Source organism: Achroia grisella, unplaced genomic scaffold (genome assembly GCF_030625045.1).
Source record: "Achroia grisella isolate CSIRO2021 unplaced genomic scaffold, CSIRO_AGI_Agris_v1 utg976, whole genome shotgun sequence".
Lineage (NCBI taxonomy): Eukaryota > Metazoa > Arthropoda > Insecta > Lepidoptera > Pyralidae > Achroia > Achroia grisella.
This window is the reverse complement of record NW_026713078.1, coordinates 1,732,344-1,876,522: the sequence shown is the minus strand read 5'-3', so window position 1 is coordinate 1,876,522 and position 144,179 is coordinate 1,732,344. Positions and strand designations below refer to the sequence as shown.

Below are 144,179 nucleotides of genomic sequence, written 5' to 3'. Positions count from 1 at the left end.
AAATTGGATCTACCTAGCTGGATAGTTTGCCCTAAGTATACGTAGTGATCGACAATTTCGAGCGTAGAAACTCCGATTTTTACGGGAGAAGGTACGACATGGGCGTTTGACATAATTTTCGTCTTGTCCATGTTCATCTTAAGACCTACTCCTTGTGAGACTCTACTGAGGTCTTCGAGCATTTTACTAAGGTCTTTCAGGGTCTCAGCCATGACCATATTTTAAGTTACGGAAGCAATATTATATTTTAGTTCTGAATCGGAAAAGTAAAATGGAAACCTTATAACGATTTTGTTTATTATTAGAGGGATATATTCTCTCGTCCACATATTATTTACTAGCAAACACGTGCAACTTCGGCTGCATTACACTGATCATTGTATATAGTCCAATTTTCATAATATCTTTTTAAATTATAGCCAACTAGCTTTTACCCGCGGCTTCCTCGCATGACTTCATTACTGGCTAGAAGGCGCTGAAGTAGAAAAATATTAAAATTTTATTTTTAGTTTTTTTTTTAAATATCCTATGTTCATTCCAATACCTCCAAGAATATGTGTACAAAATTTCATGATGATCGGTTGAGTAATTTTTGCGTGAAAGAGTAACAAATATCCATCGATACTCACCTACTTTTACGTTTATATTTTCATAAGATGTAGTTAGCTGAATAATAATATAGCTTATACATCATAATAACATTTTTTTTTTCTATTTTATTATTTCATTGAATTAGTGCTAATCGGTGGTTTGTATTCACATCATCATCATCATCATCGCAGCCCGGAAGACGTCCACTGCTGGACATAGGCCTCCCCCAAAGATCTCCACGACGATCGGTCTTGCGCTGCTCGCATCCAATGCCTTCCCGCGATCTTGACCAGATCGTCGGTCCACCTTGCTGGAGGCCTTCCCACGCTGCGTCTTCCGGTCCGTGGTCGCCACTCGAGGACTTTACTACCCCAACGGCCATCTGTCCTACGAGCTATGTGCCCTGCCCATTGCCACTTCAAAGTCGCAATTCTTCGGGCTATGTCGGTCACTCTGGTTCTTCTGTATTCACATACTTAAACTTAAATTGTAAGTAAGAATAAATTATTTAAAAGAGCAACACACAAGTTTCTTGCTTGTTCTTCTTGTGAAGAGACAGCATTCCGAATGAGCGGTAGATTAAAAATAAATGTTATGACTATTCAAAAGTGCTTCAATGTAAGTTTATTTGAATAAATGATTTTCTATTTTTCTATTCTATTCTATGTAAGCTATAAATTTATAAGTATGTATCAGCATTGTATAGCATAAACTACCGAATTACCGAATTCGTTATTTGAAATTTTCTAATTCAGAATACACTATATCTAATATATTTAGCTAGGTATTGGTTAGTATACCTCTATTTAAATTATACATACATCAAATAAATTATTAAACAATATCTTAAATAAATTCTTTTGAAGTAACATCCCTTTTTGGGTTACAAATAAATCAACTATTCTGACATTTTCGCGCCTCCGATTCAAAGAAATGGCGAGATTGAGTTTAGAAATTATGAAGTAATTTATTTAATCTTGAGTGCCGTTATACAGGCTCTATGTATAATTTATAACCAATAAGAAACGTAAAATGGATTCTTCATTAAGTGCCGCATTTGTAAATACAAGTATGTAATCCCTCGTCTCACATCCATCTCCATTAAGCCTGTTAATTAACATCTATCACAGTTTGCTATTTGTTTCTGTTAATGTCGAAAAGTTTTTAGAAACCACTTCTTAATGTTGACATTTTTTTTTTTTATAAATATATATAGAATAATAATAATCATAATAATCATAATAATCTCAGGACAATTCACACAGCGCCATCTAGACCCAAGTTAAGCTAGCTAAAGCTTATGTTATGTGTCCTAGACAACTGATACAAATACATAGATAATTTTTTTTTTCGTAAATACATACATATTATACATAGAAAATACCCAGACCGATACAAACAATCATACTCATGAATACAAAATGTTTGTGCCGTGCGAGGAATCGAACCCGCGACCATCGGTCGTAAAGCGGTATGCTAGACCGCTAGACCACCGAGGTCGTCAAACAATCGTAACATTATCTATACATATAAATAATAAGTATCTATACAATAAACTGGAGTGTCTGTTTGTAATATTGAAAGAACCGTTTTTTACTACATCTATATGAATATAAATACGGTATATACACCAAAATACCATTTTTTTTTACAATTTTTGTCTGTCTGTTTGTTCCGGCTAATCTCTGAAATGTCTGGACGAATTTTGACGAGACTTTTTTTGGCAGGTAGCTGATGTAACGAGGAGTAACTTAGGATACTTTTATATTAGACAAATAAAGTTAAATTCCACACGGACGAAGTCGCGAGTACAGCTAGTAAATAAATAAAATTACTACACATCTCAGTGGTGTAACAGTTTAGCACACGTTACTTCCGATGGTCGCGGATTCGATACTTGCGCGGATTATAGTTTGTATGGGAACTTTTCTTAAAATATAAATATTTTTAATTAAAATATATAGATGATGCTTCCACTAGGTCAGACGAACACAAAACGTGTGATCTAAAAAATTGTACAGGATACTTGAAATTAAATTGAAAAATATAAATTAAACATGATTATAATTGTCTGTATTGGTTCACACCAATACAGACATTTATAATGTACAATATCATTTACAAAAAAAATGTATTCAAGTATTTTTATCAGTTATTGTTAGCTAGTACCCATAACATGTAGCTCTGCTTGAGACTAGATGGTGCTTTGAGAATTGTCCAGGGCAAGACATTAGTCTTTATTATTCGGAATTGAAAATAAGCTACTGACCCATCTGATTTAAAGTGGCAACAGCCGTCTATGTACAATAGTACCATGATCATCACGTTATCATGTTACGCCCGTCGAAGGTACCTTACATACGTACATAAGATACATTTTGTAATAAATATACTTAATATATAAAACAGTCAAACCGATACAAACAACCATACTTATGAATTTAAATGTTTGGATCGTACAAGGAATCGAACCGGAGCCCATTCGAAGTAAAGTGTGCTAAATCGCTAGACTACCGAAGCCATCAAGAGTATTGATAGTAATATTGCCTATGTATAATTTATAACCAATAATTGTAAAGTGTGCTAAATCGCTAGACAACCAACAGTAATATTATCTGATTGAATAAAATTAAAAATCTCACAAATCCTCCATTAAAACAAATTCGTAAGAAGGGAAAACGTCTGCAATAAAACGTCGTCGATACGGTTTGATGATCAGTGATTTTGATTTAATTCAATTATCCCCCGTACATTTATAAGAGCCATCCGAATTTAGAAGGAAACGAAATGAACAATCCTCCTAAAGGGCGAATACGAAATAAATTTCGTATTTTTATTAACTGCGAGTTTTTGTGATGTTCTTTTAGATTCCGCAAAAGGATTGCGAATTCGGGTTGAAAGGGATACAAAAGTTTTGGAAATTTGTTAGCATAGGAAACTAACTGGTCCATGCCAGTGGTATGATATTTCTTCATTGTATTTTTAAAAATATATATTAGATGATGAAGTTTTATATTTTTAAAACGAATTCTTAATATTAAAACTATAATAGGTACGTACACTAGATACAATAGAAATACAAACAGTTTTAATGACTGAGGTTTAAGGACTGTATTATTAATATATTTTAATTTTAGTATGGTGAAACTACGGTCTACGGTGAGAGAAACTACGGTCGCTGATGGTAAAAGATATAAATTATCAAAATTGACTATAAAAATGGAACAATAGAAAAATTGATTTTAAATATATATAAAAGAATATAATAAAGATCTAAGAAGGTGCGTCGTGTGCAAACAGAAATAATCTTTCATCAAATAAAATTAAAATAAACACTTTTGTATAGTCATTTATTTTTTATTCTACCACTAATTCGAAACGCAGGCTCATCTCAATAAGAATGAGCAAGATACTTGTGTGTTGCTCTTTTGAATAGAATTGTTTTTTATATAAATAATTACAGTATAACATGTAAGAGGCATGTGATAATCAACATAGAAATCGCTACACATTCATTATTAGTGCTCTTTTAAATAAATAAAATACATATATATTTAAATAGGAGGCATGCGACAATCAACTTAGAAACCGCTCTCATTCTCAATGCAATTGGATAATATCGTACACACTATGAAGTTCTGGTATCTTTTTTAAAAATTGTAGTAATAAATGGATTTAGATAATTAGGTTCAAAATCAATGACAATCTAAAGTACTCGGTTTTATTACCTTTTAGGTGGATGCTATTAAATAATACCTATTTCAAACAATATGATTCTTGACAAACCTTAAGTGTTAATTGTAAATAATATTTTAATGCCATTTTAAGTTTCAAGGCATAATACCAAAATAGAAGGATAGAAACATTATACAAATTATTTAACAGACTCGACCCATTGGCTTTGCGGCGAGATATTGCATCTCTGTGCTTTTTCTGTGTTCTGAGGAATTGTTCGGATTAATACCAGCTGCTGAGTTTCACCACCGTACCACCCGCCAGAAACTGAAATACCATCCTGATCATCTGCGGTTTTCTAGAAACTTTTTGCCTCGCACAACCACATTATGGAATCACCTTCCAGCAATGGTATTTCCGAACCGATACGATATTGAAACCTTCAAGAAAAGAGCTTATTCCTTTTTAAAAGGCCGTCAACGTACTTGCAATTCCCTTGGTGTTACGGGTGCTCATGGGTGGCGGTAATCACTTACCATTAGGTGAGCCGCATATGCTCGTTTGTCCCCTGTGTTATAAAAAAAAGATAGAAATGTCTACATTGTTTATTATGTAAATAAAAAATAATTAAAATATTGATTAAGGTTAAATTAATAATAGTTAAGAAACCAAAAAACAATAAAACTAACTAACTAACTATATAACAGGAAAATACGAGTATACATGAATTTGAATATAAATAACGTATGTAGGATTCTTAAAGTACGTCATCTCTAAGTTTTTAATAGTGACATATTAAAATATGCACGGGTGAAAGAGCATAATGTACTTCTTTAGAAGCAATGCCACATTTCTCTCCAACTTTCCTTTGACAAACCAAAGCATATTTCTCTGCGTACCTAACTTTGAAACTTTTGCAGTGTGCAAAATCTGTGATTCTATATGGGTGTTGCTTACACTATTTTAAACAGAACAAAGAATAAAGTTGAGAAAGTAAACTTAAGAATCCGCTAACAAGATGGTTGCAGTGGAAGTTAAGAATTGGGCTTTTCTTGAAAATTGTACAGTGCAAGTTCCTACCGCTTTCTCTAATCTCCTTTGCTTTTGTCATCAAACGAAACGCGTAACTTTTGCTGTGGAGTTAAACTTTATGTTGTATCGACGAGTAATGAGAGAACAAATATTTATAAGAAATCTCAAGACATTGTTGATTAAAAAATGTTATTATACAATTTTAAAATGACATATTGAATTAAATATTATACAATTTTAGTAATTAAATATATACAATTTCAAATTATTAATTATTATTACTATTTTTTTATTATTATTATATATTATATTAAAAATAACTCGTCCTCCTCTCTTCTCTTCCGCTTGCTGCCAAACAGGGTCCATAATTAACCTACTTTGAAATGTACCTGTCTATCTATTTACTGTAAAATTATGGAATGCAAAGCTTAAATAAATAAATAAATAAATAAACAGTTTACAATGCTTTCTATCGGATAGTGTGCGACTTTAGCTTTAGACTTAATAAAGCTAATATGCCACTGACGTCGACGTGAAAGAATAAAAAAATATATACTTTCAGGTGGAAGTTGACGGCCTCGGTGGTCTAGCGGTTTAGCACACTGTCTTACTTCCGATGGTCGCGGGTTCGATTCTTCGCAGGGCACAAACATTTGTATTCATGAGTATTATTGTTTGTATCGGCTTGGGTGTTTTCTACGTATAATATATATGTATTTATGAATAAAAAAAATATCTGCGTATTTGTGTCCATTATCCAGTACCTATAACACAAGCTTTAGCTAGCTTAACTTGGGACTAGATGGCGCTGTGTGAATTGTCCTGAGATTATTATTATTATTTTCTTTTTTTATAAAAATTCTCATCTCCCCTCTTAAGGAGAGGAGATGGCAACATATCCCTGGCAGAAGCACAGTCGGCCGGGGTTCAGGGCCCCAGGGAGAGAAATCGGCGTACAATGCTGGTATTATTATTATTATTCATATGCTTATAATATATATATATATATTATTATATTTTATTATTATTATAATATTATAGATATTTCATCAATTAAATATAATATATTGGATATATATAGATTTTATAAAAATATAATTAAGGACAGTACAGGATGTTCTATTTATTCTTAAAAACCCGTCCTCATATATGAGAACATTTATGTGTGAACTCTATACCTACACTCTGTATAAGAAAATATTGAATATTCTTGTGAAGTTTATTAAACAATATTTATTACGCACTCCCTTTAGCCAAACAAAACTACATCGTAGTAATTTGCCCACCTACTCATAGCCCATCTCGAGTTTGGAAAATGTTTGGTAGGTGATAGCAAATTTAATTTATGTACATTTGTTTCGTACTCTGAGAGAGGGATTTTCTTATATAAGATTGATAGAATAAACGTCTAAAACTTATTTATATACTAGCTGTTCCAGCGACTTCTACCGCGTGGAATTTAACTTTATTTTTCTAAAATAAAAATAGCCTAAGTTACTCCTTATTACATCAGCTACCTGCCGAAAAAAGTCCCTTCAAAATCGGTCCAGTCATTTCAGAGATTAGCCGGAACAAACAGACAGATATACAAAAATGGTAAAAAATGATATTTTGGTGTATGTACCGTATTTATAAACATATGCATGTAGTAAGAAAGGGTAATTTTATATTACAAACAGACACTCCAATTTTATTTATGTATATAGATTAACCAAATATAATACCTATATATCTATTTGAAATTATAATTGATTATATGTTACTGTGTTGATTTGATTATTGATTTATTACATTGTTCATGTTTTCATGACATAGTATCAAACAAAGTCGCTGTCGCTGTCTGTCCGTCCCTATGTATTCTTAAATCTTTAAAACTATGCAACGGATTTTGAAGCGATTTTTTTAATAGAGTGATTCAAGAGGAAGGTTTATATATATAATACATGTACACCCGTGCAAAGCCGGGGCGAATAGCTAGTATTATTATAGACGCGAAAGAGTCACTTTACTCACAAAGAGTATGGATGCATGTTTGTTACTCTTTCACGTAAAAACTACTGAATGAAGTTTGATTGAAAAACACTCGTGTAAAATATGTTTTTTTTTTAAATCGCCTAACTCTCATCTAGTCTCAAGCTAAGTAGAGCTTATGTGGTTCTCAGACAACTGATATGCATACTTAGATAGTAAATACATAGATAATATACAGAGAAAACACTCAGCCCGATACACACAATCATGGTCATGAATAAAAATGTTTGTATCGTGTGAGGAATAGAAACGACGACCATCGGCAAGTTGCTAAACCGCTAGACCACCGAGCCCATCGATACAAATGAATCATTGATTATCTAAGTAGGTCATCTACTAATAATTTTTAATAAAAATGTAATGTAAGCCATCGCGAAGATTTCAATTAATTGCGATAAAGAGTTTCATTTGAGAGATCTATTTGAATTCAATTTACAAGTCATATAGACTTTGAATATTGTATCCACATCTCAATAGTTTCAAGAGACTACAAGAGATTGGTAGAAATCCACTTTATTACTCGATTAGGTGGATTTCATGCAATTCAAACAAATTGAAAAAGAAAAAAAAAACAATAGAAGTAACGATAAATTCCCTAATGGAAATGTAAGCCAGCTAGCACAATGGAGGGATGCGTCAGCGAGTTCTTTCAATGGCCGTTGATAAAGCGGTGTGAACTTCCCTTTATTCTTACGGCTTAGCGAATGAAAAATTTGACGAGATAAACCGCGGTTTTTATATAACACATTAACATAAACAGTGTCCCTTGAAAATTTCCCGCGGAAAATTATAGTGTGATTTGACTGGTCCAACTGTGTTATTGTTTTATACCATAATAATAAAAAAAAGGTTACAATAGATAGATAGACAGATAATATTTTATTTATGTTAATAGAAAAGTATATATTTATGATAATAGTAAAGGACCTTAATACTAGTTATAACAACAGTTGTTGTTAATATCACAATGCCTTATACACATAAGAATAAATTAAAATAAAAATAAAAAGTAGAAATTACAATGTTCAGTCAACAGAATACAATACAATACAGATATATAGTTAAAAAATTAGTTACAAATTAAAACAATGAACTTGGACTCAAAGTTATTATATTATCTATATGTACATATAATAACTTTATAACCATTTTTACGAAAATTGCGTAGACGCTAGAGTATGGAATTTCGTACGCTTACATTTTATATAGAGAAGGTGTGTAGAATAATAAGATTATTTTTAAAATTATTATAAAAAAAAAACATTTATTGAATTAAAAAATATTATACACTAAACTACCATATATTTGACATACAAACGCATACATACATACATTTTGTTTATTGATGAAGCCTGGGTTAAATTGCCAAATAGTTTTTGATAACGTTAAAATATATATTTTAGCCGTTGTATGGTGTACAATTACATAATATTTAAGCACATAGAAAAACACACGATTTATAGAAAAAGAAAATAAACACATGTAAAACCTAAAGAAAATAATTTTATAATACTAACTTGCACACAACACAATAATAGAAAATAATAAAATTACACAAGTTATAGAAAGGAAATAAATACTTGATAACGTTTAAACTTATAATTTTAAATCAATCATGGTCGAATTTCGACCACTAGATGAACACTAGTACATAGTATTGCACAATCTTGACTATTCTTTTAAAGCAAATATCTTAAAACCACATATTTAAGATCAAATTCATGGGAATGACTTAAGGAAGCTTGATGAGAGTTAGATCGTATCTCTCATCGTGATTACACTCTTATTATTTCTCTGAAAATATTTTCTCTTCTCTCAAACTTCGTAACCGCATGTCTTCTTCTCTCTCTTTCTAACCATTCTCAGACCCGCAGCTGTCTTTCACTAGCTTCATAACACAAATTTTTTAACCATCTCAGAAATGATTGACGACAAAAAGCCTCTGGCTCGAGGATTTTTTTATTATTTTTTTATTTTATTTATTTACTTACTTAATACAGAAAACATGTGTACTAATTTACTGAAGAAAGGATGATATTCACAGAACTATAAAACTGTGTTGCAAATATCGAAGCTCTCCACCTAGTTTATATAATTAAAAAAAAAATACATGCAATGTCGTACTCATTACGTATTGTCTAATAAAATTTACAAAATATTTAAATATACCAAAAACAAAGAAAAATAAATACAAAGAGGAATACATGAAAAAAAGCTTCAAACATTGTAATCTACATCGGTACATCTAAATTATCAATGATTTTTATATTCAAACACAATTGCATTATTGTTTTATGAACTATGACTATGATTCTAATGCTAAACTATAATATTAAGTACTATCTTCCTAAGTATACTTAGGTATGTGCCATGTGAAGGAAGGAGATTAAGACGAGACGAGCAAAGAAAATGGTGCCGGTATAGCAGAATATTATATTGATCTACGTCACATGTGTAAAAATAATATAGTACTAGCTTTTGCCCGCGGCTTCGCTCGCGTTAATTTATCCCTTTAGGGTTGGAATTTATCAAAATCCTATCTTAGGAGATGCCTACATCATAGTAGCTTTATGAAAAGTCTCAGCCCTATCGGTTTAAAATTGACAAACTTTCATCCCCTATTTTATCCCCTTGGAGGTAGAATTAATCAAAATCCTTTCTTAGCGGATGCCTATGTCATAACATCTACCTGTATGCCAAATTTCAGCCTGATCCGTCCAGTGGATTGGGCTGAGCGTTGATCACTATGTCAGTCAGTTATATATATTTAGTTTATAAAAAAACATACATAATAAAAAGGTATTAAAAACATTCCATGTAAATTATCTAAGCTAATATTTATTTTTACTTGCTTTTAATCAAACAAATGGATACTAGTTTTAATGGATCAATGCAAAAACCCACATATAATATTGCAATCAAAATTATTAATCCGACATAAATCGCAATCAGATATCACTGACAAGTCGTGGTTCGGAAGTAATTAAACAATAACAGTTTATCGACAGTATGAATGTATTCCGATCGTTTTGTCCCAATTATTATATACAATTTAATCAAAGAAATATGGGATAGTTATTAATTCAGTATATTTTCTTAGTACTGTATCAGATAAGTCTTTATAGGTTTGAATTTGTGATAGAATAATAGAAATAGAACTAATCTTTATTCAAATAAATGTAATAATAGTTGTATTTTTTTTAATCACTACTCATTCTGAAAGCAGACTCATCACAAGAAGAATGAGCAAGAAACCTGCTCTTTGATCTTTTAAATAAATGTAGTGCAGAATTACATTTTTAAGAATTATATATGGATATAAACTGCCAAATAGCATAGTTAACATAAATAAATCAATAGTTACTTCCATGACAAAATAAAGTAGTCATATGTATTACAGCAGACCAGTCCCTATACGAGTACCCCTTCGCGAGTATAACGGGTGTGCCAGCAATAACTGTGCTCAACCATATTTTAGAGAGCCCAATGACCCGTCTCACTATGCCACCGCCAGTCTGGACATTTAAGTGACTCATGACACTTTTTTTTAATGGTTGAAATTGGAATGGTGCACCCGCCTGCGCTAACGGTTTACACTGGCGGGGCACCAGTGGAGGATGATAAAATGAGCATGAGATCAGATCAGTTCACCTGTTGTGACAAATTCACTAAGAATTTATCACGATGGTTTCCATGGGTAACCGCGAGGCGGTCAACCTGTCATGGTACATTGCTAGCAATAAGATCATCAGTCAACATTACTAACAATCCCTTTTTTCCCGACTCATGACACTAGACCACGTCTCAACTAATAATACTAATGTATTATCATACTATGTAATAATAATAATAATAATAATCATCTTTATTTGTCTCAAACAAAAAGTAATACAATTGTTGCCCATACAATAATAAAATTTAAAAGTAATGATACAGACAAAACTGTCTATAACTCAGTGGGGGCAGTGAGTCCACCCTCTCTGCTATTCTGTTATAGCCTTTACCAGTAAATAATACAATAAGAGATCGACGACGATGATAGCAGAAGGTGTTATATTCACACAATACACATTAACAATTCTAACTGATTAATCGATTTGAAAATATCGAAACATGTGCACTTATTACAAAACATACACATGCGCACAAAAGTACCGTCGAAATGAGGGTGTTCTATTTTTGGCAGCTTGTTGAAAGTGCTGCAAAAACCAAATCTAGATATAGATATAACTTTGCCACAGCGGAATTACGTCTGAAGATATAATACGAAAACGAAAAAGCTGAAAGCAGTTTTTCTCCGCAAATGGATATAATGAATGTTACCTCATTTGAATAGCAGTAGATCTGCAAAATAGATATAAATTATACCGCTGCATCTTCTGGGAGCTGTATTAGGAAGAAAAATATATTCCTGTATTCGCTTATAATGAAATCGTGAAGGATTTATCTTTTGATATAATTTTATATTCTTAATTACGTCTATACATGACTACTATTAACGTTACTATATAAACACTATCGCACACACACACATAGGGGGAAGGGGTTGTTAGGTATGTGGACTAATGACCCTATTGGTAGCAATATACCATGTCAGATATAATAAAGCCATCAAACTTGAATCAAAGTAAAATATGACTTATTACGAACGCTGTAAAGCGAATTATCCCGTTTTGAAATTTGAGTAACAAACATCCATACTAACAAACTTTCGCGTTTATAATATTAATAAGATGTAATTATATAACAATATCGAGTTGCAGATGAAGGTATGTACCGTAAAAGGCTTCACTGATGTGTTCCATGCACAGGAATGCTTTTAAAACTCCCACGTAATGGGTATTTGATGGTGCCCCGCTCATTCTTGATACAAGATTGATGCTTCGAAAAATTACATCCGAGGTAAAGGGATTGCTTTGTAAAGAATTTCACATATACCCTACGTTATCTGTAATATTCTTGTAGAGCAGTTTACGTAACTATTTCATATCTTATTTGACATCTTTACGTGTTTTACGGAACTCGCGCGGCACGAACATTTGTATTCATGAGTATGATTGTTTGTATCGGTCTGGCTGTTTTCAATGTATATTAAGTATATATTTAATAAAAAGTACATATGTAATTATATCAGTTGTCCAGTACCCATAACACAAGCTCTGCTTAGCTTAGGACTAGAGGGCGCTGTGTGAATTGTCCTGAAATATTATTATTATTATAATAAACATGAAAGTTTGATTTTACATGTTTTACAGTAATATAGCAATATTACTGTAAAATCTGTAATTTTTGCGTGAAAGGTAAGAAACTCTCGTCTATCGTTCCACACTCACAAACTTTCACGTTTGTAAAAATGTAATTTTTCAGAATTTTGTAATGTAATTTTATTAATAATTTTGTAATTTGTAATGTATCAGAATAATACATAGGCTATAAAAGTCCTGCGGCTGTAATCCCGGGTACAGATAGTTATAATTTTTCGATAGCTTATTTAATTACCTCTGTGGTCTAGCGGTTAGGACACCGCTTTACTTCCGAATGTTTGCGGATTTGATTCCACGCATGGAATATACATTTCTATTCATGATTATGATTAATTGCATTGGTATAGGCCTAGATGGCGTTGTGTAAATTGTAATAGCTAAATTGGTTCTTTAGCTATTATCAGAAAAAAGTATTTTATATTCGTAATAATTTATTCACGTCTTAACAGATCTGTGGCCAAGACACGAATGAATAATTATCTCTTAATACCGTTTACAGATCTGTTTTGTACCCTCACTATTTTAATAAAAATTATGAAACTAACTCTGTCGTATATCAATAGCATTACTTATATTTGTAATTAAACAATTCATTATTAATCAGCATAAAGGATCATGTTAATATTCCATTATTATAAATATATCTACTATACAACTCTGTATATTTATTACTAGCTATTCGCCCCGGCTTCGTCCGGGTGTACATGTCTTATATATATAAACCTTCCTCTTGAATTACTCTATCTATTAAAAAAAACCGCTTCAAAATCCGTTGCGTAATTTTAAAGATTTAAGCATACATAGGGATGAACAGACAGAGACAGCAACTTTGTTATATACTATGTAATGATCTAAAGTATTCTAATCTAACAATTGTTCATATCTATTCACATCTAATGGCGATGTTGCCATTTTATTCTACAGAGATTAATAAAAATATGTTGCCAGTCGAGAGAAATGGCACACAATTTTCATTTGCTGGAATAAAAGAAGAGTATTAATGTCTTTAACGTGGTCATAACCTCGCAATAAAATTTGAAAAGCCTAACGAACAAGTAGATATAGGGTTGTCAAACTTTTTGTTTCGTACACTCAAATTTAGATTTCTTAAGGGTCGCCAACGCGCACGTGACACCCCTGGTGCTTCAGGCGTTTATAGGCTATGGTAACTATTTACCATCAGATGTGCCATCTTGATTGTCATCAACGTAGTATATAAATAAAATAGTACAATAGTTACACCAGCTACAGGAAAAACACTTTCGTTTTACGAAGTTGTAAATCTTTTAACTCAGTACCACATGCCGTCGATATTTGGTTCAGTACCACAACAGTTATAAAACTCATGTGTATTCAATGCTTTAATTTTATTTATATACTAGAAGTCTCCGCGGTTTCACCTGCTTTAAATTTCAATAATATAGCCTGTGTTATTCTGATGCATAAGCTATATTACAGTGAAGTTTCATCAACATCCGTTCAGAACTTTTGCGTGAAAGAGTAACAAACATCACGTACACTAAACGTACAAGTTCACTGTAAAATATCGGACATTTTCTGATATATTTTTGTAGGTACAAAATTATGTATTAAAACTGCACGACTGGAAGCCTCCTATCAAAGATGTAGGATCTGTTACGATTGACAACCCTGAATAGCAGCGAGACATTTTGCGGAGCGACCAAACTTCCAAGGGTCGAGGCGGTGGCAACTTACAAACACGCTTTATGTTTAATATTAAAGAAAACTTAATTCTCTCAGCCGCGAACAAATTTCGCGGAAAGTCTACAACCTTTTCAGGGCAATATTTGGGATTATGATGGACTTTATTCTCCTAAAATTCTGTGCGGTAACTTATCCGAGCATTTTCGTGTTTGGGTTTATATAGAGAATTATATTATTCGACTGTAGGTATATTAATTTTGTATACTGAAAAATATGTTATAGAAATCTTATATAATACCCACCTATTATGTCTGCTAACGGCTTTGTATCTTATATGGATTAAAGAGATAAAAAAGGAATGTTGAATAGTGTGATGTATACGAGTAAGATATATTGTTAAAGATGTATCTAAGTACTTACGTGTAATGGAATATTTTTTGTAACTTTGTATCAAATCAAAATATCTTTATTCGTGTATTATCATCATCATCATCATAGCAGCTCGGGAGACGTCTACTGCTGGACATAGACCTCTCCCAAAGATCTCCACGACGTTCGGTCCTGCGCTGCTCGCATCCAATGCCTTCCAGCGATCTTGACCAGATCGTCGGTCCACCTTGCTGGAGGCCTTCCCACGCTGCGTATTTCGGTCTGTTGTCGCCTATGTATTTGCGGACTTATTTTTATATATTGCGCAGAAACTGGTCACATCATATTTAATTTAAAATGTTACTTGACTAGTAGGTGTATTGCAGACTCTTATATCTACCGTTAATTCGGAATGTTTTCGAGATGAGAAGAACTGACGACAAACTCAGCTCGTATTCTTTTCGAATATTGTTTACTAATAATACAGATTCATGTTTTAATTTAAATTTCGAAGAATAGAGTGTCCCACCAGGATGTGCTAGTGGGTGTGTTCGTAACCCGAATAGGTCAGTACCCACAAGCTCAAGTATCTATCTATACGTATAAATAAAATTGGAGTGTCTGTTTGTAATATTGAAATAACTGATTTTACTTCATATATATGAATATTAATACATACACCAAAATAACATTTATTACAATTTTTGTCTGTCTGTTTATTCCGGCTAATCTCTGAAATGGCCGGACCAATTTTGACGGGAGTTTTATTGACAGATAGCTGATGTAATAAGGAGTAACTTAGGCTACATTTATTTTAGAAAAATAAGGTTAAATTCTACGCGAAGTCGCGGGTACAGCTATTAATATCACAGATAACATAATATTACATATTATTATATAGTTAAATGCTGTTTATATATATGTAACTGACTGTCAGTTAGCTTGTGACCTCGGCTAGTGCAAACTAGTCAAAACGTCGAGAGTGGTAAATACCTTTATTTACCATATAATTATTCGTGTTAAAACCCGTTTAACTATATAATAATGTATACGCGAAAGTTTTTTTTTTAATCGAATAAAAATCTTAATGAGAGGTGAGCCGAAATTTAGTTTGTGTTGTAACAAAATGTTCTAAAAAAAATCTTTGATTTTTTTTTTCTCTATATTTAGATCTATACTAAACTTAAACGACGCTAGTCCATAAAAATACCTCAGTTTTTAGTACAAAATCATACAGGCCTATATTCTAGGATTTGTTATGCTCAAGTTATAGCTTTAATATTACGTTCTAAGGTCTATAATTAACTAACGTTAGTGCCTGGTACAATTTTCGCTGCGAAACGACCAGTAGATCCCAGCGGGAGTGTAGACCATGCAGAGTAATCGACATGAACAAATTACAGAACAATGGACAATTAAACAGATTGCAAGCACTGTGTGAGTTGCAATTATAGGAGTATTAGGTAATTTGAATGTAGTACTATGTATTTGAAATTTATATCCAGTGATGTCATATCTACCAACTTTTCGGTAGATCTACCAATTTCCGCTTCAGTCTGTGACGATGCGTCAACATAAACAACGAAATATCATATAGGGGTATGAATAAAAATAAGTGATATTTCGGTTTTTAATATTAAGATATATATAATTATATATATATTAAGATATATATGTATATAAGGATAGTAAGTATATTTTTAATTTTTCGTCTTAACTACTACTCTGAAAATAAAAATAACCTTATCTTCCCTTATACCCTTATCACTTGGGGTATGTACAATATATACCTACCCCTTATAGATAAAGGCATTTATTTATTTTAATATAATGTTATTTTTTTTATTCGTGATTCGGCATTTCAAAATACACGCAACCCTAAATTTCCACCTTTCTACTAAACACCTATTCTCCATTTGTATATACAATGAAGAATATTATTTACATTAATCATTACGATGACAATGAACATGAATGGTAAAAGAGATATTTACCTCTCGACGTTTCGACTGCACAAGACGTGGTCACGAGCCGACTGTTTATTTACCAGAATTCGTGTAAAGACCCGATTAATATGTTACGAGTACTAGCGTGTTCTAAACGTGAAAGTTAAAAAATAAGTTTTTACTGAAGTGAAACTGAAAGTAACTTTTCTTATTTTTCATGAACACTGGACAAACATAATAATGTAACATATTAATGTAAACTTTATACATTTGTGTATAGTTTTTCTTACATTCTACTTTCAATTCAGAATGCATATTTAATCGAGAACTACGATATAGAAACTGGTATACATGTTATAAAATAAACTTTAAATACTTGTGAATAACTTTTACATTCTACTTTCCGTTCAGAATGCAAATTCAATTAACAACTATGATCAAGAAACTTTCCTATAGCTTGCCTAGCATTATCTAAATTTATGTATATAACTCAAAGGTGACTGACATAGTGATATCTATCAACGCACAGCCCAAACCACTGGACGGATCGGGTTGCTATTTGCCATGCAGGTAGATGTTATGACGTAGACATCCGCTAAGAAAGAATTTTGATAAATTCCACCACTAAGGGGATAAAATAGGTGATGAAAGTTTGTATGAAAGTACTGTAAAGCCTCAAAAACTATACCTAATAATAATATTTCTTAACGCGAGCGAAGCCGCGAGCAAAAGCTAGTATAATAATATGGTCTTATATATTTAAAGTTATCATTTATTCTATTCAATTAAATTTTTTCTAGTACAGTAGACGGGCAGATTATAATAGTAATAGCCTAGAATAATTCACATAATGCTAAGCACAAAAAATTGAGTAGATAAGTAATTCTATCAAGTTGTGTTTACTTGACAATTGATAGACTTACTCAATTTTTTTATGTAAATTCATACATACACATAATGTACATAGAAAATAATCATACAAACAGTATGATTTTGATGAATTCAAATATTTGCAACGTGCGAGGAATCAAACCAGCGACCATCGCCACAAGTAAAGGGGTGGGCTAAACCACTAAACTACAGAGGAAAGTCGAAATATTTGGTACTTCAAATAAAACACAGCAATAGGAAATGTTCTTTAGTAACCCAGCTGTTTACAAGTACAAATAGCTTGCGTTTAAATGTTTAATTCACGTTTAAACTGGGACAGAATACCATATGTAGCTAACAATACTAAACAAGCTTTTAAGATTTTTATTATTTATACCATAAACTAGCTTTTGCCCGCGGCTTCGCTCGCGTTAATTTATCCCCTTAGGGGTGGAATTTATCAAAATCCTTTCTTAGGGGATGCCTATGTCATAGTAGCTTTATGCATGCCAAGTCTCAGCCAGATCGGTTTAAAATTGACAAAGTTTCATACAAACTTTCATGCCCTATTTTATCCTCTTGGGGGTAGAATTAATAAAAATCCTTTCTTAGCGAACTCCTACGTCATAATATCTACCTGCATGCCAACTTTCAGCCCGATCCGTCCAGTGGTTTGGGCTGTGCGTTGATAGATCACTATGTCAGTCACTTTTGAGTTATATATATTTAGATTGAGATTTATTATCACTGTATTTCCTTTGAATTTATTACTATACATTTGTTGCTCTACAGACGCAAACCTACATAGTCATAATTATGTTAAATTTGAAACGTTATAATATTTTAATAAAGTTTATTTTCAAATATTCAAACTTTTCACTTAATCAGTGTTTGAATATTTGACAAAACTTAATTAATTTCACTCAAACATTAATTATTAATAATAATAATATTCTAGGATAGTTCACACAATGCCATCTAGTCCTAAGCCTAGCAGAGCTTGTGTTATGAGTACTAGACAATTAATAAAAACAATCATACTCATGAATATAAATGTTTGTACCGTGCCAGGAATCGACTCCGCGACCATTGAAAGTAAAGCGGTGTGCTGAACCGCTAGACTAAAGGCTGTTATTATTATTCAGATATTTAAAAAAAATTGTAAATCTGTGGTAATCCGTATAATATTTATCAACATTCAAGCACAATGTATTTTCATAAATAAATAATGGTTTGTCACACAATAACGCATTAATTATTCAATTAAATACATTAGAATAATGAAGGAATATGTGTACCGTATCATAAATTGACATTTACGATAAATACTTTTTAATTGCCGCTTATGCAATAATCTCGAATATTCAGTTAAAAATGAACCTGTATTATTGTAAACATGGTATAACATTTATTTGAAAAGAATACGAGCTGAGTTTCCTGTCAGTTCTTCTCGAATCAGAATCAGATCTAGAAATCATTCCGAACTGACGGTAGATTCGAGGTATCATAATGAAATGAAATGAGATGAGATGAGATGAGGTGAGGTGAGGTGAGGTGAGGTGAGGTGAGGTGAGGTGAGGTGAGGTGAGGTGAGGTGAGGTGAGGTGAGGTGAGGTGAGGTGAGGTGAGATGAAATGAAATGATTCAGTAGAAGAAAAACTAAAACACACATTAAACAAACAAAACAAAAGAATAACAAATAGTGCGACAATTACAAAAAAAAAACAGTATACAATTTACGTGGGCGCGTGTGCGTGCATGTGTATGTCTGTCGAAGCATCTATACTACTGAATAGGTCCGTGCTCAGCATAATGCTGCAGCGGCTGGAGCGCTGCAAAGCTGTTTTTCAGCACAAGACCTGGGGTGATGTATTGCCGTGTTGTACACGATTTATGATATGGTATAATATTAAATATATAATAAATTGATATAAATTAATATACATAAATACACATTTAGCTAAAATAGAGATAGTACACAAATGTCTGTAATACTACCTTCATGAATAAAGATGTTTTGAATTTGAATTTGATATGTGCACCGTATTATAAATTGACATTTACGACAAATACTTTTTAATTTAAGCGGCAATAATCTCGAAATATTTACAATCCAATCATTTGGCAATTCATGCATACACAATGGACCAGTTTAGCATTATTGGATTTGCGTAATGAAACAAATTATTCTATAAATGGACTCGTCTTATCGGTTATCAATTTATGGATACCCTAGCGGTCAGCTCCGGAATCGTACGGGTTTTTTTCGGACTGCTCTAATGCTGTTGGCTGCAGCTGGACGTCACAGCTTCACCGGACGATAAGGAGGCGAGTGCAGGAAGGAATTATGGAGCGGCTGAAGGTCAACATCCGCGTGACGGATATGAGTTTAATCTGAGGGTACTGCTAGGAGTTCAAACCTCGACTAAGGCCATCGCAATTTGAATCCCCGTTTGAATTAGATGGGGGATCGACCTGAGGGAGTTCGTACAATAAATATTGTAGTTATAACCAATTATTTATATATATACATAGCTGTCCCGGCAAGCATTGTTATGTTATGTAAATTAATGTCGCTATTAGAAAATAAAGGTCTATGGTAGACGGGTGACAATTTAGGTTTGTGTGTATTTTTTAATGCCGAATTATATAAAAACTAGATGAAAACCTGGCTTCGCTCGGGTGATATGTGGGTAGATATTTATGTAGTCATCAGTTCTCATGGAATATTAAAAGTTAGCAAGGCATATATTTGTAAAGCTTCGTTCATTGTGTTTAATAAATATGGTAAATAAAAAGTGCAAAGTTTTTATACAAATTATATTTATTTTTTTGTAAATTTTAAGTTGGGCTAAAAAGAACTTGTATCCAGAGCCGTAAAACAAATTAATAAAAAAAAATTGCCAAATTTGTCTCACAATCGGCCAATTTCAGGTTTAAAGAAAAAACACATACTCTTTTATCATAAAAAAGTGTCAAAAACAATGTTTTCGCAAAACGTCAACGACCGAAGAAAATGCTAGTGAAATGAAAAGATGGCGACTGCGGTTTGTTTGTCAGTGTCATTAGAATTTAACGAAATACTCTATAATCCGAATTTTGCGGATATATGTTGTCGACTCGAAATCAATATTTTTTTATGTTTTGTTATTCACATAAGGTTTCGTTCGAGTCTACCGTACCCCTTGATGGAATTATTAAGGGGGTCTTCCTATGTGACGGCCTGTTTTTTAGGGATATTTTAGGATTTTTTTTCTACGACCAGTAAATATTTAGAGCTTCAAGTTTTTTATCATTTATTAACACATATTTGGACAGTATAAATATAAAATTTCAGCTAAAAATATTCAGTCAAACTAGAGTTACAGCGCTCTGAACACCCCCGCCTCGAAAAAAAGAGCTCCCACTTCCTCCACGATTCCGGCTGATCGGCTTATGTGAAAAAAAAAAAAAAAAAAAACGGCGTTTTAATTTGTAGGCTTAAAAGCACGGAATGACCTATAATCAAATGAATATAAAAAAAATTGGATTTTTGATAGACATTTGAAATAAAAGTTGCAAATTAGGCGTTTTTTTTTTTGTTTTTTGCTATAAAAAAATCGAAGTTTTGAAAATTTTCGATTGATAATAGTTCATTCCATGCGTTTACATATATTGAGTGTGCCCTGTAAATTTCAAGTAATTCGGTCCAGCCGTTTCTGAGATACAATGGAGGAAAGTTTGAAAAAAACAGTTTTGAGAAAAACGCGTTTAAAGTTTCAAGTCCGTTAAAAACTATTAAAATATCAACTTACTCTCAATCGGCGATGCCTGGTCCATAGAGTATTCCTTCCTCTTCCTCGTGAAACTCTTTTAAAGCAGATTGTTCAGCTCTTGAGTCAATCCTGGCTTGTTTAACGACATCACTTACGCGCCGCTCAGAGCGTAAGATTCGCTTTTCATCCCGTTTCTCAACATACGCTTGGGCTTCACGACCAACAGGGCATCCCATAATCGACATAACTTTTAAAATACCTTGAAAACCTTCATTAAAGATAATAACTGCTAAGTAGCTAGCAATTTCAACAACTTTGGGACCAGAATGAAGATGTTTAGGAGCGAAAGTCCAAATCAAAGAATTCAAAGATTCGTTATTGTTTTGTGTCTCTGCTCCTAAACAACGAATTAATAATTCGTCTTTCGATAAATCTTCGAAAACCGGTTTGATAGCTTCTTGGACTTGCGGAATTAGAGGTGGTTTATCGTGATGAAATTGGTCCAGTTCATTATTAGCTTCAGCCTTACGCCATTTACACCAACTGTCTTCGCCTTCTGGACAAAATTGATGCTGAGGGTTTTCATCAGAAGAACATTTGTGATAGTACATTGCCCAAACTTCCTTTCTCATATCTTCAAGCGAATCTGGATGGCGTCGAATTGCTAATCCGTAGAATTTTGTAATTTCTTGGATAACTTTATCAGTAAGTTTACCTGCTCCTTTTCCTCCTATTCCTTTATTGGTTTTATCCTTTTTAAGTCTGTAGAAACGTGTCTAAACTTGTATAAACAAATATATTAATAAAAGGGAGGCCAGGTATAAAGCCGACGGTACACAATAGGCCCGGTCTCTAACTGCCAACTCACCGCTCCGAACCGCTCTTTCTTTTACCTGTTGTATCTTTAAAACGACTTCGAATTTTCTAAAATCGCTTTACTACCGTATTCTAGACATGTTAAGGGAGCAATTTATGAAAAAAAAAATCGATTTTTTCAACCCATCACATAGGAAGACCCCCTTAATATAGATAAAAAAATATGTCAATGCCACTATCGATGTCGCGGTGCATGTCACGCTCGACATGTTCACATTTCACTGGACTTATACATTAAAGTGCTGAATTTCGTAGCAAAGGCCTAGCCTAAAACCATCACTCGGATTATCGTTATCGATGTTTCCATCACTTCAGAGCTAGTCGAAAATACAAATTAACAGACAAAGTTGTCAGTCAGTTGTTGTGCTGCTTGTGGAGACTGGTATGTTCAGGTTACGAACACTGATTAGACTTTTTGCTTCTGCAATAGCATATGCTGGTGGTCGCTCTATTCAATTCCAAATTTGAATTTAAAATCAAATCTGTATATTGTAAACATGTACATCATTTATTTGAAAAGAATACGAGCTGAGTTTCTTCTCAGTTCTCATCTCGAAATCATACCGAACTGACGGTAGATTTGACATATCATAAGAGTCTGTAATAGACCTACATGAATAAAGATATTTTGAATTTTGAATATGGATAAGGCTCACGTACTTTTGTGTATTGTATCTAAAGTTGTGATATATACTATATGTAAAATACTAGGCTTTAATGCTTTTTCAATTCTTCAAATATTAATAAATGTATTTCTCGACAGCATAGTGATATTCTTGTCCCATCCGCTTGTACCATGATCATTATGCACACACACGCCGGTCTAATGAAGTGGGCAAACGAAATGCACTTCAGTTGGTGCATCACTGAAATATAGCGGTGACGAAAAGCTTAGTGCTGCATGTCATTTAATGAGAGAGCACTACAGTTTAATATCGTATGGCAGATTTTGAATTAAGTAATGTTGGAATGATGGAAATTTTGTAGAAGTATTATTGAGAATTTAAATTCTCAATAATACTTTTACAAAATTGAAACTCTAAATATTTTATAATAGTTTTTTTTAATTTATTTAATAGAGCGACCAAAAAGACATACACTATTAAGTTATAATTTTTATCCCTTGCAATTAGTTCAGGTATATAGTGTTGACTCAATTACTAGTTGCCACGGCCAGGCGTATATGTTTACAGAAGTTTATATACACAAATTTATCTTTTTTTTATTTTCTATTTAATTTTTTATTTATAAATATGTGTATAATTTAAGTTTTAAAATTAAAATTATTAAATTTAAATTGTTAAATTAAAATTTTTAAATATTAGTTATGTGATGGTTAGTGATAAATTTAATTGGAAATGAAAAGAATGAGTAACATTTATTGCATAAGCAAAATAAATAATTGTAAGTATATAACATTGATTAAAATTGACAGAAGTATGATAAAATGGATTTAATATATATTTGCTATTTAATACGCTAGAAAAGCGGATACACTCAGATTTCGGTTTAGGCTTATAATATGTAAAAACTGACTTTAATAGTAAAAAAAAAATTATATCGGTTGCCTAGTATTACCATACCATTACCCATAATATTAGTAGGATAGAAAAGCGATTACACTCAGATTTATGTCGAAGCTTATTATAACTAAAAGCTGTAAGTTATAACATTTAAAAGTTTGTATGTTTGTGTATTTAAGTATTTATATCGGTTGTCTAGTACCCATAATACAAGCTCTACTTACCTTGGAAGCAGCGCGAGTACAATAGATCTGTGTAGGTCGCAGTGCAACAATACAAGTGTCTAAGCACCTGACAATGGCCCAAATCCTACAATAAAAATAAACAATAATACCATGGGCGTAAATCACGTTGTGTTCATTGTTATTATAATAAAAAACGAATGAATTTACTGTTGAAGATTAGAGAAATTACTTCATTACAGATAACGTCATAGAATCTTTATATATAAAAATTATGTGTCATGTTGTTTGTCCGCTAAGGACTCCTGAACTACGGAACCGATTGCAAATTTGATTTGCACGTTGTGTGCAATTTGATCCAACTTGAATGATAGGAAATTCTAATTTCAAATTTATACAGCTATTTACTTATTTGTTTTTTTTTAAATTGATATGATTTTTCCATCTTTGGTTATTTCTTTCACTCTCGTCTCTCGTTTCGTCACTCAGTTTACAAAATGACAAACTTAAATTATCGTGTTACTTACGAGTACCTAACTTCTATTTATTCTATATTAGTACTGAATTCTTTTCAAGATATATGTTTCTGATACAATTAAATATTGTATTTTATTATTCCCTCGAAAATATCTGACATAAAAGAATTCAATTCGGAATGCTTTTGGGAGCGTTTCCTTTACATCTTACAAATATGTTGAACTAGCTAGATTTCGTGTAAACTTCTCTCGGAACATTTCTGTTTCTCTATTATTCGTTGGGTTATTTAATGACTCTCGCAGCATAAAGGTCATTCGACCCTTACTTTTTCTTTTCATCTTGATTTATACACAAGTACCCAATTGACTGAGCGCCATAACGGGCCCAAACCGTATCACGTGGCGAACAGATACTATATCTCGTGGAAATTGATGATTTTTTTTATATATAAAATAGAGAAAAGATATGTAACTAATTGAAAGACATAAATTTTATTTTCCTATCAATTTCTTTTAGTTCCGAAATAATATATTTACTTATATTTACAGTTCAAACGGTTCTGTTTATAAAATGGTTCTTCGGTTATGCGTTATGGTAGGTATGAATATATATTTTTTTCAGTCATGCTGTAAAGTTCGCAGTTGGAACTGTCAAATTGTATATTCATAATCGCAATTATAACAATTACTACTAGTTTTAAACGCCGAATCTATATATTATGGTAAAACTGTTTTTCGACCTGTATCAAATTCATAATATCTTTATTCATGCACGGTCTATATGTATTTTGTATCTATATATATTCATCATGATATTCCCGACGAAGTCGCTGGTAGCTACTATTTTAATAAATTCAAATTGAAATTCAAAATATCTTTATTCATGTACGTCTATTACAGACTCTAACGGTATGTCAAATCTACCGTCAGTTCGGAATGATTTCGAGGTGAATGGAACTGACAAGAAACAAAAACTGGTCGCTAGACTTACACAATCAATCTTCTTTGACATTTATACCGATTTTTCACGATTCCATAACTCCATAAATTTAACTGAAATAATGAATGCAGTCAAAATGATATCCTAAATTTACGGAGCTGATATTATTAGAACAATGAGGAAACTATTCATAAAGTCGTTCAATGTTGGATAGATCCTTTCTCTCACATATTTCAGCCACCAAACAGCTTGTGTGAAGTAATGGGACACAGTCACCTAGATACATCAAAATAATAATTGCATTTAATAATGTCTAGTAAGATAAATTCAATATTGTCTACTAAGCACTGCTGTGTCTAAACTGTGTCACCCCACCTTACATTTTCCTATTGTTATTTAGTATATAAGATTATTATTTCTCTGTACATATTGTCAGTTTATTGTCATCTGTAATATACATCGTCTCGACCAACAACATCGTATCATTTACCCGCAACATAAACCAACAGCTTGTTTAAGAGAAACCTCTTCTTTTTCTAAAGTTAATTAATATAATTACTAAAAGCATAAACTAGAGAGTAAGATAAAGTGGCGTTAACAAATATTTCTCAATTTAAAAGCGCAGATACGAAATGTTTGATAGTATTAAAAAATCACAACCATCCCAGATAGCGAGGGGACAGGGTTGGCGCATATAAATTTCCTATTTAATCGCTTCAGCCTTTTAATAATAGAGTTTAGAGGCCGTAAATATCTTTAATTATGACGTCACACCCTTTTACAAACAACTGCTATAGCGGTTTTAGTATATTATTATGTTTATCTTTATTATTATATTGGAGGGCAACGTAATAAAGAGCATAGAATATTGAGAATAACTAATTTAGGAATAGGAGATACGATGTTGCGACCGATAGGACTTAATTAAACAAAAACGTAACGAATTTCACATCTGTACCTTTCAATGTCTGTTAATGGATCTTCAGATAGTCAGGTTTGATTCCTCCCGATGTCAAGTTTTTATTCATGAGTATGATTGTTTGCATGATATTAATTATCTGGATGTTTTCTATGAATATTATGTATTTATAAAATGTAATTGTATATTTATAAAAAAATGTATTTAAGTATTTATTTTACTTCTCTAGTAAAATAAATACCCATAATATAATCTCCGTTTTGCTTGGGACTAGATGGCGCTGTATGGATAGTCCATAGTTATTATTCTTTTTATAAAATGTATATAAATATGTAATTTTACAGTAATTGAACTCTTCTGAAATAGCTTGATCGATTTTTATGATATTTTTATTATTGCTGTATAATTGATAGGTCTAAATATAGAAAAGGCGTAAGCGTAGCTCTAACCAGAAACTAATTATATTACAGTGCAAAGTTGTGATGCATACAGTACAAATTATGTATATTATGTACCTAAATAAAGAATTTTGAATTTGGAATTTAGAATTATGAATTCTGAATGTTGTACGGGTCAGCTAGTATGTTATATATGCATTATATATAGATATATGATATCCATAATAATAATGAATAAATGTGTTTTTAATTCTACTATAACCACATAATTTCATAATTCATATAATGTTTTACAATTTTATTACGTACGTAATTAACTCTAATTAATCAGAGCCCCACTGAAATGAGCCGGTTTAATCTGGTTTTCCCGTTATTAAACCTCGCTGAGGGTAAATTATTAATTTCTTCAGGCTTATTTAGTAGCTATCAAAATGTGGTTTGTGTGACTGGTTATGCTTGATTCTGTATCAGTTGCATTCAAAGGGAATCGATTATGTAAACATCGTATTAATTTACTGACGAAATTGCAAAACATCATCATGTTTGTTACGGGTAAAAACTTCCTAGGCCCACACTGTATCCATACTCGTAGTTACACAATGGTATGGATACAGTGTGTAATATTATATTATCTGTGGTTATATACTGTTTTAAATTACGCGCTCATTATTTATACGTATAATTAGTAAAAATCACGGGATCTTACCACGTTTTATATTTATTTACTGACTAGAAAGAAGACACTTACGAGAAGACGGTTATTGGCTCTCTAATGCCTGGAATCCAGGGATTGGCTTAATTAAACATAAACAAAAAATGCGATTGGAAAGTGTATTAAATGTACGTAAAGATACTGTGAGTACAGTTTGCCGAGATGAATATCGAGCGGGTTCCAGTAGTAGCAACTAACGAAGACGTGTGAAGGTAGACGCATATGTCTGCCCATAAAAATATTTTATTTTTCATCTACCCGCTGCTCTTCAGTTTACCCGTGATCATGGGGGTTGAAACACTGCCGAAATATCGGGAACTCAGTAAATAAATATAAAATCCCGTGATTTTTACTAATTATACGCTTGCGAAACGTGGACTCTAACCGCCGAAAGGGTCAACAAGCTACAAGTCACCCAAAGAGCAATGGAGCGATCTATGCTCGGTATCTCCCTACGAGACAGACTGCGGAATACTGAGATCAGAAGGCGCACTGGAGTTACCGACATCATCCAAAGAATCGCGCAGCTAAAGTGGCGTTGGGCTGGTCATGTATGCCGAAGCAAAGACAACAGATGGACATACAGATCCTTAATGTGGCGCCGACCTAGGATGGGAAGCAGAAGCGTAGGCAGACCAACTGCCAGATGGTCCGATGATATCAGGAAGACGGCAGGACCGACCTGGACAAGACACGCCACAGACAGACTGAAGTGGAAAATTATGCAAGAGGCATACGTCCAGCAGTGGACAAATATATGCTGAAAGAAAAAAAAGAATACAGTTATTGTTTTTAGAAAGTATGTCCCAATACTTTCCAACAGTTAATGACTTACTTACGAGAACACAGGATGACAGGTGGACGGATACTCTAGATTTAGTTAAGCAAATAGATTAATATAAGTCGAATCAATGTAGATGAACTTTCTTTATCTTTTAAAAAACCCATCACAGATACTCAGAACGTAATTTGTTCTAAAATTATTGTGATTAAAATCTCTTTGAAGTCGTTTAAAATTGATACATGTAGAGAGAGAGAGAGATGAACTTCTTGTCATTCCATGGATACACTGTGGAAGTGCCGGCTCTGAGCAGTGAGCAGCAGTGTAGGTTAAATTCTTCTTCTACTCCTTCTAATATAAAAAATTAGGCCCCTTAGCCTAATTTTTTATATTAGAAGGGAATACAAATCTATACTAATATGCTAAACATTAATGGACAAAAGTGTATGTTTGTTTATATACCTTTACTAAATTAAACTGAATAACTAATTTTCATGAATTTTGGTATAATGATTTATTAAACCTGAGCGATCGACAAAAGATATTTTTTGTTGTGAAAATACAATATGACCAGAATTATAGGAACAATTTATTTTCTTTAAAAATAGGTCATAAAAAATAAAAAATCAACTATTCTTAATTAGTCTTAATCAAGTTATTCTTAATCTCTTATTGGTAATATTTTTTTATATGTATTCTATCAAAAGATAATACTTTAAAATTATATTAGTACCTAGGTATTTTGATGGGACAGTTAAAAAAATAACAGTCAATATTGTTTAAAAAGTGGTAAAACGATTCAGTCAATTAACCTCCTTTTTTGGTGTTGATTACATCACTATTTTCTGTAACAAAGCAATCACCTAGTTGTTATGTTTGTATGGTTTGTATTCTTATATTTCAGTATACAACACCCTTCCGGTAAAGCCTGTTTACCGGCCGATATCCATTCACTTTTTATAATAATAAGGTGGTGGGAATAGGGCGCTCACCCTACCTCCGTTTATCTACACGAGGCGTGAGAAAATATCGATAATTTTATTATTTATTTCCTCTTTTCACACTTTTTTGAAATAAAAAAAACCTGCTTTCGTCTGCTTCTTTTGAGATGATTTGAGTCGTTCGTGATAGAATCTATATTCGTGTGAAATTCATTAATATACGTTTAAAACAAAGACAAACATTTAATCAAAACATAGACAGACAAACAAACTTTTACATTTATAATGTTATGGTTGGAAATGAAATCATAAAATCATAAATGAAAGTTAGAAAATAAAAATAATAAAATATAAACAAAGAAATCTTATTGAGAAAGTATCATCTCATGTTTGGTCAACGTGTCCAAATATTTTAATTAACAACTACTAGCTGTGCCCGCGATTTCACCCACATGAAGTTTATAACCTATGTATTATATTGATGTATAAGTTATATTACTGTAAATTTTCATCAAACTCCATTCAGTAGTCTTTGCGTGAAAGAATAACAAACATACATCCATCCATACTAACAAACTTTAGCATTTTTAATAATAATAAGAAATAAGATTAATCTATTAACTGTTAATAATACTGAACAATTATAATTTTTAAACACATTAAACAATTGAAGTAAAGAAATACTATTTTTTTAATTAATATTCAATTTAGAACACATACGTTTTTTATGTAAAGCGTTTACATTGAACAGAAATGAAAATATCGATATCACAATATCATATTTCGATATATTTCCCTCACTATTTTCCAAGGTATGATGGGCTTGTGAAATTCCAGTGATATTGACGTTTCATCTCGATATCTCCCTTCGTGCTAAATCGGCTAAATTGAAAAAGTGCCGTCTATTGGGCTCGTTGCAATTTTTTTTCAATCATTTGTTATCGTGAGATTAAGTTAAAATGCCATAATATTTATTACACTTTGTGGCATTTTACTAATTGTTAATTTAATTATTAAGTTTTTTGTATCATCATCATCTGCTTCTTCCTTATCCCATTTATTTGTGGTCGGCGTAATATGTTTTTCGCTTCCATTCATCCCTGTTCGCAGTCATCGCGTTATTTACTTCCTTTCTTACCATATCATCTTTCACACAGTCCATCCATCTCTTTTTCGGCCTTCCTCTGCCCTTATAACCATCCACATTCATATGTAACACCTTTCTTAAAATATTATCCTCGTTCCTACGCATTACATGTCCACGTACCATGATAGACTTAGACCATATTAAGTTTTTTGTATCTGGATTAAATAAATCAAAACAGTAAACGTTTGCGCAAATGTAGCGTTGCGCAAAAGTAGCGTTTTAAAAAACGCTACATTTGTAAATAAATGTAGCGTTCTGGTATTGACACATTATATGTTTATATTATAATACATGCACAATATTTGCTAGTTTATTCCGTTAACTGGAATGACAGTCCACCTAATGGAAAGTGGTCACCGTCAAGTATCCATATTGTTACAAACTCGATTGTGTTCCTGTCTCTTCATATCTTTTTATCTATTGTTATCTTTTTATGACTAAACGTAATAAAATTTCATGTGAAGATAAAATGTAATATAGGCTTATCTTTTATGTTCAAAAAGTCGCCAGTAACTATTACTTTTTACGTTTAATTAGACTGGACAGACAGATAGAGAGATTATTATTTATTTATTTATTTATTTATTTATTTATATACACACTATCCTTACAGGCATATGCCCAATACAACAGTGCATCCAATATTACAACAACGGTTTGGTAACACAGCATATAAAATATATAGATAAACAGATACTTTCGAATTTAGAATTTTGATGTGATATACAGACATCACGTTATCATAAAACACCTCTGACGTTCCCCATGTGATGGCATTCCGTCATTTTTAAAAATAGAATCCTGAAACTTATTTTTAGGCTTTTGATTAATAATAAAGGAATATGGGTTATGTTATGTTACATATGAATGTGGATGGTTATAAGGGTAGAGGAAGACCGAAAAAGAGATGGATGGACTGTGTGAAAGATGATATGGTGAGAAAGGGAGTAAATAACGGAATGACTGCGAACAGAGATGAATGGAAGAGAAAAACATATTACGCCGACCCCAAATAAATGGGATAAGGAAGAAGCAGATGATGATGGGTTCAAAGGTTGAAAAATTTTACCCGTAAGGGGTAACTTTTTTTTTTTAAAGTTTGTCGTATTCGACACTTAAGAACGAGTAAACTTTTGCTTTGGCTTTTTATAATTATATTAAATAATTAAAAATGCTATCCATGGTCACTATTTCACGCAGACATTCGCGAGCACAGCTAGTAAATATGTACATATAAAAAGCGATCTGTTGCCAACAATCTTAAACCGCGCTAGCGTTGTATTATCGTAGTAGGCTAATTTCGCTTCACAAAGTATATATCTCTGAACAAAATAAGCACTCCAATTTATTGTCAGTGTTTGTATCTTTCAGAAAATAGGCTTCTTACTAAAATACAGTTTCCCTTTAAACAAAATTAAACAAGAACAGCTTAGGCGCTCAAGGCATTTCGCTTCACGCAACGAAAACATCAAATTGTGGAAACACACGGGTATCTATTTTACTATATGATTTTAGATTTCTTTTTAATATGACAGTGTATTTTAATCATATTATAAACGCGAAAGTTTCTGTGTATGGATGTTTGTTACTCTTTCACACAAAAACTAGTGAACGGATTTTGATAAAACTTTACATATCAAAATAACATATATCTATATTTTTTATTGAAATTTAACGCTGAATTTTAATTTAACTGTGAAACCGCAGGCACAGCTAGTATAATTAATATATAGTCTATGTAGGAACTTTGTCACGTCAATTTTGAACAATCTAAAATTTAACTTACAAAAGCAAAATCCAGCAGGTAATCTTACTGCGAAATCACTGTCGGCCAATCGCCCATGGTCTAACACTAAAGCTACTCTCAAATGGATCTTCAATTTGGCAGTAGCTTTATTTCCCTCTTGGAAACGCCTCTATATATTCTATATGGTTGTAGTCCACTAAACGAAATATCTAATTGGAAAGTACACACTCTATCTTGAGGAGATATGCTTCGCTCCTAAGAATATCCTTCAATTCTTTTTCTTGACGGTATTAAGTTGCGAAGTCATAAAGGTTGCTGCAGGTTGCAGTGCTACAGGTTTAAGCACCGAGTAGCTCAAACCCCTTACACAAAAAAACTCTAACACTAACATGTCGCGTCAATCAAGAGTTATGAAGTAGTCATAGGTCAGTGTACTATGTATAGAGGCTAATTCTGACGGATGACGAGGTGATAGTGCATACACCTGCGCTAAAGATATACGCTGGCAGGTCACCAATGAAGGAATTATAATGAAGTTAAGTCTGTTAGCTATCATGGTGAGTTTACGAGGTATTAAATAGGATGATTTCCAAGAAGATTCGCATGAATATCAACCTGGAAGATGATCCTGAAAGGGATCACTAGTCCAAATCGATACAAAAATTATAAATGTGACAGTGGCTGACTATTTATTACTTTCTCACGGCAAAACTGCTGAACGAATATTAATGGAATTTAAAATAAATATACATTTTATCATAAGAACGGACGTAGGTTATATTTTATCTCAAAAATTAATCTGAAAGGGGGTGAAGTATAGGATTAAAATTTGTGCAGACAAAATTGCGGGTAACGGTTAGTTACTAATAATTCGCTCTCCCCTTCTGCTCATGATAGTTTCTAGGGAGCACTGCGCTGAATTAGGCTTATAGGTTACATAGTTATCAGTCCTTTACCGAAAGCAATGTGTATATGTGTGCTAGTGACTGAATACACATATAAAAATAATACTATTATCAACCCAGTACTATTGGCAAATCTCTCTCTCAAAAGAAACATTTTGAATAATATTTTTTTCAGATTATTTCAGTACTAAGCTAACTAAATGTGCCTGAAAAAAGATTTAAATGTCATAAAACACATTTTTTACAAATAAGCTTACTATAAAATTGAAGAATTTATGTTTTAATTAAAGAATTAATAATAATGTTTTTATAGAAAAATTTAGAAAACAATAGCGTTGACAATATTATCTAATTACACTAATAAAATGAGTGCGTAGCGATTTTTATATTGATTATCGCGTGCCTCTTACTTGTTATACTGTAATTATTTATATAAAAAAAATCTATTCAAAAGAGCAACACACAAGTTTCTTGCTCGTTCTTCTTGTGATGAATGCAGTTCCGAATGAGTGGTAGAATCAAAATATGACTATTCAAAAGTGCTTGTAATGAGTTTATTTGAATAAAGATTATTTCTATTTCAGAAGTACATCCAATTTTATCTACATTTTTTATTTGACATCCCCTTTGGTCGTTTAGCACTCTTCCTTACTTCCGATTTTCACGGGTGCGATTCCTTGCCCGGTACAAGCATTTTTATTCATTAGTGTTAGTTTTTGTTTTATATTACATTACAAGCACTTTTGAATAGTCATATAATTTGAATAGTTTATTTGAATAAAGATCATTTCTAAGATCCTTATATCCGTATTCTACAATACGTTCTAGCCGGTTACAGTAGCGGCTCTGGTCATTAAAAATAAACGTCGATTCCCTCCCACTAACAAAAATACATTTGTTTTAACACTAAACCTCACTACTGGGTTTTTCAGGCCCTTTAAAGGACTTTTTAGTATTATAAACATTTTATTTAAATTTATTCATTTGTATTGTATATAATACAAATAAATTGTAATTTGTTTTGTATTGTAAATTATTTTGTATTTCAAATAAAAGTGTATTATGTCCATTATGCACTTATTCTAATTTACTCTTATTTAATTACTCAACCAGTTGGTTGTGTAAATATTTTGACTACAATGAATTAGTTCCGTTTATTAGTTCGAAATCACATATAGGAATTTAAAAATGTAAAATTACAATTTAAAAGAGCAACATGCAAGTCTCTTCCTTATTCTTCATGTGCTGAAATAGCTTTTCGAATGAGCTGTAGATTAAAAAAAGAAATATGACTATTCCAAAGTGCTTAAATTCATGTTTATTTATCTATAGTTTAAATTAGTAGACGAAATAAATGTAAATGACTGTATCAAATAAATAAGTATAGCTAGCAATTAATATATTTTAGTCTTACAATGCACTTAAATAAAATTTTATCAAAATATCAAGATCTGTCATAGTAAATTGTAACATTGCTCTGTGGACTAATTAAATAAACATAGATAAGTTTTATTTGTACTGTTAAAATAAGGATAGATAGACAGATGGATGGATGTTTGTTACTCTCTCGCAAAAATGATTAAGTCGGTTTTGATAAAACTTTGCATTAATATAGCTTATACACCAGAATACCATACGTGATATTAATATCATGCGGGGAAAACGCGGGCACAGCTAGTAGAAAAATAAAAATTAAACTTAAACCTCTATCTCATAATCAATATTAAAATGCAATATTTCCCAACATTTAATATTACTTGGAAATAATAAAAAAAAATAGGTCTGTTGGACCCTGTACCGAGTTTGGAATAGAAGCGCGTCTCCTTAAGTGTTAACATTGCAGTAATGTTAGGGCGCTTAATTCATTAGCTTTCCTTAAATCACCAATAAATCCCTGGGCCCTCGTTAAGGGTGATTTCTTGGAATTTATTTTCACGCTAACGCCCAAAGGAGCGGTCTACTAATATTTTTTTATTGGACAAATGTTTATTAGTAGGAAAGTAGTACGAATTAAGAGGAAAATTTGGGAAAAAATATAAGAGATTCCAAACGAATAACAACCTACCTCGGACCTGCTAATACGCATTGTCTTAAAGATTTGAAGATCTATTTTGCTATTAACATGATAATTATATATTGAAAAAGGATATCTTTAATCTAAAGTAAAAGTTTAGAAATGGACTTTGTGATGAAAGTATATGCACGGCCCCGGCCGTATGTTTAAAGGTCAGGGTACAGGTCGATGGAGCGTCGGACGCCTTCTGCAAGATGGACCAACGACATAAGAAGGTGTCCAGGAGTGGATGGATGCAGAAGGCGGAATGTTGTCGTGCTGATAACGTATTGTATTTTATTATATTTTTACAGGTAACAAAAAGAAAAAGATTTGGTATACGGAGAAAAATTTGTATTAGGATAGACTACTAACATGAACAGAATAGAACGAAAGTGAAGTAACAATCAAGAATCTATTAAAGGAACTATAAATTTTAAATACAAATATAGAATATAAAACACATTAATTCTTCATTAGCCAGTTACGACACGGAAGATTGCACATGGTGGAAGTATTGGGAAAGGTTTATATCCAACAACGGATAGACACAGGTTGAAATGATGATGATAATGATATTTAAAAGTAGGTAGCCTGTAAGAAGTCAGCGTGGGAACATCAGTTTCACCTATTTTAGGCGCCAAGTAGATGCTTTATAAGATCGTTTTCGGTTCGGATGAGGAGATTATGGATAAGAGGAATGACATCTTAGGCATATGCAATGGCAACGCAGGAGTGGTTCCGGATTTCACGTAATAACGAATACTCTTTGGTGCTGTTCATGTATATAAGCTATGGCTTACCATCAGGTGGACCGTCAGTATGCAATCTATTTTAATAACACAAAAAGACGGAATTTCGTGTAACAGCTCATAATTTGCTTCTAGACGAAATGGCGGTGAAATATTTTGTAACATTTTAGGAGAATATTCATTTAGAAATGTAGAAATAACATGTATATATAGAAGTCGGTTATCCGTCCGTCCAAACTCCCCTGGGAGATTACCCGGATACAACCCGGTCATACGGTCCATCGGGCATGTAAGTACCTTTTTTGTTTTGTTTTCCCAGTACTTCGCTAATGGCAGTAGCTCTCATCTTGTTGAAGTTTCATTATTGCATTAATGTTCATAACATAAGAATTGTTGCATAAATTTTCATTAATTTGTATCTGTAATATATATATTTTTTTGCATTAGAGTGGAAAATATTAACAAAAGCTATTCAGTAGTGAAACAAAATATAGTATCCTAATCGCCGTTGTATCTCCTATTAACCTTTTCTGCTCTGAATTAAAATGGTCTAAATTCTTCTTTTTTTGTCGTGTCACTGGTAACTCTTATTTTGGCTAGAAATTAGCAACAGCAACTAGCAACTTCAAAGACACAATCCGTCACCTTATTCAGGTCTTTCATCTTTCCAGAAGCTGGACATAAAGGGCACGTCAAGAGATGGGTCATGGTTTGGGAAAAAACCCCGCAGTCGCAAGCCTCTTGGTTAGCCATAAACCATTTCGGCATGTTGTGCCAGGAGCGATCCACGCGAGTACGCAGACTGTTTAGAGCTTCGCCTGAGGGCGTCTATTTGGATGGTCTGATGAAATCTGAGGATGGATGATTTGAATTCCAGAGATGGACTTTGACTTTAAAGGCTCACAGAGCAGTGCTTTCGCTGTGAAGAAGCTCTTCCTTTTTAGGCGAATAATTTCATGGTATTCTTATGTACCCTTTAATGTTATAGATAAGATTGCGTGCTGGTTAAGTGGTGCTCTTATTATTATTCTGACTTACCTGTCTAAGAGGTCATGAGTTAGTGTTGATTGCTGACACCAGATATTTTGGTGTAAAGTTATATATTATTTTTAACTGTCCACAGAGAGAAAGATCGATGACAAATTAAATTAATCTGAGAGACGGTGATAAGTTTATACAAGCGACATGGCGTTCAAAGTAGATTCAGGGAAAACTGAGTATATGAACGATTGTTCGTGTTATAACGTTGCTAGTTCATAATATCTTTAACACCATCACCTTTTATCTCCTTTCAACCTCTTACAACCCTTTATTCTTTATTTATATTTAATAAACAGCCTAAAAAAATGTTCAAGCTTCTAACTTCTATATCTTTCATTTTCCATTGCGATCCCTTAGAACGCTTATCGCATTAAAAAGTAGTCTATGTCCTTTCTCGGGGTCTAAATTTCATTATGTGTATCAAATTTATATTGAGTTACTTTCGCATTTATGATGTTAGTATGGATAAGGATTTTTCCTAACAAAAATGTTGCCGATATAATATTTCATTCGAACAAATAAAACAGAACTTTACAAGATTATTCAGGAGAGGCGACCACGAAAAACAGAAGGAAGCCTCATCGAAATTTCCCTGTTTACTTTGCCAAATTCATCTCTCCAAGGGCCCCAGATTGAGTCCTTTAGGGCCCGTTTTTTGTGTTATTTCTTGCGTTACTTTCTCCTCGTTTTAAGCCTTCCCGTTTAATTCCAGCGTTTTAACGAAGGCGTCCAAACTAATTGCCGGGGTTCGCCACGATCTGCAGGTAAATGTGACCAGTTTATCTTGATCTCTCCTGCTTTCAATAGCGTCTTATTCGCTGCTAATAAAGGAATTTTACAGTGACGTAGAATAACTTCTGTATAGATAACATAAGATTGTGAAATATATATATATATATATAAGTTCTTTGAAAATATAACTACGTTTATTTACGTAAATATTATGTCTATACTCCTTAACATCGAATGGTTTTTGATTTTATTTTATTTTCTTTAGATTTTATTTACTTTAGGATAAAAAATTACATATAAATAAGTATAAAGTAGTACTTTAGGTTTGCTTACTGCTTGTCGGAGGAATAATTTTTAAGCTCAGTGAAATTCATGGATAATTTACAAATATTCATAATTTCAGGACGGAAACGTTGAAAAAATAGGTTTTCTTTACAATTATACGTACTACGCCATCCTTGTTCCTGGTTTTTGTTTCCCGTTAAAATATTAATTTTGTAAATACAAATATTTACAGATTAAAGAATCTTAAAATATCTTCCTTTCATTTGATAGAGATTCCAAGAAAATGGAATGGGACAATTGAAATATTCAAGTATAAATCCATGGAAGGTCCCGAGATATAAATATCTACACGATCACAAGCGCACAAAAGAAATGTTTTTCGTAAGTAAATGAATGTAGTGAAATGTAAAGAATATTTTCTGCTCTGGACACATGCACGAGTAATTCCTGTAAATTGTTATAATGCTGAAAAGTCATAGAATCTGTTATTCTATTAATAGTATTTATTTAGAGTTATCAGACAAGTCAGTATTTAATGTTATAAAGGCAATGTATAATAGAATTAAGGTCTTATTATATTAAGGGCAAATATTTACATTTTGATATAAAGGTTGAAGATATTTATTAGAGCGAGACATTTTAAGGTATCGTTGAAAATGTTAAGATTTTAGAAAACTGAAGTAGATTTTGTATAAATTTATTTATAGTTCTCGTTCGCACGAATAATCGAGCTATACGTAAACATTCTTATATAGTAAATTAGATACTCGGCCCGGCTTCGTACGGGTGTACCATGTATTATATATATGAGAGGGTCAAAAGTGGCTCCAAATGGTTCGTGTAAATATACACACGGTGCTGCTCGCCAGTTCTCTTACTTGGAACTCGGCTTTGATACGCTACAGCGTGTCTAGATAAACCTTCCTCTTGAATCACTCTATCTATTAAAAGAAACTGCTTCAAAATCCGTTGCGTAGTTTTAAAGATTTAATCATACAGACGGACAGACAGCGACAGCAACTTTGTTTTATACTATGATATGAATTGTCATTATATTGTTTATTATTGTTGTACCTTGACCAGACTCATGTCTAATCGCTCCTCTCCATCCTAAGGTTGTCTTGAAGAAATCGCTTTTTAGCGATAAGGCCGCCCATTGTTGCCTCTTTTTCTTGCTCATTTTGAATGTTTATACATATTTATATGTAATTTCTTTAATGTTCTGTCTCTCTCTCTCATTAATCGAATAGCTAACATGTTTCTATCCAATAAAACTCTCTGCTATAAAAAAACTGATGAACTGAGACTGTTACATACATAAGCTAGCTATACACGCGAATTCGTCCACGTGAAATTTAACTAAAATACAAGTAGCCTAAGTTACCCCTTACTACATCGGCTAAAAGCTATTTACGCCTTAGGGGGTAGTCTCCCTAAGGCATAAAGAGCTTTTTATTGTTTTTCTATTTAAAAATCAAATCTAGGATTCGGAAAATATCCTACCTGAAGAGAATACCTACTCAGATCACTGATTTCGTACACGGGATGATATTTTGGTATGAAAGTCTGGTCACCAACGTAGATTAAATGGTGTAATATGGTGTATTACAGTACAGCTACACATATTTCTAGACTAGCTGTTTCCGCGCATTCGTCCGCTTGGCATTCACTTTATTTTTCTAAAATAAAAGTAGTCTAAATTACTCCTTACTACATCAGCTACCTGCTTATAAAAGTCCCTTCAAAATCGGTCCAGCCATTTCAGAAATTAGCCGGAACAAACAGACAGACAGACAAAAATGGTAAAAAATGATATTTTGATGTATGTACCGAATTTATATTCATATGCATGTAGTAAAAAACGGTTATTTCAATATTACAAACAGACACTCCAATTTTATTTATATGTGTAGATGATGATCTTTTTAACTAATGTAATAAATAAGTGTAATATTTATTTTATCTTTGGTGTTTTATAGTATCATTGGTACACTATATTTCTTGTGCTCACTTTTAGGAGTTTCCAAGTTGATAGTTTTTTTGAAGTGTAGTGTAAATTTAAATTAGTTTTTATAGTAGTAGTAGTTAGTAATATATGAGTTCTGTAATATACCTTATAATTACAGTAATTCATATTATTATGGTGTACTGTATATAATTGTATAATAATCATTTCACATCATTACCTCTTGTCATGACGTCTGGCTGCTTACAGACAAGATGGGTTCCATAGTTCACCTATAAAATATTCTAACCTCACCTGTCATATACAGCTATAATTCTATATAATATTTTCTAGTATCACTTTGTGTAACTTTACTTCTTTAATATAAATTGATCATTAGTTGAGGGTCTATTTTATTTACGTTACAAATACTACCGATCCCACATTATAGTTACAGTAATTAGTGGTTAACGTAATGAATATCACATTCGCTAAACATTGTAATAAAATAGTAATAAACCTATGTACAATGTGTAACTGTTTGTTGACCTAAATCTTATATAACTAAAATTCTCGTGTCACAATGTTATTTACTATACTGCTCCGAAACGGCTTGACCGATTTTGATCAATTTTTATATGCATATTCAGTAGATCTGAAAGTCGGCTATCTATTTTTCATACCCCTAAGTGATAAGGGTTGTCCACCCTTAAATTTATTTTTTTATATTTTGTACAGTTTTTTTTATAATGTGGTTTTAAAAACGTACAACCATAAATTTTTGCGCTTCAATTAACCCGTATTTTTTAATAGCAATATTATTACTAAAATTTATATGGCAATACAATGTTTTTTTTACCACGTAGGTGGCAAACAAACAAAACAGCTAGTAAATGGAAAAAGACTTCAACATAGGGTTTTCTATCTCACATATTACTGCCACAAAGCAGCTTGCTTTGTAAGCTATCTTCCGGTTTGAAGTAATATCACATGACAACTTTGTCTTCAGGAAAAACAATGCATGAGAGTGTTGCTGTCTATGTTTACAGGTGATAGTCACTACTGTTGACCGTCAACAATTCATTGGTCAGTTAAAGCGAAAAAAAAACTGAATTGATGACCTCGATGGTCTAGCGGTTACACTGCTTTACATCCGATGGTCGCGGGTTCCATTTCTCGCACGATACATACATTTGTATTAATAAGTATGATTGTTTGTTTCCTATATATATTATGTATGTATTCACAAAAAAATGTGTTTAAGTATTTGTATCAGTTGTCTAATAACCATAACACGATCATTGCTTATCTTGGAACTATATGGTACTGTGTGATCATTGTTCACGATTATTATTATTATATTATTATTTATTATATTTCTTGTAAATATTATGAACTTACATGTCTATTAAAATGTTTGTATTACAATTTATTTGTTCATTTTTACTAAACTTATGCTTATGCAAAATTCAAAATTAAAAAATCATTTATTCATGTAGGACATATTAGCCGCTTATGAACGTCAAGTTTTTACATTACAATTTTTTTCCCTACCGTCCAGTTCGATATATAGATCCAATTGAGAAAAACTGGCAAGAAACTCAATTGAATTACTTTTTTTAACGCCAGTTTATTTACAATGCATTAAGCAACCTAATGCATGTAGATATAGAGTCGAATTAAAATTAAATGAAAACAAACAAGATTACGATCTACTTTATTATCATCGCAATAAATTAGGTCACCAACAAAAATGGAAACAAAATAGTTGCCAATTTTCAAAAGCTACAACCCTATAAACCGTAGTTGTAACGATTATCAGATTGTGGCCAGAAATATAACCAATAAACTGAACATTTTCGATAACGTGGATAGAGGCCAAACGAAATCGGTAAGTGGTCGAAATCAGTCGGGTGGAGCTCATTTGGACCGGATTAAGAATTAATTCGTTGGAGAACCAGAATGGATGCCCGATTAATTTCTCTCGAGATCCACCCGTGGCTCGTTAGAAATGTGCAGACGCGGATTAGGCAGTTCAATTCGATTGAATTGAATTTTAATTAGATTACCTGAATCTCAGATTTGAGTTTAATTTTGTTGAAGCGAAGATACAACACTGATTCGATTGCAAAGTTTATTCTCGGGGACAATTATTCAGGATTATGTCAATTCGTTTATAGATTGTATATTAAGATAGAATAAATAATTTAGCGTAAAGTATTTCCAATTTGAGTACTTTAAAAATAACTTAGAATAATAATAGAAGCTCATTAGAAGGAATAAGAGCTGTGTCGAAAGTACTTCGAACAGACCAGTTCGGTATATACCAGAGAACTTCGGATCTATATACCGAACTGGACGGTAGGGAAAAAAATTATAATGTAAAAACTTGCGTTCATAAGCGGCTAAAATGTCCTATATGAATAAATGATTTTTGTATTTGAATTTAACAGTATATTTGATATATCGTAATAGTCTGTAATATAAGTTATACATGAATAAAGATATTTTGAATTTAATTTTAATTTTGAACAAATTATAAAGAAGAATTTGAATTCAGTTCTTCTCAGCTCGATAATACTCGGAAGTGATAGTAATTTTGACATATAATAAGAGTCTGTAGTAGACTTACATGAATGAAGATATTTATATATTGATTTTAATTTTTGGACGTCAATTCTAAAGAGGTAGAATTTGAATAACGTCCTATTATCTATTTTATACATTTTCTTCTTACTGTTATAATAAAATTACTGCATACGAAGTTATAAGATCTTACACCTCAAGAAGGCTGAGGAAGGTCCACTCATAAGAGATGCCATAGATTACAAAATGTACATTGTGTTTTTTTGTATAATACAGTGGTAACAATCCCATACGGCCCATTTCATGGTAAATGGTTGCCAACGCCTGAAACACCAGAAGTCTCCTATGCTGATTGCGGACGCTTAAGAAACCTTCATATACACTTCTTTAAAAACCATGATAAACATGGTGCAGGTATATAAGGTTTAAATTCAATTAAATCAAAGCTCTTTGGATACACCATGTATTTACCATTTCAGTCGTAGAAACAAAATTTAGCTAATAGAGAAATTTAGGAACCGAACATTTCGAAATTACTTTGAGTTTCTAGTATGCTTTTAAAACTAGGTCAGTTCAGTTGAAATAGAGTTTGCATATATTTGTATTATGTGTTTATGACAATGTTTGTAATTGGAAATTTCATTTTTCATCTTTACTACCTCAATCCATCTATACATATAAATAAAATTGGAATGTCTGTTCGTAATATTGAAATTACCATTTTTTACAACATGCATGTGAATATAAATACGGTACATACACCAAAAAACATTTTTTACAATTTTTGTCTGTTTGTCTGTTTGTTCCGGCTAATCTCTGAAATAGCTGGACCGATTTTGACGGGACTTTTTTTTGGCAGGTAGCAGATGTTATATGGAGTAGCTTAGGCTACTTTTATTTTAGAAATATAAAGTAAAATTCCGTACGGAAAAAATCGCGGAAACAGCTAGTATTAAATAAGAACTACAAACATTTTCCTAAAACTTATTCAAGAAAGGTTTGTGAGAAATAATGTTGATTGCTGAGTAAACGTATCTCATTATGTACCCATAATGCGCCTAGATTATTTGAATACTGCAGATAGCAAATTTAATTCTGTCGCAAAAATTTATTTGGTTTTTTAGTTTGTTCCCAGTGTTTTAGATCCCCAGAGAGTTAGTTGATTCTTTATTTGACACAAGAAATATAGCAGTCGTATTCGATATTGCGAGGTGTATAAGTAGGACTAATTTTGCGGCTGGATCGATATTGATGGGACTTTCACTAACAGATACCTAAAAGGAAATATCAATAAGTTAGAAGATAAAAGAATGTATTACAATAAGTCCGAAAATGTAAAGTGTGGAATTAGTATATATATTAGAATAGTCCCTAAAAAAGTAGAAATCCTGAAAATTGACATCCGGGAAAAAAGGAAAGGAAAAAAAACAGATACCTAACGTAATAAGAAGTCACTTAGACTACTTTTATTTGAGAAACTCTATTTACTTTAATAAAAAAGATGGTTAAATAGGATGAAGTCGCAGATAATAGCTAGTTTATAATATTCTAATGGATAAATAACGAGTCTGAACGGTTTCGTAAATGATATTTGTTATTCCGCCGTCACATAATACCAAAAAGTTTTCTTTGCATCGATTACCAAGTTTCCCTTTCAGCTCTAGGAGTACCTTTTCGTCTCTAATTATTTGTACAAACTTACACCTCGGAAACTTAAGCCTCTTACGAGACCCCTAAAGTAACTGGATGCGTCATAAACCCTAAATTAAATAAAAATTAACCAACTTAATACTGTTATGGCCTGAAGCCTAGCGTATTATATTTGATATTTCTAAGATTAATTTCACAACTTAGGGTCTTAGGAAATTAAAATATCTAAATATTAAGATATGAAAGTAGAATCATTATAATAATATTGTTTTTGCACATTAAAATAAAAGTGTAATTGATACTGTAATTATTATTTCCATTTTTTTATCACATAATACATTATTAATAATGACTAATGTTAACTCTAATAATTGAATGCCTCGGTGGTTTAGTGGTAGCACACCGCTTTACTATGATCGCGGGTTCAATTCCACACATGATGCAAACATTTGTATTCATTGTATTATTTGTACTGATCTGGGTGTGTTCTATGTATTTAGAAGGTCGCGGGTTCGATTCCTCGCACGGTGCTAGCATTTGTATCCATGAATATGATTTTTTGTATCGGTCTATATATTTTCTATGAATGTGATGTACGTATTTATAAATGTATTGAAGTATTTATATCAGTTGTCTAGTATCCATAAAAAAATCTGCTTAAATTGGGACTAGATTGCGCTGTTTGAATCTTGGATTATTATTATTATTATATTAAATACAAGCTACTAGCCCCAGCTTCGCACGGGTATACATGTATTATATATATAAACCTTCCTTTTGAATAACTCTATTTATTAAAAAATCCGCTTCAAAATTCGTTGCGTAGTTTTAAAGATTTCAGCATACATAGGGACGGACAGACAGCGACAGCGACTTTATTATATACTATGTAACGATTAGGCATTTATTTTCAATACTATATTGAGATGATATTACAAGTGTATAAGATTAAAAAAATCTAATTAAAAATTATAGAAATCTTTAATTTTTATTTTCCTATAAAATAATACCATTTCTAGCATATAATTCGACACTGTGACCTATCTCCTCTCATTTATCCTCACCTGCAAACATCGTAACTGCGTTAACGTCGTACCTCAAAGTAAATCTTGTTCTTGTTTTAGTTACACCTCTATATATTGTATAAATACTTTAATCCCGAGATAGGCTTAAGGTTGAGTCGCGTCTAGTTGGCTAATTTATTACTAATCCAATGTAAGTAATAGCAAAAGTAGCTTATCAAATAATTGATGTTATACACTATCCAGTATTACTATATAACATCAATTATTTGATAAGCTATAGTTGGCTAATTTATTACTAATCCAATGTAAGTAATAGCAAAAGTAGCTTATCAAATAATTGATGTTATACACTATCCAGTATTACTATATAACATCAATTATTTGATAAGCTATAGTTGGCTAATTTATTGCTAATCCAATGTAAGTAATAGCAAAAGTAGCTTATCAAATAATTGATGTTATACACTATCCAGTACTATATAACATCAATTATTTGATAAGCTAGTGCAATCTATTAAAATTATTAGTTGATGCTACGTCGTATTTCTCTTTGTTTTTTGGACTAAAGTAATATCGAATTGCGTGTTATTAAGACCAATAAAAATTTCTTTATCATCATCATCTGCTTCTTCCTTATCCCATTTATTTGGGGTCGGCGTAAAATGTTTTCTCTTCCATTCGTCGTATTCGCAGTCATCTCGTTATTTACTCCCTTTCTCACCATATCATTTTTCACACAGTCCATCCATCTCCTTTTCGGTCTTCCTCTACCCTTATAACCATCCACATTCATATGTAACCTCTTTATAATCTTCTAAAAGATCTTGGGTTGTTTAGAAATGCAGTAAGTTCTATAGTGTTCACTTATTTGTTATTTATGTCTTCTTGTATCTCCTGGTATGTAAGTTGTTATCGACATAATATCGGCTCGTTAGCCACAGCTCCACTTCTTTACTCCGCGGCGCTTGCGCGGGGAATATCTCCCCTCTTGCGCATGGCGGCCTGTGTAGGCTCAGCGCGAGACGACAAATAATAAACCTCTAGTGTTTTTTTTATGGATGATAATGGGATGGTGTTCCCGCCTGCGATAAGGTTTACACTGGCGGGGCACCAGTGGAGGATGATAAGATGAACATCAGGTCAAGTCAGTTAGCCCATCGTGACAAATTCACCAGGAATTTATCACGATGGTTTCCAGGGGGAACCGCGTGGAGATCAACCTGACATGGTACATTGCTAGCAATAAGATAATGAATCCACATTACTAACAATCCCCTTTCAACGTCTAGTGTTTCCACATACACTACAAGTTCTATATTAGAACGTGTATCTAAGCCAGCACTATCAGGCTTCTACCAGACTTAGATGGGCAGCGAGAGAAACACGAGCGGTGAAGGTGAGTGCTGACGTACGTAAAGGGACCCTTAAAACTACACCCGGGTCATAAAGCTCGGGAACTGCTCGGAGTTTCCTCTCTGCCACACGATGAACCCGCCACCCGCACGGTGAATCCAAGGATTGCTAAGTTCGTCTCTCATTACAGAATCTAGGCAAAATAAATCATATCAGAGAATGTACACAATTTTAATGCTACAATGTTTGAAATTGACGCAGTCGTAGGCGTCAATTTCGGACAATGTTCCTGTGGTATTCATTTGAATCTCAAATGTAATACATTATAATAATATTATATTTGGTTTAAAATACATACATAATATACATTGGTACCATCCAGACCGACACATACAATCATACTCTAATAATTACAAAATGTATGTACCATGCGAGAAATCGAACCCGCGACCATTGGAAGTAAAGCGAAATACTAAACCGCTAGGTCATTGAGGCCGTCAATGAAGTTGTAATGGAATAAAATTGGTTGCAGTCGAGGGCATATTGATTTTATTATAATATAAGTTGCACCCGCGACTTCCTCCGCGTGGAATATACTTTATTTTTCTAAAATAAAAGTAGCCTAAGTTACTCCTTATTACATCAGTTACCTGCCAATAAAAGTCCCGCCAAAATCGGTTCAGCCATTTCGGAGATTAGCCGGAACAAACAGACAGTCAGACAAAAATTGTAAAAAATGTTATTTTGGTATATGAACCGTATTTATATTCATATGCATATAGTAAAAAACGGTTATTTCAATATTACAAACAGGCACTTCAATTTTATTTATATGTATACATATAGATGACTGTGTAGAACTTAATGTCTAGCTCAGTAAAAGTAGTAGTGCAAGTCTAATAGATGCAAACCCTCATTATATAGAAACGCTGAAATTCCCTATAAATTAATTAATATGTAACTTGTTTGCCACTCCACTTATAGTGAAGTCGCTTAATAATTTGCAATCAGCGTTCGACCGAGAAAAACTTAAGTCGGTTAGATGCAAATCCGTTCATAAATTGCCGAGGCGCCGACGGATTGGGCGCATTAATTTGTGGGAAATCGTGTGGAAAATGGGAATTTTGTGCACCCGCCGGCACTACGACGGTGCGCCAAGTAGATAGTGGCGTTACAAAAATAGACGACACTGATGTATTTATTGCAAAATAGTTTATAAGACCCTATAATAAAGTTGGCAATCATGTAATAGGTAAGTTTGTTGATGGCAAATAGATTGGATATGCCGCTATGGGACGTGATGTGAATATTTGAAATGCTTTTAATGAGGATCGTAGATTTATTGATAAGTTTGTATAGTTGGAGCATTAAGGAGGTTGCAAGTTTTTCAAAGAGTGCTATTTGAATGTAGTAACTGATTTCTCATGGGCGTAATTATTGTAAAATTTATTTATTGTAAATTTTGAAAATAAGATTATTCGCTGACAATGTAGCAGTCTTTAATTGAAAGATGTTTTTATATTTTTTGGTATTCGTTTTGATTTTGTCATCCATCATATTGTGGTCTAATTTTAAAAGTGTATGTAGATTTTTTAAATATGATTTTGTTTTTATTGTGATTCTATTATTCTTAATGAATTTTACAGTCTCAAGTGAAAGATGTTTTAATATTTTTGGTATCAGTTTTGATTTTGACAATCATTGTACACTGTGGTTTCGTTTTAAAAATGAATACAGATTTTCATAATATAAATTCGTCTTTATTGTGAACAATTCTTTAATTCACAATTAATTATACAGTCTCATTAAAATACAATTAAATAATTCTAATGTTGTACAGGATGTAGTCTCTGTGGGAAATATTAATCGCAATAACAACGTGGTTTATAATTTGCTAGAAATGCTCTTTTCTGTGAAAGTTAATTTATATCTAGCAGTTATGAAACAGGTTATTTGAATTTTAAACATGCCAACGTTGAAACATGTGTTTTGGTGAATAAATAATCTCTCTGGCAACACTCATTTAACTTTGACTACGTGTGCATTTATAATATTATCAACAAAATTATTAAACTAGATATATATTTTTTTATTTATGATAATGGAATGCTGCACCCGCCTGTGCTGACGGTTTACGCTGGCGGGGATGTAAGATAGACATGAGGTCAGGTCAGTTAGCCCATCATCGTGGCGATTTCACTAGAAATTGACCACAATGGTTTCCGCGTGGAGATCAACCTAACATGGTACATTGCTAGCAATGGGGTTCTAGTACCCATTATTAACAGTCTCCTCAGATTTGGATTTCTAATCTGTGACTTTGAAATAACACGTTTTAGAAATAATGTTGAATGTTATTCTATTTTGTAAATAGAATAATATTAAAATATATATATTTCAGTACCTACTCATACGTAGAGTACAGATTATAAAAATTAATAAAGATAAACATAATTAAATAAATGAGAAAGAGTATATTTATATATCTTTCAATTCCTAGTTGCTGTTATTATAAGTTATCTTTTAAAATCTTTTTATCTCAGAAATCCAAAGTTGAGGGCATCAGCTATTGAAGAACAGGTATATTTGTTTTATCGCTCAGTCCATCACCTGGATCGTGTTTATCAAAACATCCCAAAAGTCTATAACAATACAGTGGAGACACTATGAACGGGTCGAACTCTTTGATTGAATTAACCTGCCCATCAGTGAATCGGTACAATATTTAACATAATCACTCTTTCAATTCCCAGTTGTTGTAGAGGGTGGATTAATGGGGATTTCAATGGGTTTTATCACGGCGCGCTAAATTCGTAGTGTGAATAATCTGTATTTACAGGGCTCGGTTATTTAGGGCGGGATTTGTGTATTTTAGAGGTTGGCTCGTTAATGTTTTGGTAGATTTTAACCGTCGCTATTTATAACAATTGCAAAATAATTCCTGGTATTCTGTAAAAGTAGTTTATTTAAATATACATTGTTAAGATAGACATAGCCTATATTACGTTAATATATATAAAGTCATGAGTTTCCAGCCGCAGTCTTTAGTGCTTTAAACAGTACCATGTAACCATAGTACAATGTTTTCGTACAGTCAAAAACCGTACCAGATGGAGACAAATTGCGAGGAGCTCTATCACTAAGAAGTATAATGAAGAAAATCCACTGATACCATCATGAAAGCGATGCCCACTCTGTCAAGAGCATACTACTTAAGAAGACGAAGTACATGCCGCCACAACTGTTATCCTAGACGGGGTAGACAGAAGCATTGTCAACTTTCGTTGAGGTGGAGGAAACATTTGACTCGCCTACAATTCGCTCGATATATTTGGAATACACGCTCCCAGCGTGTGACTACCACGATCTCTCAGATTAATTTTTGGTTTGATATCAGTATTTCCATCGACGCAGTGTCAGGCAAAAACATAAATTGACATTAATTTTTGTCTAATATCAATCAGATTTGTCAATCACTCAGAGGTAACCACAGTTGACGTTATGGTGGTGTTTAGAATGAACTTAGAAAAAAATGATTTAGCTTTCTTCTCAGGTAATATTTGACACTCTTATGATTCGTTGTACTATTTTAATCCTTGTCTAGAAATATTGCTTGCCGTCATATCTCGGATAAATTTGATCCGTAATAGAATTGTCCATTATATAAAATAAGATCTACAAACATCATAAGGTGCAAAGATTCAGATTCCCAAGTCAGAATTGTGCCATTTCAAAGGAATGACACGGCATTGGACACTTTTTTAACAATCAAATTATTTTTTTAATTCTGTAGTAACAAAGATGTCGCAAAATATCCTTGATTATAAAAATAGTTTGTTTTTTAAAACTTAAATAATAGTACTATCACTTTGTATAATCTGCCAAACGAAATATATTAAACCGTTATTATTAAGGTCTCTAAGCATGAGAGAGTTTTATTAAATTTAGCATTTAGCAAATATGAATTATTGGCATAAAACTAAATTCATATAAAACAGGCATTTAACCACTAGAAGCTGCTAGTAATTCAGAATTTCATAATATTGCAAAATCAAATGCTGAAATCAAGTGATGTGATGGGGAAAATTTGTGGTCAAATTTTAATGAAAGCAAAATTAAATCACGCATATCGTTTTATTAACTCGAATGTAGCATCTAGGCTCACTGCTATTACTCAATTAATGACACATTAATTGACAATTATGTATATTAGCCTTACAATTAAGGGTACAAAAATAAAATGTAAAAAATTACTAACTACATATAAATATGGGCTAACGTTGACAACCATGCCAATGAAAGATGTAATAATAGTACTCGTCGATCGTATTGATCTTGATGATTCTGTTACTTCAACTGAATATTATATGTGTATAATGTTTGGCTGGCTGGGAATTTCCAGCGCCATAAAACTATTTCATAAAAAAAAACAACTGATTACAATATGTCTGCATAACGCACTACATCTCAAATAGTGTTACAACTAAAAAATAAATTTGCTAAAAAGGCGTTTCAAAATGATTCTACATAACTTTGCACTTTCCAAGCGATTTATTCTAGAGTCTATTCTATCTAATTCCGATCTTATGATATTGAATTAAGATTTTAATTCTATTGCATATTTTTTATCCTCTCGAATAAGCAATATGTCCATTCCTTATTTTTTGTTTAATAAAATAACCATTGTTATTGATTATTTAGATTTATTTAGTTTTGATGACATTTCAAAACATCAGTACAAATATTAAATTAAAATAGATATTGAACATAGACTCCAGAGTAGACCTGTTTTAGAACAAAGCGATTTTATTGACACATTTGAGCTAAAATTATAACTAATTATAAACTTAATAGTATACACCATAAAAGTTCTTTACTATTTCTAGACCCCTGACACTATTTGAGCGTAGGTGCGATTGTGCAGTATAGCCAACAAAAAAAATGTTGAAATGATGTTAATCTTTGAGCGAGTCTAGTAAAAGCACAAAATATTTACCAACTTTGGGTTGACAGTAAAAATATTTCGTCATAAAAAAACTTTTCTTGGGAGTACTACATAAAGATTATTATTATTTTGTTGCAAAGCTTTTAAAGGTTTTTAATTATGTTGAGATATTAAATGATAATTTAAATTGATTATTAAATTATGCCCTTTATTTGCTTTGTTGCATTAATTAAAAACAAGCTAATCAGTATCTTGTGCAGAATTTTAATGAGTCTTCTTCTTTCTTGTTTAATTAATGACATTTCTCTATAATTAAATTATGTCGTAATATTTTAGCAGTCAACCATTGAGTATTATTTAAAACTTTAGCAATAGATGAAGTTATTCTCAAACAACATTAATTTTTAAATCTTTTAAATTTTATTTTCTAATTAAAAAATTTATCCAAACAAATTATGCAAATTGTTAATCGTTTCTTCATTCTCTATCTACAACAAACCTTTACTATGATCTATATAGAAACACTCCAAGTCATACTGTACTCTAATTAAACATGTTAAAGTCCAAAGTTATTAAATTTACAATATTAGATACGACGTTCTATGGTGTTGAAAATGACATTACCGTAGTACTATTATATATTTTACACGATTTCTAAGCTATTACATTTCCTATCAGTCTGATTTTAACAACAGTATCACTACAAACCATGGTTACTTCATTATTTACAATTCATTACATTCTGGGATAGGTTCAATACATTTAAGTATATAATTAAACGTCGTACAATCCAGCTTCTATTCCCTGAATTTTACAATTTAAATATTCACGAGACAAAGATGTTCTCAATCGAAACTGAACATTGTCCACTGGAAATACAATTGAATTTGACATGACTATATTTTGACTTGTAAGTCTTATATTTGCGTTTAAAAATTGCAGTCCAGACACTAGAAGCAGGATATTAACACCGATCCCGAACATAAACAGACATTTAAGTCGCAAGACTCCTAAATGGCGTGAAAGGACGGGAAGTTTAGATTGAGAAAAATATTTTGGCTCGCGTTCAAACAGTAGAAGATTAAAATAATTCTGATTCTAATTTACAAAGTAAACAAACGATTGTATCTGTATAAATTAGACATATTTATAGTAATGAGATGGATTTACTAATGGAATTTTAATTGCAAATGTCTGAAATACAATGACAGAAAAATGTTAAAGAAATTTGTATCTTGATGTATCTTTAATTTAAAACACATTTCACAGTATGCAGAATCTTATATATTTGTAGTCTAAATGTTTTGTAGGCAAATAATTTGAAATACCCAAAAATGTAAGCATCAAATGCAAAATATTTGAGTATTTATTAACCAAATATTTATTTGACAAAAAATATATAGTTTATCCTATACTGAATTTTAGATTTCATTCACTGGTATCCAGTTTGTTAATTAATTTATGATTATAATACTAAACTTCTAAGTAACTATGCACAACAAATAGGCACATTATGGGATTATTAAACAGTGACTTAAATAACAGTTTCAAAATTTTTTTATAATGTTCAATCTTCTCTAATGACTATGACTTTGCATTCCTTATGCAGATTCTAATTTAGTTATTAAAAAATATAATAATAACATTTATAGCTATTACATAGTTTAATATTCTAACTATTATACTAAGACAAACTTCAATTCTTCCTACAATTTTAGTTCTTCATATTCTACATAAATGTGGAAACCCTGACATATTTCGTTATATTTGTTTTATACGTTTGTTTATTGATACATGTAATATCGCATCATCATTGCCATCATCATCGTCTCTATCATCATCATCACGATTATCACCATCATTTATATTTATTTCATAGCATTAAATCTACCAATTTGTTGTTGTTGTTTACCTCGTAGCTATTTTTATTTTGTTTTTATACTTTGTATTGTACTTTACCTTCAAGATTATCATCCCAGATCTTGGTAGTGATGATGATAAATTCACCACATAACATGCCCACTTTTATTTTGGGTATATTTGAATCCAATGTGGTAGGAAATAGCCTACCGCCGTTTGTTTTGAGTATTGTTATAATTTAACAGAGAAATTTGTTTATTTCTATTGATTATAAATCACATTTTCGTATGAATTTATATGTTGATGCATTCACATTTGCAATGATTGCAATTTTCTACATTTTAATAGTAATACATATTATGAATTTTGGGTTAGTCGTCAAGATATTTCAAGACGAAATTTCACCAAGAAGCAAAATGGACATCTGAAAGTAAATTTTGAAATCTACTGAAGTTTTAAAAATTACAATAAATGACAGCCTCGTTGGTTTAGCGATTTAGCACTCCGCTTTACTCAGATGGTCGCGGGTTCAATTCATCGCACAGTACATACATTTCAATTCATGAGTATGATTATTTGTATTGATCTGGGTGTATTCTATGTATTTTATTTGTTTATAAAAAAATGTATCTAAGTATATTTATCACCTGTCTAGTACCCATCACAAGCTTAGCTTGAGACTAGATGGCGTTATGTAAATTGTCCAGTTCGCTTCTTTGAAAGAGTTGTTCATATCCAAGAATGGCATGATATATGAACACTGGATATCGACTTTACGATAAATCCTGTACAATATTGAGTATTATCTAAACATCTGCATTTTATTTAAATGTATAATTATAATATTATTTTAAATTTTCAATTAGTAGCACATCCTAAATCGTAACTTTCAATGTAGGTATATCTAAAACTATTACAGCTATTTATAAATAGATTGTAACTATTTGGAGTTCCCTCACAGTTCAATGTTTATTTGATATAAATTAAGTACACACTTCAATAGTACTTTTATTAACACTAAATCTTCTAGTCTTTGGTGTTATTTCACTAAAGTCGGGTTAGACACTAAATAGTTTTTGTCACTATACTACTGTCGCTCGGGCTTGAACTGTCATCCAATCTCTGATTCTTCAGATCCTGAAAATACAAAAAAATATTAAATTTGTAACTCGAAACTCAACATCATTTAATCAAGTATGATCATTAGACCTATTGTGCCCATCACCTTTTTTATCATATCACACTACTGTCCAATTCGGCTAGCTACTTCAATTTAGAAGAATTGACAAAAAACTGGACTATAATTTTTTTATGTTATAAATTTTTTTTTGGAACTGATATTACATAGTATTTAAAATGATAATCAAAAATAATTTATTTATATATCATGTATATTTCATGAATTAAAGATTCTTCCTTCCTGTCTATTTCAGTATACAGATTCAATTGAGAAGAACTGGCAAGAACCTCAACTGATTTCCTTTTATTTAAAACCAATTTATTTACATTGTAAACTGTCTATGTCCATCATTAAATGAACCGTCGTCCATGCACGCGATTGTCATCTTATTTACTTAGACTCCTGTCTATTTCAGTATACAGATTAAATTGAGAAGAACTGGCAAGAAACTCAATTGATTTCCTTTTTTTTAAAGCCAATTTATTTACATTGTGTAACTGTCCATGCACGGGATTTTCATCTTATTTACTTAGACTCCTGTCTATTTCAGTATATAGATTAAATTGAGAAGAACTGGCAAGAAACTCAACTGATTTCCTTTTTTTTAAAGCCAATTTATTTACATTGTGTAACTGTCCATGCACGGGATTGTCATCTTATTTACTTAGACTCCTGTCTATTTCAGTATACAGATTAAATTGAGAAGAACTGGCAAGAAACTCAACTGATTTCCTTTTTTTTAAAGCCAATTTATTTACATTGTGTAACTGTCCATGCACGGGATTTTCATCTTATTTACTTAGACTCCTGTCTATTTCAGTATATAGATTAAATTGAGAAGAACTGGCAAGAAACTCAACTGATTTCCTTTTTTTTAAAGCCAATTTATTTACATTGTGTAACTGTCCATGCACGGGATTTTCATCTTATTTACTTAGACTCCTGTCTATTTCAGTATATAGATTAAATTGAGAAGAACTGGCAAGAAACTCAACTGATTTCCTTTTTTTTAAAGCCAATTTATTTACATTGTGTAACTGTCTATGTCTGTGCATGGACGACTATTGCCATGCACGGTTTCATACAGTGCATGGCAAATAGTCGTCCATGCACGGGATTTTCATTGAATGATTTCAAGTAATAGTTTAGGTAGTGCATATGTCTAAAATATTTAAAATAACAAATCCCTTATCTGAACAACTAACGCCATACAAGATCGGTCCCCTAAATAACGGTTTCAGAGTAATATGCTTTATACGACGAGTATTACTAAATATTTTTTTGAGTAATTGAAATGTAGATCAAAATATCAATATATCTTTTGGTATTTTGAAAAGTTACCACTACAATAAAGCTCTTTCTTTATTGTAGTGGAAACTTTTTTAAAAGAGTTTTTTTTTTAGTAAGAGGAAACCTCTTACGGTTAGAAAAACACTTAGATTTCACCGTGTGGGGATGAAGTCCCTATCGATCTTCTAATTCAATCATTGCATATCAATGCAATGCAATGTAAATTAATCATATGTAATTTATTAACAGTAATTAGGTAAACATATTAATACAAATTAAATTACTGCATTGTATGATGATAATAAACGCTAATAAATACCACTGCTCATGCAATAATTAGGGTCAAAGAGTTCTCTATTTATCGACATATTGTACATATTTACAGCGTCTTTTAATAAGATGAGCATGAGGTCAGGTCAGTCAGCCCATATAGTGAAATAATTATAAGATAGACAATATATAGATACGCCCTCGGTGGTCTAGCGGTTTAGCACATCGCTTCAAAACCGATGGTTGCAGGTTCAATTTTTCGAACTATACAAAAATGTATTCAAGAGAATTTTTGTATCGGTTTGGGTACTTTCTGTGTACATATTTACAAAAAAATATCAGTTGTCTAGTACTCACAATAACACAAGCTCTGCTTGGCTTGGCAGAATGTGAGTTGTCCTAAGATATTATTCTTATAATAATTAAATAAAAATTTGTTTATATAACAAATGAAAATTTATTATATAAATATAAAATGTATATTTTCAAAACTTTATTGATGAAATGAAAAATATGAACGTGGATGGATGGAAAGAGAGGGGACGCCCTAAAAAAAGATGAATGGATTGTGTGAAAGATGATATGAATACAAGGAGACTATGCTCAGATATGACGGCCGATAGAGATCAATGGAAGAGAAAGACATACAATACAGACCCCAAATAATGGGATAAAGAATGGGATAAAGGCAAGACAACGATGATCATGAAACGAGTTCTTAATTTGGTCCATCTAGCGAACATCATCCTAACAGACTAACTGACCTGATTTGATAACATCATCATAATCTTATCATCCTCCACTAATGTAAGTAGTTAGTGCAGGTGTTCCATTGCGTATTCTATATACAAAACAATATCTTACCCTGGAGGTTGCAAGCCTTTGCACGACAATCTCGAGACGATCACCGGCCGATGCTATCAGTGGTACGGTGAGACAGCAATCGTAGTCTACCGTTCTTGTACCATTTACCTGTAGAATTATAATTACAATTTAATAATAATAATAACATTAGAAAATTTACATGACGTCATCCAGTCCCCAGCTAAGCAAAGCGTGTATTATAGGTATTAGATAATTGATATAAATATATAGATACATGTTTTTTATAAATGCGTATATATTGTACATAGAAAACACCCAGACCGATACAAACAATCATACTCATTAATACAAATGTTTGTACCGTGCGAGGAATCGAACCACATACAGATATATTGTAGGTATCCACAAGTTTAGTTTAGTTTACACAACATAATGGTCAAATATTACTATGAAATATTATTAACTAGCTACTCGCCCCGGCTTCGCACGGGTGCACATGTATTATATATATAAACCTTCCTCTTGAATCATTCTATCTATTAAAAAACCGCTTTAAAATCCGTTGCGTAGTTTTAAAGATTTAAGCATACATAGGGACGGACAGACAGCGACAGCGACATTGTTTTATACTATTAGTTGATATTATTAGATGATATGATTGATATAGATTGAGCTACGCTCTTGTCGGAGCTCTTGCCATTTTCCACTATCTTCCATCATGCTCTTCAAACGTTGATACGACACGACTCCAATTTTGTATTTAATTTAATTTAATAAATCAGCATTGTTATATTTGGAAATTTCAAAATAAATAAATGAATAACTTTGACGGCCTGGACCGGGTGGTCTAGCGGTTTAGTATACCGCTTTATTTCCGATGGTCGCGGGTTCGATTTCTGGCACGGCAAACATTTATGAATATGATTGTTTGTATCGTCTTGGAATTTGTATGTATGTATTTAATAAAAAATCTAAGTATTTATACCAGTTGTCTAGTACCCATAACACAATCTCTGCTTACCGTTAAACTAGATGGTGCTATATTAATTGTCCAGAGTTTATTTATTTATTAAATAAAAGTAAAACCGCAAAGTAACTCCTCAACAATAAATTCGCTCATCAAAAATTGGCTAACCTGCAATATTCTGTCGAAAGGCCTCAATAACCCTACAATGTCGGCGGGGCCACCCTTCCTTATTCGATTGATGTACACCCCTCGCTCATACAATCCATCAGACACTGAGAAGCCGTAGTCATCGTAGATAGCGTCCTTGTATAAGATAACGTGGTGTATAGAACCGCGGGCTGGTGATGCTTCATTGTTGTATAGACCTGTTAAAGCAGTTTTAAACATATACTATACTAGCTACTCACCCCGGTTTCGCACGGGTGTATATGTATTATTATATATATAAAGCTTCCTCTTGAATCACTCTATCTACTAAAAAAAACGCTCCAAAATCCGATAATAAATAATACACCCGAGCGAAGCCGGGGCGTTTATAATATACTAGTTGAGACCGCGGTTCCCGAACGAAATCTGAAAATCCCCAAATTTACTGATGTGTTATTCTAATATATAAGCCATATCACTGTAAAGTTTCATCAAAATCCGTTCAGTAGTTTTTGCGTGAAAGAGTAACAAACATTTATCCATCCATCCACACTCACAAACTTTCTTTATTTGTAAGAATACATAATTGACCATTTTAAAGTGTATTTGTATTGTAAACATGATAATAATTACATATTTTTTAAATTTATTTATTTTTTATAACTTCTCAGACATAGTATTACAAAAGCTATATCTGATAAGAAGAGATTATACACAAATTTCATGAAATTATCAAACTTAACTGTGCAATAAAAGTGAAAAAGGTTCGTAAAGTGAGAATACAATTAGCTTTGTGTGTATTCAAGCAAGTAATTGAATTACCTGGAACATCATTTTCATAAACAGGACTAGTGGAGAATTGAAAACTTGTACCGGGTATATTTGGTTTGTGCGGAGATTTCTGCGGTGTTGTTACCGTATATATACCGTTATTTAAATAATCATTATCCCAATTAGGACGTCTGATCTTCGGCGATACCATTCCATATGGCCCCATCTGCACGTAATCACATTTACACGACGATCTCTCCATATTGTGTAACTGGCATTCCTTCATATTTGATGTCAAAATCTCGATTTGCTGTACATCATCCTCCCTCGTGATATTTTGTTTGTTCTTCAGTGTATTTTCTGGAATGATGCATGTGTTTTCGTAGTGGAAAGTTTTTAGGGAATTGTTCAAAGAGTAATTCGGTAGTGGTAGATCGTTAATGCTGTACGGTGCAGCTGAATTGAAATTAGACGCCATTAGTTTGTCCTCGTCTGTTGGAGAGTACGGCTGTTTGTCTATAATTCTCGTTTTATCTGGTACTGCATATTCTATTACGTCTGAGTTACCTAGAACAGAAAACATTATAATAATTTTATCGGATAAAGCTTGTATATAATTATAAGGTTTCTGTGGTCTAGCGACTGGATTACTTTCCAATAAATGTAGGTTCAATTCCTCGCACGATTCAAACATTTGAATTGATGAGTATGACTACTTATTTGATCCGGGCATTTCCTATGTATTTTATATGTCTGTTAAAAAAAGTATTTATATCAGTTGTTTATTACCAATAACACAAGCTCTGCATAGCTTAGGATTCGATGGCGCTGTGTGAATTGTCCTGATAAACGATTGTTATTGATAGTACTGTTCATGTTTATAGGTGACGGTCATTACATTCTATCTGGTGGGCCGTCAGTTTGTTGGTCATTGTGACTAACTGGTAAAAAGTGTCTTACCACAATTAGCACTTGTTCTAACAGGTGTATTCTGATCCCAAGATTCAACTGCACTATCATTTGAAAGTCCAGGGCTTGACGTGGAATGACTAGAATCTCTCGCGCTGCATTCAGCACTCTCTAATGATCCTATGTATAGAGAATTTTCATTTCATTTTAATTATTACTTTAATAGACTATTAATCAATATTAAATTAGGATTAATCACAACTAATTATAATATAATCAGAACAAAACAAATATTAAACATATTAAAGATTATTTCAATTAGAAAAATGCAGTTAAACTTTGCAAGAATAGATATGACTTAATTTTCTGATTGTTAATTTGTAATGTAATATTTTTAAAAAATCCAATTTGCATGCCTCCTAATTATGAAGTGAATATTTGTACCTTATTTTATTGTATAGAAAACAATGTTCAAGCAAATGAATTATCTATCTATTGACTTGAAAGAAATACTTAACGATACAATTTAAAAAATCTTTCACAATAATTGGATCGCGAAGCCAAGTCGTTAATATAATATGAGGATATTTTATATTCATTTTACCTGTAACTTTTCTGCACAGCTGTAATTGAATTCTTTGACCGCTCTGTTGGAGAAGTTTAATAGCTTCAGAAAGTGGTTTGCTGAGAACACTCTCACCGTTTATGCTTAATAACTCATCGCCTATAGCTAATTTTCCACATTTCTCAGCTACGCCTCCTAAAATACGGGTATAATTAAAATGTGAATATACGTATCTGTATAAAATTCATGCAATTTTCTTATTCTTACCCTCGACGAGACCACTTAACAAAATAGGCTGCGTTACGTCCTCGCTACCAGCGATTGTTAATCCCAAGGGCCCGTTCTCTTGCTTAATTAACTCGACAGTGAAAACAGCCGTATTACCATTTTCATTGCTACCGTGACTGCGTTCGCTTTCCTTAGCACTATTATTAGGGCTCTCTGTATGGTGCCCAGAATCTTCGCCGCTATGTACCACTGCTTTAATTTCAATATTACTGAAACTTTGTAATGTTAGTTTGGCGTTGTGCTTGTGAATATTCGCCCAATCCTCGGTTAGGTCACGCTTTCTGATTTTCAACGTAATTATATCGTCCGGTGAATTTTGTAGAATATTAAAAGCCGTATCCTGAAAATAATTAGCAATTTAAAATCAATGCCGTCCACGTACTGGCACATCATAAATATATTCATAAGTTTTAGGTTAATATACGGTGTGTATTTTTAGGACATTGTGTAATGGAATAAATTATTTACAAAGAATAATCAATTTAACGAAATAGGAGTTATTTTGCGGAAGTCCATTTTAGTCGCAATTTCGTTGCCGATGAGATAATACTAGGCTTCCAAACTATATTCATTGCCTGATGATAACTCGTTTAGAAGGGAAACACGTGTCGCAATATGGGTAGATTCAATAACGGTCGGAATTTGATCACCAATACAGGAGGTCGTAACACTTCCAGTAGGGGTAGTCTGATTTCCACACTGATTATATATGATCTCATGGTAATGGTAATGATATTAAACATAAATAATATAATTCATTAAGTACAGAATACTAATTTTACCAGACGTAATGCTAATTTTTAAACACAAAATAATAATCTATGTATGAGAGATGGTCCATAGTAAGAACTACCAGGCTATTATCTCTTAAAAACTCAATTTAGATGGATAAGCTTTAGTATAGTATTAATTTGGACAGTTCCAATTCCGCGGGCCATGTTCAGACTTGAATTTGGTGATTTATGATGACATTAGTAATCCTTCTGACTGAGTAACCTTAAATTTACTAGCTCAATATAATCCATGAATACACATAATAAAAGTACAAGTAGTACAATAGCAACTATAAGATAACAGAGTAGATTCTGCAAGAAATTTTCTTTTTGATGAAATCAAATCATTAAATATTTGCCAATATTTTATTTACCAATATTTGATTAAAAAAGCAAACAATATCTCCAAATTTGTTGGTATGAAGTTGGATATTTTGTCCATTTAGACTGCACCTGATCTTTCTGCACTTCTAGACAGGACAAGATTTTTGAGAGATTTAGCTGGTATACGTCTTGCTCTCACTTCAACCGCATATAAATTAATCACATACCCATTTGTTATATATTTATTTATTTCTATGACATGTCTTTAGGTATATTTGTTTACCATAGTACAGTGAGCTCTGCACATTTACAGTCATTTGTCGTTCATTCCTTGAATAGTAATATTTATTTGTTTCTTTGGCATGGTCTTTAGGTATATTTGTTTTCCATAGTACAATGAGCTCTGCCTATTATGGATTTGGCGTGAAAATAGATGGATAGTAAAGGCCAGGATATACTAGATCGTCACACTGTTGCTTACAGTCACAGTGGTTAATTCACTCCGTAATAGAAATCTCATTAGGCTCCAGTACTAAATTGTCTAGCACTTACCAGCGATAAATTATGTAATGGCTGCCCATTGATCGCAAGCAACTGATCTCCCGGGGCCAGTGCCCCGCTCCTGTGTGCCACGGATCCTGGTTTTATATCTGATATCACCATCGGTTCTTCATTACTTAATAATTTTTGTTTACATCCTAAAAATAGTCATTGGGATTCAATTAGACAAAAAATATAACTTAAATGTTAATACTGAAAACTGATTTTCTACCCATCTTATAAGATATTATATAGTAATGCAGATGTTTAGTCACAAAAATATAATTAGTATAATCACGCAGTGCGCATCACGCATCTAGCAGTGTAGCACACTGCCTTATTAAGAAGGTCGGGGGTTCGATTCCTCTCACGGTACAAATGGTCTTGGTGTATGTATGTAATACAAAAAAAAATGTATCTATGTATTTATATCAGTTGTCTAGTACCCATAACACAAGCTCTGCTTAGTTAGTCTGTTTGGGATTAGATCGCGTTATTTGGATTGCCCTGATATATTATATTATAATGTAAAAATAATCAAGAACAAATGAAATCGATATGGTTATTAAAAATATCTAGATATTATTCCATGCTTACGTTTATTACAAGATAGATATAATGATATAGTTTGATTTATTGACAATATTTTAAAAGCCTACAGATAATAATTAACAAGGTTATAATTTGCATATATATTTTATAGCATAGGGGACAAATAAACTTGCGGCTCATGGTGGTAAATGATTTCCGTCGCCCATGAACACCCGCAACACTAGAGGAATTGCAAGTACGTCCGACATTTTAAGAAGAATAAATGCCTTTTTTTAAAGATTTCAAAATCGTATCATACATATGTATATATAATGAATAACTTAATATTACCTGTGATAGTAACTCCAAGGCCTCCTGTAGTTTTAGCCAATTTCACATTAAATACACCACTCGAGGCTTCTATCGTGTTAGCCATGCTGAACTCCACGTTTAATGTCAGGTACTTAGGATTGTGGGAGTCATTTCTTCTCTGTAATATTTCATTAGCAACGTCCACAGTCAGATTTTCGTGTCCATTAATGGACATTACTCTGTCTCTTATTTGTACACAACCGGATCTAAAAAGCAACAAATTTATTAATAAGACTGTTCTGTTACAATTTATATTGGCGTATGAATTTTTATTCGTGCAACAATAAACTTGACTACTTTGTCTCTCTGACTATTTTACGTATTTTTAAACAATTTTATATATACCCATTTTTATACAAAAAGCTGTGCCCGCGTTTTCACATTCATGAAATTTATAGCCTATTATTATTCTACTGTATTAGCTATAATATTATAAATTTCCATTGAAATATGTTCAGTAGTTTTTGCGTGAAAGAATAATAAACATTCATCCATACATTTATCTATCTATACACTCAAATTTTCTCATTTATAATATTAGTAAGATATGAAAGTCCATTTCGTAATAATGATTAATGAATTTCTATTAGTAGCTGTAAAAACATGTTTGTCATTTTAAAGATCTTCTATATTTTATTACATCCACTCCCAAGTAATACTGGATATGGCAGAAACTATATATATTTTATGTCTCTATTGATAGTAAATAAGTTAACGACCATATAGAAACTAGTAGGTAGTAGATGAACTATCATGAATATTAAAATCTACTGAGAATTAAGATCTGATATTTCATATACCAGAGATTACGTTGGACTTAGACGAACATATCAATAGAATAAGTAATATAATTAATAACAGTCTAAAGAAACAGCAAATGGAAAAGAACAATAAACCTTAAACATCTAGGAAAATATTCATAAAAGCAAAAATAGGTTTTCGGGTTGTTATTTTGCAAAAGCAAATGTACACACTTCTGGAAATTTATTTATTGTCTGTGAAAAGATACTAAACTTATAAATACAGCTAGTATATTGTAAACTAGGTATCAAGACCAATATATGTATATGCTAATTTATTGAAAAGGAATTATAATAATAATTTATTCAAATTATTTGTACAAATTATAAAGTCCCTCTCTTCTGAGGTAGGTATAGAAAATAACTTTGTTTCCGGAGTCAATATCCTCTTCCAAATTATGGTATACTTATGAATGAATTGATCAGGATAATTTTACCCATGTGAATAGATAATTACAAAGATATATATAGAATAGATCCAGCAGTGATAAATTACTTGTAGCTATTTTGTAAATATTCTTACTTGACAAATATTATAAAACGAATAGCATAGTATATGGTATTCATTTTATAAATGATGTATATATAATGATAAATTACTTGTAGCTATTTTGTAAATATTCTTACTTGACAAATATTATAAAACCAATAGCATAGTATATGCAATTCGTTCTATAATACTTGTGTCACTGCATTCTCTCTAATAGAATTTAAAATTGAATCTGTATTTTAGTAATTGTATAAGATCATTTGAAAAGAATAGTGAGAGAGAAAGAGCTCTAAAGAATTCCATTGACTTATATTATTATATTGATTGGACTTTTTGACAAAATTGCAATAGCATATACGCTAGTGGTCACTCTATTCTCCCTAATAAAAAATTAAAAGTAATTCTGTATTTATGAAATATGTACAAGCTCATTTGAAAAGAATATGAGCTTATTTTCTTCTCAATTCTTCTTAGCTCGAACTGATAGTACATTTGATATATCACAAGAGCCTGTAATAGACCGAATAATAGTAAGGCGGTGTGCTAAATACACCGCCTTACTTCCGATGGTCGTGGGTTCAATTCCTCGCACGGCACAAACATTTGTAATCATGAGTATGATTATTTGTGTCATGTCGGTCTAGGTGTTTACTATATATAATATGTATGTATTTAACAAAAATATATGTATATATATATTTGTATCTGTTATCAAGTACATAACACAAGCTTTAGTTAGCTTAACTTGGGCCTATATGGCGCTGTGTGCATTATCCTAAGATAAAAAAAAGATATCTTGATTTTAATTTTTTTAACATACCTATAAGCTGGCGACTGTGCTGCCAGATGAGATATCACCAACGCTGAATTTTCCTCATGCACTGCCAAACCGCTGCTCTGTCCTGGTGGTACTTCCAACTGAATATTCAACGATTCCGTACGACAAACACCCATACTCATGTAGTTCTGTTGACTATCTGTGGAGTTAATTAACAAATTGTATATTTACATTGGCAGAGTAGAAACTGAAAGGATAGGAACTATCCTAAACAAACAGCTGTTGTCGTAAATCCGAAGGCCCTTTGGCCTAATTCTCTTTGTCTGGAGGATACTTTCTTTTGCCCCCATAGAGTCGTAAGCCGCAATATATTGTGCGCTTACGACCAGATTATCACCTGGGCAATCAACAAGGTGTACAATTGCTGTAAACTTTTCGATAAACCCACAATTCAAAATAGTTGATGTGTATGCAAAGCTGAGTATTGTGAGAAGTTTTATTTAAATTTTATTTAATCTCTTGTCAGATAGTTACTACAATACTTGTACAGCGTCCAAGATAGTTGATGTGTATGGAGTATTGTGAGAAGTTTTATTTAAATTTTATTTTATTTTATATAATCTTTTGTCAGATAGTTACTAGAATGTACGAAACTTCGAAATCTTACAAATAACACATTTATTTTAAGTAATGAGTTAAATTAATATTTTTTCCCACATTTTTCATTGCTGCTCTGCTTCTATTAGTAGTTACCTTACCTTGATGTTACATATCCTATAGCACTCGGACATAATATACCTTTCTAACAGTGAAAGAATTTTTAAAATCGGATCAGCAGAATCGGAGATTATCTCAAACAAACAAACACAAACTTTAAATTTGACAACCTCAGTGGTGTAGCGGTTTAGCATACCGCCATACTTTCGATGATCGCGGTTTCGATTCCTCGCACGGTATTTATTACTCATGAGTATAATTGTTTGTATCGGTTTATGTGTTTTCTATGTCTAATATATATCTATGTATTTACAAAAAAAAATGTATTTGTATCAGTCATCTAGTACCCATAACACAAGCTTTAGTTAGCATAATTTGGGTCTAGATGGCGCTGTGCGAATTGTCCTGAGATTATTATAATATTAGATATACTTCTGGGAAAAATATCAAATAAAAAGACTAATTAACATAAGATGAAAACAGCAGGTTGAATAGCAAGCATAGAATTTTATGGTTATTCAGTAATTCGATCACTGTAATCACAAATAGACGCTCATTAGTATTATGCTAAGTGCTCCCATTACACTGATAATATCTAACAGATAGTTCGATGTTTGGAACTAAGGGAATACACTATTATGGTGTTTCTTTAATGAGAATTTCATGTGGTTTTTATTTCTCTTCTAGTTCGATTTGTTCGATTTCTCACACGGAACAAACATTTGTATTCATGACTATGATTGTTTGTATCGGTCTGGCTATTTTCTATGTATAATATGTATGTATTTACGAAAAAAAATCTATTTATTTGTATCAGTTATATTGTACCCATAACACAAACTTTAACTAGCTTAACTTGGGTCTAGATGGCGCTGTGTGAATTGTCCTGATATCTTATATACTCCAGTGAGAAATTGACAGCAAATATTGGTATTCGTTTATATTTTCAATACAATGCCGATAACAAATATTATTTTTGCAGAGAAGTATAGAAAAAGGTCTATGCAATCACGAGTTACAGTCGTACAGAGAATCCCATCAAATCCCATAATAGTAGCAGTTATTTATCGGATTTGTCGAGTCGATTCCTTACCGTAATCGTCTTGTAAGCCCAGTTTTGGCATAGAGCTTTGTCTGTAGTTCCTTTGACGATGCTTCTTGGTATTAAGTGTTGATGTACCCGATACAGAGTTTTCTGAAACAAATAATAATATGATCAACATTTTTATTATAGAAAAATGTACTCATATTTGCAATAAATTCTTATAGATAAATATTATATACATGTTCATAATTTATATCTCAGGACAATTCACACTGCGCTATCTAATCCTAAGTTAAGCAGAGCTTGTGTTAAAGCTACTAAACGACTGATATAAATATATAGATATATATTTTTATAAATACATACATATTATATATATATAGAAAATATCTAGTCTTATACAAACAATCACATCTCGAATGCATGTTTGGAGGAATCGAACCCATGACCTGTACAATTAAAGCAGTGTGCCATTAGAACACTGAGGTATATTTTATTATAAATTAGTAGTAATCTTAACGAAGTTTATTACAGGAGTATCAACTCAACTGTACTTCTATTACGTATATATTAAAATATGAAATTGTTTTTTTAAATAATTTATTTATATTATACTTTACTTGAATAAAGTGATCAAAACTAGTATCAACAGCCAAATCTTCGGAATCTATTTTGAAGTCAATATAGCAAGGTATACCTACTATCGTCTCTTAAATTAATATTTATTATAATAAAAAAAGGGGTTACCGGAGATTCAGTTATATAATTTGATTAATCATTTTGTACTCACGATTCTCCACAAAGCTCAAGTAAGCGTAAGCCTTTAAAAGTCTCTCTAGATATGTACATTTTCCTTTCTATAAAGGTTTGTCAGTCTTAATTCTACACGAACCTCCATCGGAAATTCGATTCTGATAAGTGGCCAATCTGGGCAACAACTACCTATCAGTTTACAAACTCGTAGAAAGCCTTTGACTATCTAACGACTATTATCTACTTACAACGAATAGAATTCAATCGATGGATAGATAGGTACAGTCTGCGGATGGAAGTTAGGTACGTTCCTAGAGGATTTCTTAAGAAAAATCTCATATTGATGCTTAATATTCAATTCAAGAAGAAAAAGTTTAAACATTGAATTAATTACGTTGGTTTTTTAAGGATAGCCGTTGGATAGGGACATTCTAAGGATGGTAGTTTCATTGTTCCTAGAGAATTTGTTAACAAACATTTTTATTGATGCTCAATTTTTTTTTATACCACTTAGGTGGCAAACAAGCTTACGGTCCATCTGATGGTAAACGGTTACCGTAGCCTATGGACGCCTGAAACACCAGGGGTGTCACATACGTGTTGCCACATAATATTCTTATGGGACTCAGTTGCCTAGATACATCAAAATAATAATTGCATTTAATAATCCAATATTGTCTACTAAGCACTGCCGTATCTAAACTGTGTCACCCCACCTTACATTTTCCTATTGTCATTTAGTATATAAGATCAATATTTCTACGTGCATATTGCCAGTAAATTATCATTTGTAATATACATCGTGTCTACCTACAACACAGTATCATTTACCAGCAACAATTCTGTTGCCGATGGCAACCTTTTTGATAGTTTTTATGTTATATACCGTTTGTTTTCTTATGCCATATTGTCTTTATATTTTTGCTAGCGAGCTGATTACACCTATTTTACCTCACCTAGGAACGTGTCTCATTTTTAACCAGCCCTAATACAGTCCTTCCTTCCGTAACAAATTCTATTCAGCAACAAAAGATCAAAACTTTGAAAAAATTACGTTGGTTGCCTTAGGAACACCTTCGTTTTGATTGCAATAGCATATATGCTGATGGTCACTCTATTCTCCCTAAACTTATTAATGTTATAAACGCAAAACTTTGTGAGTATGGATGGATGTTTGTTACTCTTTTATGCAAAAACTACTGAGCAGATTATGATAAAACTTTACAGTAATATAGTTTGTACATCAGAATAAGATTAGGCTGTAAATTTCACGTAAGTAAAATCCTGGATACAGCTAGTATGAATATAAAATTATTCTGTAGTTTTGTAAACATGTTTAAGCTCATGAAATGAATAAATAAATGTCAGTTCTTCTTAGCTCGACAGCATTCCAAAGTGATGGTAGATTTAATATATCATAAGAGTCTATAATAGACCTACATGAATAGATATATATTGTATAGAATAAAAGCCAAATTTTTTTTTAATAAATTTTCTACCTGCTTTTTAGTATGTAAACTAACTGGTCTCTAAAATTTTGTATACAAAGGAGTTTTATTATTTTCGTGTTCCTATAAGGAGCATACAAAGAAAATTCCAACGTTTAAGGTTCAACAATTTGGAGTATGCTTTGTTGTTGCTACCTGAAAATCTCTCGATGTATCCCGTATTAAATAGTTTTAATACAAATATAGTATAAAATCTAAATTCATTAAAACATATAGGAGCAAATCTATACTTCCATAGTAATAATCTCGACGGTCTAGTGGTCTAGTGGTTAGCACACCGCCTCACTTACGATGGTCGCGGGTTCGATTCTCGCACGCTACAAACATTCATATTCATGAGTATGACAGTTTGTATCGGTCTTCATGCGTTTCTATGTATATAGTGTATGTATTTACAAAAAAAAGTACCTATGTATTTATGTCAGTCGTATAGTACCCATAAAGCAAGTTCTGCTTAGATTGGTACTGGATGGCGTTGTGTGAATTTCTCTGAGATATTATACTATTGAAGATATTTACTCTAATTCAAATCTAAATTATTATAAAAAAAATCTATGAACATTTATATCAGTTGTCTAGTACCCATAATACATCATCAACATCATTTCAGCCCGGAAGACGTTCACTGCTGAACAAAGGCCACCATGTCCATATAAACTCATAAAGACCCATAATATATTCTTATCTCGGGATATATATGTTATATGAATTCATGTTTATAATTATAATTTACTAGCTACCCGCCCGGCTTTGCACGGATGTACATGTATTATACATATATATAAAAACATTCCTCTTGAATCACTCTATCAATTAAAAAAAGCGCTTCAAAATCCGTTGCGTAGTTTTAAAGATTTAAGCATAAGGACGGACAGACAGCGACAGCGGCTTTGTTTTATATTATGAAGCGACAACATGTCAAACAATGTATAATATTAAATCAATAATCAAATTATGCACAGTAACATATAATCAATTATAATTAAGTATTATATTTGGTTATGGTATAATTACTATTATCTTAAAAACTATTGTAATCATTAAAACAATGTCTCTAATTTTAAAATATTAACATTTATTATTCAAACAAGGTTATACGAACTTCATTTGTTATATCGAATAATACTTGCTTGTATATCTTAGCAGTAACAACGCCAACAATATATCTCAATTTCAAAAGATGTTTTCTTAAAATCTGAAGCTATTTCATTGAGTTATTACAGTGTTGTTCACTCTTTGCTGAGCGATAACTTCAACTCTCTATTAAACTTTAAAAGGCTATTGAATCTAAGGTTATTGCATAGTTTTTGAAATATGTGAACGAATCCTTTATTTTCGCAGCCTTTCTTCATATTTGTATGAAGGTTTCATATAAAGTTTGTTTATGTAAATACGCGTATTTAATTATTAGGATTTTAAAAATTGCTATACTATTTATATAGTTTAATAATATTTCGTTATAAATTTTATTTATTTTATTTATTTATTCATTTATTTCAGGCAACTAGGCCCATATTATAAATACCTTATAGACTAACATACATATAATATAATATTTAAAAACTAATACAATAATATTGTCTGTGTGAAAAGTGTGTGTGTGTAAATACGAAAAGCTGATGTATCTACTTATAAATAATATAAAATAAAGTAGCATTTTATACGGACAAAAAAATGATACAATTAATTAGTGCATAAATAAAATAAGGCGGTATTATTGCTGAAAGCAATTTTGTCAAGGCAACCTTAGTGTAACAAATACAATTGTAGGAAATGGTAAGTGATTGTAGAAAACATATAATATTACATTCATAAATATTGCAAAGTTTAATTGTTTTTTATTTAACAGATAAAAAACACATTGTGATACTTTGGAAAGTAAGGTAAGACAAGAAAGACTGCGCATGTCAGTAGTATTGAATAGACTCATAGAAAATCTTAACAATATCCTAAAACCGTCCCAGTAACAAGCAATATCGAAATTACTATTACGAAACTATAGAGTCGTAAGTTCAGATGTAATTCAAATAGTCTATGTATGTGGTATTTCAAGGCAGTTTGACTGTAAATTAAACTATCTGAAGGATATTATTAGTACCGTAGTAGCACATTACAAACACCAGAAGTTCAGTCTTTTGATTTATACGGGTGAAGTTTTATGCTCATATTACGTAGTACGGTTTGCTGACGGTATAAAAGATAAGAGATTTCAGTTGTAAAGATGTATGATTGGATTTTATACACCCGACCTACATATGTATATAAAACAAAGATCTTGCCGGAAACATGACGTTGACGTTTTTTGACACTTTTTTATGATAAAATCGTGTATATACGTCAAGATCTTTCGTTTTACATTATGTTATCTGTGGTTTTATACAGTCACAGTTCTTTGTGATGGATACCTTATTGGCGCAAACGCACGCGATGTGTTGATTGGTTGTTAGCTAGTAAAATGAAAAGATGGCGACTGCGGTTTGTTTGTCAGTGTCATTAGAATTTAACGAAATACTCTATAATCCGAATTTTGCGGATGTATGTTGTGAATTCGAAATCAATATTTTTTTATGTTTTATTATTCACATAAGGTTTTGTTCAAGTCGACCGTACCCCTTGACGAAAAAAAACGAAATCAAAACAAATGCAATGCTTATTTACCTTTACCTCGTTTGAATAGAAATAGAAATAATCTTTATTAAAATGAACTTAGTACAAGCACTTTAAAATAGTCATATTTCTGATTCTACTATTAATGTACTGATAATTTTAGTTTATTTATTTATTTGACATGACGGCCACAATGACGGCTTCGATGTTAGCACATAGTTTTACTTCCGTCGCGGGTTCGATTCCTCGCACCGTGCAAACATTTGTATTTATGTGTATGATGAGTATGATTGTTTATATTGTTTTCGGTATTTTCTATAAATATTGTTTATGTATTTACAAAAAGAAGTATTTATATCAGTTGTCTGGTACCCATTACAAAAGCTCTGTTTTCAGTGAAACTAGATGACGCTTTGTAATTAACAAAGCGGCATCTCATCAGCGTCCAGGTTTATTTATTAATTATGGATTATTGACAAAATATACAATGAAATTATATATAAAAGAAATATTCTTTTGTGTAAAAGACATTAAAAACAAAGTTAGCAACGAAAGATGTTACAATGTCTTTCGTTGCTAACTTTGTTTTTAATAATATATAAAAATGTTTTTAATACTCGTAAATTTTAATGCAAATCGAACAACATTCCCGTTTCGTCACCATTATTATCGTCAAACATTATCATCGTAACGATGTTTCCAGTTTCCAATTGGGAATCTGGAAATTTAACGAGAAACTTACGTTTACAATTTAACGAGTAGCTATGACTTTGTTACATTCGCTAAGATTCCTGCAGGTATCGAATAACGAGTTCCTTTGGTAGATAAAATTTCTCCAATATCGACTTACATTCTACGGTTATACTTAACGATGATGACGTTAATTCTCTGTCAGCCTGAGGCAGACTTATTTTGTTGTTTGCCTCTAAATTATACATATCTGACGAACATCACAATCAAATCAGCGCCATCTAGTCCCAATGATATATTTCAATAAACGTTAAAGAGAACATTTAATTCCTGGCGTTACGTAGTTTAAAAGATCTAAGCGAACAGACAGTGGAAGCGGTTTTATACTATGTAAAGATAATCAATATTAGAGTATATTAGTAATTTTTTTTTAAACTTTAACGTACAAACACACATATAAAGTGGATGCAATAGATAAATGCACATGGCGGACTCAACATCTTGGGGCATTTTCTACAAGGAACACAGATATATATATCAGCAGTGCCTTTAAAAAATAAATCAAGAATTAAAAAAAACTCTGTATTAAATAAAACTATACTACAAATGTGAAATAAAATATCACCGTTACAAAATATTCACTGATTCATTAATTATTATAATTTTTACAAAATAGCTACCTACTCTCGAATCAATAGTAACCTGGGATAAAAACACTGCAATAGCTGTCAAATAAAAAAGACTGTCTCTCTTGAAAGTGTTAATAAATTTTTAATGTTTGTGTGTTTACGATACGGGAGAGCTGTGAAGGTCTCGTAACGGTATTGATTAAACTAAGTAAATTTCCCCAAGGAAAATAGTTGAAATATGAAAAGGATACTTGAGTGATCAATCTAGTAGGTATGTTCATAGATTTTCGTTATAAAAAATTGTACATAATTTAGATGATTAAAAATCTTCAATAGTAATTAGAATAATCACTCAGGAAAATTCAGACAGTACCATCTAGGCCCAAGCTAAGTAGAGCTTGTGTTAGGGTTAATAGACAACTGATATAAATACATAGATTTTATTTTTATAAATATAATACATACATAATATAGATAGCCGATACCGTACAAGGAGTCAAAACCTCGACCAAAGAAAGTGTTAGAAAAGAAAATTTTAGAAGCTTCGTAGCTATTATATTTTTACATAATCTAGTCACATATGTAGCTCCCTAATAGCTGACAGCTTTTTATTAAACTGCTTAAGTATTTATGAGTTCATCCGTTGCATCATACAAAGATCAAATCTTTCTCAGTATAATAATAGTGTCTAATATATTAGTTTTAAATGGAAATTGTAATTTATAAATAGAAATACATTTTAACATCGTTGCATAGATGTAAACCTTGACGATGGAACTGCTACATGTGTTGAAAGTAAGTCAGTGAACCATATGGAGTGCTACGCTCAAAGTTTCTTTGAGAGATCGTATTCGAAACGTCCTAATTTGTTACAGGACGGAGTGGTCGATACAAGATTACTATGATGAAATGGCGATGGACAGGCCAGGCCATATTTAATACCAAACTGATAACCATTTAATTAAACGTATTCCAGACTTGGGAGTACCACTAGTTTTTTTTCGGGCAACTCTAATGCTGTTGACTGCTGCTTTACAGCTTCAACGGACGATAGGGGGCGAGTGCTGATGACATATCAATCCCGCTCGACAGATACTTCTTTAGTCTGGGCACCGTTAGGGGTTCGAACCTAGTCTTAGGCTGTCATAATTTCGATCCCCAATTCGATCCGATCCAAGTCTGATAACTGCTCTTTGTATCAGTTTATGAAAATTTACTATTTGAATTATTATCGATGTCTAATGCAATAGAGTAGACATGAAAATAAATAAATTATTGTTCATTTCTTAAATTTTCTACCTACTATCTGTCACTAAGCTTCATTTTGTGTAAACTGATCTCATAACAAGAGAAATAATTAATTAATAATTAATTCCTTAACTATAATACATCTATTATTCATCTTCTACAGATCAATAACCCAAACGTAACACTAACTAGTCAAGCAAATTTATTTAATGATCGCAACTAATTGTATGTAGATACGTAATGCGGTAATTATAGCTATTAAGCTAATGATGTAGGTATAGGATCTGATGGTGTATTTATAGGACTACTATTAGTAGTATTGTATACACGAGTCTCAAGTTAGAAACCCACGCTGATTATAGAGACTAAACTTTTCTTGAGTATTAGAATGAATAAAAATATATATTAGTTGTATAAAAAACGAATCTACTGTTCACTTTTATGTTTGGCATTATGGTTTGGTTTAGTGATAAATAAACTGACGGCCTACCTGACGATAAGCGACAACCAAATTCAATTCAAATTCAAATTAAAAAATGATTTATTCAGGCAGGACATTTTAGCCGCTTATGAACGTCAATTTTTTTTTACATTATAATTTTAATTTTTTCCCTACCGTCCAGTTCACTAAATGGATCCAATTGAGAAGAACTGGCAAGACTCAATTGAAATACTTTTTTTTAAAAGCCAGTTTATTTACAATGTATATTTATATAGGTGTCTATGTCTAACATTAAATAAAAATCCAGTGCATGAGCAACTATTGCCATGCACGCTCGTCATTCAAGTAATCGTTTAGCGACTAATAGGCTTTGCTCAGTAAATACGATTTAACAGATGTTTTGAATTTATTTAAGGGTAATTCCTATATATCCTTTGGTATCTTATTGTAAAGTACCTTATTATAAGCCATCTACTACATATATACATTACATCAGGAAACCATTTGATATCCGTATTACCATCCAATTATGGTAAATTTTTAGTAAACTATTATGTTAAAAAAAATAAATGGAATGTACGAAATGCGTAGGAAGTATGGAATTTGGTATCACAAAGTAACTAATTTCAAGAGCAAAGCATTCTGCGGCTTAATAAAAAAGAAATGTAAATCAATAAGTAGACATCCTTACATAGTATAAAAGAAAGTCGCTGTCGCTGTCTGTCTGTCCCTATGTATGATTAAATATTTAAAACTACGCAACGGATTTTGAAGCGGTTTTTTTTTTAATAGATAGAGTGATTCTAGAGGCAGGTTTATATATAAAATACATGTACACACGGACGAAGCCGGGCCAAGTAGCTAGTTAAAAATAAATTACTTTATATTTGTAATTTTTTTATGCTATTTCTATATCCCTGAATTACCAATTTTTTATTTTTGTTTTCGTTTTTGTTTCGTTTCGTTCTTTTCTTTACTATCACGATAGTAACACTAGGGAAATTGCAAGTGTGTTGTCTGCCTTTTAATAAGGAATAAGCTCTTTTCTTGAAGTTTTCAATATCATATCAGTTCGAAAATTCCATTGCTGGAAGGTGGTGGTAAAAAGTTTCTGGAAAAACGCGTGGTGGGGGGCTATCATTGATTCAGATGAACAGAATAATGAACACTGGGTGAATATACAACTTATTTAGTATGATTTCTAATTGTCTTTTTATAGATTGTCTTTTTATAAATTGTAATTCCAAACATTGTGAATTGTAAGAGGAGAGAACTGGTACCTAAAATACAAGTTTCTACTTAGTTGGTACCTACCAGGGAACAATTCAAATTGTAAATATTGGATGCAAAATAAAATTATTATTATTTAAATAAAAACAAATGTTTACCTCTAGTATAACGTCCTCCATGTGCTAGAACGTGTCTTGGAGCGACATGTAATCTTGTAAATCCACCTTCACTGTTCTCTAAGTAGCACATCACCTCTTCAGCAGTGTAATTATTCCCGTCTATGACATGATCATCGAAGGCAAGCAACTGGTCACCAGGGTGTAATGCGCCGCATCTATAATTATTAATAATAATAATAATCCAGGACAATTTATACAGCGTCATTTTTGCCCTAATACTTATCGTAATTTTTATAGGAAATTAAAATGTGATAATAATATAACAAAAGACAATTTATATAGAACCATTTTATATAAGAAATTAGATGTAGACACTATTAGTAAATTCTCATGAAGCGCATTTAAAAAAAAATGTAATAGTCTATAAAAAAAAACTGTTACTATGTAAATTGGTGTCAATAAAATATATTATGATTATTTTAGTCCCAAACTAAGTAGATCTTGTGTGATTCTAGACAACTGAAAACAATACTTGTATTGAATTAAGTACACACATAATATACTCCCAGATAAATACAAAAATCACACTAATAATATAATAATAATCTCAGGATAATCCACACGGCGTCAGACAAGTTAAGCTAGTTAAAGCTTGTGTTATGGCTATTGGTAACTGATATAAATACATAGATTTTTGTTTCGTAAATACATACATATTATACATAGAAAACACCCAGACCGATACAAACAATCATACTCATGAACATAAATGTTTGTGCCGTGCGAGGAATCGAACCCGCGACCATCGGACGTAAAGTGGTGTGCTAAACCACTAGACCACCGAGGTCGTCATGAATGAATACAAATGTTTGTACCGTGCGAGGAATCGAAGCAACGGCACTATCGCAGTACAAGGAGTCGAACCCACGACCATCGGCAGTAAAATGGTGTACTAAACCGTTAGACTACCGAGGCTGACAAAAACAATAATGAAGCTACATCTTAATGCACTAACGTTATTTATCTGACATCGTTTCCATATACACAAAGTAGAATTTCTCTTCTCAATTTTATAGATACTTTTACATATTGAACTATATAAGAAGCTAAAAGGCTGTCGACAGTTTTATCAGAAACATATATATTCAATGAAAGTGCAAGCAATAAAAGAAGATTGCAAAAATACACCATATTCACTAACCAATTAGAGTTTAAATTCATTGGACACAGCAATAACAATTACATTGTTCTAGATGGTTCCAACAGAGAAAGGAATCGCATTAAACACCCTTGAACGTACAAACTTTGTAATTAACAGCGATTTCTTTTTTTAAATGTTCGCTTTCAATAGGCCTCTGGTCTGATAAAGGAACAATTCCGAGCTATTAACGATTCTAAAAATGAGGGTTTCTTTAAATGTTTTCTGTAACTTGTTTTCTGAACTCGACATAAAAAAAACATTAGTAAAACATAAGCCTATTTTTTACTTAATTCACACTTGTATATAAATTTATTTTGTTTTACTAAAAATCTACAAATTATAACCAAAATAAACTTAACCCTTATGGAATACAATCATCAAAATAGGTTTAGAATTAACGAAGAATGACTATATGTTTATATATGATTTTTTTTTCGCCTTTTTTCCGCGATATTGTCTGCTTTATTTTACATAAAATAAAACCTTTTTTTTTAATTGTAAAAAATCCCTCATGGGAACCCCAGGGGAGGTCAGCGGGTGCTGTGAGACTCCTACTCACTAAAAACTCCAAGATTTGCCTCCCCCAACGCCATGTGCCGGAGTCGCGGGATCGAAATCAGTTCACCGCAACTCCGACGGCGGTGACCCACTCTTTAGCACGCCCCAGCTCTTCGGGTTCCAGATAAACCGTAACCTATGTGGTAATCTTTCGTTCGTTCGTAATATAATAAATAAATATGTTCCAGTTGAGTTTCTTGTGAATTCATCTCAATTGAACTATTTAAACGATATAAAAGGTCCAGCTTTTGTCAGATACGTTTGCTAGTCAAATATTTTGGAGGCAGAAATGGAAATTGTCCTTTATGAATTGTTCTAGGTTATTATTAATTATTTATTTCTTTTAAGTCTAATATACGTTTAAAATGTAAATATCAGTATATGTTTAATTTACATAATCTCTTTCTTTAACTTGGGTAAAATCTTCATGGTGCCCCGCCCGCTCAGGGGGAGATAGAAGGGTAGGTATCAACTAAAAACCCTAAGATGTTCCGTCTCTTTACCTTTTGCCAGAGTTACGGAAATGCGTGAGTAGTCAATTTTTTTTTCTCTTTATTTTGACACATACAGTCATTAAAAAAAACTTATATATTATACATTATTACAAAAAACAAGACATTGAGTATCGAAAATTAGTTTAACAGTAGTGTTTACTAAAATTAATCGCTTCATTGACATTTAATAATAAGCTAAATATTAGAGATGATGATTAATTAGAGATGAGCACTGATATTTGTAAATTTTATTAATAGACACAGTACATATATCTATTATACTTATATCTAATTTACATCCTTATCTAACTCTATCGCTCCTAATTCCACTTCACAAATCTATATTAATATTTTCGTCAAGGGGTACGGTAGACTCGAACGAAACCTTATGTGAATAACAAAACAAAAAAAATATTGATTTCGAGTCGACAACATATATCCGCAAAATTCGGATTATAGAGTATTTCGTTAAATTCTAATGACACTGACAAACAAACCGCAGTCGCCATCTTTTCATTTCACTAGCATTTTCTTCGGTCGGTGACGTTTCTTGAAAATATTGTTTTTGACACTTTTTTATGATAAAAGAGCATGTGTTTTTTCTTTAAACCTGAAATTGGCCAATTGCGAGACAAATTTGGCAATTTTTTTTTATGAATTTGTTTTACGGCTCTGGATACAAGTTCTTTTTAGCCCAACTTAAAATTTACAAAAAAATAAAAATTATTTATATAAAAACTTTTGCACTTTTTATTTACTATATTTATTAAACACAATGAACGAAGCTTTACAAATCTATGCCTTCCTAACTTTTAATATTCCATGAGAACCGATGACTACAGAAATATCTACCCACATTTCACCAGAGCGAAGCTGGGTTTTCATCTAGTATATAATAGTTTCGTTAGTTTCATGGTAACTGATTGAGACCTCCGCTACGAGGCGTAAGGCCTGAAGCCATTCCAAAATTACCTAATGAATGTTTGTTCAAGAAAACAATATCTCACAACGGTAATAATCGTTACTATATAGTTTCAGATTATTGTGAGTAATAAACTCACAACGTATACACTACGCGTCTACACTACGCATGCCATCTATACGTGTAAATAAAATTGGAGTGTCTGTTTGTAATATTGAAATAACCGTTTTTTACTACATGCATATGAATGTAATGAATATAGATACGGTATATACACCAAAATAATACTTTTAACTATTTTCGTTTGTCTGTCTGTTTGTTTCGACATCGAAATCGGTCCAGTCACTTTAGAGATTAGCCGGAACAAACAGACAGACAAAAATAGTAAAAAATGTTATTTTGGTGTATGCACCGTATCTATATTCATATGCATTTAGTAAAAAACGGTTATTGCAATATTACAAACAGACAATCCAATTTTATTTATATGTATAGATTTATTAACGAGTGTAGTAACATTCATGATATTAATAATACAATTATTTTTTGTACGTAATATATGTAGATTATATGTGTACTTATATCAACCAATTCCATATATTCTTTAGCATTCATTCTTTTAAAGTAACGGAATCGGCAATCAAGCTATCGGTTCACGTGATGGTAAGTGGCAACAGTAGCCTATATTATACGAACAGCATCATGGATATCACGTCAAACAACTCATGAATGCAAACCGTGCGAGGAATCGAACCGGTCACCATCGGCAAAGCGGCGTTAAACCGTTACACTATCGCCAATATAATAGAATAGAATAGAATAGAAAATCATTTATTCAAATAAACTTACATTGAAGCACTTTTGAATAGTCACAACATTTTTATTTTAATCTACCGTTCATTCGGTATGCTGTCTCATCACAAGAAGAACAAGCAAGAAAAATGTGTGTTGCTCTTTTAAATAATTTATTCTTACTTACAATTTAAGTTTAAGTGTGTGAATACAAACTACCGATTAACACTAATTCAATGAAATAATAAAATAGAAAAAAACATTCAATACACAACAACTGGTTAAATAATTAATAAGAGAAAATAAGTCATAGTGATTAGCCATCATGATATCGTATATAGGGAATATTGGAAAGTAATAATAACCGAATTTGATTACCGATATAAGAGAAGCTACATAAATTAGATAGTGTTTAAGAATTATTAGCGATACATGCTAGAGTTATCCAATATCATAATAGAGATACAATTTACGATCACATTTCAAGGCTTCGTGACATTTTGTACGTGTATAACCTTGTAACTGTACAGAGTATAAAGTAACCATATCAGGAAATTGGAATGTTAATGATCAAGTATTTACAATTAATAGTTTGTCATCTTACTAATGACACAAACGCAGAAGTTTCTGAGTTTGGATGGATGGATGTTTGTTTCTATTTCACGCAAAAATTACTATCTGAAACTTTACAATAATGTAACGTACATCAGTCAACATAGGCTATAAATTGCAACTAGTATTTTTATACGGAGCTTGAACACAGGTGCCATCTGATCTAACTGTGGTTATTCTTCTTACGATCTCGGTGGTCTATCACACCGGTTTAGCACACCCCTTTACTTCAGTTGGTCGTGAGTACGATTCGGCGCACTTCTCGGATTGTACTTTCTATTGGTCTGGGCATTCTCTGTGTATATTATGTATGTATTTCCAAAAAAAATCTAATTATAACTATCAGTTGTCTAGTACACATCAGAAGGTCTGCTTAGCTTGGGAGTAGATGGAGTTGTGTGAATTCTCCAGGGATTTATTATACCACACCTTTTTATTAAATCTGATTGGAAATGTCGTTTAAAGACATCCCAAACTACTAAATACTACAAAATATAACTAGTTTATGTGACGTGGTTAAGATTCGATTCTATTACAATATGTTAAAGAAAATAAGACAAAACAAAAACTTACCTATCACTTATACTGGCCGGCAAGATACTATCTATATAAATAGCATTACAATTCCCCACTCTTTGGTAAGTATCTGATGCGTTAGTGTACACGTCATCTGAGTACCTCTGGTTACTGAGGAACAGGCCCAGATCTTCATTACAAGGCCTCTCAATCTCTATTAATAAAGGTCCAGTTGCCAGTTTCACTGATTCCATAATTGAAACATCATATTCTATGGTGAGGCTGGTGAGTTGAGGGCAATTTTGCAATATTTGGTGTACTTCCGAAAGTGTTTTATTTGTTAGTGATATCTATGAAGGATATAATGGAGTATTAGATAATAAAGACAAATATTCATTAGAAGCTTGAGGATGTGGTAATTATATATATGAGAATACATAATTGATTGTTTAATAATTGATTATTAATATATTGATATAAGTTATTCAGATATTAAATCGATAAGTAAGATATTAATTTAAATTAAATTAAATTATGTAGGTCAGAGGATTCACTTGATTTTTTTAGATAATTGTGCATTCATTTATTTATATTAGGAACAATAAGGTAAAAATTACACATTAAAGTGTTTTATATTTAGTTTTTATCTTATTATTCCTGAGATATAGCGCCAGAATTTTGATGGATTTAAGAAGTATTTCATAATATGAAAATAAACATCAGTCAAGTATTATCAGCCATTTATTTTCTTTGAGTATTAAATATCCACCTTCTGTATGATAAAGTAGGTATACTATAATTATTAATACAGTAACTATATTAATAATTTAAAGCTAAATAAGAAAACCTGTTTTACTAAATTAATAATGTGTATGTACTAAACGTGAAAGTTAAACATAAGCTTGGATATACATTTCTTTAATCATACAAGTCTAAAGTAAATATAATATTTGTACTCACATGGTCTACTTTCAAAAGTCTATCTCCAGGTTTAATTCTGGATGTGTTATAGGCCGCTCCACCTGGCCTGACATGAGTTACCACCAATGGTTGGGCATCCAGAGATCTACTGTTCAGCACCAGATCAGCGCTCGGAGCCGAATTCTCTGGTAGACCACCTCGGATTGTGATACCCAGAGAGCCATTTATTTTTTCGACAGGCACTTCTGCTAGCTTGGTTGTGATATACAAGGAGTTTTGGGAGGCTGCAAGAGAAATAATTTTTAGTTCGCAAATACATCGTTAAGGATTAAAGGGACAGTTGATTGCAATTACAAAGTCATGATTAATACACCATATAAAGTAACTACTCTTGGTAGATGATATGGTAAGAAAGAGAGTAAATAACGAGATGACTGTGAACAGGGATGATTGGAAGAGACATATTACGCCGACCACAAATAAATGGGATAAGCAAAGAAAGATAGAAAAGAAGATGATGGTAATAAAATATCTCCTATTAAAGATATCTTCCATAGGTGCTGAGAAAAACATGTTCTTGTCTTGTCTGTCAACCCTCATTACTCCCTTGATACAGGGGTTAAAGGTATAAATAATAATAATGATATAAAGAAAGCAAATTAATAACAAAGTACGGACAATATTTGTGGGGAAAAAACTATAAGGTTTAGGAAAATGGAAATAATCGTATGATCATTCTAGAGCTACAAATATAAGATAAAATTACATCAATAGATGTTGGGCAAATTTCATATACTAAGTCAGGCAGATCATTATTTTGTTTTTTTTTATTTATATTTATTTATTTTTAGATTACCACAGGAGTAAATATTACTAGTAAAAAGTAAAAGACATTATTGAAATTATCGAAAATATTGCGTGACATACACACAAAATAAGTACATATGTATTCTATTGAATTTACTGTTATTTTGCGAACGTCCATTTCATTGACAACATACAGAGACCACAAATATTCTACTATGGTGACCAGACTAGGAGTGTCGTAGTCTGGACGTCGAACCATCAATCAGTTTTTACAGCTATATCGGAACTTTAATCATTACCTGATGATGCCTCGGTTAGAGGTGAAACGAATGCAGATCTTACATTATTATCTCTTATCCTATCTACGGCATTTGCGGTAAAAAAAAAATTATCTGTACTGTTCTCTGTTTGTCTGTATTAATCTCTGTAACAGATTTTGACCGGAATTTCATTTGCAGATAGCTAATTTTATACGAAGTATCTTACGCTGCTTCTATTTTAGAAACTTTATTTATTTCATTAAAAAAAAGTTTAATTCCACGCGGACGAAATCGCGGATAGTAGCTACAGAATAAATAAAAATTGTATGTAGATGCTGTCAATGCTTGTAATTTGAAAATATAAAAAAAAACTATAACAGTGGCCAGCACTGAAGTGTTAATAAACTTTTACAACAGTGAACAAGGGTGGTTTGACATGTGTCATTTCGTCGGAGCGGAATTACCTCGTGAACTATCGCTAAGGGAAATTTCGGTGACGCATACATTCTGTTGAAGCCGTATTTAGTTTATTTTATTATTCATCAAAAATTCTACCTCTTTGATATTCTAGAATAATATCGCAATCACTAAAGTCTCACTAACTTACTTTTTATTTTGCTTTGATGTTTTGGAAGATGAATGCAAATACATAATGAAAAAGGTACTCTTAATAATCTATTAAGCTACTATAACTATTATATATATATCTGAGAGTCTTTAAAGTACAAAATGTGGTATATAATATGGAAAAAATATAGAAAATATACTTCTATAAATAACATTAAGTTGACTGAATTAAAATAAATAAATAAAAATTTGGATAAAAAAAAATTCATACGCATCCTATATAATAATCGCGTAGTCTTACTTAATATCTATTGACCATTTTTAATGTTCTCAAGTAATATTATAAGAAATAGTTGTTAGAATAATTGCTGAATACTCAATAGAAGATTAAAGAGAGTCGAACTTCTTCCATGGATTCACGATTGCGTATACCGGGTCCATCATATGGCAGAGAGAGAAACTCCGAGCAGTTTCCGGGACTTGAGACCCGGGTGTAGGTTTAAGGGGCCTTTACTGACGGATGTCAACACTCACCTTCACGGCTTGAGTTTCTCTCTCTGCCTAGCCAAATCTTTTAGGAACCTAGTAAGTAAATATAACTTACCGTAATTTGGCATATAATACTCGACCTCCAACGAGGCCCTTTCCTCAACATTGTCCAGTAGCCTGAGTACCTCATCATTGGTCAACCGAGCTGTGGATATTCCGTTCACGCTGCAGATTCTATCTCCTGGAGCTAGTCGATCTGACTCGTGGGCTACAGAGTCTTTAGTAAATCCTATTATTGAAGGGACGATACCGGGTTCTGAACGACCTGTGGACAAAGAAAGTAAGTTTACATTAATGTACTGTACTACGGTGGTGGCAAATAAGCATACCATCTGATGGTAAATGATTACCGTAGCCTATGAACGTCTGAGACACCAGACATGACATGTGCACGTTGCCGAACCTTAAGAAACTTTAATATACTCTTCTTGAAAAAACGCATGCTGAGATTCGAGAGAAAATGTCCAGGAACCAGGGAGTTCATTCCACAATCTAAGTATATGCGCGAGGAAGCTCCTCTAAAACCGCACTATCAGGAGACCACTTAAGTTCTAGCGTGTGGGGAAGAATTTCCTGTCGATGGCGAGCGGGGCGATGGTAAATGTAGAATTTTCAAAGATATTGATTCTACTACGTAATAAGAAAAAAATATAATTAGTAAGAGTTCAGCAGTCAGGGTAACTATTTCCGAATAAATGGTTGGACTCTTTCAAAATTTTGAGGCAATAGTAGTAGCAGTAAAAAATTCAATTGTTTCCGTTATCAAAGACTATGCAGTATAAAATGTCTATGTGAAATGCCGAATATTATCGATCGAGGTAAATTCTAAAAAGTCGTCTGCGTAGTAACTCATTCTCTGTGTTTTGCTAATGTGTTAATTTTTGATGAACTATATATGTATTCATTTCATTTGTTAAATTATTTATTTATTTATTCTTTATTGCACTTTTTAAAAATTGTACAATTTGGCGAGCTTAATGCCATATGGCATTCTCTACCAGTTAACCAATACGTAAGAACAGAAAGCGGTTGATGGGCAGTGGTGGTAAAGGACTAACCTATAATTTTACCTAACATAGGTAAATAGGTCTTTAAAAATACTTACAAATATACATACATAAATATAAATATATACTGTATTCAATATAAACGCAAAAGTTTATGAGTATGGAAGGATGGATCCTGTTCCTATTTCACGCGAAAACTACTAAACTGATGAAACTTTACAGTAATATATCTTATACATCAAAATAACACATGCTTAACTTGTATTGCTTATTATTGTATTGTACTCTCGTATTGCTTTGTACATTATTTACACCTGCTCGTGTAATATTTCAATATAAACCAGTTATGTATAGAAATTAGTATAGTTCAAATTCAAAATATCTTTATTCATGTAGGTCTATTACAGATTCCTATGATATATCAAATCTACCGTCAGTTCGAAATGATTTCGAGGTGAGAAGAACTGATAAGAAACTTAGTTCGTATTCTTTTCAAATAAATAATTGTACATGTTTCCAATAATACAGATTCATTTTTAAGTTCAAATTTGGGAGAATAGAGTGACCACCAGCATATGCTATTGCAAAAGCAAAAAGTCTAATCAGTGTTCACTATTGTAGTTATTTGACGACACGGAGTTTTAATTGAATTACTGTAAAAGATACCAGATGATATGGTTATTTATTATTAGTTGGAGATAAAATCTATTTACCTAGCGGTTCAGTCTGCCATCGCTCGGGTATAATTTGGTTTTTACGGTGTGTCAGGGACAACCTTTTTTCTGACTTGATTCACTATTTACGGCTAGGGCTGGCATTCATGCCCAAGGGTATATTAGGGTATGATATCGTAAAATACATCAAAAACATGACATTAACCTTCAAATAGAGTGATAACCACGAGAATGACATTATCATATATAATGTATATAGTATAGTATGCATCAGTTTTTTATAAATACTAGCTGACCCGGAGCACGTGTTTTGCTGTATAAATTAATATCGCTATTAAAGAATAGGGGTTAGTGGTAAGTTAATGAAAAAAAAATTAGATTTGATGTATTTATTTATGACACATAAAAAAAAATTCCTAATAATATTGTAAATGCGAAAGTTTGTAACTACTGAATGGATTTTGATGAAACTTTACAGTAATATAGTTTATGCATCAGAATAATATATAAGCTACATTTTTTATCGAAATATATACATAGAAATTTAAAGCGAGTGAAAACATATTTTTTATGTGATGCAACATCAAAAATATGTTTTACTAGCTGTTCCCGCGGTTTCACCCATTTTTAATGATTACTTATCAGTCTTAGTCGTAAAAATTTTCACATAAATACTACTGAACGGATTTTGATGAAATTTTAGAGTAATATAGTTCATGCATATAAAATAATATATAGGCTACATTTTTATTGAAATTTAAAGCGGGTTAAATCGTGGGCACAGCTAGTAAAACATATTTTTGATGTGAGCCATCCTTGTCACAACCTATTCTCAGATCTACCAAGTGTACATATAAAACTTCATCAAAATTCGTTCAAGTTTCGTAAAAGTATAGCAACTAAAACTGTGACACGAGAATATAATATTAGATTCTCAAGATTCTGCAATGGAAACGAATTTCATGATTATAGTAATGGAAAACGAGAAGTAAATATAAACTAATCAAAAAGACTTGCTGATTAAACACGTGTCACACAAATTCAAGACGAAGAGTTTCATCTATTGTTTTTCATTATTAAGTATCAAATTTTATGTGTGTCTAACATTTAATATTAATAATCAAAAATCTTTACCAACTTTCACATATTTGGTAGACTCTGTGTAGCGAACTCCTTGATAGGTTTTTATATTATTTTTGAATTCTATAATCATATTTTTATAACATTATTTTATATGTCGCTTTCATATTAGTCGTATTTTATTTTATCTTCGTATTTTCCTCATTAAACCGTCAGTGCTTCTTCCTCAGTGCCTCAGACATATCAAATACCTCTGCTTTAGACTGAATATTCTACTTTTACGAGATTGACTCAATAATACTGTTTCTCAAAACAACACAAATATTATATACCGTTTAAAATTTGATCATCATTTATACGTACACGTCTTCGATTGTTGGTTTTGCTATTGAAACTAGCTCGATACTCATCGGGGCAATATATACTCACCTTATTAGTATCTTCTTTTTGTTTACCCGTGATCATGATGGTTGAAACACTACTAAAATATCGGGTACTCAATAAAAATAAATAAAACGTAGTAAGAGTTATTGTACGTATAGAATTAATGTTGTTTGATGAGAGAAAGACCTTATTGTTTGTTACGGATCATCGAATTTTGTATTACATCACTTCTTTTGTTCATTGTGAACTAGTTCGATTATTTTTGGATCATCCGTTGCTTTTATTGCCAAGAAAGTTTTGTATTTAGAGGGTAGTCTCTGGGGAGTGGCACGAAGATAGCAAAAATAACTTAGTCCATAAAAATACGTGCGTATATTATGTTTTATTTATTGTTGTTTAATTTACTTTTAAAGTACCACCAAAAAAGACTTGCTCATAAGTATTGCTTTTAAATTAAGTAAGTATTAGATTTAATTATATACATATATACCGGAAATTATATTAAAGTTGTTGTTATTTAAGCTATGCGTGTATAGGTCAACCGCCAGTCTTAGATACCGTTATTTAACCAGATTTATGGTTAGCTATTGATAAAATGCGGTTATTAACGGTTAGTTATCCAACTGCAACAAAGAAAAATAGTAAAAATTTATCTTTTTATTGTATAGTTTTTTTTCTAATACAGGACTAAATCTGGTCTGGAAGATGAAACATTTCTCTGATATTTTATAACGTCTATCATATGTGTCCATTAAAATAGTCCAGTCAGGTAATACTACCTAGTAATACCTAGAATTGAGAACTTCCTATTTCTGGAGTTTCTAGTTGAATCTTCTTTTATAAAGTTTATTTGTTTCTTGTCCGTAGTTAATCCTTTTTTGGCTTCAGCTACTGAAAGTACGTAGGATAAAATGCGGTTACTTAACCTTTAATAACGAAAAATGCATTTTTAACCGCTTCGTTAAAATTGTTCTAGTCTCACGGTAAGCAGACCTTGTTTTATGGGTACCAGACAACTGATAGAAATATTTATATTTTTTTTATATAGAAAACACCGAACAATCATACTCATGAATACAAATGTTTGTACCGTGTAAGGAGTTGAACTCGCGACCATAAAGAAAACTGGCTACGCATCTATAGTCAAGTCTCTTCATATAGATATCTAGTAAGATGTTATTGTTGAAAATGTTAAGTAAGTTTAATATCATATTATATGTATTTTCTTACATATACTATAGAACTAAATGTAAGTTTATTTCCAAGTAGAGTTCAATTAACTTCTTAATGACTTTGAATATAGCGTAAATCATGTTAGATTTATTATTCCGAGAACCAAGTACTATATCAACTACCTACACTACTATTATTATTCTCAGTTCTATAATAGTTCTGAGAAACTTAAGAGTTATTATTTTAGTAAAATATATAACCTTATTAAATTTTATTCCACATGAATAAAACGTAAGAAGGAAAATTATGCATCTTTATCATCAAACCTTTTATATGCATGACTATTTGATCCACGCAAATTTGTCTGTATCACACTTACTTGACATTTGTTAAATATCTTTTTAATTTATAGCCAATTTATTTTTTTGATGTATAAGCTATATTACTGTAAAGTTTCATCAAAATTAATCGTTCAGTAGTTTTTGTAAAAAGTTTGCGTGAAAGAGTAACAAACATCTATCCTGATATACATACTGACAAACTTTCGCATTTATAATATTACTAAGATGCTGTCATTTAAATTAATTAAGCAAAACTTGAAATTATAGATCTACCTATAACATGCAACGTCTGCTTTTCTCAAACAAAATATATCCGATATTCATTCTCATGTCAAACCGCAATCTATTCTCATTTTTGACAGCCTCGGTGGTCTAGTGGTTTAGCACACCGCTTTACTATCCGATGGTCGTGGGTTCGATTCCTCGCACGGTACAAACATTTGTATTCATGAGTATGATTGTTTGTATCGGTCTGGGTGTTTTCTATGTGTAATCTGTATTTATTTACAAAAAAAAGTGTCCATGTATTTATATCAGTTGTCTAGTACCCATAACACAAGCTCTGCTTAACTTGGGACTAGATGGCGCTGTGTGAATTGTCCTGAAATATTATTATTATTATTATTATTCTCATGTCAATTTTCAAAATCTATTCAATTGTTTAGTCCTTAAAAGATAACAATGAGACGGACGGTATGTCTGTCCGCTTCATTGTTTTACATTTAAAATATGAATATGAATAATATGGATAAATATAAAGATACTTTATTTCAATTTCTTAATACTTAATACCGTTATACAATAACAGTTGCAAAGATAATATCTGAATGAAAATCACAAACACTGTATCTAGATGTTCTTGGATTACAATCAGAATACAAAACACGTTTGTAAGCAACTCCTCGGTAGCTAACTGCAGTTGCCGAGGCAATCAACTGAGGTGATTGTACTTGTGCCTTGCATTTAAAGGCGACGGACTAAATAGTTTGTCTAATTGTTGTACTGTGGCTTTGTTTTGTTCTCGCTACCTTTGTACTTCTGTCCTATCAAGGGAGTTCACTAGATAGAAGTAAACAAACACAATCAAACTAGAAAAGAAAATACATACAATGTTTTGCTACTAATCTATACATATGAATAAAATTGGAGTGTCTGTTTGTAATACTGAAATAATTGTTTTTTACTATATGCATGTGAATATAAATACGGTATAAACACCAAAATAACATTTTTACTATTTTTGTCTGTCTGTTTGTTCCGGCTAATCTCTGAAATGGCTGGATTGATTTTGTCGGGACTTTTTTTGGCAAGTAGCTGATGTAATAAGGATAACTTAGGCTTAGACTTATTTTAGAAAAATAAAGTTAAATTCCACTATTCCACATCAGACGTAGTCGCGTGTACAGCTAGTCTATAATAATTTTATAAAGAGGTAGTCAGACGTATATAAGAAGTTTGAGAGTGTGACGTTTATTTTTTTTATTATATCAGCTACCTGCCAAAAAAAGACAAATTTGGTCTAGCCATGCCAGAGATTAGCCGAAACAAATAAACAAACAGACAGACAGACAAAAATTGTAAAAAATGTTATTTTAGTGTATGTACCGTATTTATATTCATATGCACGTAGTAAAAAACGGTTATTTTAATATTACAAACAGACACTCTAATTTTATATATAAGTGTAAATCAGATTAATTCAATAATAGACAAGATAAATAAATAAATTGTTAACAATGGTTTTCCCATTCCTAAGATGTTATTTATTTTCTTGTTGCCTGTGTATGCCGTAAGCACGGAATTTTCAGATCAAAACAGCTCAAAATGAAAAGAATTGTAGAATTGTAGAGCTGTAAGGATTTATTAATAATACAGCAAGAAAGGAAACTAAATATGAACCGTCATATATTATTGTCAGTTAGTCAAAATGTGTTGCTATACATATATACTCTATACCCCCAGTTATCGCCATCCAATGGAACTAGAAGCTTTAGATTTCTAATAGTTTCATTGGAAAAATCTCAAACAATAGACTTTAAAACAGATTTCCAATTGAATTTAATTATAATTAAAATAAAACTTCATTTATTAGACAGTAGACTGATATAGTCCATTAAATGTGAATAAAATGATTTTTCCGATACTTTTGCACTTTAAATACAATAATTCTCAATGGTCAACTGCAGATTAAAATGATTTATCCAATGCTTTTCTAAAATTTTACTTTAAATATAATAATAATAATCTCAGGACAATTCACACAGCGCCATCTAGACCCAAGTTAAGCTAGCTAAAGCTTGTATTATGGGTACTAGATAGCTGATACATATACATAGATATATATTTTTTGTAAATACATACATAGAAAACACCCAGACCGATACAAACAATCATACTCATGAATACAAATGTTTGTGCCGTGCGAGGAATCGAAACCGCGACCATCGGTAGTAAAGCGGTGTGCTAGACAGCTAGACCACCGAGGTCGTCTTACTTTAAATGCAAATGCAAATTTTCTCAAAAAGTAAACTGAGTTATTTAGTTCATAAATATGTTGAAGGATTGTAATAATAAATAACCTAAGACAATTCACACAGCATCATCTATTTTAAAGATAAGCATAGCTTACCTAGTTGGTACCTATAACACAGGTACTAGACAACTCATGTAATATACTTACATAAAACCTAGATCAATACAAACAATCGCTCATAAATATAAATGTTTGTACCGTGTGAGGCATCGAACCTGCGCCCATCGAAATTAAATCGGCGAGCTAAACCGCTACACCACCAAGCCCGTAAATATGCAATGATTATGACAATAAATTTAACCATCAAACGAACAAATACGTTTAACGACTTTCACACATTCATGGTGTACACAAACTAGGGTCAGAAGCAAGCAAAACAACATAAAACTAGATTGAAAACTATAAGGGTGTGTCATCATAACTCATGCTACAACAAAGTCGTGTTCGACTTTGAAGTGCTGTACTGCAGGCTGGCCGGCGCTAACAATCCTATAAACTGTACGATTCGAGGCTATTGTCTTGTTGATAGCGGAATTTGAATCATCATTATCATTACATAGTTTCGACGACCTCGGTGGTCTAGCGGTCTAGCACACCGTTTTACGTCCCATGGTCGCGGGTTCGATTCCTCTCACGCACAAACATTTGTATTCATGAGTATGATTGTTTGTATCGGTTTGGGTATTTTCTATGTATGGTATGGTAGTTACAGTATTCGCACTTTACATGAGGATGCATGCGGCAATCAATACAGAAGCCGCTACGCTATCATATATCAAGAAAGCAGTATGAAAAATAAATTATAACGTTGTCCGCAAAAAAACTTATACTTGCTATATATTGCTATCATCTATAAATTCATCTATCCTATAATAGGCTTTTTTACATAACAATTGTTTAATATAAAATTTGAATTGCCTCTCTGTCAGATTTAGCGTAGGAGTAACAGTGATGTCAATGTAGATAGGTGACAGTAGTTTTTTCATCTACCTTCATTAGATTGTTCAACGAAAGTTTGCGACATAGCACTCACGGTATCCGTACACTTATTGACCCGGTTAATAATATAAATAATGTATATTAAACACGAAAGTTTATTAAAGTAACTACATACATACCATTGACGGTTTAGGACAAAGTTTTACTTTAAGTACTACGTGCGTTCTAGTTCTTGTATTAATGAATATGATTGTTTGTATCGGTGTATTTTCTATATATATTATATATGTATTTTACAAAAAAAAATATTTAAGAATTTATATCAGTTGTCTAGAATTCAGAAGCTCTGCTTACAGTGGGACTAGATGGCGCTGTATTCGTTGTCCAGAATTATTTATTTGTTTATTCGTAAATCGATATGCAAGTCCAACTCGTAATTGACCTGTATTTTTTTTTAATAGAACCTGATACAGGTAATAACTATATAAAGCTGTAATGATAGCTGTGTTAATTGTCCAGGAATATCTATTTATTTATTTGGAACCCTAGATATACAAATCTGTCTCGCTCTTGACTGTTTTTTCATAAATGGAACAAGATTCACATGATAACTATTACTAACACGAACCTGTAATAATGATATTAATGCGTAGCGATTTGTGATAACGCTACTCGCCGTCAGTCAGGCCAAAATGGGATCTTCATAAAAGTATGAAGGAGTATGGTAACTAACATTGTGACACGAGAATATTATATATAAGACGGCCGCGTGGAATTTAACTTTATTTTTCAGAAATAAAATATTATTTTTATAATAAAAGTAGCTTAAGTTACTCCTTATTACATCAGCTACCTGCCAAAAAAAGTCCCGTCAAAATCGGTCCAGCCATTTCAGAGAAACAAACAGACAGACAGCCACAGACAAAAATTAGTAGTTTGGTGTACGTACCGCATTTATATTCATATGTATGTATTAAAAAACAGTTATTTCAATATTACAAACAGACACTCTGATTTTATTTATATGTATAGATTAGACTAGAATAATGATATTAATGCGTAGCTTGTGGTAACGCTACTCGCCGTCAGTCAGACCGAAATGGGATCTTCATAAAAGTATCGGAATGGCTCGTAAATATGAAACGGCACTTCCCTAGAACGGTCATTTACTGTATTAGTGTTAGGCTGTAAACAGTAATTTGCTTTTCAACCATAGCCAAAGAGCACTTACATTTACAACTAGCTAGGCCTGCGAGTTTTTACCCGATTAAAAAAAAATTGTTTTTGTTTGTAAATATAACACTTTTGAATAGTCAACATTTTTTTTTATTCTACCGCTTATTCAGAAAGCTATCTCATCACAAAAAGAATAAGCAAGATACTTGTGTGTTGCTCTTTTAAACAATCCTTATAAGTTCACATTTTACAAGTCCAAACGTGTGAATACAAACTAGACAACTGATTTAAAAACTTAGATATACATATATATTTTTGTAAATACAGAGATTACTTAATATAGAAAACATTCAGATCGATACAAACAATCATACTTCTGAATACAAATGTTTGCAACTGCGAGGAATAGCGTAAATAATAATAATAAATCCAATTATTGCCAATAAATGCATTTATTATTATTAATGTACAATATACACATATAAATACACAAAGCACAGAACAATACATATTTATACATGTAGCAAAAGTATTGTTTTTTTCGTGTAATTTAAACAGTTAAGAAAATTGAAAACAAAGCAATTTTACAGTCCTACCGGAAAACTTATTATATTAATAATCTTTGCCTCTTTTTATGGCTACATAAAGAGCTGACTTTGGTTGTACAATTATTGAGAAAATCAATAGAAGCCTAGTTCAGCTGTACTGAACGTATTTACATTGGTCCAATCAGAAACAAGGATGTAAATCATATCGAAGTGTCTCTTTTAATTAAATAATAATCATAACACTTCCGACACAATTCGCATAACGTCATCTAGTCACACGATAACACAAACTGTGCTAGTTTGTGTTATGGGTACTCTAGACAACTGATATAAATACTTAGATATTTTTATCAAATTCAAATTCAAGAATCATTTATTCATATAGGACTTTTTAGCCGCTTATGAACGTCAATTTTTTTACATTATAATTTTACTTTTTCTCTACCGTCCAGTTCAGTATATAGATCCAATTGAGAAGAACTTGCAAGAAACTCAATTGTATTACTTTTTCTTTTTAAAGTCAGTTTATTACATTTATATAGGTTATAGTCATATTTTAATTTGTAATATTTTATTTTTAATTAAATATATTAAAATAATTTCTATGTCTAACTATGTCTAACATTAAATGAAAATCCCGTGCACAACTATTGCCATGCACGCTCGTCATTCAAGTAATCGTTTCGTGAGTAATAGGCTTTGCTCAGTAAATGATTTAACAGATGTTTTGAATTTATTTAATCGTAAATATCTATAATAAATATCTGTATAAAACAAGGAATTAAATCATTTATAGTTTATATTTTAATTTAATAATATCAATACCACTTCCGGGACAATTCGCATAACGTCATTTAGTTCCACGGTAAGTAGAGCTAATGTTATAGGTACTAGACAACTGATATAAATACTTAGATATTTTTATGTATATAGAACAAGAAATTAAATCATATTGAAGTGTCTATTTAAATTAAATAATAATAAATCATTATTATTACTAAATTTAAATGGACACTTCAATATGTTTTAATTCTATATGGCATTGTATGAATTGTGTGTCCCAGAAGTATCAACTTCCGGGACAATTTATACAACGCCATCTAGTCCCACGGTAAAAGGTAAGGTAAGCAGAGCTTGTGATATGGCACTAGACAAATGACATATATACTTAGATATTTTTAATGTATACTTAATCATTACATAGTATAGAATAAAGTCGCTGTCGCTGTCTGCCCGTCCCTATCTAAGCTTAAATCTTTAAAATTACGCAACGGATTTTTTAACAGATAGAGTGATTCTAGAGGAAGGTTCATATATATATAGTACACGTACACCCATGCAAAGCCGGAGCGAGTAGCTAGTATACATATAAAATACATTGCACTTCTTGACAGGCCTTCTTTATTAAAAATTAATTACGCTTTTTTGGCGTTGTTTGTTTGTTTGTTGTCAGATTTCGCTGGTATACCCCTCACTCCCACTTCGACCGCATGTAAATTACCCACATACAGTTAATTCGATTATTAGTTTGTAATATTTATTTGTTTATATTAACCCCATTTGACAATAATAGTCGTAAAGGTGTATATTTGTGTGACAATATAGAATATTCGCTGCAGCTTTATCATATTCAGACTAGGAATGATTAAGGCATCGATCAGACTAGCTATTCGGTAGTTAAACCAATAATGACGGTTTGCTGGAGACTAATGTTATTATCTTGCCGGAATTGTAACTGATGCTCGAAGCGTCGAGCTTGTTAGACTCGGAATTCTGAGGTAAATAGAGTTTTCACTAACATTCTGCAAGCATTATCATTATTTATTTATTTATTTAAACTTTAATGCACAAATACAATATATAAATGTACATATGGCGAACTTAACACCTAAGGGCGTTCTCTACCAGTCAACCATAAGGCAAATAGAAAAGTTAGTAAGCGACGCATTATAGTTTATAAACATTTACGTAATAACTTTAAAATAATACATATTATTAGACATACATATTTACATACGACACATAAATAAATATATACACATATACATACTTGGATTAAATATTTAGATACAGGAAAATTACCCATGTATGAGGCAGAAAATAAGTTCAATCATTACATAGTATAAAACAAAGTCGCTGTCGCTATCCGTCTCTATGTTAAAAAGCTTAAATCATTAAAACGGATTGTGAGGCGTTTTTTTTAATAGATAGAGTGATTCGAGAGGAAGTTTTACATATATAATACTAGCTGACCCCGCAAACGTTGTATTGCCATATAAATTAAAATCGCTATTAAAAATAGGGGTTGGTGATAGAAGGGTGAAAATTTAGAGTTGTATGTATTTGTAAATACCACATTCTACAAAAAATAAAGTAAAATATTTAGGGGTGGACAATCTTTATCATTTAGGGGTATGAAAAATAGATAGTAGCCGATTCTCAGACCTACTGAATATGCATATAAAAATTCATAAAAATCTGTCAAGTCGTTTCCGAGGAGTATGGTAACTAACATTGTGACACGAGAATTTTATATATAAAACAAATACACCAGTGCGAAGCCAGGACAAATAGCTAGTATATTATAAATAATAATATAATAATTTTCCTGGACAATTCATACAGCGCCATTTAGTCCCAATTTAAGCAGAATTTGTGTTGTGGTTGCTAGACAACTGACACCTCTTTAAAGAACAAAAATCATTGTAGCAGGGAACACATATAATATAATAAGCATCTAAAACATGTACCAACTACACCATTTATGTACGTTATATATTTAAATATTATTAATAAATTTTATTATAATAAATATCTCATTACATAGCAATATACCTACTTAAATAATATACAGAATATACTAAATACATACATTAATTAAAATTGCATTTATCTTTACATACATTTTCATACCTATTTATAAAATGGTCTTAATTTTAACGTTTTATTTTCTTTAGTAATCTTTACGTACGCTCTCTCGTGTGTGGTGGCCCCACTGAAAATCAGCACTGTGGTATATATATACTGCAGTATAAATGCTGAGTGGGAGTCACATTCAGCGTTACTAGTATGTTTTAGCTTTTAGCTTTTAAATTGTATAGTATATAAGATAGATAGCATCTAAGAATACTGTAATGCTGAATAAATGTCTTTATTATTATTATTATTATTATATTTTTTTAAATTCATATAATACACCTAGACGAAGATGGCTGTATTTTGTATGGACGAAACAACCATATGAAAGAAAGAGTATGAACTCCTCGAATACAAACCGTGCGAAAAATAAAACAATGCTCGAATGTTATACGACATAGACGAGGTAAGTATTTTTTTTTATTTATGTGGTTATATATTGGATCTCCTTTCAATACAGCGGTTGCGCTATCAGTGTACGCTCGCTAGTATTAGGAGTGAAATTCAAATGAATAATTTTGTTACATTTTTACTGGGCCGACGGCATGCAGCGCAGTTATACTTAGTTATGTAGTATAAATGTACTACCAACCACCGCATCAGTCTCTCAAAGTTGATTTATGTCTTAAAAGTATGTACATATTCTTGTTCATATTCATCTTTGACTTTCGGTTTTCGGTTCTTTCGGTTCTTTTCTGGACACTGGGTTAACTGTATTTAATTGTACCGTACATTTATGAATAAAGATTATTATTATAATTTTTCTTTTTTTCCTTTTTTTTTCTCTTATTTTATAGATTTAAAAGAAGGTAATACTCACCTACACGGGCCTTAGCCAAGTGTATTATTATTATCTCTACATTTTCTCAGCTTTTGCTGGATTTTTCCACATGTACGGGCCGAAACCAAGTGCAGTATGTGTGTGTATGTGTTATTATTATTTATATATGTTTTATATATCTCCCTTTTTACAGCGGTAATACCTTCAAACACGCGGGCCTTAACCAAGCGTGGATGAGTTATATAATGATGATAAAAGTGAAGACGACAGACTTATTATTATTATTATTGTTCTGTAAAAAAAAAATTAATATCAATTCACTATCTATGGCTGTAAATTTTGGCAAATGGTCACTTCTAGTATTAAATATTTATACAATATCCAAGTAAATCGGTTGTGGTATTAGCGAATTTCATCTCAACGCAATCTTGGGTTCCTTGATGAGGGTAAGACAAGTGTTTTTGCTCAGATTTCTAATCTAATTGTCTTCATAAGGGATTTCCGATGTCCCGGTCTTTGTTGGTTAAAGTGAAATATTGGAACGCAACGCATGTGTAGACGTTCCTATAACTAACCCACACTAATATATACACTACATTATATACTTATGAACTACGTAATTTATATTTATAACAGTTAGAGATATAATTATTTATTTATTTAAATCAGACAGCTAATATAATAAATACCTTACATATAGATCGTCAGAGAGTCTCCAGTTAAAGACACCAAGACATAGCACTACATTCTACGACAAATCGTTTAGTGTGCTAGCTGTTCGTCTTTGGAACGAACTGGCCACATCTGTTCGAAGACTAAAATCACTGCAGAGCTTCAAATTAGGTATCAATAACAACTATTTACGTAAGTTATCGTAATAGTAGTATTACGGTCGTATATGTGTGATTGTATATATATTCATATATATGTATGTATATGTAAGTTTATTATATTATTTTGTATTGTATTATGTTATATGTATATTTATAACTTTTCTTCCAATATTGTTACCATCATTACACCTCTACCAGACGCAAATCTAATCACTTCTCTCCATCCTAAGGTTGCCTGGAAGAGATCCCTTTTTAGCGATAAGGCCGCCTATTGTTACCTCTTTGTCTTGTTTATTGTATTATATATTTTTTTATCATTTTATACATAATTGTATATGTAATTGTATTTTCTGTGAGAGGAACAATAAAGAGTTTCATTCATTCATTTATATGAATAATATAATTACTAGAAAATGAAATATAAATTGTCTGTGTGATCACGGCACTGATGATGGTAATTTGCCACGGTAGCGCTGATACATCACACCCTTCGGCCAGTAGTCCTCCTACATGAAGGTTTACTAATTAATTCTGATTTACCTAAATAGACTTACAGAGTGGTATCCGTGAATATCGAGTCGAGACTCCATTCCAGCTGCGTCAACCCTGTCATCTCATTTTTTTTAGACAAAGATGATTTAAAACGTATGTTACAACATCTATGGAAAAAGTTGTTTATTTAAACTTCATTTAACTAACCAGCCAACCTTAGGGAGTACAGAGATACTCGAATGCCTTCTCGAAGGTTTAGTTTATTACATAAAATCATATATTATGTAGATATAAATATAAAAGTATACATTTTTTTAATAATGCAGGAGATAAACGAGCATGCGGCTCACCTGATGGTAAGTGATTACCGCCGCCCATGAGCACCCGCAACACCACGGGAATTGCAAGTACGTTGTCGGCCTTTTAAAAAGGAATAAGCTCTTTTCTTGAAGGTTTCAATATCGTATCGGTTCGGAAATACTATTACTGGAAGGTGATTCCACAATGTGGTTTTGCGTGGCAACAATATTCTAGAAAACCGCACTGTGGAGGACCGCCCTTCATCCAGATGATCAGGATGGTATTTTAGAATATACATAATAATATACTACATGTAAATGTATTATGAGCATACGAAGTACATTATTCTGAAAAATAAAACAAACATGGCTATCATAATAACACGCGAGAGAAACCAGGTCGGATCGCTAGTAAAGATAACATATTCTAAACACCGGTGAAGAACAATACGGAATGCAGTAAGTATATGAGCAAGATACGGCGTTATGTCTTTTGTTCCAGAGATATCTCTGCCTGGATAGCCAGTTGTAGTAATGAGTTTTAGTCTAAAAGATAAACTTACTCGAGGTTGCAAAGTTCGACTTTGCACAAAGTCATCTGTTCAAATACCGTTGCTTCACTTAGTTTCAGCTTAACAAATAAATTTCATTTCCTTTCATTTGCTGCTAGCTGTCCTCTATAAGGTGTATGCGGGTATGAAATACAGATAAATTGCGAGTAACTTAGCGGAGTGCATTTTTTATGTATGATAATAGAATGGTGCTAACAGTTTACGCTGGCGGGGCACTAGTGGAGAATGATCAGATGAACATGAGGTCAGGTCAGCCCATCGTGACAAATTCAACAGGAATTTAGGATGATGGTTTGCAGGGAACCGCGTGGAAGTCAACCTGACATGGTACATTGCTAGCAATGGGGTCTTATCTATAAGAAGATTTTTTTACTGGGTTTCCAATCCCATGGACACTTAACATTATATTCTATGTTTTAGTATCATAATTTTGTGACTAAATATTTTTTTTAACTTTCCTATTTTTGCGTGCATAATTAGAAAAACAAGTAAAGTTATAACAAAATCAATTACAGTATTAAATAAAATGTATAATTAAAACGAATATTTCTTTATATAAGAAATTATTTATATCAGAATAACACTAGACTATAAATTTCTACCGGCTGTCATCGTGGGCACGGCATGTAAATTTACACGGGTGTAAATTTTTACCGTTACTAATTTACTTGGATATACTATTCCCTATGAGGAAAAATCACGGAATCTTATCAAGTTTTTTTTATTGAGTTTCCTACATATCGGGAAAAAATAATAAAACGTAAGGTCCCGTGATTTTTACTTAGGTATGTCAAGTACCTTCATTGACTACAAATTTATTTTTGTTAGTAATAACTAACAGCTTTTTAAATTTTATTAGATTCATATATATACTATAATAGCTACTCAGTATATCATCATTACATAGTATAAAATAAAGTCGCTGTCGCTGTCCGTCCCTATATATGCTTAAATCTTTAAAACTACGCGACGGATTTTGAAACGGTTTTTTTCAATAGATAGAGTGATTCAAGAGGAAGGTTTATATATATAAGGCATGTATAATTATATAGGCATACAAATATGTATATAGCTACATAGAGTACCAATAATCAATCTCTAGCAATCATATTGAGTGTACGTATGGTATACTAACATCAAATTATTATGCGACTTCGCATCACATTCGATCTTTACTATCTCGTTAAAATCACCCGTTAATAGGGTTGCCAAACGTACTATGATAATCTATCATCCACATATATATGACAGCCGGGGTAGTCTAGCGGTTTAACACGTCGCTTTATTTCTGACGGTCACGGGTTCGATTCCTCGTACGGTGCATTTGTATTTATGAGTATGATTGTTTACCTTTATGAATAAGGCCTACTGACCGAAGGTGTGGTGATCGATGTAATCGTAGCAGATTGCCGTCGTCAGTGCTGTGACCACACAGACACTTTCAATATATTAGTATTATAATATTAATTCATATGTATGTTAGTCTATAAAGTATATAATATAGACCTGGTAGCCTGAAATAAATAATGATTTTGGCTTCTTTGTACGAGGCAAAACATTTTAAGAGTGGCAACCCTAAGGCTATGCATCGAATCTGATATAGTAACTATTTGGACGTGATTCAAACAGTTAAGGCGTTCAGCGGAGTCGTTCTGACCACAAACACCATGTTGCAGCAAATAAAACGGCTCATACGCTGTTATGTGGCTTGTATTAGCATGTACGATAAATTTCAGTTGCGAAAGTATTGGTTTATGTTTATTTATGTCACTAGGAATGAGGATTTTATTCTTAGTGACTTCTTTACAAACATATATACATTTAAAGTCGAATAGAATAGAATAGAACTATTTCTATTCTAGTTTATATTATGTATATTTGAGTAAAGACTATTCTTTACTCAAATATACATAATATAAACATTTTTTAATCTTACATATGTATAAAATTCTCGAGTCACAGTTTTCGTTCCCATACTCCTCCGAAACGACTTGACCGATTCTCATGAAATTTTGTGAGCGTATTAAGTAGGTCTGAGAATCGGCCAACATCTATTTTTCATCCCCCTAAATGTTAGGGGTAGTCCAACCCTAATTTTTTTTTTTATATTAAGGCAAAACAACGTTTGCCGGGACAGCTAGTATCTATATATATATATATATATATATATATATAAATCAAAGGTGACTGACATATTGCATGAAACTGTCAATTTTAAACCGATCGGGCTGAGACTTTGCATGCATAAAGCTACTATGACGTAACCATCCCCTAAGAAAGGATTTTGATAAATTCTACTCCTAACGGGACAAATTAACGCGAGCGAAGCCGCGGGCAAAAGCTAGTCATATAATATTTTTTTTATTCTACCACTAATTTGGAAAGCAGACTACAGACGGGCAACAAACTTGTGTATTGCTCTTTTAAAAAAATGTTGTTTAGTATTAAATATTTATAATTTTGTATGAATGCAATGAACCCGCGACCATTGAAAGTAAGGCAGTGTGCTAAACCGCTACATCACTGAGGTCTTCAATAATACTTGTATTATATATTTTTCCACTTAATACTGTTTTCTTTATTTAATTCCGTAACATTTCTATACGAATTCGATTATAATTGTTATCGAATGTAATGTATATCGCAGAACTAAAAAAGAATATTATGTTTCTTGAATATGAGCCGAATAAGACATTTGGCTCATATTTACTTACATATTAGTTCCACGAATTCACCGTGAGCCAGGTCCATCGTATTGCAGAGAGCGTAAACTCCGGAAAACGAAAAATATATAAATACAATATATGTAAATATTCATAAATGTAAATTGTAAACAAAAAGATTACATTTGAAAATAGAACGCAAGTTTTGTCAGCAACAATCTCTTTGATAGTGCTCGATTATGTATGACGTTAGATTCCAGCGCCTTAAAACTCTGAAGTCTCGAACATTCTCGGTGTCGGATGTAGGCCATGTTTAATTCATAGGGTCTAAAGTGTCAGTACCAACGCCTGATCTGCGTTTACAATGTGAACGACTCTACATTTACTGTATGTATGTTTTGTTGTACGGTGCGGTACTTACTGTATCGTACGATATTCGTATCATCATCATCAACATCATCTCAGCCTGGAAGACATCCACTGCTGAACAAAGGCCTCCATCAAAGATCTCCACGATGATCGGTCTTGCGCTGCTCGCATCCATCGCCTTCCAGCGATCTTGACTAGATCGTCGGTCCGCCTTGCTGGAGGCCTTCTCACGCTGCGTATCCAGTCCGAGGTCGCTATTCGAGGACTTTATTGTCCCAACGGCCACCTCTCCTACGATCCATGTACCCTGCTCATTGCCACTTCACTTTCCCAATTCTTCGGGTTATGTCGTCTCTCTGGTTATTCTGTGGATTGTTTCATTCAATCACGCAGAGAAACTCCGAGTATAGTCTTCTCCATTGTCCTCTGAGTGACACTGAGCTTATTCATGAGGCCCATAGTTAGCGACCACATCTCTGTACCGTTAGTCATCACTGCCAACACACATTGGTCGTAAACCTTCGTCTTGAGACACTGCGGTAATTTGGACGAAATGATATATCAATTTGTGTTAAAATTTCATCGTTTATCAATACTTAATTATAGGTTTATTAACATTGCATATATTTATTTCATAATAACTGTTTGGAGAACTAAGTACAGTAATAAAGTTATTTTATTTAGTTTTTTATTATATGGAAGATAATTTCATTACACGGTATATACGAGTATTATATTATGTAAATAACGCAATCAGATCACTAGGCTAAACTATTATGAAATTATAAAGTGTAAAAATTCGTTTTTCTTATTAATTATGGATAAATTAAAGAAATACTATTATTTTAATGTAGCAACATATTATACTATAAATCACAGATAACATAATATATTACATACTATAAATAGAAGGAAGGAAGAGGTAGACTTGTGATTTACCAATATATATATATATAATATCTTTAAAATGGTTCAAAGACAAATGAATGAAATGGCTGATAAATAAGTGTTTTTACTCAGTGAAACAATATTTTACATGCAAAATGGACGCCATTATTAATTTTTTATTAATAACTATAATTACATTAATTAATTAATATAGATATTTGAATATATTTGTGGGTATTCGTAATGTAATGATATAATTATATATTAAATTGAATATGACTTAATTTGAATATTTGCATACCTCTGCTGGGGTGCTGCATGTCATGCACTTTTATCAGTTAATGATATCCGAAACTACCATGTACCAAGCAAAATAAATAAATAATAATTATTGTTATTATTAAAATAAATGCTTATTAACTACTTAATCAATTTATTTACTATCACTAGAAGATGATAGAATCAGTAATTTATCAGCTTTAAAATTAATTATTATTTACTAATTAATAATTATTATTTCAAGAATAATAGTGCTAATATTATATTTATTATCAATTCCGAAATAGTGAATGTACTTACAAAAAACATACATTGAATTAAACCATATTATATTTTCTAGTATAAAATATATTGTAAAAGCTTTACTTATTCAACATTTTTATTAAGATTCCGGTATATCATAAACTTAAACGCATAAAACTTATTAAGGCGCTCGTACTTTAATCCGGTTCTCAATAAAATATGCATAGATTTTTTAACTGGCGTCAGTTGGTCGTTACGGTGACTTCACGCTTAACGAAAATGCAGACTACGTTGAAAAGTTCAAAGTGTATGCAGTATGAAGATTGTAATTTAAAATTTTACACCATAAATGAAAACTGACAGTGTGAAATGATTTAAAACCACTTTTAAAAACTTATATCTAAATATATATAACTCAAAGGTGACTGATATATTGATCTATCAACGCACAGCCCAAAAAATGGACAAATCGGGCTGAAATTTGGCATGCAGGTAGATGTTATGACGTAGGCATCCGCTAAGAAAGTATTTTGATTAATTCTACCCCCAAGGGGATAAAATAGGGTATGAAAGTTTGTATGAAACTATATCAATTTTAAACCGATTGGGTTGAGACTTTACATGCATAAAGCTACTATGACGTAGGTATCCCCTAAGAAATGATTTTAATAAATTCTGCCCCTAAGAGGATAAAATAGGGGATGAAAGTTTGTATAAATCTTCTTAGATTTTGTAGGCCCTAATTTTTTACACACGCTAAACAAAAGTAAAACCTCAAAAACGACACTTAATTAATAGTAATACTTACTACTACGCGAGCGAAGCCGCCACACATCTGTTTCCCTTTCACGCTTCACTTTATGCATCAAGCTATCCAATTCATATATATAAATAAGAGTACGAATAAAAGCTTTTAAAAACATTGCAAATTCTACAACTGTTCATGTAAAATGGTCTCTAAGAATAATGGTTCTAGAGACAGCAATTTATTTCTAGAAATACACACTACTTTCTGCATGAAGGACGTTCCGTGGTAGGTGTTTCGTCAGAGTCGTAACTTTGAATGTCTCCTACTTTATTGCAGTTTCGAAATGACGGTTGTGCTTGTACTTGAGACTGGTCAAATTGGGGAAGGGAAGTTTTAGTAAGAATTATTAATAAGTAGCGGTTACATGCGACTTCGCCTGCTTTATTGGATAAAATATAACGCATTTTCGTCCTTACTTGAGACTGGTTAGGTAAATTTGAGAGAGGAAGTTGTAGTAAGAATCGTTAATAAGTAACCGTTACACGCGACTTTGACTGATATTTTTAGATAAAATATAACTTATGTCCGTTCTTGTAATATATTTTCATGTAAAATTTCATAAAGTCAATTTTATCATGAAAAATCACTAAAGACCTATGTCAAAAGTGTGTCTATCTCAGATAGATAGACACTATTGTCTATCTAAGATGGACACACTTTTGTATTTATAATGTTAATATAGATGACTGTATAAGGAGATAAGATCTTTTTATCAAATAAAAGTACTAATGAACCTGACAGACCAGTTTAAAATGATAACCATTGCTTATGTATATAATAATAATAACTCTGGACAATTTACATATTTGTACTACTATAACTTGTGTTGGGTACTGAACAACTGATACAATACTCAGATATATTTTTTGTTATTGTTTTTGTAAATACATATATAATATACATAGAAAACACCTAGATAATACAAATAATCATATTGAAGAATACGAATGATTGTACTGTGCGAGGAAATGAACCTGCGACTATCGGAACTAAGACCGCGTGCTAAACCGCTGGACTAGCGATACCGTCGAATAACACTACGTAATGTCAATCAGTTGCCTTTTCGGAGGGCTATGACGTCATTCCTCTGTACCACGAAATTTCACTGTTTTATCACATACTTCAACCGAAACACATCTTACAAAAAATTTTGTTGGTTGTAATATGTGAGATACAGACACCCACGTAGACGATTCAGCATAAAGTCTACCTAGATAGGAACTATTACTAGTTTAAAAAGGGAAGTATGTAACATAATTGTCGTTGCCTCTCCGATCGATCCCCCGTCCAATTCAACGGGGATCGATTGCGACGGCCTGAGCCGAGGTTCGAAACCCAAGTGGTGCCCTCAGACTAAAGTCGTATCCGTCAGACGGGAGTAGGCCTTCAGCAGCTCCATAAGTCCTTCCGCGAGTTTGGAGTGCCATCATAGACATCGACAATAATTCAGATAGTAAATTTTCATAAACTGATACAAAGGGCAGTTATCAGACTTAGATCGGATCGAATCGGGGATCGAAATTATGACAGCCTAAGACTAGGTTCGAACCCCTAACGGTGCCCAGTCTAAAGTAGTATCCGTCGAGCGGGAGTTAGCCTTCAGCTGCTCTAGAAGTCCTTTCGCAGGTTTGATATGTCATCAGCACTCGCCCCCTATCGCCCGGTGAAGCTGTAAAGGCCAGCTGCGGCCAACAGCATTAGAGTAGTCCGAAAAAAAGAAAACATAATTGTCGTAGAAATCTTTTACAATAATATAAGCAGCAATCTACAATAGCATAGTTCTTCGCTTTTATCTCGGGTCCCATTCGAACCGAGTGGCTTACTCTCAGCTGTTGAATTAAAGATAGCACACGTAGAGGAGTCGACTAGTGATGATTCAGTACACGCCTGAGTAACTGGATAAACCGTACCGCTCCATTGTAGAATTTACAATGCGCCGATCGACAAATCTGCAAGTCCCCGAGGACTCTTAAACTACATTTAAAAGCCGACTTTTAAATTTCTAATATATAAATCACTAGATAGAGTTGCATGTACTAAAAGTCAAAGTCTATATTGTATAGAAATACAAATAATTTCTGTTAAATCTCTCCCTTTAATCCAGTTCATATTGTCTATTCTATAGTTCTATTGTCTCTTTGTCTCATGGTCCTTCATTATTTCTGAAGATATGTTTCTATTTCACTATTTAGTATATGTATATTTCTATTCTATTATATATATAATACATATATATATTCATTACGTGCAACACCTACCCTTTTCTGATCCTAAAGTTACTTTCTCTACCTAAAGGTAGTTTAGTAGAGATTGATAAAGCCACAATAAAATTCTTTCTATGTGTAGTTTTTTATTTTATCAGTACCTATATAAAATTCGCGGTGTTCGTCACTGCACTTCTCCGAAACGGCTTTACCTAAAATTTTGTGTGCATATCGGTCTGAGAATCGGTCAACATCTATTTTTCATACCCCTCAATGATAAGTGACATACCCCTTATTATTTATTGGTATTTTTTAATAATAATTTTTTTAACATTTAGCATTGAAAATACATACAACTTCATATTTTCACCCTCTTACGATCTACCCCTGTTTTTCATAGCGATATGAGTAAGTACTCATTGAATTAATTCAGCAAAACAACCTTTTTAGAAAAAGATATAGAAATTATTTTTTATTTAAATAAATTTTTTATAAGCACTTTTGAATAGTTACGTTTTTTTTATTCTATCACTCATTCGGAACGCAGATATATCACAAGAAGAATGAGCAAGAAACTTGTATTTTCTGGGTCAGTTATAGATAAAGGATGCATTTCTTTTACAGAAATAACATGTTCAAACATAAAACCCTCAAGAAACTTACTTTCTATTGAACTAACACCAGCTTTTGAAATTTTAACATCCCTTTCTTATTCCGCGCCGCGGCCAGAACTTTTCTGAGATCATTTTATGCTACCTGAATGCAAATATCCCTGAAGATCTGTGTATGCACTCACATTGGATGAACAAACGGACCGAATACTTTGGTAGGTATTAACGATAACACTAGTGTAGTTTCCCGATCTTTTCTTGATTGTTTATACACTTTATCTTTATATAATTTTAAACAAAGTCGCCGCCGATGTCTTTTCGCAGCTTTCAGCAATAGATAGAGTGATTGAAGAAGAATGTTTATATTATCGACGACCTCAGTGGTCTAGCGGTCTAGCACACCGCTTTCCGTCCGATGGTCGCGGGTTCGATTCCTCGCACGGCACAAACATTTGTAGTCATGAGTATGATTGTTTGTATCGGTCTGGGTATTTTCTATGTATAATATGTATGTATTTACGAAAAAAAAAAATTATCTATGTATTTGTATCAGTTGTCTAGTACCCATAACACAAGCTTTAGCTAGCTTAACTTGGGTCTTACTTACTTATTACTATTTTTATCCAAAAATTCTCATCTCCCCTCTTAAGGAGAGGAGATGGCAACATACCCTCGGCAGAAGCACAGTCGGCTGGGGTTCAGGCCCCCAGGGACAGAAACCGGCGTACAATGCGGGCAGAATCTAACAGCACCGCTTTCTGCATCTTTCCCGGAGTGAAGATTATTATTATTATTATTATATTATTATACATGCCATCTACGTAAAATAATTAAACATGTACGAAGTCGCGGGTTCAAGTAGTGTATACTAATTTTATAAATGAAAAAGACCGAAAAAAAAATTGCCCAACCCTTCCCTACACTTCGCTTTACCGCACAAGGTATTCATTATACTTAAGCAATTAATTACAATGTGCAAATATCAAACGATCTAAATATGCGAAAAAAGATAAGAATAAATTACATGCAATTATTTTGATAGTTGGCAACCCTACGACCTCACATAACCCTTCCATTGCCGGTGCATTTAAATTCAGACCTATCAACATTTACTGACTCATGTGCGTGACGGCTCTGAGTCATTTCTCGCCCCTACACGGATTGTCAAGGCGCCAAGTGTTGGCCAAACGTTTACGGAGACAACGTATGTTTTTATTTCTATTTGTTGCTTACGTGAATGAAACAAATGTATTTGGCCAACATTTGTCCAGATCTGCACATGTGAAAAAAGATAAGAATAATTTACATGCAATTATATTGACAATTGCCAACCCTACCTCACATAACCCTTCCATTGCCGGTGCATTTAAATTCTGACCTATCAATATTTACTGACTCATGCATGTGCGTGACGGCTCTGAGTCATTTCGCGCCCCTACACGGATTGTCAAGGCGCCAAGTATTGGCCAAACGTTTACGGAGACGACGCATATTTTTATTTCTATTTGTAGTACACGTGAATGAAACAGATGTTGTTTGGCCAACATTTGACAAATATAGGGTGCATGCACTAATTGTAAATGGAACAAAACTTTGCAAGTCAAACGTCGTTCGCCACTCAGGACATTAGCATTATTAATATGGCGTGTTTGATTTTATGTTCATTATTCGAAACAGTTTTATTTTTTAAGTGTGACTCATGTTCTTTATTTAGTACACTAGTAGAAGCATGCGACTTCGTCCTCGATATCGTGAATAAATAGTGAAGAGTTTGGATAAAAATAGAAATAGAGTAGTGACTATACATTTATTTAAAAAGCATTAAATAATTTTATGTTTGTGTAATTCCAAAGACGTCACGTCTATGGAATCATATAAGACGCACACAGCTGAAGAAAAAAAAAGAACAATCAGTTCTTGTTTTTCACGAACAAAAATAAAAGCATAAGTATACCCATTAAGCGAAAATATTATTCACAGAAATTCTTAAAAATACTACTTTTAATTAATGAAATAAATTTTCTATTTCTATTTCTATATTTTGTTAATATTTTCAAAATAGGAACTAGTTCCTAATTTAAAAGTACAAATAGAATAATATTAAAGAATGAAAATAAAAGATAATAAATAAAAACATTAATACAGTAATATAATTATTAGACATGAATAAATTTTACAATATTATTTATAGAAATCAAAGGAAATAAAACTCAATAAATTAAACAAATTACAATCTGCATCCATTTAATTTAATTTACATATTCGAATTTGGAAACGACATTCGAATTTCAAAAAATATTCAAATATTTCAATTGAGGGCAATTCCCGAAGTCAGTCGAATAAGTTGCATTATAAACCGGCGTCTATGCCTCGTTTTCAGAGTTAGAGACGATTACCGATGTCGTTACTCGACCAATGAATCGATTTAATCGCTTCCGAGTCGAGAATTCGCCTACTAAAGCAGTTAAAGCAGACGCGGCTCGTTAAAGAAAAAAAAAGCAGTTTAAAATATTCTGGAATGTTCTAGATAGTAAATCACGTTTATTCTTTGTGACTTTCAGTTCGTTCTTTTTAATAGTGTAAATTTAAAATGTGGTTGAAAGCTATAAATTTTGTTGTATTTTTATGTGTTATGTTTGCCAATTTTGAATTGATTTAGGTAACTATATTGAAGATATCTTGCCCTATTTATTTATAAAATTTAAACCTTTAAACAAAACCGAGTATTTATTGCAATGTGTATATATATTTTTGCAAATTAATAATGTAACGCGAGGGGTTATTATTTTGTTATGGGAACTATGTGTATATCAGGTTGATCTCATAGGGTCCGGCTTGGTTACCATCGTAGTTAATTCGCCGCGATATGGTAATTGACCCTGTTTCATGGCCACCCTCATTCATAAAAAAGTTGACACACGTAAAGGTTACGCTAAACTTGAGCATGCAATGGAAAATGATAAGCACCCACAGTATATTAATACAAAGCATATTATATATATATATGTCTATATATTGGACTACTAAGATACCACGACTTCATACAGCTATATCATTATATTTCGCCCAATTTACATAATATCTTTTTAAATTATAGCTTATGTGTTATTCTGATGTATAAGCTATATTACTGTAAAGTTTCATCATAATTCGTTCAGTAGATTTTGCGTGAAAGAGTAATAAACATATGGATGTTTGTTACTGGCCATACTGACTTTATAATATTATTAAATTTAAGATATATTTTTAATGTAATGTATATAAGAACAAGAACGATGTATAAATCATAGTTCAATATTTGTGGAGATAAATGAAACGCCATGATGGAATTTTCACATCTCTAATAATATTTTTATTTTTAAACCAAATACAAAGAAGTTCTTAGAATAGAATAGAATAGAAAATAATTTATTCAAATAAACTTAATTTAAGCACTTTTGAATAGTCAACATTTTTTTAAATCTACCGCTTATTCGGAAAGCTGTCTCATCACAAGAAGAATAAGCAAGAAACTTGTGTGTTGCTCTTTTAAACAATCCTTGTAAGTTCACATTTTACAAGTCGAAACGTGTGAATACAAACTACCAACCAGACTAATTTATTTAGGCTCAAATATAAAAACACTATAAGATTTAATTTTATGTCTGGTACAAACGATACATGTGTTGCTCTTTCTTTAATACGTTAAAAACCTAATTACAGTTTCACAACAGACAAATACTAGTATCAAAATGAAAAAAGCAAAGCTAAGGATTTTGTATTATGTAATAATCTCGCATCACCGAGACAACAGAGACAGCTGCTGCGAGCCGTTCCTAGTAATTGGAGATACTCGTAGTGAGTACAGTTTAGTACAGTAATAGGGTTACTAATAAGGACAAGCCGGGTACAGCCAGCGATATAAAAATGTTGCTAACATTTTGACGACCTCGGTGGTTTAGCGGACTAGCATACCGCTTTACGACCGATGGTCGCAGGTTCGATTCCGCGCACGGCGCAAACATTTGTATTCATGAGTACGATTGTTTGTATCGGTCTGAGTGTTTTCTATGTATAATATGTATGTATTTACAAAAAAAAATGCGATAATCAAAAGAGTACATATGCGTGTGTACATCAGCTACCTGCCAATAAAAGTCCCGTCGACATTTTAGCCGCTTATGAACGTCAACTTTTTCATATTATAATTATTTCCCTACCGCCCAGTTCAGTATATAGATCCAATTAAGACGAACTGGCAAGAAACTCAATTGAATTACTTTTTTTAAAGCCAGTTTATTTACTGTCAGCGGGAAAAAGTTACAGGATGCAGCGATTATTAAATGAATAATCGCTGCATCCTGTAACTTGTTCCCGCTGACTTGAAGATTACTAGTGGTAAAGCCAAGTTATCAAGTTAGACAGGCGGCCATCGGTTTCGACACAGCTGCTGACCTTAAACTTTCACAAAATATAAACAGTTTGTACAACTGTCTATTTAATTAATGCGAAGTAACCGTGAATGATATTTAGAGATATTACTAATATTTAAGCAAGAAAGTTTGCAAGTATGGATGGATATCTGTTACTCTTTCACGCAAAAACTACTGAACATATTTTGATGAAACTATACTACTTTAGCAATATAGATTTCAGAAATATTTATTTGCCATGTACAGCTAAGTGTAACCTACACTTTGCTCGTCATAAATTTTAATTTCATTTTGACATGTATTCATTAAGGTGATAAAACTGTTTATTTAAAAAAAATACTTATAAGTGCTTCTGAATTTCAAAATTGTTAAATCCGCTGTTTATTTTGGAATCTATTATACATCAATAAATTATTCTTTATTCTTTATTCTTTATTGTACACACACACACATAATAGAAAAAATTATACAGAATAAATGTAATGTACAAGGGCGAGCTTATCTCTAAAAAGAGATTTCTTCCAGCAAACCTAGAAAATGTTATAGGATCGTGTATTAAATAGAATAGTCATACATATATGTACGAAAAGAGGAGATATTAAAATATTGTTTTAATGATATTAACTATAAGTATCAATAGACACACGTAAATATATAAATATATAGACATACATAAATGGTACATAAATAAATTATAAGACATAAGTTAAAATATAGATATAATATATACCTAAATATATAAATATAAAAATACGTCAGCATTGTGAAAGATAATACGTTTTTAATCGGCATTTGAATATTTCAATACTAGAACTGGCACGTATTTCGTGAGGTAAAGAGTTCCACAATCGAATAATTTATTCGAATTATTGTAGTTTATACATCAGAATAACACATGGTTTACCTCCCCGGGGAAGAAAGGGAAGGTCACTATAAAGATTTTCTGTTTGATTTTTTATTTTATTTTTTATATTAATTGATTTTTTGTAAAAAAAGGAAGCCGCGCTCTTATATCTATACTAATACTATACAGATAAAGATCGGAGTAATCTCCGGTTCTGTTAATCATTAAATAATTTAAAACAAATATTTTACTTTTTGAAAGGTATATTATCTCCAAGCGCTATAACCTATATAACATCACGCTACGACTATTAAGAGAGAAGCAGCAACGTCAAAAGTAGCATAAAATATACATTTTGAATACCCTCGCTGCGTAAACGGTTAAAGTTACGCAATAAATATATAGATCCTTTAAAAATTCTAAAAACAACTCCACGAGAATATTAGCCTATCTTTTAAGGTTAAGCCACTATAACCTTTTCTATGGTAATCAAATTTCTTCTAAAATAATGCATTATTTGCAAAAGTGTTTTTATAAACATAATGGTATATAGATCCTTTAAAAATTCTAAAAACAACTCCACGAGAATATTAGCCTATCTTTTAAGGTTAAGCCACTATAACCTTTTCTATGGTAATCAAATTTCTTCTAAAATAATGCATTATTTGTAGAAGTGTTTTTATAAACATAATGGAATATAGATCCTTTAAAAATTCTAAAAACAACTCCACGAGAATATTAGCCTATCTTTTAAGGTTAAGCCACTATAACCTTTTCTATGATAACCAAATTTCTTCTAAAATAATGCATTATTTGCAGAAGTGTTTTTATAAACATAATGGTATATAGTTCCTTTAAAAATTCTAAAAACAACTCCACGAGAATATTAGCCTATCTTTTAAGGTTAAGCCACTATAACCTTTTCTATGGTAACCAAATTTCTTCTAAAATAATGCATTTTTTGCAGAAGTGTTTTTATAAACATAATGGTATATAGATCCTTTAAAAATTCTAAAAACAACTCCACGAGAATATTTGCCTATCTTTTAACGTTAAGCCACTATAACCTTTTCTACGGTAACCAAATTTCTTCTAAAATAATGCATTATTTGCAGAAGTGTTTTTATAAACATAATGGTAATAATAATCCTTATCCAAATAAATACGCTAGCGTCAAACAATTAAAAATTAAACAAATTTTGGGCATTTTCTAAGCCGGGGCGGGTTGTTAATAAGCTATTAGCTACCCCTATTATCAATATATGTGTTACAACTTTCTATAACTATATATTATTTTCTATAGTAGTTTCTGATACGATTGCTATGGATATCGTAGTGTAACAATGTAGTAGTAATCTTACCTTGATATTCGATATGCTGTCCTCAAAGGAATAGGGACGTCGAATTCGATTTGAAGTACCACTGATGCACTTTGTACTATACCATCAAAGTACACACAGGTGGCCTAACAACGGGTACCAAAGGAGAATTGAGGTACATTATAACTGAGATTCCGAAATGGCTTTTCAACGTGGCACTATTTAACCTTGTACATTAGCTTGATACTTGATACGACACGATGAATTTATGAAACTAATTATTGAGGGAAAGATAGAAGGAAAAAAGGGGGAGGGGGGGGGGGATCTTCCCGATCAAGCAAATGAAAGACAGAATTGGAGTCGTGTCGTGTCAAGGTTTGAGTATGATGGAAGATCGTAGAAAGTTGCAAGAGCTCCACCGACAAGAGCGTTGCTCTTAAATTTATAAATGAACGAATGAACCTTGGCTTACCAAAGCAGCAAAGTAGAAAATTGTAATAGAAATAGAAATATTATTTATTTAAATAAACTTAACATAAGTACTTCTGAATAGACATATTTTTTTATTCTACCATTCATTTAGAACGCAGACTCGTCACAAGAAGAACGAGAAAGAAACTTGCATGCTATTCTTTTAAATGAATATTGTTTAGAGTTACATTTTTAAAATGTAGTGAGAATACAAACGGCCAAATAGCAAAGTTGACATAAATTAATTAAGTTACTTGAGTATTAAAATTAATCAGTTATAGTAATAAGAGCTGACCAGTCGCTAAAAACAGTGCTCGTTCACGAGAATGACGCGTGAGACAGCCATCACTACACTCAACCATATTTTAGGGAGCCCAATGACTCATCTCACCACGCCATCGCCTGTCTGGACATTTAAGTGAGCATGACTGACTCATAACACTTGACCACGTTACAACTAATCATCATCGCAGCCCTGAAGACGTCCATTGCTGGACATAGGCCACCCCCAAAGATCTCCACGTCTAATAATACTAAGAAATAACTATACTATGTGAAGGCTGTTGTATTCCACAATACACAGTTAAAAAGGAAACCGCTACACACAAAATTTCTGTGCAACCACATAATGTAGCATAATGATAATGAAGATTAAGTAAGTTATTATTTTAACAAAAGAAAAAAATAAACGATCAATATAGTACGAACGCTTTGAGTGATTGGTGATTGATACAGTGCATTAATAACTAAAATTTATTTAAAGATAATAAATAAAAATAAAGATCCAAATATTAGAGCAAACAGTTAAATATCTTACACAATTCCGACCAGTTTACAAAGAGAACTTAACAATGAATTCGGAAACTGTCGAGAGCGGAAGGCTATTGGCTATAAATATTTCTATTCGTGGTTGAAAAGGTGATAAGGGTCCAGCAGACCTCGGATTAAAGGGCCAGTTGTTGGAAACTTTGAAAATTGTAATTAAATTCTTATTCAAAGGTCCGAGTAAGGTCTGGTTGACGGAACTATACAGGGTTGGCGACCATAAAAAACATAACATACAAAACATAAAGTCCAGATTAGTATTTAAGTCATTAAGTCGAATTATTCTAATATCTCCTCGATAATGTGTACTTAGAACAACATTTGTTCACATCGTTATATCCTGTTATTTTAAATGTATTTACTGTACAATAAAATGTTACAAACAAACAAAAACAATTATTTATTTCAAAAGAACACGCAAGTTTCTGTCATATTCTTCTTAAGTTGAGTCTGCGTTCTGAATGAGTGGTAGAACTAAATATGCCATACAAAAGAGATTATAGTAAGTTTATTTGAATAAAGATTATTTACTATTTCTATAGAGATGAAATATTATTTCATAATGTTGGTACATGAAGTACCCATGTAATATTCTGCGAGATTGATCACGTTCCCGTCTGTTTCCGATTATCTTTTTGCTATTGTTGGTCCATCTCGTCCAGCAGGTGCACGACCTATCGTTGGCGGACTTTAGCGTCACTCTAAAACCATGGTCACCTATATAGCTCTTCGTATCTATAAGTTGAAGTCGCAATGGGTTGGTCATATCTGTCGCAGAACCGATGCCCGCTGGAGTACGCGTGTTCTAGAGTGGAGACTGCGAATTGGCAAACGTAGTGTAGAACGCCCCGCAGGTAAGTGAAGCGACGACGTACATAGGGTTGCGGGTAGTAACTGGATGAGAAGGGCTGAAAATCGTGCCTAGAATCGTGTCTTGGGAGAGGTCTATGTCCAGCAGTGGATGATGATGCTGCGCTGATGATGATGACTCTAGAACCTTCCTCACTGCGTAGCTTGTACTAAAGATCAATATCGTACCTGAGGATCTTCATACGGTTGCCAACCTTTTTTTATCCTGTGGAAAATCTTCAAAAGACAGACCTCTGCTAGATGGATGACGAGGGGTGTGTGGTATTCTTACCCAATAAAAAACTACATGGTGTACCTACCAGCACCATTGCTGGAGCCTTCTCCCGTAACTCCGGCGACGTTTGCTCGTTCTATAGATAGTGTAGAGCAGGCCTCATCTTTTTAGGAAGGGTTGCCAACCCTGGTACTCCTACATTCGGATGTCCTATTGTCCAATTTATTAACTTCGAACTAATTGACTATTTAGTAGTTTAGTTACAAGCTAACTTTCTAAGGACTTTGAGTATTTGAATATGAATATTGTGGATAAAGTTTCTTAATAATCCAATGATGTTAAATCAGGTACAATGGGTTATTTGAACTTGATAATAACGAGTAAACAATTCTATGGAAAACGGTTTCGAGAATGTATATTAACTTGGTTGGTAACGGTTTAACAGACTGACAGACATACAATACCTATAATAAAACTAGCTGTTACTTGCCCCTTCTTCTGTTTTTGGGGATAAAATTTAACATACGTCTTCGTTATATAGTTGGTCTGGACATCAAATTTCATCCGTTAAGCCTCTTAGTTGTGAAAAGATAATAAATAGATAGATAGATACAATAACATTTAATTTATATAATAATGTAAGTATACATGTACATGCACCATGGCCTAGTGGTTACAACTAATGGATCAACAAAGATCATGATTTCGAATCTGCTAGGTGTAGTCCACAAAGAATTAGTGTCAAATATATTTATAGCTCAATCTATACATACTTTTTTTTTTATAACGCAGGAGACAAACGAGCATGCAGCTTACCTGATGGTAAGTGATTACCGCCGCCCATGAGCACCCGCAACACCAGGGAAATTACAAGTACGTTGTCGACCTTTTAAAAAGGAATAAGCTCTTTTCTTGAAGGTTTCAATATCTAATCGATTTGGAAATACCATTGCTTGAAGGTGATTCCGCAATGTGGTTGTGCGTGGCAAAAAGTTTCTAGAAAACCGCACTGTGGAGGACCGCCATTCATCCAGATGATCAGGATACATATATATATATATATATCAAAAATTAAAATAAATTAAATATAACCAAAATCCATAGTGTAAACATTTATTTATAATACTATCATAGGTATATACGCATTCATTTAAATCTTTCAATAAATATAAGGATTATAAAAATTGTTCGATTTTAATCATGGGCAAAATGTAAAAACATACGTATGTACTCATACGTAAATAAAGACCGGAAATTGATTTCTGGCAAATTTTAATCTGTTACTGAACACCAATTATTTGTATGAAATGATATTAAAAGTTAGCAGTATCATCATGTAATGATTATTTTGTCACTCTATTCTCCCAAGTTTTAATTTAAAAATTAATCTGTATTATTATAAACATGTATAATATTAATTTAAAAAGAATACGAGCTGAGTTTCTTGTCAGTTCTTCTCATGTCGAAATCATTCCGAACTGACGGTAGATTTGACATATCATAAGTGTCTGTAATAGACCTACATGAATAAAGATATTTTGAATTTAAATTCGAATTATTTTTACATTTTATATCTATCTCTATCACACGAATGTCGCAGATCACGTTGAGATGCTCTCGGTATATCTCATATTGGACTTAGGCCTGTGGATTAAGATGTTATGCTTCAGTACTATCTAATTTAGAGGCAGTAGTTCACTCCTTGATTCTTAGGAACAATAATTAATGGTCATTGAAAATTATTATTTTAATAGTGTAACACTTATTAGCTCTTTCTATTCTATAATACATAGGATATAAAATAAATTAGGAATATTTATAAATTTTATATCCTTTTATACCCATTTTTAAATCAAAAAGTGATGCAATTATATACGCAGCATTTTGAATGGAGAAAATGATAGAAAAAGTAAACTTTAGTTTGTGCTGGCCAAGCATGGACGTACAGACGAAGTCGCCTGCACAAGTGAACTAATACTGTTAATGCAGTAAGCAATTTCTTTGAAGTCATTTACTGTCCACTTAATTTGCAAGTTTTTATCTCCATTCGTTTTATTTTGCGACGAAATTAAGTTCTTATTGCCATTGACTTTTATATGGATATTAACGTTCCCGGAAAATTGAATTTAGAAGGCACTCAAAAGTTTTCGAACGCTAGTCTCATTTCAGGAAGTAACTCTTGACAGGGCGCTTCAGATATAATCATTTCCAATCTTTACAAGTTACTGTTCTACGAATTGTTTGTTATTTTATATTGCAAAAGTGAGAAGACGATAAAATTTAGTCAAATATAAATATAAAATTTACTTTCACTACTGATAACCTTGTGGTATGGTCTTGACAAATGTGTACATATTTTGTTGAGTATATTTGATAGATACGTGCTTGGATATAGATATTCAAATAAACTCATTACAAGCACTTTTGAATAGTCATATTTTGATTCTACCACTCATTCGGAATGCAGATTCATCACAAGAAGAATGAGCAAGAAACGTGTTTCTTTTTAATAGATGTGTTTTTTTTTATATAAATAATTACAGTGTAATAAGTAAGAGGCATTCAACATAGAAATCGCTACGTATATTTGCCAAAATAGATTTCAATTTCAATTTTTCATTTTATAAATTGCAATCGTATACAAGCTTATGACCACCTAATCATAAGGTAACCATCGAGTATATACATAAAGAGCTTATAAAGATCTCGATGTCATGTGACACCCGTGATACCACTTATGTGTTGCCATTCTAAAGGACTCTGATGTCATGTCTTTTATAAGTATAATTAGTAAATCACGGGATCTTACCACGTTTTATTTTTGTTGAGTTCCCGTTTCAACGGCCATGATCATGGGTAAACTGTTTTCCCGTGATCGTGGCCGTTGAAGCACTGCCGAAATATCGGACCGCGATATTTCGGCAGTGAGCAGATTGACCGCGTCAAATTTACAACAGTCATGTCTTTTGTCCAGTAACTTCATTACCTAATCTGCACCCTACACCATCAACACAAAAGCAAGTTGCTTGGCGTATGAAATAGGTGAAATTAAGGTGCCCACGCAGATTACTTTTTACTGTCTACCATTGGTAAATATCATCATAATTCGTTGTTTGCTAGAAAAATGAAATAACGTTTCAAAACATCGTTTTATGGTACGGCAATAAATACAAAGTTACTTCATTATACAACATCACTATCAACTTAGAAAAAAATTTAATACTAATTTTATTTTACTGAAGAATATACTATCATTTAAAAAACATAAAAAATTAAGATTTTTTAAATTACAACATTTATATTATTTATTTATTTATTACTACTAAATAGCTTAGACAGTCTAACATATGTATGAAATAATAATAAAATATATATTATTTAAAGCGGAGATGTAATTTCACAAAGTATTGCTATTTATTATTCCTTAAGTTAGTTATGTAATTTTTTTCTCCCCACAAATTATACTTACAAGTACAGTAGAGGCGTTATAATGGTAACACAAATTTATTTCATCTCTGAGAAACACGTAAATGTCAGTTAAAATCCCCCCAGATCTAAGTGTCAGTCATTGAATTGACAGCAATGGTTGAGACCATAAAATGTCAAAAACGTCAATCGTAATTTAGAGACGGTAATTATACGTTCAGAACGGCTCGATCGAAAAGATCCAACTGGGGAGTTGCATTTTCATATGAGATTTGTTTCACTCTATGTCAAAATGGAGAATGATGTCAAAATTTGACACTGTATTCTACATAATGTTTTAGGTCAGCAAGCAAGTAAACCTTACGTTCTCTAATAAATAAAACTCGAATGTGACGTACTAGCTGACTCTCGTAACTTCTATTGTCTATATCTATACATCTGTTAGCATAAAGTTCACCTCAAAATCGGTCTAGCCGTTTCTGAGAGAACACACATATAGACCACAAAAAAAATTGATCTAAGTACCGTAAATACTGCAAAATGCATTTAGTGAAAAGCTGCTAATTAGTAATTTCATATTTATATTTACATACTAGCTGTACCCGCGACTTCGTCCGCGTGGAATTTAACTTTGTTTTTCTAAAATAAAAGCATCCTTATTACATCAGCTACCTGCTAAAAAAAGTCCCATCAAAATCGGTCCAGCCATTTCAGAGATTAGCCGGAAAAAAACAGACATATAGACTGACAGACAAAAATTGTAAAGAATGATATTTTGGTGTATGTACCGTATTTATATTCATATGCATGTAGTAAAAAACGGTTATTTCAATATTACAAGCAGACATTCTAATTTTATTTATATGTTTAAATGTATAGATTTTATAAACAAGCCTTTAAGATATTGTAATAAAAAAAAATAAACACGTACATAATTAGTTTCAATTTGATTGATTATTATTATTTACCAAACGTATACATTTGTAAACAGCTCCTAAATATACATTTATGATGTAAACCAGAATCTACTCGGTCCGAGTGCATAATCACACTATAATGGACTTTATATATATGTAGAATAGGGTTCAAAATCAAAAAAGCACGTCACAATTTAAGTATTTATAATTATCTTCGAATACATTTTGTTATTTTTGTATCAGACCAGACATCTTTAGATGTATTATGTGAATGAAATAAAGCTTAATAGAAATTCTTTTTTCAGAGATATGATAATGGAATGGTGGACCAGCCTCTGGTTTACGCTAGTGGGGCACCAGTGAAGATCGAAGTCAGGGTAGTTTGCCCATAGTGGAGAATTTACTAGAAACTGATCAGGATGGTTTCCAGTGGGGACCGCGTGGAGGTCGACCTGATATGATATATTGCCAGCGACAGGCCCTACTATTCTCAATACTAACAATTCCCTAACCCCATATCAGTTTGCCCATCATGGCGAAATGACCAGAAATTTACCATGATGGTTTCCAGTGGGGACCGCGTGGAGGTCGATTTGACATGACATATTGCCAGCAATTGACCCTACTATCTTCAATAATAATAATCCCTTAACCTTTATTATCATTTATCCATCGTAATATTATTATATATCTTTATGGTTTCCATTTTTAGTATCAACTCCACATGATATATTTTCCAGCCGAAACCATCGTAATAAATTTGCCTAACAGTTGCATCGAGGCAGACCTTATCCGTTCATGTTCATCTTAACCACCGCTGGCCGGCTGGATGAGTTGAAAAAAAGACATGATATATTACTAGCAATGGACCTACTATCCTATTGTGTTTAAGTCACCTATCTTTATTACAAGATGATTTTTTTTTGTCTTAAAAAATACAATGCTTCCAGGCTGTTTTCCTATACAATTATATAAATAAAGTTCACCTTATGTGATATATTGCTATCTTTATTACGATTTTTTTTCTTAAAAAGTGTTAGGCAACAATTATATAAATAAAGATATTGGCTTAATAACCTCATTACTAACAATCCCCTACCACTAATAGAAACTGTTATCAATACACACAGCACAAGTATAGTACGTACATATGTACATCAAAGTTATTATGTAGAATGTAAACAGAACGAACAAAATTTACAGGGCGCCCCCATTCGCCACTCTTAACTGAATGTAGCTAACCTATTTTCCAGGCTGTAAATTTATTTGCTGCAGAGAAAAGGAGGTATCTGAAATTTCATTTCGCTCAACCTAAAATTGAATTCCTTTACGACTGCGCCAATAATCAAATGAATAATCCATTTACGTCGCGTCGGTCGTCCGAATCACGCGAGAATGTCGTAACTACACGATTTTGACGTGACGCAATAGGAACTATGCACTCCACTCGTATGCATTGCATTTTGTTGCGTCACTTTGTTCCTTTTGCGTTACCTAGGTTATCGTAAGTCTACGACTTTTGACGTGTGTACCTACGATTCACTCTACTCGTGTGCATTGCTTTGTTTCTATTGCGTCACTTTGTTCTTATTGCGTTACCTAGGTTATCGTAAGTCTACGACTTTTGATGTGTGTACCTATGATGCACTCCACTCATGTGTATAGAAATGTTTCTATTGCGTCACTTTGTTCCTATTGCGTTACCTAGGTTATCGTAAGTCTACGACTTTTGACGTGTGTACCTACGATTCCCTCCACTCATGTGTATTGAAATGTTCCTATTGCGTTATCTAGGTTATCGCAAGTCTACGACTTTTGACGTGTGTACCTACGATGCACTCCACTCGATGCACTCCATTCCTTTTGCGTTACCTGTTTATAGAAAAAAACTACAATTCACACAGTGCATCTAATTGCGTCACTTTGTTTATATACATACATAATATATATAGAAAATGCCCAGCGTTACCTAGGTTTTCGTAAAAATATTTTTTTTTTTATATTGTCCCTACCGTCCACGAGAAGAACTGGCAAGGAACTCAATTGAAATACTTTTTTTTTAAAGCCAGTTTATTTACAACGTATATTCCATAGGTGTCTATATCTGACATTAACATACAAACAATCATAATCATGTGTGTATTGAAATCATGTACAAACTCGTTAGACTATCGACATCCTTAATTAGATTAATAATAATAAATTTAAGACTGATATATGTTAAGAATCGTAATATTTCAAATATTTGAATTTCGAACTCTAATGTTAAATAATGTTGTAATTTTTATTATAATAAATTATCAGTAAATACAAATAATTTATTTCATAAAATATTTTTATAAAATAACAAAACAAAGAAAGTACGTTTACGGTTTATTTGTACTTTGTATTGTTATATTATTGTTTTAAATTTGTAAGTTTACGAAAATCTTTTATAAAAAATTTATGATTGATGTGTGTGTACCTACGATGCACTCCACTCATGTGTATTGAATTGTTTCTATTGCGTCACTTTGTTCCTATTGCGTTACCTAGGTTATCGCAAGTCTACGACTTTTGACGTGTGTACCTACGATGCACTCCACTCGTGTGCATTGCGTCACTTTATTCCTTTTGCGTTACCTAGTTCATTTTAGGTTACCTTTTTAAATATATTGAAAAAGGCCAGTACAATTCACACAATGCTATCTAGTCCTAAGCTAAACAGAGCCTGTATTATAGGTAATCTAGTGCCTAGAAGTGAAATAATTATATACATACATAATATATATAGAAAATGCCCAGACCGATAAATTCAAATTAAAAAATAATTTATTCATGTAGGATATTTTAGCCGCTTCTGAAAGTATTTTTTTTATATTGTATTTTTTTCCCTACCGTTCAGTTTAGTATATAGATCCAATTGAGAAGAACTGGAAAGAAACTCAATTGAAATATTTTTTTTAAAGCCAGTTTATATACAATGTATATTCCATAGGTGTCTATATCTGACATTAACATACAAACAATCATAATCATGACTGCAATTGTTTGCACCATGCGAGTAATCGAACCCGCGATCATCGAAAGCAAAACCGTGTACAAACTCGTTAGACTATCGACATCCTTAATTAGATTAATAATAATAAATTTAAGACTGATATATATTAAGAATCGTAATATTTCAAATATTTGAATTTCGAACTCTAATGTTAAATAATGTTGTAATTTTTATTATAATAAATTATCAGTAAATACAAATAATTTATTTCATAAAATATTTTTATAAAATAACAAAACAAATAAAGAGTTCGTTTACGGTTTATTTGTACTTTGTATTGTTATATTATTGTGGGTATTGTAAATTTGTTACACATTTCAAAGGCGTTAAAATCGAATGTGGCTATAAAAAATTTACGCAATCGTAAAATCGGCGTTCGAGTGGCTTTGTTGTCAATAAAGTCCTTTATTAAATACACCATTTTAAATGTCATAAAAATTTGTATACGCAATGTTACGATTTACCATAGACAATACGACTATTTGTTACCTTTTTTTTATATCCGTCATACTCGTGAACTGGTGCTGCTTGTAGGGATTAGTCTGTTCGGGTTACGAACACTGATGGCTTTTGCAATAGCATATGCTGGTGGTCACTCTATTCTCCCAAATTCGAATTTAAAAATGAATCTGTATTATTGTAAACATGTACAATATTCATTTGAAAAGAATACGAGCTGAGTTTCTTGTCAGTTCTTCTCATCTCGAAATCATTCCGACCTGACGGTAGATTTGACATATCATAAGTCTATTATAGACCTATATGCATCAATCATATATCATCATATCATCAATCAATCTATATGCAAAAATATTAACATATTTCTACTTCAGGGCCATCTAGCAGCCAGTAATGAAGTTATTTAATTGATTCCATGCGAGCGAAGCCGCGGTTAAAAGCTAGTAAATTATAAAACTCCGCGAAATATAGTTAGTTGGTACTAAAAATAAACAAAAACCACATAACAAATCAGGATTACAGGCACGAAGGGTCGAAACATCTGGTCCCGTCGAGGTGTCGATGCGAAAAACTAGGTGAACTATAAAATCGGTTACGAAAATGTACTTGAACAGCTCTCAGCGGCTTGGCAGAGCACGTGCCGAGATGGGCGAGTTAGTAACGGGTCAAATGGTGCGACTTGGTGTTATGAAGGAACTTTCCAAGTATGGAAATTACTAATAAACTGTTAATTTTATAATTAATTAATAATATCTCAGGATAATTCACGCAGCGCCATCTAGACCCAATCTAAGCAGAACTTGTGTTATGGCAACTAGAAAACTAATATAAATACATGGATACATTTTTTATGGTTATTTTTTGTGTTTAAATAATAACGTTAATACTGATGGTTAAAACTAACGTTTAATAATAATTATTAACGTTAAGTTTCGTGTTTAATACATATTAATAATATTACTAACCGGGACTTAACACGAATAATTTTATGGCAAAATTTACCTCTCTCAACGTTTTTTGTAACTACATACATAATATATATAGAAAACACCCAGTCCTACTAATGAATACAAATGTTTCTAATGTGCGTATCGAATCTGCGACCATTGGAATGGGAAGGAAGGCGGTATGCTAAACTGCTACTAGTACTAGCTACCTAGGCTGTCTTTATAATACCACAGTTCATATACCATTTGGCTCCTAATAAATACAAATAAATCCCGCAATAATTAAAAAAATACGAAGTAAAAAAAAGAATCTCTATATATTCGGCTTTTATATTTACAGGTAATCTGTAGTTCCTTTGTGTTGTAGTGATCAATCTTCCACACCTAGTTTTAGTGATAAGTGATCAATCACATGACAACTCCAGCATCTTGTACACCACTAATATCCTCTATACGACGATTTCTAACAAATGTATCTCATATTAAGTAGAAAGAAAGAAATACATTTATATTTTAATCTAACACGATGAAGACATTAAACAAAACAAATAAAATTTTGGTATACATTAACAATAATCTAATTATATTCTAAATTCGATTAAAAATTAAATTAAATTTCTAAATTCGAAATCTAAAATTCTTTCTAGTTTTTTATTAATATGTATTAAACACGAAAGTTAACGTTAATAATGATTCTTTCTAGAAAGACACTTATTGTCAACTTATAACGTACATTTATAAGAGCTGAGTTTCTTGTCAGTTCTCATCTCGAAATCATTCCAAACTGACAGTAGATTTGACATATCATTAGAGTATGTAATAGACCTACATGAATAAAGATATTTTGAATTTGAATTAATAATAATGTCTATTATTAATTCTAATTCAAATCAGCTAAAATATCCTACATGAATAAATGATTTTTAATTATATTTGATTTTAATACAAATTTAAAACAAATATCAATATCCATCAAGGACTTCGCTACGCAGTTGAACAGTTAAAAACGAATAGCATCTTATAAATCCGTTTGTTATTTGCTATTGCCAAACGAAACGACAGACATTTACACAGTCATCCGGCAGACTCACCAGTATAAAAAAAAACCGTCATAACTTCCTCCAGCGTTCTTCGTGGCGAGAGTCCAATGAGTCCATAATTAAGGTCAACCTACTTTACGCAACACTCTAAATATATCCGTCCCTCTCAATGGGTGATCTTCGACGTCTGACAGACGGTAATAGATACCAAGTGTTTTAAAATCAAAGAAGTCACTTGTATACCGTATTGGCCGTTGGTAAAGCTACATTATATGTATTAAACTTTTCAATTGATCAATCTGTGTGATTGATTATGCTACAGTTAGGATAAGATTTCATTAAGATCATATTTATACTCTTGTGATCAATATGAACTGTTATTTTAAGTTCCTTTAGCAGTTGGATATGATTACATTGAAATCATATTAATACTCTTATGATCAATATGAACTGTTTTTTTCAGTCAAGAAGTCACGCCCTTATTGTCCAAGACTGAAGGTCCATGCATTTTTTTGTTTATTTAGTCAATACGTCTTTTTTTTTCTTCAAGTTTTTTTGCTCCGCAAATATATTGTGGCTTTCCGCAGTTAGGCCCAAGTTAAACTAGCTAAAGTGTGTGTTATGGGTACTAATAACTGATACAAATACTTACTTTATGTACACTATTAAATATACGCTATGTTTAAATTTTTTTGTAAAATATCGAACTGTATTTCTCGTAGCAAAATTGTTTGTGAGCCATCAGTCTAGTAAATTTATTGAATTTTGAAGATACCTTCATTATAAAACTTAAACAATGACTGAAATTTTTATAGTAACAAGAGCACAAATAAAAAAATAAGAAATGAAAATAAGCTCTATATTTATAGTTGCTACAAGAGTTCCAGTGACAAGAGTCTGGCTCTTAAATTATGAATGAATTTATAGTTGTAAGTAATTAAAAAAGTACAATTTTTACTGTATAATTTCGGTAAATTTCTTCTACCAAAAACGATAAATACAGAAATTTATATGTAAACACAAAAATACTAATAAAAACAATTTAACTGACAAAAATACTAACATATATTCCAGCTAGTGGGTACATAATTGGGCTGGGGAATGTTGCCACAATTACAAAAGGTACGATGTTGTCACAATTACAAAAGGAGAGGTTGAATTTTTTTCCCGGAATGACGGCACAACTAAAGTTTGTCTCTGGTCGGAATAGGAAATCCTTGTTTATGGTTACAACCAGAATACCTTACAATTGCTTGTCCAAACACCAACCAGCACATGTGTTGTCCCAATAAAACGGGTTTTGTTTACAAATTGTCCTATTTATAACTAAACAGAACTAGTTCAGTGACGATGATTATTTCGATGGTGAATTTATGGGGGCATTTGTTTTTCAGGTTAAATACACTAATGAATAAGGAGATAAACATGTAACATAGTATGAGATCATAAGAACCTAAGATAATGATCTATACAACTGAAATGATACAAAAGTAATACATACTACGTAAGAATAAATTATACTAGAAAATATAGAACTGCATGGTGCTGGTTCAATATTAATAGAAGACGATTTCGGTAAATAGGGAAAATACACATAAAAGTATAAAATAAAAATAGGAGAAGAATTATTAGATAACAAAACATAAATAATTTAATATGTTAATAATGTGACAATCACGATGAACGGATAGTAAAAATATACTAGTAATATTAAGAAGGAACCAATATTAGAGTAGTCTGTATCACGTACAGAAAAGTTATAGAAATTTTGTAGTTGTTGGAGAAGACCTCGCGTGACATAAAAAATATCTTCAATTTGAGAAACACTACAGTAAGATAACTAACCGGTTCTTTATACAAAAGATGTAAGCTCAAAAACACAGTTTTATAACTTTATAAGTAGTTTCAAGTAGTTTATAAGTAGCCTTATAAGTAGCTGATCCTGTAAATGTTGTTTTGCCACATAATATAAATTAAAATCTTTATTAAAAAATACGGGTTGATGATAGAAGCGTGCAAATTTTGGGTAGTATGTATTTTATAAAACAAAATTGTTCAAAAAGTTACAAAAACTCTTAGCGGTGGATAACCCTTGAAAAATATATAGTAGCCGAGTCTCAGACCTATTGAATATTCATATAAAATTTTATTAAAAATCGGTCAAACCGTTTCGGAGGAGTATAGTAATTAATATTGTGACTCGAGAATTTTGTATATAAAAAGTTTTACATATAAGAAGATGAATCTATTTATTGTAAATTATATAATTATACAAAAATATTGGCAATAGATATAAACTCGACTATTACCGGACTGATAAGATTCCCGAGCTAGTTTGCTAGAAACAGAGTATATAGTATAACTAGTATAGTATTATGTTAATTATACATTATATACCCTGCCAAGTTTAATAGGCTCCTCGCTTTGAGTGCATAATATAAAAGGACTAGTATATTTTCATAGGACGGTTATACAAAGCCAATCCTATTATGATTTTGCTTTGTACAGAAGCCGATATGAATATAACGCTGATTTTCAGCTAAATTTGCGGCTGAAAACCAACGCTAGCGTGTTTTTCTACATTTTAATAGAATATTATTATACACTAGTTACTCGCCCCGGTTTCGCAAATGTACATTAATGAATGTCAATCTTATACAAGATGATATTGTAATCCAATATTTTCACCTTTTCATTCGTACTCATGATAATTTTAATATTTTTTTATGGTGCTGTTTGAGGGTTATCGTTCAGGACTACTGACAGCCACCAGGCCAGGCTACTTCCACTTTATCTTGCGTCTACGATATACAATAACATCGCACGCGTACCTATTAAATTGTAATCAATTTTTTTTATTGGGTTGTTTGGGCTAATGTCAGATACCTGTACCTGTAGCACTGCGACCTACATAGTATCTATTGTGCTCGCCCTTCTTCAAAGTTCGGTATAGATTAGACTTCTTCGGTATAGTATAGGCTAGAGTCATCAAGAATTGAAGGAGATATGGTTTTTATCTCCTCAGGATGTAGTGCATACTTTCCACAGGATATATTTCGCGTATTAATGAGTAGGCTACAACCACATAGGATGTGTAGTGGCGTTTCCTCTTCAGTTTGGCAGAATCTGCAGATTTTTGTAATGTAACTTAAAGTATTGAATATATCAGTTATACAGTCCACGTACATTTTATTCATTCTCTATTAGTAAAGACCTAAATAAATTTGGGCTATTGTCATGTGCCAAGACTTGTAACACTGCGATCTTGCGATCACTGAGACCTTGCATCTATTGTGCTCGCCCATTTTCAAAGTTCACTACCTAGACCTGTGTGATCACTACGTAGTGTAAAACAAAGTCGCTGGCGCTGTCTGTCCGTCCCTATGTATGCTTAAATCTTTAAAAGTACGCAACGGATTTTCAAGCGTTTTTTTTTATAGATATTGTGATTCAAGAGGAAGATATATATATATATATATATATAATACATGTATACCAGGTCGAAGTCGGGGCGAGTAACTTGTTACATAGTGTAAAACAAAATCGCTGTCGCTATACGTCCTTACATATACTTAAATGTTTAAAACTACACAACGGATCTTGAAGCGGTTTTTCTTAATAGATATAGTGATTCAAGAGGAAGGTTTATATGTATAATACATGTACACCCGTGCGAAGCCGGGGTGAGTAGCTAGTAATAATGATAAGTTAAAAATTGCAAAACGTTTGCCGCAATACTGTTAGATAACACAACCATATTTCACTGAGAGCTACGTAATGTCCTTTACGCTACAAACACGTTTGCTAGTATTCGGCTGCTTTCTCATTAGTGTTTGATGCAAATTAACATTTCCCTCTAATATCAGCGCTGAAATTTTAATTTTAACTTGGGTTATTACGATTATTAGTAGCTTATCTATCAAGTGCTGGAAACTAATCTTAGTAATATTATAAACGCGGAAGTTCGTGAGTGTGAATGGATGTTTGTTAAACATGCAAATACTTCCGAATGGATTTTAATGAAAGTTTACAATAATATAGGTAATTCTGACGACCCCGGTGGTCTAGCGGTCTGGCACACCACCTTATGTCCGATGGTCGTGGGTTCGATTCCTCGCACGACACAAACATTTGTATTTATGAGTATGATTGTTTATTAACTTCCAAGATAAGAGGATGTTATAAGTCCTTAAGGTAGAGACAAAAAAGTGTTTTTTTTAATCATGTTATTTTGTAGTACAAATGCATTTATTATAAGATCATAAACAATCGAAACTTTAATATAGTACTAAAGTATACAAAATAGATAAATTCATTCTTTTTGAAACTGCATTCTGAATGCGTGCTATAATAAAATAATGTGACTATTCAAAAATTCTTAAATTTAAATTTGTATTGTATCAAGACTTAAATTGTAAAGTAAGAATAATTTTTTTTAAAAGAGCAACACACAAGTTTCTTGCTCGTTCTTCTTGTGCTGAGACAGTTTTCCGAATGAGCTGTAGATTAAAAATGTGATGACTATTCAAAAGTGCTTCAATGTAAGTTTATCTGAATAAATGATTTTCTATTCTATTCTATTCTTTATTCTATTCTATTTATTGTATTGTATTCTAATTGATTTAAAAAGGAGATGGAATTCAAATATTAATTACAGTACCTATACATCGTATATATATACATATATGTGTAGCAATGTATCACAACACGCAGACGTGTCTGAGATTGACATAAGAATAATCCCCACACTCAACACTACGCCGCCGGGAGAAATTACGCCGCTTTAATTCACTAGTACATACGCAAATCTACGGGGCGAACGATCTCGATGCATCCCATTACCAGAAACATCTAATTTCGGAGTTCAGGCATGTACAAACAGTCAAACGGACCGCACCTCATTAAGCTCTGTTTATTTTCGCACAAACAAACATTAAGTGGAATAACGGACTTACGTCTTTGATGGCGTTTCACTCTTGACAGTGTCGGCGTTTTAGGTGGTTTTGTTTTGACACTCCTATAGCAGTATAGGGGCTCCTCCTTTGCCCCTTTCTGTTTCATCAGCGGCAATTTCAAGTTTGTAAACATTTCCAATAAACATCACTATCACAATCACTGCACTTCACATCATCACGTCCTACGTTCCTTCATTATTGATTCTTTTCGGTGACGAAACGTGCGCGCGCGCCGCGCTTTCCCGATTCTATGGATTGTTTTGTGAGCGTGCGCCGCGGTAAATATAGATCGGCGTCTACTAGTGCCGTGTCCGTTATATCTAAATTAATAAATAAAACCCGATACAAATATTACCGGTAATAAAACATAAATAGTGCAATGAACGCAGATATGCGTTCAATCTTCGCCTCACCGAGTGTTTCACTTGTAATACACGTCGAATGAGTTTGTATTAATGTAATATTGTATAGTGAAATTGTTACGTTCGAAATTCGAAAATTCATACTGAATTCGCTGATAATATAATTGAAGCATATTTCCTCGAAGCGGCTGATTCGGCATGCCCCATTGAGAATACTTGTCGGAAACGAAAGTAAACTCTGTAAGCGAAGCGAATAGACTCAATGTCAAAATGAGATCTGAATAAAATAACACGATGGCTTCACCCAAAGTGGATCTTCCCCGAAGTGTGGAAAAACAAACTGAAAATAATCACCAAGCGGACGACTCTCAAACGGAAACCGACGCGAGACGAAAATAGACGGGCGAGGAGAAAACTTTTTTTTTATATTAAGCAATTATATGACACGTAGAATGTTTGCTGTGGTTTACTGGTTAGTAAACAAAATATCGTTACTCATTATAACCATTACTAATATATAAAGATTCAGTATGTATAGGATTTATAATAAGCGATTAAGGTACTTCGGTGTGTTTATATTTATTATTCTTTTTCATTTTATTGTGTGTTATTAGATATTAGAATCTTCCATACGCTGTAACTCGATGACAGAATGTTTTATGCAGTTTTTATTGTAAAAGAACTGTATCTACAATGCATAATATTTATTAGTGTTTTCGGAACCGGAAATTCTGTGGAATAACTCTACGTATGTTGTAGCGACATGTGTCATCATGTTACAACAGCTGTTATAGAGATCATTCTGAAAGAGATACAGAAATAAAATATTGAAGTATCGATAAAACTGCCTAAAAGTTTTTTATTGTATCTGTAAATCAGAGTCGGTGTTTTTATCTGTCTGTTTATCCACTTACTTCTACTAAATCACTCATCGGATCTATACAGGATCATTTCAAAGAGTTTCACCTTGAAAGTGTACATATATAATAGTATATATTCACAAGTCTACCTCGGTCGTATACCGAGGTAGACTTGTAAAAAGTTGTTTGTTCGGAAACCTATTTCAGCATCCAGCAGCTTGGTTTGTAAGCTGTTTCGTTTGTTGGATGAGAAATGTAGTAAAATTATGAACTAAAAGGTACGATACCTTAGTCCTATGGAGTGGCAACACCTAAACGGTATCACGAACGTCAGATGATAAGGTAGTGTCCGTAGTGCTGTTCATTTATATAGGCAACGGTTAATATTTAAGTACTTGGGGCCATCAGCTTGTTTTCTATATCAATTACATAAAAAAATATATACCTATCTGTACGAAGTAATGAAGAGGTTGGTAGGTTTTATATGTAGTAGAAATTCCATAGAGAAATCGAACTATACGAGTTGATTAACCATTTCAAATATCGAACATGACCACAGTCCAAATCGTACAGTGTAATTGGAAGTTTCAGTAACTCAAAACTAGCACAATACAGAGCACTTTGGCTATAACGAGGCAGCATTAGGCCCTCTTTAAGAGAAGTATGGAGAGAACGATAGTTTTTATATGTTCTGGAATATTCCATAGAGAAATCGAACAATGCCAGTTGATAAACCATTTCAAATATCGAACATGACCACAGTCCGAATCGCACAGTGTAATTGGAAGTTTCAGTAACTCAAAACTAGCACAATACAGAGCACTTCGGCCATAACGAGGCAGCATTAGGCCCTCGTTAAGTGAAGTAAGGACAGAACGATAGTTTTTACATGTTCTGGAATATTCCATAGAGAAATCGAACTATACGAGTTGATTAACCATTTCAAATATCGAACATGACCACAGTCCGAATCGCACAGTGTAATTGGAAGTTTCAGTAACTCAAAACTAGCACAATACAGAGCACTTCGGCCATAACGAGGCAGCATTAGGCCCTCGTTAAGTGCGTAATTAAAGCGTACCGCACGTACGGCCCGAGTCCATTGTCGGTCCCCCAAGCCTGTTAGTCTACCTGCCCGCAGTAGTCAGTGTTAAAATGTGAAACATACAGATATACGGTGTGGAAGCAGCGATGTAACAAACTAGTTGTTACCCGCGAGATTATATATTTTATCTTGTAGATAATAGAGTCTATGATCTAAGTACAAGAGCCAACAGAATATCAGCGCTGCAAATGTATCTGTAGCTTTATGCTAAGTTGGTTAATTTTTTTTTTTTTATAGATGATAATGCGTTAACGGTTTACGCTGGCGAGGAATCGATGGAGGATGATAAGATGAGTATGAGGTGAGGTCAGTCAGCCCGTCGTGATAAATTCACCAAGAACCGCGTGGAGGTCAATCTGACATAGTACATTGCTAGCAATAAGATCATCAGTCCACATTACTAACAATCACCTTTCCCTCCCTGCTGAGTCGGTTGCCTATTCACTTTTGCGGTACATAGAGCGACCGTAGTTTTTTTTATTTGTACATGTATTTTTTCCTTAAAATAATGTTAGGGACAATAGCACGCCACAGTCCTTTAAACAATCACTAATACACAATAGGTGCTACAGATAGTCGCTTTTGTTGTCTGAAGAAATGGTCGCTTCGTAATACACAACATACACAAATTCTCGGAACGGCGAGGGCGCTCTGGAGTCTGTAAAGACACCAGGAGACTTCTTCGTTTCAGGAAGGAGCTTGGCTGGCTGCTAGTAGTCCCGGCTCTACACGCACAATGGCCCAGATGAGAAGCTAAATACGGAGAATAGTTTTCGCTAGGGGTTCGAGCCTCGGCTCAGGCCGTCGTAATATCGATCATCGTTTAAATTGGACGGGGGATCGATCGGAGGGGCGACCGGGGGCGCCGGTGTGGAGCGCCTGGGCGCGCGCAGGCGCCCGTTTGAATGCGCGATATGGTGCGTTTGAGGTCGTCGTCTTCATCGGCGAGGACGGTGTCGTGTGTGTGTGTAAAAGTGTGGTCGGGGTGGAACGGGTGGACCCGTGAGGAGGTTAACTGCCGTTATGGGGTCGTCGGGGTCAATGAGAACGTGCCTCGGGCGACGTTGCCGCGAATGTCGGATATTACTCCTGGGTGCATAGTCGACCGCACTAGTCGGTACGGTTATAGTCATAAGCGGGTTAGGGTGGGATTGGGCAGAGTCGAAGTAGCGTCTGATAACTCACATAGCGCCATCTAGTTATATATATTACTCCTCGGTGACTATTAGTTTATTAATATATATTATTAGGTGTCGGGTTAGGGTGGGATTGGGCAGAGTCGAAGTAGCGTCGAGACGCTTTCTTTATAAACTGCTTGATGGAGGGCAGATTAAGATCGCGGTGGAGATCTACGCTACGAACGAACCACGGCGCACCGGTGGCTCGACCCAGAAACCTATTCTGTACGATCTGTAGTCGGTTAATTAAATAGTAGGGTATGTGGGCGAATACGAGACTGGCGTGTCATGATGGGACGGATGCAAGCCTTGTACGGAGAATAGTGTCCAATTTACATTTACATGTATTTCATCTCTGCCTCATGCAGGCTATGTGTTTGTAATTGTGAATAAAGAATTTATCTATCTATGTCCATCCTCTTGTAAAAAAACGTTGTAGGTACACTTTACATTTAGACGTCTATAAGCTGTTTCAGTTGTAGAGTGAGATAAGACAGTGAAATTACAGGATAAGAGGTGCGATTTTTATCTTCAGTAATGGGAAAACATGCATGGTATTGCGGTTCATGTACAGCGACAGTTACCGTTTACCACCAGGTGGATTGTCAGCTTATTTGCCATTTCAATTACATGTCTCAATTAAGCAGGCTATGTGAAAAGGCAATCAATGTAAATATTCAAAAGTATGTCTAAATGTGAATAAAGAATTTATGAATAAACAATAGTAGGATAGTATCCCGTGTGTTTCCACAATCTAGCACCTTCCGACATTGGCCGGCATTAACTTAGTTCGACCACGTTATTATACAGGGTGGCCGTTATGTTCCGGATAATGAAACAACCCTAATGTCCGGATGTTCAGCAGTTAAAGTGGAAGACAACAGAAATTTAACCTTATTGTTTGTGAATAAACATGCTATTCAATTTTATTATAACATTAGGGAAATTTTACTTTAATTCATAATATATCCTGATAAATTTTAATGCCATACAATATTGTCAAAAGAAATATTTGTCAAGTTATTTTATATTTTACTAGCTGGCAAACCTTGTTTTGCCATATAAATTAATAACGCTATAAAAAAATAGGCGTTGGTGATAGAAGGGTGAAAATTTAGGGTGGTATGTATTTTTTAATGACACATAATATAAAAATATAAATAAAAAAATATGTAGTATGTAAAAATATATGTATGTAGGTTTACGTTTTTTTTTTGTACTACGATGGTGGCAATCAAGCATACGGCTCATCTGATGGTAAATGGTTACCGTAGCCTATGAACGCCTGAAACACCAGGGGTATCACGTACGCGTTGCCGACCCTTAAGAAACCTTGATATGCCCTTCTTGTTACATTTATGTATTAGTAATCTGAATAAAATAAATAAAAATTTATAATATGAGCATTAGACAACTGATAGACTTCATCTTCATCATCATCAGCCCACTGCAGTCCACTGCTGGACATAGGCCTCTCCCAAGGCACGTCACTGGGCACGATCTTCAGCCCTTCTCATCCAGTTACTACCCGCAACCCTACGTATGTCGTCGCTCCACCTAGCTGCGGGGCGTACTACACTACGTTTGCCAATTCGCGGTCTCCACTCTAGAACACGCCTCCAGCGAGCATCGGTTCTACAATAGATATGACCAGCTCACTGCCACTTCAACTTACAGATGCGAAGAGCTATGTCGGTGACCTTAGTTCTCTGGCGAATTACTTCGTTTCGGATTTTATCCCTCAGAGAAACTCCAAGCGTAGCTCTTTCCATAGCTCGTTGAGCGACTTTGAGTTGGTGGACCAGTCGTATCGTCAGTGTCCACGTTTCGGCCCCGTAAGTCATAACGGGTAGGACGCACTGGTTATAAACCTTGGTCTTAAGGCTTTGTGGTAGCGACGACGAGAAGACTTGACGAAGTTTCCAAATGCCGCCCAGCCTAGCTGTATTCGTCTCTTGGCCTCCCTCTCAAAGTTGTTTTTACCTAGTTTGACTGATAGACTTACATAAATATATTTTCTTATATTACGTGTAAGTCGAAGCAGTCATAAAAAACAGAAGCTATAGATTAAATTATTTATCCAATGAGATCCAAAAACACATTAGCAAGATTTCGTGCAAAATTCTATCGTTTAAAAATTTAGAATCATCAAATTGCAATCATTTTCAGCGTTCAGATTAATTCCAAAACTAGAGCGGTTGTATGCCATCAGAGCATAGTAAATCACTGAACCAAATCCTGGGAGACAAGTTTAATTAACTCCAAGAAAGTTATTACGTTAGAAAGCATATCACAGACCTACGTACATGAAATGGAACTATTTATTAACGGAGGTTTATATCTTGTAACTGGTATATCAAAGATCCTACAGTTAAGTAGAGATAGAGTTAAACTGGTACTAATCTCTGAGCGTACCTATATGTTGTTTTTGATTTTGACATACATATTGTAAACCGAAGTATACTGTATATATATTTGCGATAATTTTTAAAACTGCTAAACGGATTTTCATCATCATAATGTGATTTCTGAATTCACATTCAAATTCAAAATATCTTTATTCATGTAGGTCTATGACATACTCTATGATATGTCAAATCTAGAGACAGTTCGGAACGATTTCGAGAAGAAGAACTGACTAGAAACTCAGCTGGTATTCTTTTCAAAAAAATATTGTACTTATATACAGTCATTTAAAGGGATCTGAAAAAGGATTATGTCTTAATTAATTCACACACACACGTCATTTACAGTAGAAACAAATTCTTAATATAATAATAAATAACCCTAGAGGGGCGTGATCTCCTATCACAAGTGGGACTGGGACCTCCTTGTAAGTTTAATTATGCTTACAAGGAGATCCCAGTCCCGGCTTAAGGAAATATATATAAATAAAATTCAAAATATTCTTAATTCATTGCTTTCCATCTTTCTAACAATGTCCCATTATAACGACGGACAGTATCAAGAAATTTTGAAAATAAAGCCGGTATTTTAATAAATTTATTCCGAATTTACAGTAAATTAAACTTAGAATCTGTACTAGTAGAACTTCTTTTAACAAAAATGTCGTACTTGTTTACAATAATACACAGTCATTTAAAAAGGAATCAGGATTAGGAATTAGGAATAGGATTAATCTGAAAGGATCTGAAAAAGGATTATGTCTATAATTCTTTAACGTTTTGTATAAATTGCGAAGCAAAAACTTTGTACCCCTATTTACGATATTTGCGCCGACGGAGGAGAAATATTTAGCACACTTATAGTTTACTAGTTCTGCCCATGGTTTTACCCCAGTGAAATTTATAGCCTATATGTTATTCTGATGTATAAGCTATATTACTGTGAAGTTTCATCAAAATCTGTTCAGTAGTTTTTGCGTGATAGAGTAACAAACATCCATCCTTACTCACAAACTTTTGCGTTTATAATACTAATAAGATATACAGAGAACTCCTTCTTGAGCTTCTGCTAAAGAAGGAGTTTTTTTAATGGATATTTAAAAAAATACATTAAATCATTTAAAAAAAATAGAATTCTTGCTATTTCTTTTACACACACACATATACTGTTTTATTTATGAAAAAAAACATTAGACCATTAGATTAGTACCATGTATTTGACACACACACATATACTGTTTTATTTATTGTAAAAGTATGCGGTCAAATTGAGAATAGATTAATATTGTTTGTTTTTAATATTTCAACTATTGGGTGACCAGTAGTCAAATTAAAACCCGGGCGAGATCGGGGCCGGCAGTATTATGTACTATATTGCTAAGAGTAACATTCCCTTAGGTATCCTCCCTCTATTGGGTATTTTACAGTACTAGCTACCTACCCCGTCTTCGCACGGGTGTACATGTATTATACATATAAACCTTCCTCTTAAATCACTCTATCTATTAAAAAAACCGCTTCAAAATCCGTTGCGTAGTTTTAAAGATTTAAGCATACGTAGGGACAGACAGCGACAGCGACTTTGTTTTATACTATGTAATGATGATACCTACAATTTAATAGCCTCATTTCAATTGGAATAGCTCAAGATCATGGACCATAAAATTAAGTTTCCAAGGGTTATAACAAAATTATAATTACATTACATCTGCTCTTAATTTAAGTGTTTTATGTAACAATTTCTAATGATGGGTCACAACCCTAATATATTTTTTATTTTTGTACTTCTAAATTGACAAGTAAGAGGTATTGTCATATATATATATTGAATTTGAATATTTTATAATATAAAAAAAATACGTTCATAACCGGCTCAAATGTCCCACATGAATAAATGAATTCTGAATTTGAATTTGAATATCACTTAACATGATCACATATCAATAAAAACAAACCTCGTACAAAGAAATAAAAATCTAATTACTCGTACATTAGCGTAATGTATAATAATAATAATAAGTAATATCTTCTGGGTAAGCGCGCTACATCCTAGATCTTACCATCATTTACCATCAAATGAGGTAAGACCAAGCGCAAACCCATTATTAATAAAAAAAAGTAAATAAATAAATAAATTTGTCTTTCGGAGGTCGTATGTCATAGTATAGGAATGTTTGTAAGTTAAAATGTAGTTCAAACGGGCACTGGAATGAAAATGTTGTCGTATTTAAACGAGGTTGCTCGTACAGTTAGCACCAGCATCTCGCTGAGAATATTTAAATGTAGTGATGGATAACCGATTTTCTGATCGGTTTGTTCGGTGTTTTATTGTTACGGGAGAGTTGGTCAAAGATTTAAAATTATATACAAATTTATATACTTTCTATATATATTATTCTTATGACGGCCTCGGTGGTGTAGCTGTTTAGCAAACCGCTTTATTCCGATGGTCGCGGGTTCGATTCTTCGCACGGTACAAACATTTGTATTCATCGGTATTATTGTTTGTATCGGTCTGTGTATTTGCTATGTATATAATATACACAGAAAAAAATCGATATATTAATATCAGTCATCTAGTACCCATAATACAAGCTCTGCTTAGTTTGGGACTAGATGGCGCTGCGTTAATTGTTCAGGGTTATTTATTTTTTTTTTTTTGATATTTAGGGACTGTTTTACTTTATCAGATTCGAATTGAGGCTTTTGAGCCATAGTTGAGATAACTAAACCTTTTAGGCTACGATGCTGTTAGTATGTACCTCTGGGGAGTCTTCATACAAAATCGTGTACTTCATACATAAATCTCTCATGTATTTCAACCGCCAATTGCTGCAGCTTGTTTTGCAAGCTTTGTTTCTGTTACAAGGACAGTGAAATTATAGGTCACAAATACAATATTGATTTCACCGCAATGGCAACGCATGGAGGTACCAACAGCATCTGGTGCTGTTCATATATATAGGTTGTATCTTTCTCCTTCAATCAAGTCAGCTATTACAATAACAAAATAATGTATAAATAATAGCATTTTAGAATATTCTTAATCAGAAGCTTGCGATCTTATATTGCTTTCAACAATGTATTATATAATCTCAGCAATAACGCTCCACAAAATGAGCTGCATGAAGCGAGATTCAATCTCACCAACATTGTAATATGTTATGTTTAAAGTGCCTTGTTTACCAACAATATACGCATGTTGGCTTGACATATATTTATAATAGCTGTACCAGCATGAAATTTGTAACCTATGTGTTATTCTGATGTACCATATAGCTTATATGGTACATCAGAATAACACATATTTGACGACCTCGGTGATCTAGCAGTCTAGCACGCCGCTTTACGACCGATGGTCGCGGGTTCGATTCCTCGCACGGCACAAACATTTGTATTAATGAGTATGATTGTTTGTATCGGTCTGGGTGTTTTCTATGTATAATATGTATTTATTTACAAAAATCTATGTGTTTGTATCAGTTGTCTAGTACCCATAACACAAGCTTTAGCTAGCTTAACTTGGGTCTAGATGGCGCTGTGTGAATCATGAGATTATTATTACTATTAAATGACTGTAAAGTTTCATCAAAATCCGTTCAATAGTTTTTGCGTAAAATAGTAACAAACATACATCTATGCTCAGAAACTTTTGCGTTTATAACATTAGTCGTCTTCACTGCTTGTTTCTCCCTGTCCAGCTCAATCTGATAGGAGCCAACTAGTGCAGCTTTAGACACACGTTATATCTAGTATAGAGCATAGTCCGCCAAATATATTTTAGAAAATTTTAGAGATTTCGCTGGTATACCTCTCGCTTCCACTTCGACCATATATAAATTAACCACTTCGTTAATTAGTTCCTAATATTTGTATGTTTTCATCGCATGGTCTTTAGATATATTTGTTTCTGTGTACGGTGAAGTGTACCAGTATCACACGTTTTTTTTTAAATATAGTAATAATGTGGTTAGAATCGAACTCATCACCTTCAGGGTTCATAAGTCAGGACAATATACCACGACATTTTCCCCTTCACATTTATATTCTATAAACGGTTTCACAAAAACAACTGCGACTATAAGCCGCAGTATATCAGAATAATAGCGATATGTAATGCAAAAGTTGCGCGAGAGTATTAACAAAACTTCTAACAAAATAAGCGTTTGTTTACATAACATCTCAAAAAACTGGAGTGGCGGAAAAAATTTACAACGTTCGCCAGCGACAACCACTTCGAGCGTGCATGATAAAATCTGCTGGCAAACATAACGGTACATCTTTTTTATACCATAACACTTTGACAATTGAGACTATTTTTCTGTGGCTTTATTACAGTAAAATGGAGAAGTATGAAATGTCTGCGCTCTTTATGGCGATAACTAATATGAAGGAATCAAGTTTCGTGCTATATTGCCGATTGGATGGGTTGTTTTTGTAGCAGTATCATTTTGAAAATGGTAGCTGTTTCAAATAAGTTTCGTTTGTGCGATTTAAAAAATATATTTAAGAAATAATCTATCTGTTAGAAAGATGGAGAGCAATGAATTATGAATATTTTGAATTAATTTCGAAATATATGTAAAAAGTCTAAAACCTTTCTAGCCAAATTTATCAACATGCCCCCATGTTGATAATTTTGGCTAGAAAGGTTTTAGACTTTTTACATATATTTTGAAATTAATTCAAAATATTATAACGAATATAGGCATTGTATAACTTTTATTATTATTAATCTCCAATATCTTATTTATTTATTAATTAATGATTAAGGGAGGTATGTTGATAATATAAAAATTAGAATTTTTATATATATCTTGACATTAATTCACACACACACACACACACACACACACACACACACACACACACACACACACGTCTTACAGTAGAAACAAATTCTTAATATAATAATAAATAACCCTAGAAAAGCGTGATTTCATATCACAAGTATTTAATTATGGTTACAAGGAGATCCCAGCCCCGGCTTAAGGAAATATATACAAATAAATTAAAAATATTCTTAATTCATTGCTTTCCATCTTCTAATCTAATCTAATCATCTAACAATATCCCATTATAACGACGGACAGTATCAAGAAATTTTGAAAATAGATCTGGTATTTTTATAAATTTATTCCGAATTTACAGTAAATTAGACTTAGAATCTGTACTAGTAGAACTATATGATTGAATATACTTTATTTTTATTTAATTGTATTATTCTACACTTCTTGACATTCCAAGTAATAATTATATCATAATAAATTAATTTAAGATGAAGGTAAAATTAATATAAATTCCATCTAAAATGAGCCAGACTAACCTCAGAAGGTTATATTATGTAATGTCGCATATATAGTGCTTTTCATAGAAAACTCGAATTCAATGCTTTTACATGTTCATGTAATTACAGCCATTATATATATAAACAAGTTGCACCCGCGACCTCGTCCGCGTAGAACTAAACTTTATTTTTCTAAAATAAAAGTAGACTAAGTTACTCCTTATTACATTAGCTACCTGCCTCTAAAAGTACCGTCAAAATAGGACCAGCCATTTCAGAGATTAACTGGAACAAACAGACAGACAGACAAAAATGGTAAAAAATGTTATTTTGGTGTATGTACCATATTTATATTCATATGCATGTAGTAAAAACGGTTATTCCGATATTACAAACAGACACTCCAATTTTATTTATACGTATAACTTATATTTAACTTATGTAAAATTTATATAGATAACTAGCTGTGCACACCGTTTGACCCGCGTTAAATTTAGTCTATATGTTAGTGTGATGTATAAACTATATTATTGTAAAGTTTCATTAAAATGCATTCAGTAGTTTTTGTGTGAAAGACTAACAAACAGTCCATCCATCTATCCATACACACTTACATATATATACGCGTTTATAATATTGGTGAGATGATATCTTTATACTATTAAATTAAGAATAACCTTGCTGGCCTGTATTCCATGTATGTATGTATGTATGTATATATAATTTACAATTATCGCGCGGCAACACTGTTGCCTAGTGATGACAGAACTAGAAAATATCAAGCCGTCATTTGAGACCGAATCGCCTCTTGTAAATAAATTTCTTATGTATCTATTGCCATAATGCGTAAAAGAGCTGCATCACTGATGTCTAGAATTCGGGATCACAAACAATATCCTAACAACTGTTGCGAGTATACCTGATTGTCCGCTCCAGAGGCACTGGATATCGTTGCATCGTGGACCCAGTGCTTCTGGACGTGGACACTGATATATGAATTAAATATATCTCTGTATATTATAAGTTACTAACATAGTTTTATAAGTTTTTACTAACACAATATGGATGTAATCCGAATTAAAATAAATAATAATAATAACAATGTAAATACTTCGTTAATATAAATGTGTAAATAGTCATGAATAGTTTCTCTTCACCTCCCTCCTGGTGCTGCTGCTACAAAGAACACAATATTTATAAATAATAGCAGCCTCAACGTAGCCGCTAAATATATGTTACTAGCTACTCGCCCCGGCTTCGCCCGGGTGTACATGTATTATACATATAAAACTTCCTCTTGAATCACTCTATCTATTTAAAAAAACGCCTCAAAATCCGTTGCGTAGTTTTAAAGAATTAAGCGTAAATAGGAACGGATAGACAGCGACAGCGAGTTTGTTTTATATTATGTAATGAATACTATTAATTTCAGCTCTACCTTCTTTGCTTTT

General features: G+C 32.4%; 1 protein-coding gene across 1 annotated transcript; it reads right to left on the bottom strand.

Annotated features, from left to right (window-relative positions):
* Positions 1-53,811: 53,811 nt before the first annotated feature.
* LOC131854294 (glutamate receptor-interacting protein 2) lies at positions 53,812-131,726 on the bottom strand. The gene is made up of 16 exons (XM_059205392.1): positions 131,532-131,726; positions 84,035-84,244; positions 81,836-82,080; positions 80,933-81,225; positions 75,820-75,995; positions 66,603-66,704; positions 64,835-64,991; positions 62,704-62,930; positions 61,834-61,979; positions 60,164-60,524; positions 59,936-60,091; positions 59,383-59,511; positions 58,474-58,989; positions 57,673-57,869; positions 56,577-56,684; positions 53,812-54,109 (listed from the first exon to the last, which is right to left on the bottom strand). The coding sequence occupies exons 1-16, from the start codon at positions 131,662-131,664 to the stop codon at positions 54,038-54,040; spliced, it is 3,228 nt and encodes a 1,075-aa protein (XP_059061375.1). The 5' UTR covers positions 131,665-131,726; the 3' UTR covers positions 53,812-54,037.
* Between the last annotated feature and the right edge of the window lie 12,453 nt (positions 131,727-144,179).

What these genes read in the sequence shown, in the direction of transcription:
- LOC131854294 (XM_059205392.1), bottom strand. Translation starts at nt 131,664, where the DNA reads ATGTTTACAAACTTGAAATTGCCGCTGATGAAACAGAAAGGGGCAAAG. An exon ending in TGGAGGACGTTATACTAGAG is followed by an intron (nt 66,705 to 75,819) that starts GTAAACATTTGT and finishes TATTTGTTTCAG; the next exon opens with AAAACTCTGTATCGGGTACA. An exon ending in CTTTCGACAGAATATTGCAG is followed by an intron (nt 56,685 to 57,672) that starts GTTAGCCAATTT and finishes ATAATTCTACAG; the next exon opens with GTAAATGGTACAAGAACGGT.